At 50.5% G+C, this 123394-nt stretch overlaps 2 protein-coding genes, 1 long non-coding RNA gene and 1 pseudogene across 3 annotated transcripts; 2 read left to right on the top strand and 2 right to left on the bottom strand.

The window, feature by feature from the left end:
• Positions 1–1805: 1805 nt before the first annotated feature.
• On the top strand, positions 1806–14906 carry ITM2C (integral membrane protein 2C). The gene is made up of 6 exons (XM_060015954.1): positions 1806–2057; positions 9783–9923; positions 11888–12076; positions 12770–12880; positions 13449–13599; positions 14333–14906. Exons 1-6 carry the CDS (start codon positions 1932–1934, stop codon positions 14422–14424), a joined length of 810 nt encoding a protein of 269 aa, XP_059871937.1. The 5' UTR covers positions 1806–1931; the 3' UTR covers positions 14425–14906.
• Positions 14907–38365: 23459 nt separating this feature from the next.
• LOC132428760 (protein FAM136A-like) lies at positions 38366–46324 on the top strand (annotated as a pseudogene).
• Positions 46325–47251: 927 nt separating this feature from the next.
• On the bottom strand, positions 47252–48280 carry GPR55 (G protein-coupled receptor 55). The gene has a single exon (XM_060015491.1). It carries the CDS (start codon positions 48275–48277, stop codon positions 47252–47254), a length of 1026 nt encoding a protein of 341 aa, XP_059871474.1. The 5' UTR covers positions 48278–48280.
• Positions 48281–73614: 25334 nt separating this feature from the next.
• Positions 73615–78192, bottom strand: LOC132427958 (uncharacterized). Its single transcript, XR_009520041.1, has 3 exons — positions 78131–78192; positions 73788–73846; positions 73615–73644 (listed from the first exon to the last, which is right to left on the bottom strand). It is a non-coding gene; the product is annotated as an uncharacterized lncRNA (long non-coding RNA).
• Between the last annotated feature and the right edge of the window lie 45202 nt (positions 78193–123394).

The raw sequence follows: 123394 nt of genomic DNA, 5'->3' as shown, positions 1-123394 counted from the left end.
TGATTGTATATAAAATACATTATAATTTGTAATATCCACCTTGTCTATAGTTACATCTTCTTTCTATAGGATATAGAAATGTATTAATATTTTCTCTCTTATTTATTAATTAGATTTTCCAGAGATTTGTCTCTTTCTACTGATAGTTTTCAGCAGAACGCTCTCTTTGATATACTTAGCAGGTATAACCATTATGGAAAACAGTATGAAGGTGCCTCAAAAAATTAAAAATAGAACTACCATATGATCTGGCAATTCCGCTACTGGGGATCTAGCCAAAGGAAATGAAATCAGTATCTTGAAAAGATATCCGCACTCCCATGTTCATTGCAGCATTATTCACAATAGCCAAGACATGGAAACAACCTAAGTGTCCACTGATGGATGACTGTGTGTCTATGTAAAATAAATACTATTTAGCTGTAAAACTGAAGAAAATCCTGCCATTTGTGACAACATGGATGAACCTGGAGGATGTTATGCCAAGTGAAATAAACCAGACAGAGAAAGACAAATACGACGTGTGAACTCATTTGTATGTAGAACCTTAAACAGTCTGACTCATAGAACCAGAGACAGCATGGTGTTTACCACAGGCTGGGGGGTGGAGGAAATAAGGAGAGGTTGGTCAAAGGGTACAAACTTTCATTTATAAGATGAATAAGTTCTGGGGAGCTGATAGAACTCGGAGGGTCGTGGGGATACACTTGTCTGAGACCATTGCCTTTCCAGTAAGCCTCTCCACTGACCTTCTAGGGCTTAATTACCATCGTTAAGTCTTAAATAACCAGTGCTTTAAATTGTAATGAACCAGATGTTTTTTAAGAACGGCACTCAACTACTCAATTTGGGGAAAGAGGTAAAACACATGTAAAAGTTCACATCTGGGGTTTTAGTTTTAAAATGAACTGTTGCAGGGGTTGATTCCAGGAGACCTTCCTACTGGGGCCAATCCTGGCTCCTCAACTGGGTTGATGGGGAGAGGCACGCGTCACAGGTGAGGGTGCGGCGGAGCAGCCCAAAGGCATCCCAGGTGAGATAAGGACTGAGCCTCCAGACACCCTGCCCTGCGGATCTTCCCATCACACTTGCCGTAATCCTGGGTGGGTGAGAAATGGCCAACAGGACCCTTCACTCAGCAACTGAGGCCACAGGTTACACAAGAGAGTGAAAGAGCAGGGGCTGCCCTCATTTCTCTGCTTCCAGTGTCCTCCGCATGCACCCCCAGGAAGGTTCTGCAGGAATTAAGGGTGAAGGAAAAAGGATGATGGAGAATGAAGGTGGTGTAGATGGATGCAGGATGCAGGATAAAGGCAAGCAATTGGGCACCTGGCCCTGAAGCCTCCTGCCAGGGCCCAGGACACGTCGGAAAAGGAAGTGGGAGGAGGGAGCGGTGTGGGCAGGTTCAGTGGGGGCTCCAGCATTTCCAAAGAGGAGGGTATGAAGTGGGATAGAGGGCACGGGGAGCTTGTCTAGAAGATGCATTTGCCTGGCAAACACGGTTTTAACAAAGACTGTATGTTCTGGAGATGCTGGTCTTTGAGAGTCAGCTGGAAGGGATAAAGCAGCGATGGGGACTGAGTCCATGCCTGATTGGATGGATGGATGGATGGATGCGATGGATGGATGGAGTGAGTGAGTGAGTGGTTAAGGGAACCTTAGACTTCCCCAGGTCGGAGCAGCGCGCCCGGCAGCGGTCACTGCGAGCCCAGCTAGCGGGAGGGGGGCGCAGGCGCGCAGGGCGCCAAGGCCCTCCCTTGGGGGGGGGCGGGGGCGGGGCGGGCTAGGGGTGGGGTTAGAGAAAAGGACCCAACGCGATCCAAACTTCCGGTGCCTGCGGAGAACCGAGCGGCTGTGGTACAGATAGAGGCTGCACAGAGAGTGGCTGCACGGCCGGAGGCTGCAGGGCGGACGCGCGGCCGGGCGCAGCCATGGTGAAGATCAGCTTCCAGCCCGCGGTGGCCGGTATCAAGGGCGACAAGGCCGACAAGGCTTCGGCCTCGGCCTCGGCCCCGGCGCCCGCCCCAGCCGCTGAGATCCTGCTGACGCCGTCTCGGGTGAGAGGGACGGGGGGGTCGAAGCGCGCCTTGCCGGCCCCGGCGACTACCCGAGGCGCATCGGGACCCCGGAGTCTCGAGCGGAGCGGGGGTGGGATTCCGGAATGGGTCTTCCATCCCAGAATGGGCAGGGGCCTTGGGTCCTGGCCCTCTGCGGCAGCCGAAAGCATAAGTCTGAAGAATGGGAGGGTCTCCGAGTCGATGGTCCCAGGTGAGGAAGCGCTCAAGGTCTCTTCCAAAAGTGGACCGAGCCCTAGGCGCCTGGCCCCAGAATAGGGGAGGGAGCTGGTCCGGAGAGGTTCGAGGAATGTCGGTGGGGGTATGTGTGTCTGGTTCCAATCATGGAGGAGGGGCCGCGGGTCGAGTCCCCAGGTGGGGGATGGGAGGAGGGTTGGACATTGTTTCCCCAAAGTAGGGCGGTGGGTTGTGATTGGTGGGGAATGGGGAGAGGGGCTCTGGTGCCAACGAAGGGGGCGGGACTATTGATTGCGTCCCAAACGGGGGACTGCTGGGGCCAAGGGATGTGCTGTTGGTCTGCACCTGAATTGGTGGACCAGAAAGTGATGATACATGAAATGGAGATAAACCAGAATCTGCCTGGCCGCACGTCCGGGGTTCGAGATTCGGGGTTACGAGGCTGGGTGCCCTGATCCCACCGCCCCCCCTGCCGCCTGGGCCTTCCTGCCCTCTTCCTTCCTCTCCCGGCTCCCTCGCGCACTGGGCTACCCCCTCCACTCCGCGGTGCCCTGGTGCCCTCTAGCACCCAGGCTGCGCTTTGTGGAGGCGGGCCTCGGTGCACCCCGCCCCCTCCAGCGGCCTCCCCTCCTCCCCTTTCCCTCCGGCCTGGGGGAGAGGAGGCATTTCCGCCGTGGAAAACTGTCTGAGCTGCGTGGAGTCCGACCGGGGGAGGGCCCAGAGGGGGCAGGACGCTTGGCGGGCAAGGAGGGGAGGGAGAGAGAGCTGGTCCAGCCTGGCTCTATAGTGTCTCGGCAGAGGTGTCTACGCTGCTTCCACGCGGCCGTCGCTCCTGGCGTTCTTGGGGCGCACCAAGCTCCCGTTCCCCCCCCCCATGGGAAGTCTTCCTCAGCGCCAAGGCCCCTCCCCAAGTTGATGGCTCAAACTAAACCCTGCTGGGGGGGGGGGTATGGGAGGGTGGGTGCTTCAGGATGACCTGTGCCCTGGAAGAGAGGACACAGGAGAGGGTCCTCAGAGGTGGGTGTTATAGCCAGAGCAAAGATACCTAAATGAGGAATTCCAGGAAGAGCCTTGGCACGCTCCCCTGCCCTGGTGTGGTCGCTGCAGCATCAGTGACCCCCGGGGCTGGGTTTCCAGGGGGTGGGGTGCTCTGCAGCCGCCACCAGAGCAGCTCCATCATCTTCTGATGCTTAGTTGGGGGTGGGGACACTTCATATTTGAAACACTTCATATTTGAAGGCATGGCCTGCAGCTTTAAAAGTTTGCAGGGGGCCCTTTAAACCTCCTTCCTCCCTTCCACTTAGCCCCTGGAGGGTGCAGGGCTGGGGGCCCAAGGCAGCACACCCACTCCTGTCTTCTCCCAGCTGCTACTCCCAGGGCCAGGCACCCAGCTGAGGCCTGGAAAACTGGACCCTGCCTCCAAAAGCTATAGGATTCGGGCAGGAGGGAGGACCAGCCAGACAGTGGAAGGATGGATTTCAAACCCACCAGAAGGTCTGCCAAATCTCACAGGAGTGCCACATCCTCCGGCAGCAGCCTGCTGACGGGTGTCAGGCGGGATGGCAGATGCCAGCGTCGCCTTGGCGGTAACTGACATCCAGCTTCTGGCTCCAAAGTCAAGCGTCCTCTCTTCCCCCTCATCCAGCGTGAAATGGAAATATCAACGTCTTCCCTGTGCTGTTTTCAATGGCTTCGAGCCTGCTGAGTGTGCCTCACCCCCAGCCCTTGTTAGTTGGGTAGGGTCTCCTGGCTGTCTTAATTGGCAAGGGGGAGCGATGGGGCCCCTGGAGGAAGATGAAAATCCCAGCCCCTTTAGGACAGATCTGCTTATTAGTAAACTTTCACAGCTCACTGGCCCTCAGGGGATCAGGGGAGGCTTTGGGGTGTCGCATGTTGGCTCTGCCAGTCGCCTAGTGGAATCGGAGCCTTGGGAAGAGAGTGCACGTCTGTGAGCCTCTTGTGGCCTCTCCTGGCCAGTGGGTACGTTTCCCCCACATCCAGTGCCCCACGTAGAGCAAGGCCCCCCCATTCTTGCCTCCTACGTCGCCCAGTGAGCTCAGCAGACGCCCAGCATTCACAGCAGCCCAGGACCGCATCGGCCCGGGGCGAGCGGACTGGGAGCCCCAGGAGCTGCTTCAAGACAGGACATTTGGGTTTGTCCTGCGCTGACGGGCCTGCCGGAGGAAAGCGTATCAGAAGGTCTGTTTCGGCTCGGGGTGACCCTGGAACCCTCCTTGGTTACTGAACTGGACTCGAAAATAAGATTTAAAGCCCTGGAAGGACCACTCGATGAACAGATGAGTTCACGAGTGCCTTTCACCAGTGAGCCGCCCTCTAGCTGTCCTAATAAAATTTCAACCTGTGTGCAGGCCCCAGGGGCCAGGGTAGGGCGGCAGGAACACTCTCACATTGGGCCTCCCCCTGCTTCTGAGTGAAAACTGAAACAAGGAGGATTTTGTCCTCACATGTGCCGCTGGAAGGAACTGCCTCGGTGGCCAGGAAGGGATGGGTGTGAGGGTCCAGCTGCGCCTCCAGCTGCCCCCCCACCCATGTGGTGCTTGCCTCCCAGATGATGAGGGGCCTGCGCTGATGGGCAGCTGGCAGCAAGCCAGCCTGGAAGGTGGGCTGGACGGGGAGCACCCCCTCTTAGTACGCTCTGGCTGGATTCTTCCCCTTTGGAGGCCCGCTGGCCTGCCCTGGGCCTCTCAGCCCAGTTCCCCTCTCCCTACGATCTGCCTGTGTCTTTGCTCCCCCATGTGTGTGCACGCGAACACACACACGCACACACGCACACACACACACGCGCGCACACACACACACACACAGCCAGGTGTGGGCATGTAGAGACTCGAACAGTCCGGGCTGGGGGCCTGCAAGGGGAGAGAACCGTGTTCAGTACAGTCATCTCAGCGCTGGAATTTTCTCCTTGGCTTTTGCTTTTGATTAATGGCCCCTGTGTCACCCCCTCCCCCGGCCGCATACCTGGGGATCAGATTTCACTTTCCTCGTCCTGGCCTCAGGTCCTGGGCAGGAGGGAGCTGAGTCTCCTGGAGCGGTTGGGGGAGGGTCCCCTGCCGGCCAGGAGGGTGGATCGCAGGGCTTGGCGTCCTCCTGCCCCAGTGCCCCATCCCCGCCAGCCCTGCGGCCTGGGCCAAGAGGACCTTGGTGAATGGGCAGTCCTGCCCTTTGCCCGCCTGCCCTGGGCCTTTCCTGAGGGACTGTGGCGTTTGGACTTGTGCCGCAGTGACTTTTCTGCTTTCTCTCTCATTTCCCTCTTCTCTGTTCTCCCCGCGGCCCATCCTTGCATGTTTCAAGGCTGTCAGCAGATTGCCACAGAGGATGAGTTTCTCTTACCATAAAAAAAAATGTTTATGGTAAGAGCAGGGAAGTGCAGCCCCTGCAGTGTCTCTGCGCTGTGTCTCCCCCAGGAGAGCCCTTCCAGCCGCAGCTCTGCTTCTCGTCCCCCCAGCCTTTGTTCTCTGGGGTCCCACCTTGACTGTCAGGTACAGAACAGAAGAGGGAATCTGCCTGGCCCAGCCAGGCAGAGCAGTGCAGAGGGCTGTCGGGAGTGTCCTCGGGGTCCGTGCCCTTCCTCCTCACACGGCCTGCACTGTGGGCACCGGTGGGTCCCAGGGCAGGAGTGGGTTTCCCTGATGGCAAGTTCACGATGCCTTATCAGCATTTACCCAGCTGACGTCTGTACGTCTGAGCACAGCTCTGCGTGCTCCGTGGGCAGAGGCCCAGTCCCCCCACCCCTGCTAGGCTTCTGTCTGTCTGTCTCTCTCTTTCTCTCTCACTGGTGCCCTTGCCTTTGTGGCCTGCAGCCTGGGAAAGAAAGATGCTGAGGAGGGGGCACTGGCGCTGGGGAGGTGAGGCGAGACCCGCCCCCAGCCGTCTGCCCGGGCCTGCTGTGGCTGCATTTCTGGCTCCCCTGCTAGCCGCCTCCGAGCAGCCTGCAACTGTAGTTACTCTGCTTGCGGTTCATTTCGACATCCTTACCGAGGGAAGGTAGCTGGGGAGCTCTGTCCATGAGCCCTGCGGGCCTTCTGAGTTAATGCTTAAGTTGGCTGGGTTCCCCCTGGCTCTTCTGGCCCTGGCTTTGCCTAATCATTTAAGGAGCTCCACTGCAGGCTCCGTGAAACAGGCAGGCCTAGGCCTGGGCGCCTTTCGGGTCCCTGGACATGTGGCCCACGTGCCCCACACGAGTGCATGGCGAGGCCTGTGGCTCAGGAAGCCCTGTTGCCATGGAAGCAGTATTTTTCTACTTTCTGGAAGCCCCCAGATGCGTGGCTGTGGGTAACTGCTCCGTGGAGGGGGGGCCTTCTCCTGGGGCTCCAGCATGACAGGTGAAGCAGCTGGGGGCTTCGGGAAGCAGGCCCCTCGGCTGTCATTCCTGTCATTCTGGGTGAGCTGCGCAGCCCGGATCCTAAGGGGTGAGGCCCCAGGTTCCAGCCCAGGCTGCTTACAGGCTCCCCAGAGGCCTCTGAGGGCTGCAGCTCGGGGCTGACCTTTCAAGCACTGCCAGCGAGGGCAGGATTCAGGGGCCTCCCGCCCACCTGGGGCTTTACGTCCCGGTCCCAGTGCCTCTGTCTCGAAGCCGGGACACCAGCAGCCTCTGGTCCTGCTTTCCCTTCCATCCCTCCTGCTCAGCCATGATGCTTCTGGGGGTTTGGCCTCTGCGTGTCAGGTAGGGAGGGGTGCAGGGCGTGAGCCATGGGTGTGCCCTAGAGGGGTCTGTAGGAGCAGGATAGGAAGCCGTTGTCCACAGCTCTAGGAAAGGGGAGGATCCCCAGCCTTCACAGGCACACCCACAGAGACGTGTGAGGACACAGGGTGGGATCCAGGGGTCCTGGCTGGAGACTGTCCTCAGCCACTTGCCTCATTTTCCTCTGGAGCCGCTCCCCACTCTCCGTCCTCCCTGACCACCTCCCCACCTGGGGCAGCCTGGCCCCCCTGCCCGGCCCCTCCCCCAGGCACATAGAAACACCTGACCCAGCCGGGAGCAGAAAGGAAGCTATAAAACTGGTAGGCCTCCCCTTGTCTGTGAACCTCAATTGTGGAGCTGGCCCTCGGGCTCTTGCTTTGTAGCCCATTGACTTTTTTTTGTTTTCTGGTTTTTTTAAAAGCGGTTCTCATAAGCTTGCTTTTGCTTTTCTGGTTTGCAGGAGCAAAGCATGGCCACTGTGCAGCCTCGACAGCTGGCTCGTGGTGGCCCTAAAAAAAAAAGAAGGAGAGCTTTAGCTGATAAAGATCTGCTATTTTTATCTACCACTTTATCCTTTACAAAGGGCTTTCAGGGTCTCTGTCTCCTTTAATCCCAACAAAACCCTGTCAGGAGGAGTCTGTTCACATTTCACAGGAGGACCTGCAGAGGGTTGGAGGGTCCGGAGGCTGGGATGTTCCCCACGCATGGATCGCAGCCCCTGCTGGGGGCCTCTGGGTCCCTGCAGCCCCACTGGTCTCGCTAAATGGTCTCGCTAAACAACAAATGTTGTGCCTCCAGGGCAGGATTCCCAGTGGGTGTGGCGCCTTTCTTCTGCATCACCCACCTTTCCTTAGGAGCCACTGAGGATGGCTGGAGCCCCTGGGTGGCTTGTTCCTGGAGACACTGGCAGAGCTTGGTCATCGGGTCGCCCCATCCTGGGCTGATCCTGGGAGCCCGTTGGAAAGTCAAAACGCTTGCAGTCCCCCACCCCCTCCCCCTGGCAGCTGTCCCTGGAGGCCCTGTGAGCAGTGGCCGCCCAAGTGTGCTAGTGACCCTGGTTATTGTCCCCAGGGAGCCCCAGCGTGCCGAGGAGGTGCCATCCAGGGGGGTGGTCTCACCAGGTGCTTCTCTGGTTTCGATCGCAGCACCCCTGCAGCAGGGCCAGGGTGGGGAGAGGCCCCAGGCCTGCAGATGGCCCAGCCTGTGAGGGGGTATGGGATGGGCCGGGTCACCTCTCTATCCTGTGTCTCCATCCCATGGTGCTGGAGGCTGGGGGCCACTGGCCTGGTGACACATGTGCCTCGTGATGGGGGGGTGTGTCTTTCGGGCATTTTCTACCCTTTTCCTGAGGAAAGGGGGTGGGGAGAGGGGAGCGCTCCAAGCAGGGAGGCATCACCCCCTCTGATGGGATGCCCCTCTACTCCCTGAGGCCCAGGTCCCACACCCCCATGTGCCCCAAGCACAGCAGGCCCTGCACCCCGCCCCTACCAGGCTGGGCCCCCTGTGTGCCCTGAGAATAAAGGCCTGTCTTGGCTAACTTGGACCTGCATCATGTCCCCACTGCCGACCTCCCGCTAAGCAGACGGTTAGCGGCAGGGCCGGAGTGAGAAGGCCCAGGCTCCCTTCCTGCCCCCCCACCTCTGCCACAGCTCCTTGAGGTTGGCAGGGGCACTGGCCTCTACCCTCGCCTGGCTGCATCCGGACACCGTGGAGGAGGGATTGAATGATGGATCCCAGAGGCAGAGCCGGGCCTGGGGCTCTTGCAACATCTCCAGGGTGAAGGAGGCCCGGGTTAGGGCAGGGGTGCCGGGGAGGAAGGGCACAAAGACGCACGATGGCCGAGCTCACACAGCTGGGAAGAGCCCGAGTCACGAGATTCTCCGTCCAGCGCCCCAGGGAACGCAGGGCTGCTGAGCCTTACACACGCCCCCGGCCACTGGCCCAGACGTGTGTGGACCGGAGTTGGGTCCGCTTGGCTTGCTGCTTCTTGGCAGTCCTGCAGCTACTGTCCCGGACCTGAGCCTGGAGGAACCTCCTGCCCTGGCCTGCCTGCCGGCAGCCACGTTCCCCTCCTGGCAGAGGCTTCCGGAAGCCTCCAGACTTCACCCTGTGGGCCTGCTTCTGACAGCCTGCTCGACACCAGCGCCCGTGTGATGCCACCGCCGCCCCGGCAGGCTGGCCTCTGCCCGGGGTGGCCGGAGGGTGCGAGTTCCCGCGCCCAGACCCTGCGGGCCTCCCAGAGCCCTGTCCCCACTGGTCAGTGACCGTTTCCTGCCACAGCTTCCTTGGAAGAGCCCAGCAGGCTCCCCACCCCCGCTGTCCCCATCCCGGTCCCTCTGGGCACTCCAGCTTTCAGGTGGATCTTGTCACTTCCTACCTCCGAAGCCTTCCTTGGTCCCCACTGCCCAGGGCAGCGGCTCCCTGCCTGCCCAGTCACTCCAGTTCCTACAGGTTCCTAGGCCTGGCTCAGTCACCAAGGCCATATCTGTGCTCCCCCCGCCTCTACATTTGAAAGAATCTACCGTGGTCACAACTGGTATAATGAAGGGGACTAATGGCGTGGGTGATTCAAAACACGCTTAGTCCCTGTGGGTCCAAGGTGGGGCTCCGTTTCTCTTTAGATGGGAACAGCTGGGGAGTCCTGGTAACGCTTTCCTTTCCTTCCAGAGACGATGCTCTGTGTGTCCTGAGCGTCGTCCTCCCCTCCCTTTGCTCCAAGGCTCCTTCCCAGCCGGCAGAGTGAGGTCTCACTTCCGGAAAGGGGTGGCAGGGATTCCCAGGGGTGTGGGGCCACCACGGGGCTGACCCTGCACTGCTGTCCACAGGAGGAGCGGCCCCCCTACCACCGCTACAAGAAGGGGAGCTCTGTGGGCGGCCTGTGCTACCTGTCGATGGGCATGGTCGTGCTGCTCATGGGCCTGGTGTTCGCCTCTGTCTACATCTACAGATACTTCTTCCTGGCTCAGGTGAGGTGGGGCGGAGGGAGGCGGGGCCTTGGAGAAAGAGTGGCGTTTTAGAGAGGGCAGGGCAGGGCGAGCGTCTGCCGTGGGTGTGGGCCGGCAGGATCTGGCCCTGTGAACGGGGGAGAGGAGGGGACAGCAGGAAGCCCTGGACACGCCCCCTAGGTGGGAGGGTGACCGGGCAAGCCCAGAAGACCTGCCTCCTTCTCCTCTCCGGTCTTGGTCCGGGAGACAGGACCGGGTCCCCGTCCTCTGACTGCCATGGGCTCCGGAGGCGTGTCCTTACCTAGCTCTTTGGTTGCATCTGAGGCTGACAGGGAGCTCTCCCAGGAGCACAGTCGGTGATGGGGGAGCCGGGATTGGAATCTGGGCTGTGAGGCCCGCAGCTCCTTCCCACAGCGTCACCCCAGGGCATTAGCACCAGAAACTCAGGTGCAGCAGACATTGGAACTCTGCGATCCCTTCAGAGCCTGGCCCCTGTGCCCATGGATCTCGCTCTAAGGACCTACATTCCACGCGTGGACATTTGGGCTATAAACCATGAAGGGTGGAGGGTGGCTTATAGACAGTCATCTCCACCTATGATCACACCCTGGTTATCTGCTCACACAACCAATCTGGGCACGAAGCTGGGCCAAAGAACTGGTCGTGGTCACAGCAACCTTGCGATCAGCCCAGGCCTGGGGAGGGAGGCAGGGCCACCAAGCTCTCAGAACTGAAGGTAGTTAAATGAAAGGTTGCTTAATAGAATAACCATAAACAAAACGAATGGGGAATCTCGGTGACAAAAAGGTTGGGAATTGCCAGTCATTTATGACCCAAGTGACCTCTTCCCACCCTCAAGCATTGGACTTTGACTTTGTTGTCATCCAGTTTTTCTACAGTGGAAATGACTAAAGAGTTTGCAGTCCATGTGACCTTACCCTTGACACCTCAGCTCCCCTCCGTCCACGGCCTGCTTCCCCACCTGTTCCTGGTTGTCACTTTCTGGGGCCTTTTCCTGTTGCGGCTGTGGCCCTGCCCTGGACCTCCCCTCTGATTCCAGCCCCCCCTCATGCCCTCTTGGGGTTCCTCACCCCACCCCAATTCCCAGGGAGTAGGAGAACCTCAGAGCAGCCTCTGCGTCTACACCCTGGGACAGTATGATTCCTGTGTGATGATTCATCCTCCCGGGACAGCTTACACTAAAACAGACAAAGGGGTGTCTGCCCATCGTGGGCCGGACCTGGAGGAGGCCCTGGAGAAGTAGGAGGGGCCCGCAGTCCAGCGATCAGTCACGTAGCCTCGCTCACGCCAGGCTGCCTCCCTTCCCTTACTGATGGAGTGATTAGGCGTGCCCCTCACATAGGGGACACCGTGTTTGTGTAGGTTTCTCGGGAAGCACAGGATCCAGGGAAGGTGGTGGGTCCTTGCTTGAGGTTGGACACGGTGCCACCAGAATCTGATAACGGCTGCCTCTCAGCTCCTGCCTCCTCCCTCCAAGGTCTGCAGGGCCCCGCAAAGGGGGCAAGAAGGGCGGGCGAGCACCCCCTGGTGGTGGCGGAGGGTGGCACCCTGCAGGGCCCAGCCTGTCCAACCCAGAGTCCCCCTGTTTGCCCCTGAGGACAACCCTCCGACCCTAGGCTCTTTCTCAGGTGTCTGTCCCCCTGCTGGTCTGCCCCATTTCACAGCCATAGACTCATGGACTCGGAGGCCAGAGGGGCCTGAGAGGTCACCTTGTTTTACAGATGGGGAAACTGAGGCCCAAAGAGGTCGTCCTCCTAGGAACTGGCAGACCCGGCTCACCCTCCCTGACTCCCCATGTTTCTTGGTTTCTCCATCTGTGAAATGGGTGTCACAGACCCATCCTCCCTGCCTCCCCAGGCCTTCAGAGCTGGGAGTGGTTGGGCAGGCAGCAGTGGTCTCACGGAGGGCGCTGTGTGACCAGACTCTCTCCCTCCCTCTCTCCCCCCGCCCCCCTCCTTGCTCAGCTGGCCCGAGACAACTTCTTCCACTGCGGCGTCCTCTACGAGGACTCCCTGACCTCGCAGGCCCGCACCCGCATGGAGCTGGAGGAGGACGTAAAGATCTACCTCGAGGAGAACTACGAGCGCATCAACGTGCCGGTGCCCCAGTTTGGGGGCGGTGACCCTGCAGACATCATCCACGACTTCCAGCGGGTGAGGCCGGCCAGGGACCCGCGGGGGGTGGGGCGGCGCGGCGAGGGGGCTGCCACGAGGAGGAACAGGTGTGAAAGGAGGACGCCCACGCCCCTTGTACAGACTTGGAGTACATACCGTGTAATATAAACCATGGAGTAGATATCTACGGTTTAGGTCAATCAGGGATTTAAAGAGGCCGCTTTTATCATATACGTCATGCGGTTATCACTGAATGTGAACTAGTCACGGTTGATTTTCTCCTTGGCCACCTGCCAGCTGCGGACGCTGGCTGGAACAGGCGAGGCCAGTGTTCCTTTTTACTGAGCTGTTTCCGTGTTGACATCTTATCGAGATGCAGCACCCGGGGTTGGGAGGGGCATCTCTCACTGAGGGTCCAGGCTGTCCATAGGGGTGGTGGGACCTCCCAGCTTTGGTGAGATGCACAGGGGGGACGTTGCCCTGAAATTCAAACCTCGGCTGTATACCCCCAAGAAGAATCCTTGTCACAACCGAAGCATTTAATAGTGTTTTCATCTAGTGAGTGGAACCTTCCACAAACACAGGCTGGGAGAGGAGCGGGAGAAGGGGTCCCCGCCCCGGTGCTGAGGAATCTGGGTGCGTCATGGGTGCGGTGGGGTTCGTGCCTCATACAGCCCTCCGGGGCCAGTCCCTCACCTGCGGAGACTGACGCGGCCCCCTCTTCCTGTTCAGGGTCTCACTGCCTATCACGACATCTCCCTGGACAAGTGCTATGTCATTGAGCTCAACACCACCATCGTGCTGCCCCCTCGCAACTTCTGGGAGCTCCTCATGAATGTGAAGGTGAGCAGGGCCCCGGAAGCATCTTCTCTCCCTTGTCCTCCCTCCATGAGACAAGGGAAGGACGGGGGGCCTGGGCGTTGCTGTCAGCTGGACCCAGCACCCCAGGTTGGTGCCCCCACCTCCAGCTCCCTTCTCCCACATTCAGAGTCAACACCTCTCCTTTCTGCCCCCAACCAGCCTCCCACTTCTGCCTCCCTCACTTGGGAAGAACCCCAAGACCAGCTTCCTTAGTGTTCATGGCCATGCGCCACATCGCCCCATGTCAGCAGTGCAGGGAGGTGATGGGGGCCCTGCCCCCGAGGAGCGCTCTCCCTAGGGTGGGAGACCAGACTCGCACACACGTGACTCACGGCAGTGCAGGTGCAGGTGCAGAAAGTGCCTAGGCACGTCAGAAAGGCGAGCCATGCGGCCTGTGGATGAGGGGGTGGGCGTGTTGGATGGGCACTGCAGGCGCTGGGGGGGCTCGGCTCAAGCTAGCAGAAGGAGGGAGGCGAGCGCAATGGGCAGTCGGGGACCGAGAGCGGCGAGCCCTGGTACTGACCCAGTGCCGTGGCCACTCCCTTTGCAGAGGGGTACCTACCTCCCACAGACGTACATCATGCAGGAGGAGATGGTGGTCACGGAGCATGTCAGTGACAAGGAGGCCCTGGGCTCCTTCATCTACCACCTGTGCAGCGGGAAGGACACCTACCGGCTGCGGCGCAGGGCCACCCGGAGGCGTGAGTGGCAGACTCCACCCACCTTGGCCCCTGCCCTGAGCTCCAAACCATGGCCACCCTCTGGCAGTGCCTGGCAGCGTAGCTGGAGACCAGCTGTCAGAGCTCAGATTGTAGCAGCAGTAATAACAACTAATGAGCACGTACTACGTGCCAGGCACTGCTTCACACTCTTTTTTTTTTTTTTTTTTTTTTTTTTTTGCGGGTACGCGGGCCTCTCACTGCTGTGGCCTCTCCCGCTGCGGAGCACAGGCTCGGCGGCCATGGCTCACGGGCCCAGCCGCTCCACGGCATGTGGAATCTTCCCGGACCGGGGCACAAACCCGCGTCCCCTGCATCGGCAGGCGGACTCTCAACCACTGCGCCACCAGGGAAGCCCCCTGCTTTACACTCTTTATGTCCTCCTAAGAGAGTGTAAGTTACCATCATCCTCATCCTTGTCATCATTATTCTTGCCGCCCCTTTTAAAGATGAGGAAATGTACAGAGAGGTTAAGAAGCACCTCTGAGGTCTCACAGCAAGAAGGTGGCGAGTTGGGAGGTCTGACTCCAGCTTTTGAGCTCATGCCGATGTACCGCGCTGTCTCTGCGTGAATCTGGGTTTCATTTCCTGGGCCTCCTCCTCCCCGGCCCGGGTCCTGAGGCCCTGCTCAGGCTCTGAGGCTGGTGGCCTTTGTGGCCCAGACAGTTCTAGGCCAGGACACAGGCCTCACTGGGATTTCTCTGTTCTCTCCCAGGGATCAACAAGCGAGGGGCCAAGAAATGCAACGCCATCCGCCACTTCGAGAACACCTTCGTGGTCGAGACGCTCATCTGCGGGGTGGCGTGAAGCCCCGCCCCTCCCTCCAGGCCCCGCCCCTTCCCTCTTCCATTTTCTCTTCTGGCCGTTCTGGCCCTTCCCCTTGCTTAGCTTGTACTTTGGACGCCTTTCCATGGATGTGACGTGTCTTCCCGTTTCTCTCCAGCCCTGCCCGCCTCCCTGTACCAGAGCTGTGACCTCTCAAGGCCTCACCCTCTGCTGACCTCCTGAGTCTGGGGGATGGAGGGGACACCCCAAGATGGTTTCTGTGACCACCATCTTGAGGTCAGGTCCCCGGGGGCCTGGCCCACAGCTGCACTGGCAGCCCAAGGGGGAGGACTGGAGGGAACGGCCAGGCATGCTGGGGCTCTGGCGAGGGGCGGGCTGGGGGCGGGGGGGTGGAGTGGGGTTCAGGAACGTCTGCACAGCTGAGAAAGGTCTGAGAGGCTTCTTCCCGTGCACAGCACACTTCCACTCCTGTCCCGGGCCTGAGCTGAGGCTGGAGGGAATGTACCCAGGGGTGGACCCGCCCAGAGCACAGGGGAAGGTGGCTGTCCTGGGGGTCTCCCCAGGACTCCTGTCAGTGCCTTCAGCCCACCAGTGGGAGCTTGGAGTTTGGGGGGGTGGGATGAATCCGTCAAGCACAATCTCCGGGTGGAACCAAAGAAGGAAGGAGCCAGGGCTGGGGGCCCTGGCCCCCCAGGAGCACAAGCGGGGTCCCCCGCAGCCACAGCCAGAGAAGGAACAGGGCAGAAGTGGGGAGATGTCTTCCTGTCAACGGGCAGCCCCGCGGGCTGAGCACGGAGCAGGGATGCACTGTGGGTCCTGCCGAGTGGGCGGGGCTCCCTGCTTTCTTCTGCTCGGGGGCGTTTGAGAGGAAAACCGGGGGAAGGGAGGGAGAGCCACCTGAAACTTGTACACCCTGCCTCCTTGCTCTGAAATTCCATCCCCTTCTGCTTTGGGGGAACACAGCGTTATTTTCCGTTTCCTTCTCACTTTTGCATGTTTTTACTGATGATTCGATGTGCTAACCTTCTCAGCCCTGAGCCCTGAAGAGGAGGGCTCCGACGCCTCCAGTCAGACTTCGGTGCTCGCTGGAGATGAGACTCTTAAATGCCTTGTATATTTTCTCAATTAGATCTCTTTTCAGAAGTGTCTGTCGAACAATACACATCTTTGACTTGTGATTCCGGCTTGGGAAAGGCGGGTGGGGGGCGCGGGGCGGGGTGTCGGCTTGGTGACGGGTGCCCTCCAACCCGTAGGCTGGGCAGGTGTCCCTGGGGGCGGGGGGGGGGCAGGTGGGCGTGGTGGGAGCGGCAGGAAGGAGACGCTCACTCACAGGGCTTGGCATCTGGCCCCTGAAGAGGTGGGCCTGCTCCGAGGTTCAGCCATGGAACGTAGGTGTCCCCTTCGTTCTGTCACTCCCCGCCAGGTAGATTCAGTTTACAGGCAAGGGAGGAGGAAAGGGACCGCAGATCATGCAACTTGCCCAAGGCCTGGCTGCTTTTAAGTGCCTCTAAACCACCGGTTCAGTTCTACACGGAAGATGACATCATTATTGCTTGTCCTTAAGCACAGGGACGGTGTCGCCACACTTTCTGGGCGATTAGTAACCATCTCGGTGGATCTGAGGTAGGGTTTGACATGAGTCACAGGGTCACATGCTGCAGAGAAGAAGGGTGTGGGAGCTGCCTGGAGCCTTAGCTGAGTGGACGACCTGGGTCCTGCCGTGGGGGCAAGGATGGGTGCCTACACCCTTGGCTCACAGACTAGGTAATCCTGCGAAGGACGTAGAAGATTCGAATGAGTGCAGACACGCCTTGTCCTCAGATGCAAATGCAATCTTGCAGAGATGTTGGGTTCTGTTACATTTCCCAATCTAAATGCGACGCAGTCACAATTAAAATGCCAACAGGGCTTATTCTTTAACGGACACATTCCGTTATTAGAGGAAAGTAAACATGGGGATAGCCAGGTAAATCCTGAAAAGCCGGGGGGGGGGGGGAGTGGAGAGCAGTCTCCAAATATAAAACCTAGTAGAATTAAAGACTTTGGTGTAGCAAAGATCAATGAGACACAGTGGAGTGCCCAGAAGTTAAGTACAAGGAAATTCAGGTTAGTGGGGTACGTGTGGGTTCTTTTTATTGGAACAACTGGCTAGTCATTTTGACAAAAAAATTAACCTGGGTCCTGCTTCCCTGGAACAAAATTAATTCAAAGGTTTTAAGTATGAAATGAAATCTTAAAAGTACTTGAGATGATTTAAAAGATCATCTTGAAGGAGGGTAGTCTTTTTAAGCATGACACCTACCGGTAATAATAACTGGGACTAATAAAAAATTAAAATGTTTGTGCAACAGAACATACCACAAAGTCAAAAGTTTTATAAGTGGCAAACTGGGGGAGATATTTTAGAAACACAGGGCATAAAAGGGCTATTTTCCTTAATATGCTAAGTTCTTATAAATCGATATGAAAAAATGAATAACCCAATAGATAAAGGGGCAACGAATAGGAGCAGGCAGTTCACAGGGAAATACAAACGGATCGTTGCTCAAACGTGAACAGATGTTTAATCACAGTTGCATAGAAAATACAAATCAAAACTAGGGAGATACAATCTGATAAGTTGGGGTTTTTTCATATTTTATATTGTGAAGCACTTAATACGTACAGAATACCCTATCTAAGTCACCAGCATGTAAGTTATGAAGTACGGTGACCCCACAGCCAACCCATGAAACAAGACTGCCAATATCACTGAATTCTTTGCGTGTCCCTCTCCCCTTGCTTCTGCAGAACAAACCACCCCAGAACTTAATTCTGCAGGATGGCTGAGTTCCACACTGACTGACGTTAGCCCTGGTGGGCTAGGGGCTGCCTCGTGCTTTGCACTCAGCTGGAGGCTTCGCTGGGCTGGGCCATCCAAAATGGCCCCTGCCATCCAGGGTATGGCTACAAATGAGTGCCAATCAATACCCTGGCCTTCCTTACAGCTTGGCAACTGAGCTCCAAGTGAGGGGAAGGGTAAGCTGCCAGTCCTTTCAAAGCCTGGAATCTGAAGATCCAGAATATTACTTTAGTGCATTATTGGTCAAAGCAAGTCACCAAAGTAGCCCTGATTTAAGGAGGAGGAGAAGTAGACCACCTCCCAATATGGGGAGAAGCATTCATGCTCAGGGGTGAAACGAACTGTTGGCTCCCATGTTCAGAGGCTCCCACATCATCCCAGCCTCTACTTCCCCCCCCCCCCCACTTCTATATCCTATGAGGGACATTAAAGATATATCTATTTTTAGATCCAAAGACGATCATGAAAATATACCAATTTTCCATCTATTAAGCCAATCTTTGTATATTAATGAACGAATCCAGGTAACTCCTATCCTGAGTTTCTCTGCTTTGCTTTAAAAGTCTTTACAGGGCTTCCCCGGTGGCGCAGTGGTTGAGAGTCCGCCTGCCGATGCAGGGGACACGGGTTTGTGCCCCGGTCCGGGAAGATCCCACATGCCGCGGAGCGGCTGGGCCCGTGAGCCATGGCCGCTGAGCCTGCGCGTCCGGAGCCTGTGCTCCGCAACGGGAGAGGCCACAACAGTGAGAGGCCCGCGTACCGCAAAAAAAAAAAAAAAAAAAAAAAAAAAAGTCTTTATAACCACATATCTATGAAGCTCTTAATGTAGTTTTGCTTGGATTTGAATAATACAAAAGTAGTAATAAAATACATGGATTATTCCCTGATTTGTTTTCCTCCCCTCAACCTTGTGTTTCTAAGGTTCAGCCATGTTGACACCTGTAATAGTATTTAATTCATTTGTACTGCTAGGCATCAATGCACTATGTGAATATATAATTTAATTGCCTATTCTAACAATGAATATTTGGGTTCTTTCTGACTTTTTACTATTATTACAGCAATGCGTTAATGAACATTGCTTCTACAAGGCTTCTGGTCACCTCTGCAAGGGTTTCTCTATTAATATGCACCTGTATTCCCTAGAAAAGGAATCTTTGGGCCACATAGTATGCAAATGGCCAACTCACAAAAATGCTACCAGATTGGGGACTTCCCCGGTGGCACAGTGGTTAAGGCTCCGTGCTCCCAATGCAGGGGACCCAGGTTCCGTCCCTGGCCAGGGAATTGGATCCCACATGCATGCCACAACTTAGGAGCCCACGTGCTGCACCTAAGGAGCCCTTGAGTCGCAACTAAAGGAGCCTGCCTGCCGCAGTTAAGACCCAGCGCAACCAAATAAATAAATATTAAAAAAAAAAACTCTACCAGATTGTTTCTTATGAGTTGAACCAATTCACATTCCCACCTGTACTGCATAGGCATCCTCCTTGTTCCAAGTTCTTGCCAACACTTAATATTAACAACACTTGGGATTTTTTGTCCATGGATTGAGAGTAAAATGGTGTTTCATTATGGTTTTAATTATCACTTCCCTGATTACTAGGAAAGTGAGTCAAGTTTCATATGTGTATTGGATCTTTTATATAAAATGCCTGTTTGTGTTCTCTGGCCTATTTTTCTATTGGATGCTTCATTTTCTTCTTATTAACTTGTAGAAGTTCTTTATATAGTTTATCATTGATGTGTGGCAAATACCTTACCCAACTTTGTGGCTTGTCTTATCACTTTTCGTTGTGACCTCTTTGATGAGCAGAAATTATTGATTTTTTTGTTGTTGTCTTTTGCTTGGCCATGCCACATGGCTTGCAGGATCTTAGTTCCCCAACCAGGGATTGAATCTGGGCCCTCGGCAGTGAAAGCTCGGAGTCCTAACCACTGGACCACTGGGGAATTCCTAAGCAGAAATTATTGATTTTAATGTAGTCAAATGTGTCCATCTTCTTATTTTTGGTTAGGGTTTTGTGCACCTTGTTTCAGAAATCCATCCTATCCCAAGAATGAAAAGAGATTATCCTATATTTTCTTCTATTCCTTTTAAAGTTTTATATATTACATTTTAAAATCCCCTGGAATTTATTCCCTGGTATGGTGTGAGGTAGGAATAATCATTTGTTCTCTTCGACGTGGATTATTTTCCTTTCCTCACTGAGCTGCAGTGTGTGCCTGCAATGATCTAGTTTCCATATGCATACGGTCTATTTCTGGGCTCTCTAGTCTGTCCTATTGGGTTTATTATTTGAGCCATAACCACAGTTAAAATAAGACGTGCACATCTGACTGTGCGCGTCTCCCACCTTAATTTCCTCCAGCAGCGCCATGACTGTTCTTACGCTTTTGCTATCATATGCGTTTCAGAAACAATTTATCGAGTTCTACAAAACGTTCTGTTGAGGTTTTTATTGAACTCCTATTAAATCTATAGATCCACTTGGAGAGAATTGAAATTGTTATAATACTGAGTGTCCTGATGCATGAACGTGGTATTTTAAAAATTTATTTGGATTTTTAATATCTTCCAATACAGTTTCATACTTTTTTCATAGAGGTCTTGCACAGTTTTCATTACATTGATTCCTAAATCTCTTATACTGTTGATATTATAATTAATAATTATAACTCTTTGTTGCTAGTGTGTAGAAATGTAATTTATTTTTGACTATTGATCCAGCAAATTTGCCAAGCCGTCTTTTTTATTCTGAGAGGTTACCCAACGATCCTTTTGTGTTTTTGATATAAGCAATTGTATTGACTATAAATAGATCTTGTTTCTTCCATTCAAATAATTAAAACTTTTATTTCTTTTTCTTATCTTACCTCCCTGACTAGGAGCTCTGGTACCATGGAAATAGTTACAAATCTTGTTTTATTCTTGACTTTAAAGGGAATTCACCTTGTAATTTTCCTTTTTCATACTGTCCTTTTCAGGCTTTTGTGTTAAAGTTTTGCTGGTCTCATAGTATGATTAGGAGAGATTGGTTTTGTGGTTTTGTTTTGTTTAAGTTTAATAATGCCCAGTCTTCCCAAGTGTGTATAAGTCTTCTTGTATCAATAGTGGCAGTAGGGGCTTCCCTGGTGGCGCAGTGGTTGAGAGTCCGCCTGCCGCTGCAGGGGACATGGGTTCGTGCCCCACTCCGGGAGGATCCCACGTGCCGCGGAGCAGCTGGGCCCATGAGCCATGGCCGCTGAGCCTGCGCGTCCGGAGCCTGTGCTCTGCAACGGGAGAGGCCACAACGGTGAGAGGCCCGCATACCGCAAAAAAAAAAAAAAAAAAAAAAAATAGTGGCAGTAAATTGGTTTGACAAGAATCACATTGTAAAATTTCAGATTGTAAAATGCAACGTGTGTGACGCAGCCATTTCACCCCGGGGAAATTACCCTATGGGTATACTCAAACAAGTATACAGAAATATATGTACGAGGATGTTTATTGCTGTAATAGCAAGAAACTGGAAACCAAAGACCTTCAGATGAAGAATTAGTTTTAAAAAGAGAAATGCAATATTTTGTTGCCATTACAAAGAATGAAGTAGATCTATTTGTGCTGATGTGTAAAGTTCTCCAAGATCTATAATTAGCGTAAAGCAGGTGGCTGAGCAAGGAAAAAAAAAAAAATATATATATATATTTATATATATATACACACACATATACCATTTATGAACTTTCTAGAAGCTAGCTCTATGGAGGTGCATAGGAGCTGTAAGACTTTATATCCTTCCACGTCATGAAGATGTGCTCTTTTTATCACTTAAGTGTGTGTATGACTCCGCATATATATACCCTGCTGCTGGGATGGAGGAGGGCCTGTTAGGTGAGGAGGTGGCCTCACTGTCAGCTAACTGCACAGTGTTTCACCTGTTTCCCCTCTGGCCCTTGAGGTCTGTCACCCGTCCCAGAAAGGAAGCTCTGCATTAGTCCCAGGTTTGGCCTGAAGACTAGAACAGTTGGAAATGTTAAGTTGACATAAGTAGGAAGCGCTGTAACCTCTTGCAAGCGTTGCTATGGAAACCAGAGCCTGGGCGGTCTCCATGGAAACCATTCTCAGCTTTCCCCCCTGAAGGAGTTACCACCCACTGGTGCTAGTCTTACTTATTGGGACCTCAGAGCATCAATACATGCTTAGGGAGGGAATGCTGGATTGGCTTCTGCCCACCCTGGGGATGCCTGGTGGGCTCTGGGCACCACCTGCCGTCCACCTGAGAAGGAGAAAGAGACCGTCCCCATGGGATGTGCCCTTGTGGGGAGGCACAGCACCCACATATGAAGCAGACACACGAGGCAGTGCATGCAGCATCCCAGGAGGGAGAAGGGGCACTGGAGTTTGGAGGTCCAGGGGTCTGGACTCTGCCACTGACCACCGGTGTGGCTGTACAGCTACAGTGAGTTAACACTGTCTCTGGGTTTCAACCTGCCCCTGTTTAAAGTGGAGAGTTTGGACTAAGTCATTCTGAAAAGACTAAGTCTTTTCCAGCTTTAAGAACACTGGTTTGCATGTGGCCTGGCAGCATGGGGCTCAGAGGAGAGAGACCAAACAGTGACCAGGGCAGGCTTCCCGGGAACTCCTCTGAGCTTTGAAGGATGGTGAGGAAGAATGGTGCGGGGGCGGGGGGGTGGGGAGGGCAAAATGCAACAGGGACAAGAGGTACGCCCTCCATGGGCCAGAGGACATGGCACCTACGGCCCTCCCGGGGCTGAGTCCTCTGAGGGAGGCTGAGGGACTGGAAGGGAGGCTTGGAGTCCAGGGCTTGGGGGCACCAGGGATGGGTGGTGCCGATCCAGGAGGGCGGGTCCAGAGCATCGGTGAGGCCCCGAGCCTGGGTCTCCTGGCCCTTGCTCTGTGCTGCGTATTCTCCCGGAGCACAGAGAGAGCCTACTACCTGTGAGAACAAGTGCTCACATGTCCTGTCTGGCCCCGCGGGAGTGAAGGCCCTGCCGCTAACTGGGCAGCAGTGAGATAATAGGGCGGGGGGGATGGGGAGGACGGGTAGACCATGACTTGGACCAGCATCCTTGTCCAACACTTACTGAGCCAGGATCCATTGTGTACAAGCACATGCCAGGGACTTGCGTTGATTCATTTGTTCATTTCTTGCCTCGTCTCTGGGGTGAATATGAATCTCATAGCTGCAAACTCAGTCATGCAAGAAAGTATCTTTATTTTTCTATAATAATCTATCTTGTAGAACAATCTAGTTCTCAAATCCTCATTTAGCCTGGTGGCAGAAAATGTCATCTTGATAATTTGGGGGTGAATGCAGCTGTTACTTCCATTTTAAGGGCGATCAATTAAGGGTTCACCCTTTTCATAGGTTTTTGCCTGCTCCCCCGCTCCAGGGCCCAGTATCTGAGTCACGGGCTTATATTTGGCATTTTCCCCACCAACAGGGCTTTGATGGGAGGTGGCGGCTGCCTCCTATTGTAATTTCTAGGAACATGCGAAGACTGCGTCACCCAATGCCCTGTGGGCAGAGGGAGGTGGTGGCGTCCTCTCCGGAGTTCCCTTTGTCACCATGTAGTTGCTGGACCTGCTTCCTGAGCCCACAGTGATTCTCTGAGCTACCCAGTATCCTATCAATGAATCCCTTTCTGGCTAAATTAGCCAGAATTCTTCCTTGTTTGTGTAACACTTTTACTGAGCAGAAGAGCCCTGTGGGTAAACTCAGAAAACCACTTCATTCTCCCCTTTCCTTTTCAAACCTGCTCTGTGGGGTCAGTTCTCCCTCAACCCTGGATGAAATCTAAGGTCAGTTTCTTGGTTTTTCAGGTCAATCCAAGATAATAAAAATGCTCTGGGTCACTTTTAGCCACAAAAATCCGATTTCAGTAATTACAGCGTGGAGTTATGCAAAACAGTGGAGACTCCAAAGTTCACGGAAGCTGGAGCTGTCCCCTCCACCGTGGAGACCCGCGCCACAGGGAAGCCCCACCGGTTCAGGCAGGGAGAGCCCTGCCAGCAGCTCCCCCACCCCCCCCACCCCCCGCCTCGTGCTTCCACTCCTCCCCGCCCCGGGCTGCTGGGTAACGGAGGGAGGAGACAAGGGGCCGGAGAGGCCACCGATGGGAGACTTCAGCACCTGTGGGAGCTTTTGATCTCCCCAATCCTCACCTCCTGCTGCATCTCAGCACAGGTGATCTCTCCGCCAGCTCCAGACTTCTAGGGCTGGGTCTAACCATCCCAGGCCAGCTCCTGAGACATTCATGGACCCTTTGATGCCATGCTTCTGCAGCATGGGCATTCCTGGCATAGCCAGCTCCCCTTGCTCTGTGCTCCACTAGGGCTGCTCTAGACACAGCCCATCACCGCTAGCCTCTACACGTGCTTGTCACACACCAGGTCCTCAGGGTCCCCTATCCCAGCCACAGAGGACACATAGCAAGTTCTCTGCACGCTCAGGGAAGCCCCTCTCACTTGGCAAAAGGCCAAGGTATGTAGGAGGCTGATCTTCTCTCCTTAGAGACGCTCTGTCCAGGTAGCATCCTGAGGTTGCAGGCTTGGTTTGGGGCCATCTCCTTTCCAAGCCCTTTATTTTGGAATGTCTGTCTAGGGGGCACTATCCCCCTCTTCTCAGATCCCAAAGGGGTGTAACAAGTCTCCTCCTTGGCGCTGACCTCAGGTGATGAGGGTCAGGGGCACCAGGGCAACCTCACTTGCCTCTGACTTCTTTTTCTCTCAGCTTGTGGGCTCTTCATCTACACTCAGAGGGGGGATGCGGGGAGAAGGGGGAAGGGCCCCCGTGGGCATCCTGGGCAGCTGGTTCTGTGACTGCGGAGGGACTGGAGCAGTGAGTCTGACCTGAGGCCATCTCTTTGCACCCAGCCCAGGCTGGGCTGGGAGTTCCAGAAGCTGTGCGAGGGGGAAGGTTCTGACATTCCAGGGCTCCTGGAAACTGAGGGTGCCCAGCCTGCATCTTGGATGTGAAAGGAAGTTTGCCAGCCTCATCTCGGGGAGATGGGTCAGATGATGCCCTGCACATCAGTGGTTGCAGGTCAGCCATGGGAGACAGTGGTTAGAGAGTGAACTCTGGACTACCAGACCTGGGTTTGAATCCCATTTCTGCCACTTACTGGCTGTGTGGTTGTTTTGGTTATCTATTGCTGAGTAATAAACACTGCAAAACCTGTGGCTCGGGATAACAGGTATTTACTCAGGATTTTACAATGTGTGCAGGGCTCAGTGGAGATGGCTTGATTTCGCCCTATGTGTCATGAGTTGGGTTGTCTTAATGGGGGAAAGAAGATCCTCTTCTAAAATAGTTTCACATGAGTTCAGAACTCAGCTGGGGCAGGCAGCCAAGAGCCTTGACTCTCTTCCAAATAAGCCTCTCCACCTGACTGCTTGGGCTTCCCTACATCATGGAGGCTGGGTTCCAAAAGGGAGGAAGCCAAAGCTCCTAAGCCTTCTTAATGCCTGGGCTTGGAGGTCCCAGCACATCATCTCCTCTTCATTCTATTGGTCTAGCAGTTCTGAGCCTGACCCAGATTCAAGAGGAGACATAAGCTCCATCTCTCTCTCTTTTTTTTTTTTTTTTTTTTGCGGTACGCGGGCCTCTCGCTGTTGTGGCCTCTCCCGCTGCAGAGCAGAGGCTCCGGACACGCAGGCTCAGCGGCCATGGCTCACGGGCCCAGCCGCTCTGTGGCATGTGGGATCCTCCTGGACCGGGGCACGAGCCCGTGTCCCCTGCATCGGCAGGCGGACTCTGAACCACTGCGCCACCAGGGAAGCCCCTAAGCTCCATCTCTTAGAGAAGTAGCACCCATGTACATGAAGGGGTGAAGTTGTTTGGGGCCATCTTTGGATACAAACTACCACAGTGAGCTTGAGCAAGTTATTTAATCTCCCCAAGTCTCATTTTCCCCCTCTGTAAACTGGAGATAAAAATATCTATCTCGTTTGGTTACTGATAGGATTAAATAAGCTCTCATTTGAGCTCACAATCGTTGGAAGAATGTACAAGTAGCCCATGGCTCAAAAGAATTCAATGTTAATATTAGACAATCCTGTGCACACGTTACGCCAGAAGACGGTGGAAAACATTTCCCACCGTTAGTCCTTTTGGCATCTGCCTCTGACGTCTCCTGTCTCTGGTCTCTGGCCTCTAGGGTCCTCACCGGAGATCCCCCCAGGCCTTCCTCCCCTTCTCCTGGACATGCAGCAAAGTGCCTGGGGGTCTGGGCTTCACTCCTGGAAGGTCTTTTCCTGGCGCCACTTGGTGGGGGGGGGGGGGGCGTCTAGGCTATCAGCTTCCCTAGGTTGGGACACATCCTGTGGAACGATGTTGACATTGCCCACCCCTCCCAACCCCAAACCCCTCCCCATGGGCTCCCACTAATTGAGAGGGATTTATTGTTGTAAAACTATAACCGACCTCCTGGGGGCCTCCACAGGTCTCTTCGTGGTAAAGTTAGCTGGAGAGGGAGAGAATGAATCCAGAGAAGAGAAAGAAGTGGTGAGTCCAGGCTTGGAAGAGGACAGACCACCCCCTACCCCAGCCTCTGCCTGGGCAGCCCTGGCAGTTCATCAGTGCAGCGAGGCTCCGTTCTGCAGGGCCGAGGCTGTGTCATTTCTGCAGGAAGCAGGGGCACAGCTGACCCATCCTGGGGCATCATCAGGCCTCTGGACCCAGGCGGTTAGGAGTAGTTGGCAGCAATCTGATGGAACACCAAATGGTGTGAGAAACGGGGCAGCTCTAATCAGGCTGGGAAGCAAAATTCCTTTTGTCCCGTTTCAAAAGAAATGGGAAAACCAGATTCTCTAGGTGTTCAGAAATGCCCTGTTCCTGGGAGGCAGGGCAGGCCTGGGCTGTGGTGACTGGAGACCTTACAATGTGGGGTTGGAGGGGTGAGATGCATTCTGTTTCAGGAGAGCCCCCATCCCCCAGGTGTCACGGAGGACATCTCAGCCCCTAACCACCCAGGCCGCACCCACCTCCTTGGCCTGCAGTGCGGATGGAGCCCCAGCACCCCCCCAGGTGGTTTCTCCCCTCGGGGAACCTGTCACCGCAGAGCCGCCCCACACAGCCTGCCCGTTTGGCTCCAGAGACCCCCGTAGGGCCTGAGCTCCTCATTCTGGCCACCGTTACCCAGGAGACCTCTGTCACCAAGGCTCCAGGGCCAGGCTTTGCTGAGCAGAGATCGTGCCTCTGAGACCAGGAACGTTTCCAGTTGGCTCTCCTCCAGCTGGCTTTGTGCTCTTGTCTGTCATTGCTGGTAATGCAACTCGCATTGACCAGAACTGGGACAAGCTCTGGGTGGAAAAAACAGTATTTCAGTGACTTGCACCAAGTCTCGGGCTCCAGGGGCCCCCTCGGGCAGTCCCGAGCCTGGGGGCTTCTATGCCCTGGCTCAGGAGGGCCGTCTTCCACGAGTTCTGTGAGGCAGCCGCGTGGCCGCCCCTCCTCGGGGCAAGTGGGCACCCAGCAAGTGAGAACACCCCACACCGCTGCCCGCAGCGGGTCGAGAGGACACCCTCACCGCATCCAGTCCCGCCTCTGCACAGAGAGGGTGTCGTCCCAGTTTTCCAAGCCGTTAAGAGAAGGCCTTCTGCACATCATTCGGCTCACCCGGGCTGCAGGCTGGGACGGAACCAAAAAGGCGCTGAGTGAGGAGATGATGTCAGTCGTTCACTCGGTAAACGGCTCTGAGCCATCCTGTGTGCTGGGTCCTGTCCAGGGAATGGGAACAGAGGTAAGCAGGACACAGCCTTGCCCTCTGGGAGCTCACAGACCTCATAGCCAGCCTCTCGGCCTGGGTAGGCCTGCTATCTAGACCAAGATACGAAACACGGGCTTTCGGAGCATGGTTGAGAGCCTGCAGTGTGGCAGGCGCTGGGCATGGGATTGTGAACAAGAAACGGGCCCTGCCCTCTTAGAGCCCGAGGTCTGGTAGGAGAGCACAAACCGGAAGTTATCGGGCATTGTGCCGTTATGACGGGGAAGTCCAGGGTATCATGAGGGATGGGGTGTGGCCCAAAAAAGCAAAGCAGGGGACCTGTGTGTTGGATTCATATTAAAGGTTACCCTCTGTCCTCAAGACCAGATGTTTTCACAGTTTTGTGATATTACTTGTTTCACTTTCCTTTTTGACCTTGGCCGAGTTCCCATCAGACAGAAGCCTCGGCCGTTCCTGCGCAAGGAGATGGTGATCAGACCCCACAGACAGCCACCAAAGGCCACCCTCACACACTCATCCTCCCTCAAGGCCGAGGGATGGGACACCGCTCCTCGGATTCCATGACCTCTGGCTCCTACTGAGAAAGGAGGGCCGGAGTTTGACGGGGACACAGTGAGATGAGCAGAGTCCTGCACGGTGGGGACTTGAGACCACATCCTTCCCCCTCCTTCAACCCACAGCCGGGGCTGGGCAGAGCCTCCCATCGTCTTGCCGCCCCTCCAGGTCCTTTGGCAAAATTTCAAACCTCACTACTTAACTCTGAATTCCCACATCACCAACCCGAATGCTCTGCTCAAACCTCTGCATTACACGTGAGATGACGAGGGTCCCGGGGCTTATGACTCCTTCAAGCTTAATTAAATTCCAGCTTAATTAAATATCTGCTGAGCAACCTTTCCAGACTTCTCTGGATTCCCCCGAGAGGAGCTCATCCTGCCTTTTCTTCTGGGGGCAGCTAAAGCCTGTCCCTTGGTTCTTGCGAGAAACAGCTGACCTTCCCATGACCCAGTGACCGTTCCAGCCCTGGTTGTCTCTCTGTGCAAATGCCAGTTGGCCCTGGTCTCAGCTTCAGTAGAGGCGGGAGACCAGACTGTGTGGAGGAAGACAGTGGTCACTCGAGTCTTATCTCACTGCACACTCTCAAGTCCCCTCTGGATCCGACGCCTCTCGGGCCACTTTGGACCCTCTCGCTTATCTGTGGGTCACTGGCCACCAGCCCCAGCCTTTGCTGAGATCACCGCCTCTGTGTGGACTCAGACCCCCTCAGCTGAGCAGCCTCTGGCCTCGGGTGCGCGCTATACATTTCCTGCCTCTCGGGCTGCCCTGGGCATGAGTGTGTGAGACGCCACATCCACCCATGAGCAACTGGAAAGCCCACCAAGTCACACCCTACATGTGAACCAACGAGAAAGGGGAGACTGTGGACAAATTCCCTCCCTTCTCTTCTGCAGGACTGTGCTGAGAAACAGTTACTTAGACAGATTCTCAGAAGATGGTCCTGGGGCACTGAGCAACCAGTTACATTTGTCACCAGTCTGCACTCAGCTGCATAACACACTCCGGAACTGGCTCCCTCTCCGTCCCAGACGCACTCCCTTTCCCTCTCCTGCTCTCTGAGGTCACCCTCCCTAACAAAGGAGTGGCACCGTGGCTTTGCTTCTTGCTCTGCTTTCCAAGGAACCCAAACCAGGCCGCCTCAATTTCCTTTCTGGAGCACCTCGTCCACTCTGCGAGATGCTCCTAGGGCCACAATCAGCATCCCCACTGTCTCCTCTGAGACGGGCATGTGGCCATCTAGCTGGTCAGCACCTCACCTTCTGGCCACAGAAACTGGCTCAGGAACGGCCATGGGACCCACCTGAGTTTTCCCTGGGAATTAACATGGACACTGGGGGCCTCATACACCCGTAAGGTCATTGCCTTCCTTCTTCTCCACCAGTGATGGATTCCGTCTCATCCACTCAAGACCCAGCTGGACTCCTGCTCCCGGGAGACTTTCTTCAACATCCTGGCCCAAAGAGATCTCAGCTGCTTCACTCAGTAACACCCGGGATCCCCATCACGGCTGCCTCCCCAGCCCCCTTGCTGCCATCCTCGGGCCTTGCTCTTCTAACCAGTTGTTTGAAGCTGTTACTGTTATGTAGGCACTTACTCGTGGACCTGTCTCTGCTCGGCATGGAGTTCTGCCAGCAGCCCATGTGGATTCGTTGGCCAAAATGCAGCAGGTGGGCATTCCGCATAGAAAGAGGCCAGGCTGTTGAACATAAGGTGAGCAAATTGTCCAGGTTTGCCCAAGATTTTGCCAGCTTTCCCACTGACTGTCCCATGTCCCTGGAAACCTGCATTGCTGGGCAAACTGGCACCGTTGGTCACCGTCCAACGGGCAGGAGGGTGCCTCGTTCCAAAGTGAGGGATGCAGCCTGAACAGATTCAGCCCAGACACCATTCACGTATTCATTTAACACAATGTGTTGAGCTCCGACTATGTGTCAGTCATTCTTCTAAGTGTGTTTACTAGGGGTGAACAAGACCTGGCCCCTGCCCTCAAGAGCTTGTAGCTCAGAGCAGAGGTCAGGACATCTTCTCCGCAAAGGGCCAGATCAGAAATATTTTGGGCTTTGCACACGCCATAGTCTCCGTCGTATCTACCCAACTCTGCCATTATAGCTACAGACAGTTAAATTGGGCGTGACTGTGTTCCAATAAGACTTCGCAGGCGGCAGCCCCAGGCGTAGAGGTAGAGACAGACACACAGAGCCTCAGGACGCCTGTCGGGGCCCAGCCCAGGGAGGGCCTGCTGCTGGCTTGAGCCGGCACCGTAGGCCACCATGTCGTGCATTGTGTGGTTCCACAGTCGCCACCATGGTCAGCTGGACCTGTTGGTGAACACCTGACCATCCTGAGGCTGCCAGTGGTTGATATAGGGGGACTGGCCAGCAGAGACCATGGCCGCTGGCTGGAACAGTGGTGGCAGGAGACAGAGCTGAAAGGCTGGAGGGGAGAGCAGAGTCAGGAGACCTTCTGGGGCCTCCAGCCCTCTAAGCACTGAGCCATAGCCCCGGGGGCCCAGCCCAGGAAGGGCTTGCTTTGGGCCTGCAATGGAGCTGAGTTCTGTTGCCTTTATTTCCATGGGCATCCTTACAATGAAACAGCTTCCTCCTCCTTTCCTTTCTTCCTTGTTTAACGATTCAGTGATTTGTAGTAAAATTATAAAGCGTGTGACTATCATCCTCATCCAGTCTCTATAATAAATCTGTTTTTCTTTTTTTTTTCTTTTTTTCTTTTGCAGTACGTGGGCCTCTCACTGCTGTGGCCTCTCCCATTGCGGAGCACAGGCTCCGGACGCGCAGGCTCAGCAGCCATGGCTCACGGGCCCAGCCGCTCCGCGGCATGTGGGATCTTCCCGGACCGGGGCACGAACCCGTGTCCCCTGCACCGGCAGGCGGACTCTCAACCACTGCACCACTAGGGAAGCCCTAAATCTGTTTTTCTTGAAGGGATCTGAGCGAGTTCCCTACAACCAACAACCCTCATGCACCCCAGATCCATGTGAAGACAGAGCACCGTGGGGACACAGAGGAAGGGCCTAATCTAGGCTGGGGGTCAGGGAAGTCTTCCCAGAGAGATGCGCGTCCAAAGCCAGGACCAGAGGGCGGTACGAGTACCCTGGAGATGTGGGGGAGGGGGAGAGTCCCATCACTTCTTTGACCTTCAGGTGGCAACATCTGGACCAGGTGGCCCCTACCGCAGGCACGGGGTAGACCGAACCCTCCGTCAGCCTCTGCTAACCTGCACCAGCGAAGTCGGAGCAGCTCCCCTGCCACCCCCACCTCTGCCGTGGAGACCACCCTGGTTTCAGTGGACGGGGCCTCCCCAGTGCCCCCTGGGGGTCTCGACCTCCTCATCTTCACGGAAGGGAAGAATCTGCACCATCCCCGGGTGCAGTCGACGGGCGCTGTGCTGCCTGCGCCACCCCAGAGAGCTTTCGTCCCAAACACCCTAACCCAGTGTTTCCCAAGGGATTAGGTGAGATTATACCCCTGCGGCTCTGAGACTGGTGGGAGTGTCTGACCATACACGACTCCCTTCCCAGTCCCATCAGAGAGGATCCCCAAGTCCCGCCTGCACGCAGAGCCCCCGCTTTCCCCTCTCCCCACAGCCAGGCCTCCTCATCCTGGAGCAGGAATCATTTCCTGCCAGGAGGCTTCTTTGCTGCCAGCGAGAGACACGAGATCCAGCTCCGCAAGTAAATAGGAGCAGCTGGAAGTCGCGCATGAGACGCGCAGCAGCCCGGCGCTCAGGCCCCCTCCGCAGGTGCCTCCTTCCCCCGAGGGAGGACTGATGGCAACTTGCTGCAACATCCCAGCCTTGGGCCCTGGGGTCACCCCGCTGTGGCAGGGATGGGGGACGTTAGGCCTGACATTGTCTCCGGGGATATGCCACCCCTATCTGCTTCCATGTCCCATTAGAGGAGTCTGGATTCGCTCCACCTACCCAGGCCTGGGCTTCTCCAGGAACCGGGGGCACACGCCATATTTGCCCAAACCTAGGGCAAGCCTGGGTATGAGGCATCTCCCACTTGGCCGTTAAGAAGATGCGTATGCAAAAGCAATAGTTTTCTCAAATGAGAAGATCCAATCTGAATATACAGCCTATTAGGGGTGTGTGTGCCATTGTTCAAATGTCTCAGGGAGTCGTTCATGGGTGCGTTTTTAAAGACATATTTTAATTTCATAAAAGGTAACTAGTGCATTAATTTGAAAATGTTGCTCCCTTCCGCTTTCACATTTTATGGAACATTTTTATCTCAACTTTTCACTAGCCTCTTGGGTGTCTGTGTCCTCACCATCCCTTGGGCCAAGTTAAGCCACCAGGGGCTTCCGAACCCCATGACCTCCGCTCGAGGCTCAGTTACTCAGATTCAGCACTTTTGGAATCCCTGTGTGACACAATCACTGGCCATCTTACCCCATAAGTGCCCCTTCCTGTAATGTTGGAGGCTTAGAGTTTTTATTTAACCTTAAGATAAATGTGACTTCATTCATAACTGGTGATGTGGGACATCCCAGGCACCCGGGCATTATCATCACTTCTACGAGGGTGGTGAGGCCCTTTGTGCCCGGTTGGGGATAAGGGCTTTGGGGGGGAACCCTGGCTCTCTGTTACCTCCAGCAGGTGCTATGGGGCCTAGGATTCAGGTGGAGTCGAGCCTCCAGTTGCCTCCTGGTTTGAAGTGAGGGCTGGGACAATGGTGATGGTTGCAGCTGTCAACTAGCAGGTGTTTATCGGCTCCGCCGTGCGCCCAGCCTGTGCCAGGCCTGCAGGCAAAGAGGGGATGAGAGCCGTCTCTGGGAGAGACAATTAAGAAGGACCGTTTCTGTTTAGAGCTCCGTGCCCAGTGTGCTGCGTAGTGGAGGGCCAAATCAGGCGGAACAGACCAGGAGAGAAGTCTGCTCTCCACCACGTGCTGACTGGGGGAGGCTGGAGGGCAGGCTGCGCCCACTTCGGCAGCAGACTGGTCACTCTGTGACGGCTCAGGGTGTTTGAAGAGCCCCGAGAGGATCTCAGAGAGGGGAGGGAGGGCCAGGCACAGAGACCCAGAGCGCTGTCGTGGAAAGAGCCCGCACCTGGGAATCGGAGAGCTGCCGCCACTCATGCCTCCATTCACATCTGTTTCCACATCTGTAAAACAGTTCCCTTCCAAGGCAAGGTCCTGTTCATATCTATTTCTAGTGACAAGTCCTCTGTTTTATGGGGTCACCCTTACTTTTCTTTTTTTTTTTGAGATTCTGGTTTTGATGTAGACCATTTTTAAAGTCTTTATTGAATTTGTTACAATATTACTTCTATTTTATGTTTTGGTTTTTTGGCTGTGAGGTGTGTGGGATCTTAGCTCCCTGACCAGGGATCGAACCCACACCCCCTGCGTTGGAAGGCAAAGTCTTAATCACTGGACTGCCAGGGAAGTCCAGGGGTCCCCCTTACTTTAATCTCCAAACAGAAAGACTTGTGATTTCATCCCACATTCAGTGGGAACCCTGGCGTCCCCACAATAGTCTTAGAAGTCCCAGGGGAAACGGTCCTGGGTCCTACAAGTCTGTATATCTGACCCACATGGAACACCTCTCCAATTCCCTTCTCCCATAAAGGACGACTGACATAGGCTATTGGAGTGCGGGATACTCTATGGAAGCCCAGGGCTAGTGGATTATAACGTACAGAAACTTAAAACGTACCCAAGCCCCTTTCTCTGCCCAAGGATTTCTCATCGGCCTGTGCCGCCCCCTCCCCAGGTGCTCTGATGCCAGATGTTCCACAGCCTTGGGAAGTCTTGGCAGTACCTCACCCATGCAGGCTGTTTGTGTAATTTCAGAAGCATAGGGAGTATTTCTGAAAGTGTTTCCCCTTTGCTATCTTGAGTTCTTCTTTGAGTTATAGCTTGTCCCAGTTTCATTGTAAATATCCCAACAAAGAAGAAATCACGTGGCCAAGCAGTTAAAGGAGGAGTAACGAGTAACGACTGATGATGAGAAGCAGATGGCCTGGTAGTGTGGGGAGAGCAGTAGAAGGGAGGGGGCGCTGGAGGAGTTGGGAACCTGAATTCTCAAGCTCACCAAAGGCTGTATCTGCTGTCGTGATTGGAGATGCTTTATAGGGTGACAATAAGGTGCCCCCGAGAACTTTCATGTAAGGTTAGGTAAGGTCATCCTCTGAGAATGGAACTTATTACAGCAGCACATGGGAGGAACAGTAATAATTAAAATATCATCTATAATAATATGACGATAATGTAACAGGTATGACCTGCTTCACCAACTTAGATTACAAATATGTTCACATTTCCTTTATTGCCCCAATTCATTGTTTTAGTCCCCGTGTGTCTTTGGGGCACGAAGAGAGCTGCCCCATATTATTCAAAAATCTCAGCGTCCAGGGGGAGGTCAGCTTTGTTTCTTCACACCAGAAGAATCAGGGTCCCAAGAGCCCACCGCTACGATTGCTCCTGGCTGTCACAAGGTGTCGCTATTGAAGCTCGCGCTCGCAGACGATGCTGCTACCCTGGAGGGTGGGATGCCCTTCACGGACTAGGTGCAGGATTACAGCTCTTCTTAGTCTACTTTCCCACACTCAGCCATCACTGCCCAAAGCACGGCCCCTGGGGCGTGGAGGCTGGGCGGGAAGGGTAATTAGCATACGCCACCTTCCACACCGGCCTCAGCCCTCCTCCTGTGAAATGAGAGCAGCACATCAGCCCAAATCCCCCTTCACTCAAGGTGATTTAATCGGAGAGCTTCTCTGCTCTTCCCTGCCACTGCTCCTTGGATCACCCTAGCTCACCTGAACAGGTGTGCCCGACTTTGCATCTCAGAGGTCAGGGCTGGGATGTGGGTGCTTCTGTCTTCAGAGAGCCCCAGGGAGTCTCACCCCTACCAGCAGGGGCGGGCCAGCTTCTGCTAAGCGCCACAGCTCACACCCCAAGAGAAAGAGGCTGGCACCCTGGTGGCTCACCTTTGCGTAACCAAGGGGGCACACAGAACAGGGTAGTGGTTACCAGAGGTGAAAGAGAGTGAGAATTGTGTAAAGGGGATCCGCTGTACAGTGACGGATGAAAACTCCATTTTTTGTGGTGAGCGTGCTGTAAGGTATGTAGAAGTAGAAATATAATGTACACGTGAAACATGTGATGATATAAAACAACGTTACTTCAATAAAAAAATGAATCTAAAACTAAAATAAAGAGGGCACACAACTGATCCTTCTCCAGAGGAAGAACGTCTGTTCCAGGTATCGCTGTCTCTGCCTCAACCAGGAGCTCTTAACCTGGGAATCAGGAGTGAGAGCCAGTGGCGGCGTCATGAACTGGTTGGGGAAAAGCATTAGGTATTTATTTTCACGAATCACTGATTGAAACTAGCATTTCCTTCCTTTGTGCTTACAGGCATCACACCACAGTAGTACGTACGGTGCCTGGGACTTTGTCACCAGTAGAAATCACAACTATTTTCCTATAGCACCACAATTGCTGTAGATATTTTAAAATGTTATTTCAGCTCAGCGTATCACTAATTCAAGATCATGATAAGTTATTGAACCTGTCACTAGACCTCCTTTATCCAAGGCCTCGATAAAGCACATATATTGCTCTATCACGATTCTTAAATTCTGTTCATTGTATTTCAGTATATTTGGTTTCCTTTACCATCCTATGTCTTTTACTTCATGCATTTAAAACTATGATCCTGGGCTTCCCTGGTGGCGCAGTGGTTGAGAGTCTGCCTGCCGATGCAGGGGACGCGGGTTCGTGCCCCGGTCTGGGAAGATCCCACATGCCGTGGAACGGCTGGGCCCGTGAGCCGTGGCCGCTGAACCTGCGCGTCCGGAGCCTGTGCTCCGCAACGGGAGAGGCCACAATAGTGAGGGCCCCACGTACCGCAAAAAAAAAAAACAAACTATGATCCTGGGGAAAGTGCATAGGCTTCCCCAGACTGCAGGAGGAATCCATGACACAGAACTCATTAAGAGCCATGGCCATCCAGAGAGCAACTGGCCACTGTTTTGTTTAAAAAAAAGAAAAAGCACCTCACCACAGTTCTAAGAGCTGATATTTACGGAGCCCTTACACATGCCAGACATTTTCTATGTGTTGTTGCGTCACAGGTAGAGCTGTTATTTCCATTTAAAGCTGAGGCACTGGTGCACTGAACGACGTAACTTGGCCATGAGAACACAGCGGTCAGCGTAGGAGCCAGGAGTCAGCCTTGACCTTTTAACCCAGCGCTGAGATTTCACCATTTTCAGTCAGGCTGCCTCCAAGGTCCCAGGGAGCTCGACCTGAGTGTAGCTCACCCTCGAGGGCTGAGGGCCGGGCCATAGCCAGCTCAGGCCAGGGGAGGGAGGTGGTCTCAGGGGGTCCAGTGTTCAGCCCACCTGGGGTGACCGTGGCCTGCTCTCATCTTATAGGCACCAGGCAACCTCCAGTCCCCCAGGGTCACCCCGGCTCCCTGCCCCTTGCGGGCCTGGATAAACCTGACCAGAACCCCAGTGTCATGGGCTGAGGGGGACAGGGCCCTCCCCAGGACAGCCACACACTCCAGGGCTCACATCCTTCCTCATCTTTCTTTTCCGTGCTGCTTCAGGCCATCAGCCACCACGACTTCCTTCCCTGGTTCCACAGCGTTTGCTCATGCCAGGCACTGCAAGATTTTCACCATTTACTAGAGATCGTCCAGGTCACACATGCCCTCTGCCATCCTTCTCGTTCTTTCCTGCTTCCTAACACTCTCCCGTCTCCCTTCTTCCTTCCTCCTTTTCTGAGGCAATAGATCCTGGCCCCTTTCTCTCTTGGGACAGTTCCTCCCATTTTCACCTCCAAAGACTTTCCCCAATACTTTCTTTTCTGAAGGGGAACTTCGGTAAACAACATTTTCTCAATCTAACTAATTGCTAAACTGAGTCCTGTCTTAGTTCAGGCTGCTGTAACATAATACCATGGACTGGGCAGCTTAAACAACTAACAGTTAGTTCTCACAGTTCTGGAGGCTGGAAGTCCGAGATCAGGGCGCCAGGATGGTTGGGGTCCAGTGAGAGCCGTCTTCCTTGTCCCAGACTGCTGACTTCTCACTGTGTCCTCACATGGTAGAAGGAGCAAGGGACCTCTCTGGGGCACTAATAGGGGCACTAATACAGGCACTAATACGGGCACTAATCCCATTCATGAGGGCTCCACCCTCATGACCTTATCATATCCCAAAGGCCCCACCTCCTAATACCATCACATTGCGGGGAGAGGGTGGGATTTCAACATATGAACTGGGGGGCGGGGCACAAACATTCAGTCCATAACAGTCCCCAAGTGTCCCAACCGAGGGAAGAGGGAGCCCTGAGTAGGTGACATGTTTGAACTTGGTCCTTGGAATTGAACATCACTCATTCACATCATTGATACCATGGCTTTTTCAGCTGATCCTCTGTGCCGTCCAGCTACCAGGAGCCACGGAGGCATCAGCTGGGCACTGAGAAAGCCCACCCTGTAGCCCCAACCCCATCGGCCTGCCCACTCAGGATGGGGCTGTGCCCTGAACACACTCTGCACCCTCACAGAGTCCCAAAGGTACTTCAAGGCAAAGACCCCGGGTCTGGTTTCTCTAAAGACCCCGTACCTGTGTGCCTAGGTCTCCAGCTGCCTCCACTCCCGGAGACTTTCTCTGTCTAGCTGTCCAGTTTGCACTCCTTTCTGAGACACGGCGACCCACTCTGCCCTCTGTTGTTTCCTACCCTGTCTCAGACCCAGCCACTTGCTTCCTGGGGCCGGCTACGCCTTCCCAGAGCACAGCTGGGAGAGCCAGCCAAGTGGCTTGAGCTGCCCACCAAACGTTGAGCCCACCTGCCTCTCGGTGGAGGGGAGCAGCCTGGGCGCCCCCTCCGGTGAGGACCTACTGCCCAGCTGCTGTCAGGTCCCCGGCGCAGGGGACCTCCTATCGAAGGTCACACATTCCCAGGCCCGTATCTGAGACCGGGTCACGTGGGGTCTACAGGCCTGGAGTCCCATTCCAACTTGGGATGACTCTGAACGGCCCTCACAGCGGCAGGGGCCTCGCGGGCATTGGCTGAGCCACAACTGGGCCTGCATCCCGGCTCAGCTTCTCCATCACTCCCACTGCTTCCGTCATCTCCCTTCACAGGCGTTGGTGCTGAGAACCCTCCTTAACAAACCGCCCACATGCTGAGATCCAACTCGGAGACAGCTTTTCAGGACACCCAACCAGCAGGGCAGGCATCCTGGCTCCAGCCTGGGGTGGAAGCCAGGCCTTCAAGAGGAGAGAGTGGGGTTGGGAGGAGGTGTGGGTGATGGGGGGGCCTTTGGGTACCACTGGAGCCCCACGGTCTTGACCACTCAGACCACAGGCCTCAGGATGCCCCACATGTGCCCACAGGTTAGGGCAGCTGGTGTTGGGGTGCTTCTGTAGAGTCGCTCGGGGGACCTGCCCACCACGGTTCCTCCTCTTTTATCGTTTTACACATCAGACCACCATGTCCTGCCATTCAAGCTGCCATTGAGATGTTTTTTGAAGTTCAGAAACCACATGCCACACCCAAGGCCTGCAGCCGATTTGGGTTCGGAAATGGCCCTGTTCTCCGAGCCCGTGCTCACTGGCCTCTCAGAGGGGCTCGGAGCCCACTGTTCTGTCCAACAGGAGTGGACCACAGTGGCTGCTCAGGAAATATGATGCCAGTTGAACTGAATTGAAGCTGAAAGTGGTTCCACCCACAGATCACAGAGGGCACTCGTCCATCAGGACCACAAGGGCCAGGAAGAGCTGGTAAGAAGCCTCTTCTGGCGGGAATCCATGTGGGCGCCGGCGCGGCAGGGAGCAGCGTGGGGTCACTATGGTGGAGCTGCAGCAGCTCTGGGTGCAGGAGGCGGTGGACCCCTGGTGAAGAGTCTGGAGAGAGAGAACATCCGGAAGATTCAGGGCCTCAGGTTCCGGTGCAGCACCTGTGAGGACAGCCAGGCGTCCGTGCAGCAAGTGCACCAGTGCGTTGAGCACTGCCATGCACCTCTGGCTCAAGCCCAGGCCCTGGGGATCAGCGAATTGGAGAAGTTCCAGGACTGCCTGGCCCAGTGCACCATGCATTGCAACAACAAAGCCAAAGATTCAATGGATGCGGGGAGTAAAGAGCTTCAGGTGAAGCGGCAGCTGGAGAGTTGCATCATCCAAGTGTGTGGATGACCACGTGGACCTCACCCCAGCCATGACCAAGAAGATGAAGGAGTCTCTCGTCCACTGGGAAATAGATGTCTGCTATTGGGCATCAGGGCTGAGGGCAGGAATCTATTTAAAAAGAGGAATGGGGAGCTTCCCTGGTGGTGCAGTGGTTGAGAATCTGCCTGCTAATGCAGGGGACACGGGTTCGAGCCCTGGTCTGGGAGGATCCCGTATGCCGCAGAGCAACTAGGCCCGTGAGCCACAACTACTGAGCCTGCGCGTCTGGAGCCTGTGCTCCGCAGCAAGAGAGGCCGCGATAGTGAGAGGCCCGCGCACCGCGATGAAGAGTGGCCCCCGCTTGCCACAACTAGAGAAAGCCCTCGCACAGAAACGAAGACCTAACACAGCAAAAATAAATAAACAAACAAGAAAAAGAGGAATGGGGATTTGGGTCTTTAAGGAAAGTTTATGAATGAGGAAATTAAGGATGCCAGCAAGTTTCAGTCACTTGCCTCTGGACACTGGTTCCTCTGTGTTTCAATCCTAGAAAGTGAAATGGAAAAAACACTGGTGCTAAAATTTGGGTCAGAGATAGTACAGGAGAGTTTTTGTGAGCCTGCATTTCATGTGGCCAGGGCTTCTCCTGACGATAGGCAATCTCCCTTGTACCAAACCAGAGCCCTCCAGAGTACCAGCCTCTCTTAGTACACAGATACCAACAGGCTGGCAGGTTCATCTGACACACCTACGATCTGGTGGGGTGTGAGAAGAGGTGTTTCTGTTTGTTGCCAACCTCCTGTTTGCCAGAAGGATCACCACTACCTCTTCCACAAACTGTGATAAATCAAAATCCAGGAGGTCCCTAATTTAGGACGGGAAAGGGGGCTTCTGGGGTTTTGTTTTATATACAAGGGCATGAAGTTACTTAAGATGTAGAGTTGGGAGCGGTAGTTTGGACAAAAATTTTGAAAGAGGCCATTTCTGGCCATCAAGATGTGGATGTGCATTTCTTAAAATTCTCACACATGACATCTTTCAGCCTGGAGACCCTGCAAAAACGTAAGAAGCGATATCACACCGGTAAGGGAAGCAAACCTTCCCTCTCCCTGGCAGCCATGGTGGGCCCTGAGGCTGTCTGCAGCAGACTGACAAGACAATCTCGCAGTGACACTCACCCTTGAAGGCAAAGAGGATTTTGATTGTGCTATGTGCTAGTATTCAGGAATGAAGAGTGAAAGAGGAACTGTTGGCTGCTTAATTAAGAGAGTTATGAAGTACTGGCTTTGGAAAAATCTGGTTTTCAAAGAACAGAATAGAGTGAAAGTCTAAACCCAGTATTACTTACTCTGCCCCCTGAAATAACAGAGCTCTACTGAGACAGTCCCTTGGCAACACGAAGGTCAAGGGAAAGAAAGTCAGCAGCTCGGGGGCGAGCTGTGACTCCTTTAGTGCAAAAGAAGGACCGCCCTCTGTTACCAAATACAACTTTTGCCTGGGCTTTTGTGACATGCGTTCTTCTTGCTCCAGTACTAGCACCTTATAGTTCTGATAAGGACCTTGTTACTTGAAATGATAACATAGCCTGTCTGTTTGCCGTTTCAAGACTGTGATATATTTTCCTAGTGGTTTGGTTTTAAAAATAAACAGGATTTAATTTTTCTTCCCCCCTCCAAAAAAAAAAAAAAAAAAAAAAAAGTCTCTTCCATTCCCTCTGCCTGAAAAGGAAGCCAGGTTTTTTGTCCAGAGGTCAGGTAAAGAAATCCCTGCAGGATGTTGTGGGTGGGGAGTACAGAGGAGTGTGGCTGGGCTCAGTGAGGTTAGAGCACCAGCTCCCCGAGCCCAGGAAGGTGCAGGCTGTTATAGTTCCCCAGAAGAGCCAGGACAAGACTCCACCTCCCCATGGAGTGGCAGGATGGCCGAAGGGAGCCTCGGGCTTGAAGGGGAAAGACCAGTTAACACCAAGTTCTCCGGGGCCGCGGGGATGAGCTTCATGCCCAAGTGTTTGAAGGGACTGTTAAGTGGACACCACAGCTGTGACCAGTGTGAGCTGAGACTCAGAGGCTCCCGTAAATAGTGCAGCCACTGAGGGACCCCATCCCTAGGACTTGTGCAGGTCCTGGGTGAGGGAGGGAGCCCCAGATGATGGAGCTGGAATATCCTACAGTAAAGCTTGATGAGTTCAGAGCAGGTGACATTCAATCTGAAGAAACAGAAGAAGCACAACACTCCTTTTGCTCCAGATCACAGAATAAATCTGTGTGCAATGGACTGCATGGTGCCCCTCCGCCCAAATTTATACACAGAGTAAATCTGCGTGCAATGGACTGCATGGTGCCCCTCCGCCCAAATTTATATGTTGAAACTCTAACCCACAATGTGACTGCTTTGGAAATAGGGCCTTTAGGAGGTGATTAAGGTAAAATGCGGCCATAAAAGTGAGACCCTGATCCGACAGGATTAGTGTCTTTATAAGAAGAGACACCAGAACTCACGTGCACGTCCTCCTCCCTCCCTCCCTCCCCACCACGTGAGGACACAGTGAGAAGGTGGCTGAGAGCTCTCATGAGAAACCACACACTGCCGGACCTTGAATGTAGACTTCAAGAACTGTGAGAAAGAAATTTCTGTTGTTTAAGCCCCTCAGCCTGTGGTGTTTTGTTATGGCATCCCTGCAGGTTATACACCATTCCCTCCCTAGGGATGGGTTTTGCAGCGTGCAAGAGTTTCCAGCTCCATTGCATCCATTTTCATCCCTATTTTATCCAGGTGGCTTAAATGTACCAGCCTCTGAAGTCAAATTTTCTTAATACCCAAGAACCATCAGTTTGCTCCCGTCAGTGCAGATGTCCGTTTTCTGCGAGGTTCCCCTCCGCAAGTACTTCTGGGTCTCCTGCCCCAGGACATGCTGATAAGTCCCCCAAACGCCTGCCGGGTTTCCATCTACATGCGCTCCACTCTGCTGCACATGCTGGATTCCCATCAGTGAGAGCTGAACCCTGGCTCCCACTTTAAGTCTGTGCTGAAGACTGGAAAACGGGAAGAAAAGCACAGCCAAGAGGCTTGTCTCTGCCATCGGAGGCGGCCCTTCCCAGAATCCAGGGGCAACAACACCTGGCACATCTCGGGGGGAGGTCTGCCCACCTGTCTGGTGCCAGTACTTTGGAAACTTCCTTGACCATCCCAGACCCTTGGCCATGAGGCCTCTCTGCCCTTCAGGGAAACCCCACCATCCACTCCAAGAGCTGTGGTTTGGCCCTGGACCTCACCCAACGATTCCTGGGTCATTGGACGCCTCGTTCAGGCACCATCCATGAGGATCAGCTACTTGGATCCTCTGCATTGAGCCAGGTCAGGTCTGATAATTGCACACCTTTCCAAACCTCTCTGCAGCCTCCACTGGTCCTCACTCCTCCCTGAACGAGAAGCCACGCACACGTGTCTGTGCAGCGTCGCCCATGAGGTGCAGCCCTGAGCCCCCCTCAGAGAGGGGTCTCTGGCAGCGGAACACACTTCACAGAGATGTTTGTTACACAGACGCACCCTGAGGTGCCTTTTGCGTGACTGTAGGTGCCCCTCAGAGCCTGAGGTCTCAACAGCCTCCCTCGCAGGGTTACGCTTGCTTAAGCGAGGTCCCAGAACAAAGTCTGGCTGAGGCTTCCAGGTGAACTCAGGGCCCCTGCCCCCCGCAGCAGAAGTAACGTCAGGCTTTGAAGTGACAGGGCTTCGGAGACTTCAAAGCACCGAGGGCCACATTTAGCTCCCGATCTAGCGTCCTGTGGGCCCTCCTGCAGAGGCTTTGTGCAGAGGACACATCTCGCAGGCTTGTGGCAAGGGGTGGGGCCTGAACTGGGGCAGAGGGGCGTCTGTTTGTCCTTCCACCCCGAGCTCCCGAGTCCGCCTTGACCCGCCTGCCATACGCTCTCCCTCAAATGCCCACTCACAGCTCTGAGTCCTGGGCTCACTTGAGAAGCTGGCTTTGGGTGGAAAAAAGCCAGAGGCAGCTGCAGTGGTAGTTTCAGGGGTTGTTCTCCCCCCACCAAATATCTCTGTGGCATTTTTCTGTGGGTCTTCGAATCCTCTCCCCCCTCGGCAGTGGGGTCTCACGGTGGCCCTGGAAGGTCACTGCGCACAGCACAGCCTACCCTCTAGGGTCAATGGAGGGTGGTCTGGAGTGGGTATCACCACCATCCCCACGTGGTTCCTACGTAGGGGCATCCCTGTCCCTTTCTCGTGACTGTTCTGCACACCAGACACTCCTCACGCCCACACGGTTGCTCTTCTCAATTTCTCTCCTCACTGATCTCTCACCAGAATCCTTTTTAACCTCTGTTAGTCTCTACAGGTGCCCACCAGGTGTCAGCCATTTCAAGCATCTGTGCAATCACTGTTTATTTGTGGTAACAAGGCTGTTATCTCACTACAAATGTCATTAGTATCTTGTAGCAGCTACGTAGCATCCATACAGTGACTCTTAGCTTCATAGGGTCCCCAGAGAGAGACTCAGTAGGAATATAGTGGCGAATGCAGTTGGTGGACCAGCATTCTCCATGCAAATGTTCCCTGGGGGCCAATATTCCAAGGGAGGGTCAGTCCTTGCCCCTGAGGGGATGTGGCCCAGATGTGGCTGGCTTCTGGGTCAGCAGAAGATGGCTGTTGAATCAGCCTTCTCAGGCTGCCATAACAACATACCACAGACCTGTTGGCTTTCACAACAGTTCTGGTGGCTGGAAGTCCAAGGTCAAGGTGCCAGCAGGGTTGATGTCTGCTGAGGGCTCTCTCTCTGCGTTGCAGAGGGCTATCTGCTCACTGTGTCCTCATGGAGCTCCCATTCAGTGTATGGGGCAGGAGGAAGCAAGCACTCTGGTGCCTCATCCTATGAGGGCACGAATCCCGTCATGAGGGCTCCACCCTCAGGACCTCATCTTAAGGAGATACTTAGGAAGATACTTAGGAAGGAACGTAAGTATCTTCCAAAGGTCCCATCCATAAATACCATCACATTGGGGGTTAGGGCTTCAACATATGTTTTTGGGGGGAGACACAGTTCAGTCCACAGCAGCCATCAAGGAGCAAGGATGCCCCCAGTCACCCCTTGGCACCCAGGCCACAATGGGGCTGTGCTCAGGACTGTGGGGGACTCAGGAGAACGGGGTGGCCCAGGCCAGCGCCTGGCTGTTCACACTCTCCAGGAGCTCTGGATAGGTTAGTAGGATTCACATGGGATGAGCCATGAAGGAAAACTCAGATATAACCTGGGAGAAACGGACTCTCTGTGGGTGGTCAGAGAAGGGAAGGGTCATCAGTGGAGGACTTCTGGAGAACTGGCTCTGTGTCTTCAGCCTGTTAGTGGTCAACAGGTCTCCTGAGCTGGGCCACACAATGTGTGCACAGGACTCAGGGCCTTTGGAGGCAGCTCCAGTGTCATGGTGGTGGTGGGACAAGATGGTGGGAGCAGGGTGGAGTGGACTCAGAGCTGGAGGAACCACAGCCTGTGGGGTCTGTGTGGCCCAGTTGCTGTCCCAGAGAACCAAGTACCCAAGTGGATGTGAGGGCTACATTTAGACCCTGCAGGGTCTGGCTCCTGGCCACCTGGGACAGGCCCCAGCTGTGCTCCTGGGACAGGCCAGAGGGTGGATCTCTGTGCTCCCAGACTCCATGTCCAGGTGGCTTCTTCGACATGGTCCCTTCATAGTTCCTTTGACCAAGATTATTGGGTCACCTGACAAGGGCCATCAGCAACCAGCTCTTCTCTGAGGTCAATAAGGGTAGCCCAAGACAAGGTTACTCAGCATCATTGAATCTATTTATTTGGCAAATCTGATTATTCAAATTAGTTTTCCAGTTAATTGTCCTAGGTTTACACATGTACATATACCCTGTGTATCTCAGATTTTCCAGATTAGGAGTACAAATAAGGCCAGACAATGTCCCTAAGCCTCCACGGGTTTTAGTAGTGAAAATTTCAGCCTCTTCCACAACTAAGTTCAGCCGTCCCTAACTCACTGACTGCCACTCGCTGCAGGGTGGGCCCTGGACGCATCAGCACAGTAACCTTAACCCTGACCCTCTGCCCCTTCTGTGCCTGCTGGGCCTGACGACTTAGCCCAGAGTGTGGACCCTCCCATAGAGCAGCCTAGCCTGCAGCTCTGGGCCTGTGCCCACTCCCACAGACCCTGATGTTTCCTCTGTGACATGCAATCCAGGATGGGTCCTCATGGGGAGAGAGAAGAGGCCCATCTCCTCCCCCTAGCGTGTTGGGATCAGTCAGCGGTTCCCAAGGCTCACCTCCACAGTTGTCACATCAACCCCAGTGTGCCACATCCTTCCAAGGACCTACACCTAATAGTTACGCAGCTTGTGGGTCTATACTCCCCTCCGGCCCTCTGTCACCTGGCTCGGCAGAGTCATGCTGCCCACAAGACAAGGCTGCATGTTTGCAGACATCACTGGGGATGATGGGTCATCAGGGCCCCACCATCCCTTTCCTCTTTAGAAGCCTGTCTGGCCCTAAGCACACTGGTAGATACAACTGCAGCATGAACCGCGCCAATCAGCTCCACTGGGCAGGCTCCCAGCTCCCAGTGCAAAGAGAGAAATTGGAGGTGGGTGGTTCCTAACTCCACCCACCCACGGGCTCTGACCCCATCCAGCCCAGTGTCCTGCTGGATACATGTCTGGCTTTCTGAGACTAGCACGAGTGTGCCTCGGCCCAGGATGGCCACGGGACTGTGCAGCCTGTAGGCAGGCGGAGGAGTGTCCAGGGCTTGGAGCAGCTGGGCGGGACTCATCTCTGGGTCTGCGGAGCTCCTGCCCCTGGCTGCCGGTTCATGGAGGCCCAGTCTGATGGGCGGGAGCCTCTGGTCCTGACCGTGATCACTGCTCTGCACCCATTTCTACCCTTTCTTCCTCACCGTTCCCTCCAGCCCCACAGAGTGCCACCTGACCACTGACCGCAGGGGAGGGGGGAGAAGGTGGGGCTTCTGCCCTTCTATGGCTCTCAGTCAAATTGAGGATTCTCAGACAGGAAGCCGCTCTGCCCTCCATCCTTCCTGCTGGTCTCACACCCCAACCCCCAACCCCTCACAGAGCCCCAGCGCTTCAAGCCTGAGACTGTTACCCAACCTCACCTCCTCCTTCCTCAGGGTTTTATCTAAATCGCCCTCTTTCCCCCCCCACAGCCACCCCTCCCTTCCGTCCACCGCTTAGCGGTGGACGCCTCTTCTCCTGAGGTACAGGCGGTTGCTTCTCTTCCTAAAGTAACCCCCCGACCCCGTTCACATTGTCTCATTTGTTACTTCTCATCCCACTCACTCCGTCTTGCAAACCACCCCACAATTTATCCTGATCACCATTTCACTCTCCGGAGGCTGAGTCAGTGGCAGGCTTTCAGCTGCCACCACTGCACCTTCTCTAGAGCATGAGAGGAGCCCAGTCCAAACTATGATTCAATCGTTTACAGTTTCCAACGAGGAACTGCCAAGAGCCCTGTGTCGTCAAGATGGTTCCTCTATTCCTGGCTGCCTCATCTTCTCCCTCCCAGCCACCGGATGGGGACATCTCTGTGGACGGTGCCACCGTGGCCAGCTGCCCAGCCAGGACTCAGGTGGGCAAGACAAGCACCTTGTTCTCCTCTGGCTGAACTTCTCATCATTCTCAAGGAAACTAAACCTAATCAACAACGTCGTAGCCTGTTCAAGAGAGCAAGCTGGTCATGTCCAGGAATTTCCCACTCCCAGGCTTGTCTCTACTGCCTCTCCTCCCCCTGGGCCAGAGCTCAAACTCCACGCAGTGGACGCCCCCATGGCAATGCGGGAGGGGTTGCCCAATTCCGGCCCTTGGCCTGTCTCCTACCTTTCCCAGGTATACCCTGCCCCCTTGTGGCTCTCAGGTGTCACCAGTGCCTTTCCACTCTGTCCCCACTATTTTCACAAAGTGTCCACAGCATCACAAAGCCTGGTCCACACCAGCCTGCCTCAGTCCGTCTGCAGCTTTGTCCTGGGCACAGGAAGGTGTGACTGGCCTTCCAGGCCTTTCCAAGGCCCATAGAAAACTCGGGGCTCTCTGCACATACTTGCTCTCCCCAGTCACACATTCTGCTGGCATCTCTGTGAGGTCATGGGCCAACAGAGCTCCAGAAGAGACCAGAAAGTACAGCTGCTCCACGCCGGGATCCCCAAACCAAAAAGGAGCTTGGTCCATCCCTCCCACTCCATCTCTCCTCCATGCCAACCCTCTTGATTCTCTCTCCTAACTCCTCTCTCTCTTCCTTTCCAGAATCTTCTAGTCTAACAGAAGGACAGAGGAGAGCTGGGAAACAGCCTTATTCAGATGGTCTCATTCTCTTTCTCAATTCTTCCAACCTCATGCTTTTTAGGCTTAGAAATCAAGAGTTCACCTGGGTCTTAGGTTCTTCAGAGCTCCCCAGACACTGAGTGGTTTATATCAAGTTGTCTGGGTGCTGGGGAAAGGGTTTGGGGTCACAGTGAGCAAAGGTGTCATTCAAGTGAGCATCAGAGGGACGGCACACCAGTAAATGTGCCATGTGTCAGCCCCCCATATCAGAGCCCTAGGAAGAGGTATCTGCTATGGAATTCAGACTGAGGTTTCCTTCCTCCAAGCTCAGCTTTCTTCCCTTAGCCATGGTGGTCATGGTATTCTGGAGGACCAGCTGGACCCTGGAAGGCTGGTGGGCCATGATGTCCATGCGGAATTCTTTGATGACAAAGTAGTAGCAGAAAACATCCAGGCAGCAGTTGATATTGGAGAAACACATGGACAATTGCAGGAACAAGATGATGTTCTGCTTGGCTCTGCACTCCACGATAAAGCCATTCCTCACCAGGAACTGCAAGAGGAAACTCAGGTGGACTGGGAGAAAGGAGACCACAAAGACAGCCAGACTGGCCGCGATGGTCCAGATACAGGCCTTCTGCTGGACCCAGTCCTGGGTGTGGTCCCGACGGGCGACCAGAATGCAAATGCTCCTGGAGGAGCAGAAACCCATGATGCTCATGGGAAGAAGGAAGCCGAAGACCTCGAGAGGGAAGAAGACCTTGGCACTCCAGGTGCCGTCAGACATGTTGTGGAAGCACGTGTAGTTTTCCACTTTCCCATGGAAGCTATAGATAGGGGTGCTCCCCACCCACACCAGGACCCAGATGGTGAAGCAGATCCCAAAGGTCTTCCTGGGGGACCGGAGGTGGCTGACCAGGAGCGGGTACCGGATGGCCAAGAATCTGTCCAGGCTGATGTAGCAGATCGTGAAGATGCTCCCATACATGCTGATGAAGTAGAGGCACTCCACTAGGGTACAGAGGGGAAGAAGGGGAGCCTTCACGTGAGACAGGGCCATCTTGAATGGGAGCGAGAACACCAGCAGCAGGTCGAAGACCGCCAGGTTGATCATGTAGATGGAGGTGGCAGCGTAGCAGGGCCACCTCTTCTTCAGGAAGGAGCTGAAGCCTCGGATGGCAAGCAGATTGAGGAGCAGACCGAGGAGGAAGGTAGGGGTGTGGACAGCCAGCTGCACGGTTTTCATCAGCACCTCCACATCATGGAAGGAGCAGTTCTCACTCTGGTTTCGCTGGCTCATGTTCCTTCCTACAACGTCAACGGTAGATGAGATGAAGTTCCTCTTACCCTCTAGAACTGATGGATTCTCACGACTTGGTCAAGAATCATAAACATGACCCCTTTCTCACACAGCAATCTATGCTCTTTGAATAACGATCAGAAAACACAGGAAGAAAAATTACCTCGAAATCTGTGGCCCAGATAGAACCACCGTTACTTTACGTATATGTGTGTGTATGTGTATATATATATATGTATGGGTATATATATATATATATATATATATATATATATATATAAAGTATATATATAATTCCAGACTCTGTACACACACACACGTGTGTGTGCCTTTATCTTTAATAAAAACAGAATTGTGCACAAGCAACTGTCCCTTTTTTTCCAATCAGAAGTCTTTCTGTTGAAAGTAGTAACAACAACATAAGCCCTGACCCAAACTGGTTTCATCAAAGAGTGAATTTCACAGAACTGGAAACATGAAAACTAGGGCAGGGCTGACTTGAGCTGCAGATCGTACAGCTTCAAATGCTGTTTTCAGGACCCAGCTCCGCTTTATATGTTGCCCCTCTGCTCCACCCCACCCCCACCCCGAAGGTTGGACAGAGCTCACCCCACCCCCGCATGTAGGGCTGGTGGCAATCGGTGCATCACATTCCCCTGGACACTGTCATTGGTCCATTTATAGGTCCAGGGATGAACAACAGACCCAGAGGCGATGAAAAGCAATGAAACTCTTGCTTGGGTTTCTAGGAAGGGGGTTGGGGCTTTTTCTTTGGGATTTGGAGTTGGGAGGATAAAGTCTGAAGCTGTTAAAGCCTCTTGTTCTCCGAGGAGAAAACCAGACAGAAATTGGAGAAACATGGAAGAAAGAACATTCCCAGAGGGAATGAAGTAAGGGCTTGAGGTCTCCTCAAGGCAAAGAAAGGCCTTTGGACAGGTAGAAAATTAGAGCTGGCCTCAGGGACAAGATGATCAAGGCTGCAGCTGTGGCTGCAGATGGAAGCTGGAAGCCAGCAGAGACAGGGAAGTCACAAGCCCTTGGGAAGGAAGGAGCTGAGTACTTTTAAGACCCTATAGAGAATGCCACTCCAAAACCCCCTCTAACTGCTAGCAAAAAACAAAACAAAAAAGCACATTTATCTCTCATCCATTGAGCACTATATACAGTAAATATGTAATATACATTATTTGATTTGGTGGCTTTCCAAAAATTCTACATTTTCCTATGTGCTAACTTTTCTTATAGGTTTATGTCATGAGACATCTAGGAAAATGTATTTGCTCGTATCCAAAGCTCCAGACTCCTGTGGTCTGTGAGAACGGCACCTCCTGAAGGTGTGCCGCATACGCCCCAGGTGCACCTGCCCCGACACTAGGATGCCTGGAATAAATTAACTGCAAGCTGGCAGGCTGCCCCCTCCCAACAAAATATGCCGAACTATCCAAACAAGAGCATCTCAAAAAATAGCTAGAATAGTTTGGAACTGACAAGATAAATTTCAAAAATGGTGAGAAGGGGCTTCCCTGGTAGCGCAGTGGTTGAGAGTCCGCCTGCCGATGCAGGGGACGCGGGTTCGTGCCCCTGCGGAGCGGCTGGGCCCGTGAGCCATGGCCGCTGAGCCTGCGCGTCCGGAGCCTGTGCTCCGCAACGGGAGAGGCCACGACAGTGAGAGGCCCACGTACCACAAAAAAAAAAAAAAAAAGAAAAGTGGTGAGAACAGGCAAGAACCCAATCCGATCCAACTGAAAGGTGTTGCAGCACCAAAGAGGAAGACTCATTTGGCTCAGAGAAGTCACCTTCAACATCAGAAACAGCAGAAAACCAAGAACCGCAAAGATAAGAACAAATACAAGCTTGTGCTTAAAGAGATTCGACAAGACTGCAAAAAAAGGAACTTGGGCATCTGTTTTTGGCTGGGTCATGCTCAGGCAGACTCCATGGGTGAACCCAGCGCACATCGCTGATGATTCAAAGATTAGAACTGAAGTGGCCGAGAAAAAAATCGGTGATGCTCAGAGATAAACCCAAACTCAAGCCCACAACACGGCTGAATTGAACAAACCGATGCAAAACAGAGGAAAATGGCCTGACGGAAAGCATCCATTCTAGGGTGCTGGGGTTTGTCTGAATTGATTGTACCAGGTGCTTGTGTGGAAAAGACACAAAACTCAGCTATCAGCGTCCTTCAGCAGGACGATCCTAAAGGTCACATTTGAATTGCTGAATTACTTCATTTTTTAAAAATATGTATTTATTTATTTACTTGGCTGTGCCGGGTCTTAGTTGCGGCAGGCTCTTAGTTGTGGCATGTGGGATCTAGTTCCCTGACCAGGGATCGAACCCAGGTCCCCTGCAATGGGAGTGAGGAGTCTTAACCACTGGACCACCAGGGAAGTTCCCTGAATGATTTCAAATGGGAGCTTTTCAAACGGTAATTTTTGAAGCTAGAAAAGCACTCTGTGGACTAGCAAAAAGAAATTACGTTGAAAAAAATACTTCCAGCTAATGGTAGAGTGAGCAGAAACTCTAAAAAATAATTCCTCTGAATTCCCTCTGAAAGTTCAAGGAAACCATCTTTTAAACAACCTTTTTTATAAAAAGATCAGGAACTTCACTGGAATAAGATAAAAAGGCTTCAGGCTGCAGCAAGAGATAAAATACTCATTTTTTTCTCAAAGATGGGCTGCCGGTAAAAACCAATCTACTTGGTAGTAGGAGCCAGCAACCTCCCCACCCTTGATCCGTTGCCTGGGGCTGTCGATAGCTCCTGTTCCGGTCAACTCAGGGACCCACTGCAATCAACTGATCGCACTGTAAGGTGGGTGGGTGGGAGGCTGCGAAGCAGATGCTTAGACAATATTAGACACTTGACAGATTTACTAGGGGAAAGGCCTGTGAAGGATAAAGGGAAAGGGATAGGAGTGGACAGGGAGAGCCCTCAGACCACAGTGCAGCTCTGAGAATGATGGGCCAGGTCGACGGAGGGTCCCTAAGCCCATTGGAGAAGTTCCATGTCTAGCAGGAATCTCCCAGGACCAGTGCTTCCATGGAGCCCAGTCGTTAGCTAGAAGCAGTCCAAGGTGAGCATGGCCCCAGCTGGGCTGTCAGTCACCAGGGCCCTGTTCCCAGCCTCATACTAGGAAGGAAATAGAATGAATGGGGAAAGGTCATGGGTCAAGCAACTCAGGTCTGTGAATAGACATGAAGGGCCTGAGAGGACCTTTGTTAACCACCAGCAGCTGGTGCCTGAGAGGTGGGGCTGCACCGAAATGACAACAGAGAAGATGAGAACTTGGGTTAGAGGAGCCACGTTTCACGCAAAATTTTTGGAAAGAAAACCACTCCCAGATGTCCCACGTATACCTTTAAATGTCGTTAATACAGAACCTTACAAACATCTGTGAACAAACCAACCCAGTCTCCTGGAAACCTCTCTGAAAAAATAATTAATACCAGAAAAGTTTTGAGGGAGAAAATTTGAGCAACACGAGTTCCATGCCCAATTGGGTGGCTGTTCAGGTGTGAAGATCATAGACAGCCACACTCAGGTATGTGTGGCTTCCAGGAGAAAACTGCCTCCAGGAGGCAAAACTTTAGATCTCCAAGAGATACTAACCATAAAGGATGCAAACATCTAGGTGGGAAAGCTTGGAGCTGAGCATTAAAAGCAGGAGACTGGAAAGAGAATGGAGCTATGATGAATATAGTTAAAGATTTAAAAGAAAAAACAGTAAAAGAGATCATCCATGTCTTTAAAAAAAGACAAGCTGTAATACCTCAGCTAAATTAACAAAGAAGGAAGATGTTCTTGGGTTGAAGGAGGCAGGGGTGGTGGAGAGTACTGAAACACAGGCAGAGCAAACACTCCGTAAAAGGAAATTAAAAGTCATTGTTCTGGGGCTTCCCTGGTGGCGCAGTGGTTAGGAATCCGCCTGCCAATGCAGGGGACGCGGGTTCGAGCTCTGGGCCAGGAAGATCCCACACGTTGCAGAGCAACTAAGCTCGTGCACCACAACTACAGAGCTTGCGCTCCGGAGCCCGCGAGCCACAGCTACTGAGCCTGCATGCCACAACTACTAAGCCCGCGAGCGTAGAGCCCGGGCTTTGCAACGAGGGAAGCCGCCACAATGAGAGGCTCGTGCACCGCAGCAAGGGGTAACCCCTGCTCGCCACAATAAGAGAAAGCCTGCGTGCAGCAACGAAGGCCCAAAGCAGCCAAAAATAAATAAATAAATTTATTTTAAAAAAATGAAGAATACACTTTATAAAAGAAAGTCATTGTTCTGTTTTTTTAAACGTGAATTTTACAGAAAGCGTACGATTTTTTTTTTTTTGCGGTATGCGGGCCTCTCACTGTTGTGGCCTCTCCCGTTGCAGAGCACAGGCTCCGGATGCGCAAGCTCAGCGGCCATGGCTCACGGGCCCAGCCGCTCCGCGGCATGTGGGATCTTCCTGGACCGGGGCACGAACCCGTGTCCCCCGCATTGGCAGGTGGACTCTCAACCACTGCGCCACCAGGGAAGCCCTGTACGATTTTTTTAAACCTTCAAGTAACCACTGACTCTTACAAACAGGATGCTTATCCTCAAAATCACTAAAAAAGGTAAAAGGAAACAAAGAAATCAGACAAAATAGCAAAGAAGTAAATAGAATGGGAAAAAGTACCTAAGCATAGAAATCACAGCAATAAATATGAAAATTTCAAAATATTTAAATTAACCAACATTTTCAGTTCAATTACAAAATAAAATTCGACTCTTTGTTGCTTATAAAGGACACACTTACGTAATGACAGAGAAATATTCAAAGTAAAAGACCTGATGAGATAGAGGACAAATATCAACAAAAGGAAAGTCAGGGTGGCAACACTCATACCTAGCACTGTAGAACTAACAATTAAGCTACATATCAGGATTAACAAGTTTATTTTATATTAATGAAAGAAAGATCTTAAAGGCAAATATAGGAATCTTGTGCACTGAAGGTTGTATAAAAGTACATAAAGTACGATTGTTAAAATTCAAGAGCCATTGGCAAAGGTATGGTAGTGTCAGATTTTAATACACTATAGATTTGAACAGATCGAGTTGGCAAAGTATAAATTAGAATATATAATTATATAAATAGTATAATGAATATAATTTAATTAATAGCTCTTAGATTTGATTTTAAATAAATAGGCAATCCACATTTTTCTCAAGAATCCAAGAAACAGTTGTCAAGATGAATTACCTGCCTAGCAAAAACAAAACCTTCCATTAAAAGAAAAGCAGAGGGCTTCCCTGGTGGCGCAGTGGTTGAGAGTCCGCCTGCCGATGCAGGGGACGTGGGTTCGTGCCCCAGTCTGGGAGGATCCCACGTGCCGCGGAGCGGCTGGGCCCGTGAGCCATGGCCGCTGAGCCTGCGCGTCTGCAGCCTGTGCTCCACAACGGGAGAGGTCACAGCAGCGAGAGGCCCGCGTAACGCAAAAAAAAAAAAAAAAAAAGAAAAAAGAAAATCAGAAACTGGGGACTTCCCTGGTGGTCCAGTGGTTAAGACTTCACTTTCCAATGCAGAGGGTGCAGGTTCAATCCCTGGGCGGGAGCTAGGATCCCACATGCCCAGCGGCCAAAAAACCAAAACATAAAACCGAAGCAGTATTGTAATATAAATAAAAAGGCAATGTAAGCTTAGCTAGAGAAGAGAGAAAAAATGAGAAGAAATGACCTTATTACTTGTGTGCTAATCCATTTGAAAACCTTGAAGTAGTTGAAAATTTAGGGGCAAAACATAATTTACTACAATTAATACGAGTTAACACAAGTAGTATTGATTAGATCAACAACCATGAATGAAACTGAGAATGTTATCAAAGAATAAACAGTTTCTAACATAATTTTGTTTGGCTCTAGCATATTTTAAATTTCAAGGTCGAGATGATTCTCATACTCTGTAAACAATTTCAGAACATAAGATAATAATAATGAATTTCTGTTATGAAACTAATTTACCCAAATACCAAAACTTGACAAATGTAGCACAAAAGAGAAAAACAATTGCTCAAATGCATGTATGAATATAGATGCAAACATCTGAGTTACAATATTACCAAATAGAACTCAGTATATTAAAATTATAAATCATCGTTTTACCAAGTCAGATTTACCATAGAAATGTAAGGCCTTTTCAATGTCAGGAAATTTGTTGATACTGTGCGTTACGTCATCACGGCAAAAACGAAAAGCCATCTCATCGTATGATAGTTTTTCCACAAAAGTCATTTAAATGAAGGAATAGGATACTCCTTACAACACCTGATAAAGAGTAACCTGTTCACTTTAATAGCCAACTTTACATTTAATGGTTAAAAAAAAAAGAGGCATTCTTGTTGAAATTGGACACTTGTCAACACCCAGAAGTTCCAAATAATGTGCTAGACAATTAACAGAACCCAGAAGAAGAAATGAGGGATTCCCCTGAATCAAGGATGCAAATGGAACTCTTAGTCAGTAAATGATGTTGAGACTATCAGTGAACAATTCGGGGGTAAAAACAACTTTTAGATCCTCATCTCACACCAAGTAGCAAAAGAAATTCCAAATTCATTAATAAATTAAATTTCAAAAAAATCAAACCATAGAAAAACTAGATGAAAAATTAGTGGTCAATTTATAAAAGCCAGTGGAGGGAAAGAAAAGCTCTTTGTCAACTTAGAATGGCTGAAAAGCAAAAGAATCAGAAAACAGACAGGACAGGTTTGACTGCACAAAATTAGAAAATTGATTTTTGTTAAAAAAGTTTCACAGGGCTTCCCTGGTGGCGCAGTGGTTGAGAATCTGCCTGCCAATGCAGGGGACGCGGATTCGAGCCCTGGTCTGGGAGGATCCCACGTGCCGCGGAGCAACTAGACCCGTGAGCCACAACTACTGAGCCTGCGCGTCTGGAGCTTGCGCTCCGCAGCAAGAGAGGCCGCGACAGTGAGAAGCCCGCGCACCGCGATGAAGAGTGGCCCTGTTCGCCACAGCTAGAGAAAGCCCACGCACAGAAACGAAGACTCAACACAGCCAAAAATAAATAAATTAATTAAAAAAAAAAGTTTAATATCAGATAATATACTGGAGGAAAGGAAGTACAACAAATAGGTTAAATGATGTTCCTTCTCTATGAAGAATATTAAAAAATGTGTAATATCAAGACCCACAATAGATAAACAGGCAAAGGACACAAATAATTCCCATAAGATTTACTAAGAAATAAAATTTTTGCTTATATAATCAAAGAAGCTGTCAAGGGTTCCGTGAAACAGTCACCAATATACTGGTGAGTATACACAAAAGTACCCAACCTTGGGACGTTGATAACTTATATTACAAGCCCTAGAAATCTTATTAGTCTTTCATTCAGAGATTCTAAAAATTTACCTTAAGTAAATTATGCAAAAGAAGGAAAAAAATGTGTACAGAAATATGTTCACTTTAATATTTTTTTCTGATAGCAAAAAATACACTCACACATTTAAATGTCAGCAAGAGCTTAATTTCACTATGGTAAATCTCTACTCAATGGAAAATTTTTGTCTGCCTGTGTTATGTTTATACTGACTACATTAAATAAGAAACCCAGAAACTACAGAATTATACATTCAGAATGATTTCAAATATGATTTAAAAAACCCACGCAGAGGGAATAAAACCTAGAAAAAGTTTCCAAATGCCAAACGTTGGTTGCATTCTAACAGTTAGATGGGGGGTGATTTTTAAATCTTTTATCTTTATCTCACTCTTTCGTGTGTGTGTGTATTTTTCTAATGATAATATGAAAACAATTGAAAAATTGTTTAATGCATTAAATGCTGGGGAAAAAAGAAGAAAAATAAGAACAGCTTTTGACTTTCCCTTAAAAGAAGCAACATCTGGGTGTGTGCTTGAGGCAAGGTGGGAGCGGAAGGGAGGTTTACACAGAATTTAAAGGAATGCATTGAACTAACAGATGCTCAGTTGATGAGGCATAAATCTTGCCAGGTCAAAGATTTCAACATGGAGTGTCAGAGGGACTTGGGAACAAAGCCTGAAGTGACAGAGAATTGGACAAGTGAGGAAGCTGGTGCCGCCTAAGCGACCGGAGAACAGCCACAAGAGCCCGATACCCGATAAAAAGCAAAGTTTCCTCAGTCCGCAGGTCAGCCATCACATCATGAAAATTGTGCATAAGGAGGAAAGAAGAATAGGAAAGAGGCTCAAAATGCCAGATGAACATTGAGCGCCAGAGAGTGGGTGAAGGGGAGGGAAGACGTTTAAACACAAAGTTCAGAGAGCTATTCGTAGAAACAAATGTAGACATTAAAATTTAACTATTTTCTAACGTGGGTATTTAGGTTAAATTGCCTTGTCTATTTTAAAGGGACAAAGGAAGAGAAAATTCACAGTGGACACTGAAAGTGAAAAAAAACTGCAATGTCTCAATATAGAAAGCAGACGGGCAACCCCATGGAGGTTTAGACAAATGTAACAATTATAATAAAAATTATAATACTCCCTAACCATTATATTAGCTATAATACTTCTTATCAAAGGGGGAAGCCGATAAAATATTAAAACTCCATCATCTTGTACCAATAAGAAACACACAAAAAAACACAAAGGCATAGATAGAGTAAAATGATAAGATAATCTACCGATCGTCAGGCACACAGAACGCTAGGAAAGAAGGAAAGACGACAAAGTAATTTTTTTTAGTAAAAAGAACTGAGAGAGTAACACGGAAACCCCACAAGGTAAATGTTATAATAAACAATTAATACGTAAAATTTATGTTCCAATGAGCATAGCCAAGAAATCCATGATGGGAACAAGCAGAAATGCAAAACAAAGTAGAAATAGAAATAGAATTGTACGTAGAGACCTTAATGCTCCCCTCTTAGAATATCACAGATCAAGTAGGCAGAGCTGTTTAGAGCCCAGTAAATAAGGCAGAACTAGCAGATTAGTGAGAACTACGTCATAAATTAACGGAATACACGCTCTTGGGGAGAGGACAAGTGTCTTTCAACAAACTCATCCCATTCCTGGGCCCAGCCAAGGACTCCAAGGCAATGGCAATTCCACTCTTCTGTTCTCAGATCCATTTGCTGCAGCAAATAAGACACCACAGCATTTGCTGCAACACCGTGATAGTAATAATATAGTATAAGCATTTTTATGCATTCTCTTAAGCAGTCTCTTAAGTAATGTGTCCAAGATAAAATCAGAAGTACATTACTGAAATATTGGAAAGGAACAAATATTTATATATAAAACACAGATGCAGTCACCGCTGAAAGGAAAATAATTCCTAAGTAGTCTCGTAAACAGGAAGACAGTGAGAAACGAGGTGAACCCCGGCTACACTCGGAAAATCTAGAAGAGAAGCGTGGCGGATCTGTGACAAGTGGCCCTTGCGCTGCTCTGATCACCCAGGCACCAGAGGCTGTATGTCTGCAGGGGCTACATGCGGAGGGACTGGGAATGTAAAGGAAGGACTAGGGTTGTTCATAATCTATAAAAGAATAGACATATCAGCGTCTCCAAGGCTCAAGACAAGCTCCACTGTGTGACTCCACAGGACCACAAAAGAAACGGTTTCCAGGTGCTGTAAAAAGCAGATCTATCTTGCTACCAGAAGTCGGAGAGCAGACCAAATGGCCATGTAATGAGCTCTCTGTCCCCAGAGGTATGCAAGCAAAGGCAGAATATCTGTTTATTCAGAATGTTGTCAAGAAAATTCACGTATATGAGAGGTTTTCTTTTTAAACCCTGAAATAGAATATTCTGTCAATATATCGTTTTCTAATGTTTAGTGAAAAGGAGAGAAAACATCTCGTACAGGATAAAGGACTGGGCTGGGAGTCCAGAGGCCCCTGTTCTGCTCCTGGCTCTCTCTGGCTGTGGGCCCTCTGTCTGGGTTCTTTCATCCAAACAGCACTGCCCAGCCCTGGGGTCCTGGAGCCCGTGGCCTCACTAAGGGGCTCTCTTACTGCCAACTCGGCCCCATTCTGGGCTGTGATTCCTGCAGCTGTCAGGGCCCAGTCTGCCCACATCTTCAAGGACCCAGCATCCCACTTGGGGCAGCCCTGATCCCATGTGTGTACAGCGGGGGCATCTAAACGCAGCTGTGGCTCAGACCAAGCCAGACTTCCTTCCTGGAAAGTCCTGGATTTTCCAGAAAACACCAGCAACGGGAAAAATGCAACCTTAGGTGGTTTGCAGGCTAAGAAGATGCTTCTCTTTTTTTTTTTTTTTTTTTGCGGTATGCGGGCCTCTCACTCTTGTGGCCTCTCCCTTTGCAGAGCACAGGCTCCGGACACGCAGGCTCAGCGGCCATGGCTCACGGGCCCAGCCGCTCTGCGGCATGTGGGATCTTCCCGGACCGGGGCATGAACCCACATCTCCTGCATCGGCAGGCGTACTCCCAACCACTGCGCCACCAGGGAAGCCCAGAAGATGCTTCTCTTGTGCTGCCGAATCCCTCATCCTCAGGGAGCACTCTGGTGGGAGCCAACTCAGAGATGGGAGTCCCAGCCTGGGGCTGAGCAGAGCTGGTACAGCCTGAGGGACGTCGTTTGAAGAGGAACATTCCGCAGGACCAAGTTCCTTGCCTGAAATCCCAATCTCCTCTGGGGGCGCAGTGGTGAATGCCACAGTTAGAATATAAATGTTTACTTGGATGCAGTTATCTGTTACTAGTACTGCAGTGTGAGCTGGGCTTCTGGGGCACGATTAAGAAAGAGCAGGACACGGGGGGATGGGGCACATAGACAGAATCTCTGGGAGTCCAGAATTTTGCTGTAGCTGTACCCTGAGCTTGGTGGGGGTGAAGTGAGGCTGGGGGAGTGCAGGGGCCAGCTCAGGGACTTGAGATATGGCCCCTCTGTGCTAAGTGCTCTAAGGAGAGAACTTGGTACATTCCTGGGATGCTGTTATAATTATGCCCACTTTACAGATGAAGACAGTGGGGCTCACAGAAGTTAAAGAGTCTACCCAAGATCAAACAGGTAGTGAGGGGCCTCCCTGGAACTCACATTCTGCGTCTCTCCATCTTTCCCTCACCCCATCCCCACCGGCATCATCAGCAAGAGGACCCGGTATATCCAGGAACTCCCAGCACCCCCTTCCTCACTCCTTTCAGTGCCTGGCACCACCCAGCAGAGCCTGATACACTCAGACTCACCTCCCCTCCTAAAAACCCCATCGCTTCCTCCAGTCCACTTCCCTGATCCACCGTATCATCTGATATGATGTCCCTGCCGTGGCCGGGTGGGGCTGTTAACAGCATCTGCGTGCCATTGGGGTGAGTGTCCTGTCATCCTCAAGCAACTCCGGGAAGGTGATATAACAGTCCGTCAAAAAGGACTTATTAGGGCTTCCCTGGTGGCGCAGTGGTTGAGAGTCCGCCTGCCGATGCAGGGGCGCGGGTTCGTGCCCCGGTCTGGGAGGATCCCACATGCCGCGGAGCGGCTCGGCCCGTGAGCCACGGCCGCTGAGCCTGCGCGTCCGGAGCCTGTGCTCCGCAACGGGAGAGGCCGGCGTACCGCAAAAAAAAAAAAAAAAAAGGACTTATTAAATGAAAGAGGGACTGAATTAACGACCTGGTCTGGGGAAGCTCCAGGGTGACAGGCGTTCCCCGTGGAGCTGAGACAGCCAGCCAGACCTGAGAGCACCAAGCCTTCCACGGAGCCCTGAGCTGCACTGTGCACATCTCTACCCCAGCTCCACCGCCCCGAGAGCGCAAAGCCCAGCCCAGGCCAATCCTGCAGACATTTCCTGACTTCCCATTCTCCACCTCCACTCTTAAGAAAGATCTGGACTCCTCAGGGTTCTCCATGCTGCTGTATCTTCCCTCCCAGCCTCTTTGAGGGTTCGAGGATAATCTAGTTATAAGACATAACGGTATCTAAAGCTTGCTGGGTGCTAACTGGGGTGGGGAAGGGGAACAAGCACTTCCATCACTTACTGCTCTCCAGAGCCCCATGAGGAAGAAACTATTAATGCTCCCATACCCCAGAGAGGTACACTGAGGCCAGGGAAGTTACACAGCTGGCGAGTGGCTGGCCTGGACTCCCAAGCATGGCTCTAGCCTGCCACGAGCGCTCCACTCAGGGGCTGCAGGGTGATTCCTGGAGTTTGTAATCTTGGGCTCTTTGTGCTTTCCTGGCCAGATTCCAGGGCAGCAGGCAGCCAGGGCAGTGCAGGGTGGTGGCACGCAAGCCGAGCTCCCAAGGGGAAGACTCCTGCGCTGCCTACAGCGAGGTTTCCCCACTCAGGCAAGATGCTGCCACCCTGAGTCAAATCAGGAGGAAGCTGAGGGTTCATAGAAAATGTCACCTGCAGTCAGGGACAAACCAGCCCTCTGCTGCCACTGCCGCTGTCACGGAGGCTGCCAGGGGCTGCCACTACCCCTGCCGTCTGGGGAAGGCCCGCCGAATCGGGGCAGGTGTGGACAGAGCCCAGGACCCGAAGGCCCAGTTGACCTCAGGAAAGTCGCCCGCAGTCCCAGAGAGCAAGGTCAGTGTGTGGTTCTGTGTGTCGGGTTCTCTGAGCGGCCCAGGGGCTATTACCTGTAGGGGGTCCAGTGCAGCCGATGGAGTTGTGAGATGTCATTTCTCCTCCCAGCTTGGTCACCAGCCTGCTCTGGCGAGAGTCACTTCCCTCTGGGGCTCAGCTTCCTCGTCTGTGAAATGCGGGGGTGGGACCAGATGCTCTTCAAGCGGCTCCGCAGCAGCCGTGTCTGGCCAAGGGGCTTCTTCTCTCGGGTCAGGAGAGGGGCTCCGTGGGGTTCCCTCCTCTCTAAGTGCAGCTAGAATGCGGCCTGGGGTGGCGGACACGTTGCCAGGAAGAGGCTCTAGGTTCTTGTGCCCTCTCAGAGGGTCTGCACACTCCCTCAGCTTCCCCAAAAAAATGTCCAGAGGCACTGCCTGAGCCGAGGTGTGAGAAGCCTCTGGAAGAGGAGGAACCATCTCACGCAGCAGGCATTCTGAGCTTGGCATCACACAGGGACAGCCAGCATCTGAAAAGGGCTGTCACGGCTTCCAGCGCTTCTGGGGTTTAGGATTCAGAACTACTGCCCACAGAAAAGAAGGTGGTGCTGGACACCTTCATATTTCAGGACTTGTGGGTTGGGAAGGTCCAGCCTAGGAGACCTCAGCCCCTGCCTGCGTGTCCTCAGGGACGGTCAGCAGGGCGTGCCCGCCATGTTGCTCCTTGGCCCTAGCTTCTCTGCGCCTGGCCTCCCCAGGGATTTGGGTCAGCCTTGGGCTGCATCACTCCCAAGGGCCCTGTGAGCAGAGATTCCCCCGGGGTGGCCCAGCTCCAGGGCAGGAAGAACCAAGACTCAGCCATGGGCCCCAGGTGGCTCTCAGCAAAAACCCGTGCAGATTCCAGACATTCAGAAAAGTCTGGGCTGAAAGGCAGCCTGGCAGATTCCGCTCCCTGCCCGGGAGGGACTAGGAGAGCCCACGAAAGACTGAGGCACGGGCTGTTTCTACAGGCCTGGCCCGCCGGGGCTTTCAGGCATCTACAGGAATAGAAACTCTCCAAAGTGGGTCGGGGGAATTTATCCAGCAAACTCTGTCTCTGGGCAAGTCACCTGGCCCTCCAGAGCACGGGTTCCTCGTCATTCGGTGAAGAGCTTGACAGAACCCTTTAAGTTCTCACCATCTCCGATCCAGTCACACTCATGCTTGTGCTATGGGTAGAACCAAGTTCACTCACTGCCCTGGGCCATGGAACCCAAGCCGGCCTGGGCTCGAGGCAGGGCAGCGGGCAGTCCTTCCCCAAGCGAGGCCACCCCTGGTCCCTGGCCCAATCTAAGCCGAGGTGAGGCGGCCAGGCCAGGGCACCCTGGGTGAAGCTGCAGGAGGCCAGGAGCCCGTGGGGAAAGCAGCAGGGAGGTGATGAGCAGGTGTCCAGGGCCTGCGGCGTGGGAGCTCCGGGAAGGGGTCAGCCTCGAGGGGCCCGCAGAGAAGGACTCACAGCTCAGGCCCTCCTCAAAGGGAGCCTTGCCCACCTCCCGTTCTGGCTATCTTTTTTTGTTGTTGTTAATGGATATTTCTGTGTTTTACTACTGTTGCTTTTTATTTTAAATTTGGAACGCAAACACGTGATTCAAATACACATGTAAACATACAGTAAAACGTCTGTGCCCAGCACCCACCTACCCTCAGGGTGTCGCTGATTACAGCTTCTATCAGTTTCTATACAAGCATGTACACATATGTGGGTCCTTATTTTCTCCCTTTTAATGCAAACACAAGTCATCTTCCACCTCCCTTTCTTGAAGACATTTGCTAACGACCCTCAACAAGGGAGTGGGCCCCTGGCAGGGGAACGTGGTTCAGGGAGGCTCAGAGCGCGCTGGCTCGTTAGGGGCAGACCAGGGACTTGCCCAGGGCCGACCCATGGCTCCGGCTTCTCCATCCAGCTCCATCCAGAGCTGCCCACCGCTGTGGGGGTGGGAGGCGGGGGGGAGTGGTGTGCATTGCCGGCTGTAAGTGCTGGGTCACAGTCACGTAGGATGCCTCCCAACCCCGCCCAGAGGAGCTACTCAGGGAACAGGGGGAGGGACAAGGTGGGGAAGGAGGATTCTAGAGGCACAGAGGACAGCCAAGGGCAGTCACGAGGAGGGAGGAGCGTGGCGTTTGGGGGGATCCGGGGCTTTCTCTGCAGAGTCGAAGGGCTGGAGGGCTGGCCAGACAGCAGCAGGGGCAGGGGTGCTCAGGGGCCCCAGGGAACGTATGCACTGGATCAGAATGTCATACAGGAAGCTGTCCAATCAAACAGAATGCTCTGACATAGTCCAGAGCTTTTCTTCTCACACCCAGCCACATCAGGGCCAGCAACCGGGGGCTGGGGCAGTTCAAGAATTGGACACAGGACAGACCCACTCGGGGGGCAGGGGCAGTGTGGGGTGAGGGCAACAGCAGTAACAGGAAGGAATCAGGAAGGGAAGGGGATGTCGGGTGGTTTGAGGGAAGGGTCGCTGTCATCAGAGGCAGCCTGATTCCGGAGAGAGCCTCAGGCGGGCCGGGCTCAGTAACCGCTTCCCATGCAGCCGCTCTGTAAATTTGGCTCGTTGCCTAACTTCTGTAAATTGGGAGTCAGACATTCATTCAATCAACAAACTCCTTACCAGGCAGTGGTGCTCAAGACAGACAGCAGGACCTGCCTCAGAACACTGCTTCTGGGAGTCGGCATGACCGCAGGGCTCAGAGCACCAGCAAGTGTCTGGTACTTCACAATGCTGAGACCCCTCGGCCCCATTGACGTTATGTCTGCCTCAAGGGTCTCTTAGGAGAAAAGGAAAGCAGCAACGTGGAGAATGAAACCTTCCTGATAGAAGGGGATGGGGTCCCAGACGTGAGGCAGCCTGGACAGAGAGGGGAGGGCAGGAGAAACTGAGCACGGAAAGGCAGGGAGGCGCCCTCAGTGCCACACCTCCAGGCTCTGCCACAGATCTGTCCCTAAACCCAGCCTGTGCGTTTAACCTGCCTAACTCAGTCCACTGGAGCACAAATGAGGCCCTTTCCGGGGGGTCTGAACCAAGTCCCTGAGGACCACCCCACCAGGCCCCCTAGTTGTTGGCAAGTCAGCTGAACGCTAGTGGCACCCACAGAGACCGACAGCATGCAGCCTCCCTGAAAGTGGGCACGTGGGTAGCTAACAGCATCGAGGTCTAGACGCTTCCTAGCGAGTAGAACCTACTAGGGCACAGCAGCCCTTTAGGATTCACCCATTCCCCTCCCACACGCCCCTTCCGGCTCTCGCTAGAAATGTAGTGCAAGGTTAAGGCAGAAAGTTCTGGGTGCTCAGATACCTGGGTGTGGGCTTTCCCTTCGGTTCCTGTCATGACTTTGGCCATTTCTTCAGAGCTCCTGTCCCCCACCATTGTCCTCCCTGTTGCTGCTTTTGGCCCTAATGTGATCTGGAGTCCCCCGAGGGTGCAGGACTCAGACAAGGTGGACTCCAAGGCAGACGCCGAAATTCCGCAGCATCAGAGGGGCCCTTCACCATGAAGGGTGTAAAGACCACAGGGCTCTAGAAAAGATGGGCATCCAAAGCTTCCCCTCCACAAGGGAGGAAGGGTTCTGTGATTTATGCGTAAGCAGGGCCAGCACTTCGAGGAAGCATCTGAATGTAGATGCCTCCGAGTTACCACCCCTGGCTTTCTTGTCCAGCTTCTCCAAGGCCCCTCGGGGGTCTGGCCCTCAAGGGGGACAGTGTCCTGGGCTGAGCCATGGAGGGAGCTTCCTGGCCTTTCCGCCTCCAGCTTGGCATCCAGGGCCCCAGTCCCCCTCCTGCCGGGGCCCTGGGGGCTTCTCACCTCTGGCCTCTGGGGCTCCATGACACCTGCCGGAGGTCACAGCTCCCAGTTACACTCTATGTTTCCCGGGCACATGATGGAGTGGGGGAATGGTGGACCCTTTTGGAATATTCTACTCTTCATATTTCCTGTTGCATAAAGTGCACTCTGTCCTTAGCCCACGTGTCCAATGGGAGTGTAATAATCTCTTTCACGCTTTAGTTACTAAATATCTGTCCTACTTATTTTTTGTGAGTGTTTTCTCCTCACTTCATTCTTTCCCAACCCTCCCCCACTGACACACATTTTTATCTTTGCTGCATGAAAATTGTCAGTTGGGGTATAATGGTATGTCCTTTTGTTCCCATGAATTGTCTTGCAGTGCTTAATAACGAATACATCTTCACTCCTCTACAGCTGGAGTCAGCATGGTGTTCATTTCCTTCCTGGAAATCTTTGAATTCATTTTGATTAAAAAAATTTTTAATCCTGAGTTGGAGGATTCAAAAAGCTTCTCCAATACCGAGGGCCTGACAGGTCCCTCTAAGAGTGACGCCGACCCTCCTATTTTCATTCAAAAACGCTTTGTCCCTAGAGCCTGTTGCCCGCAGCTGTGGTGCTTCCACGGCTGCTCTTTATTGTCATCAAGTATCTTCCCAGTCACTCCCCGCTCGTAGCTCAGTCCCCATCCCTGGACACCCCCCTACCCCAGGAGACCTCAGCAATGCCAGGACAGCATCGTCCACCGTTTACACAGGCAGTCCCGAGGGTCAGTCCGGGGGCTACGCCCTTATAAATAAAATCGGTTCATTCTCCAAACAAACCGTGAGGCGTACACTATCATTAGCCTCATTTACAGACGAGGAGACTGAGGTTCAGCAAGGTCGAGTCACGGGCCCACGTGTGCACCAGGAGCACAGCTGGACCTGGTCATCAAGCCGCGAGTCCAGGTTTGTACCTGCTGGGCCTGGCGCTCAGTGCACACCTGCACCACCTCACGGCATCCTCGCAAAGCCCCACGAGGCAGGGCCCGTGAGCACCTCCAATTCATGGGTGCGGAAACAGAGACACGAGAGGTTAAACAGCGCACCCAAGATGACCCAGTTATTAAGAAGCTGAGCTGCAGCGCAAACCACACCTGCCTGACTCCAGAGGCCCCAAGGTAACTGCTACCCTCACCGCCTTTTAATTTCCACGTGCTGCTCTCACAGTGTGACCTACTCCTCTTCACGCCTCCTGCCCCTGGGCGCCCCCAACCCCACAACCCCTGAAAGCTCCCCTCTCCCTCGAGCCCTCCCTCCACCCGCTGCACCCCCTGCCTCTCCACTGCCCAGTTCATCCCCAGCCCAGGTCAGTCCCCACCCCTGCTGCACTCCACCCCCAGGCCACTGAGCCAGCGGAAAACACTCCAAGAGACAAAGGGAGCCAATCAAAACAGTGGTCTTGGAGCACCAGCACCCCTTCCTGGTGCGAGATCAGACCCACCCCAGCCTCTCCCATATCTCCTTCAGCCCTCCCCAGGACCCCCACCATCCACGATGCCTTTGCCTCCAACGTCACAGAGAAAACCTGGCTCATCGAGCATGAACCTCAGACCCCTTGTCCTCACAACGGCATGGTCTGCACCCAACCAACTTCCGCAAAGTGTTTCTGTTGCTTAGAGAAACTCACCTCCCAACTCTAGCCCACCTCACCTGTCTCCGCGGGGAACCTGCCCCATCAAGTTGTCACCGCTGTTTATGAGGGGTGTCCGTAGGGCATAGAAAAATGTTAGGGGATGTTACAAGAACAAAACTTCATTCCCTGCTTATTGGCTTTGAAGGTAGACAATTACAAATTGGATGGATACCTGTTCTATAATCTAAGGTGACCAGAAACCTTAATTTATGTATGATATGATCTTTACAGAGATTTCTGTAAAGGAACATTAACTTCTGTTACCTAACACACATAGTGTTATACGAAGGGAAAGCTATTACGGAAGGAAAAGTTTTCAGTGTTCATTAAAATAATTGGATCTGCACCTCTTCTAAATGAAAAGAACATGGGTATGAATATTTATAAGATGAAAGCACAGAGGCCTCGGATTAAACAACATTCTCAAAGTTCTGAACTCAAGACAGTGTTAATCACAAGGACAGTCTCCACGTGGGGCCGAAGGTCTCCAGGTCCACGTCTTCCAGCCCAGATGCATCTGCAGCCTGGATCTCTTGCTTAGGCCCACCCTCCATCCTGGTCCAGGACTCCTCATCCCATTCCCTGATCCCATCACTTCCCAGCCTCCGGCAAGAAAAAAAAGCACACTCTGTTTGAGTCCAAACACTGCCTCTGATGGTCTCCTTCCAGGCCTCGGTTTCCTCATCTCTACTATGGGCACAGCTGTGCTGCAAGCACGGCCTACGGTCATCTTACTCTCATCTTACTCTCTTACTCTCTTCTCTGTCTAGAATTATCTGATCCTAAGGTCTGGGGAAACAGAGGCAGACAGAAGTCCAGGGTCAGACTCTCACCTTGTTCATTGGAAACAATGAAGAAAAAGCAGCCCTAATGTTATTCGGCTGTCCCCAGCCCGTCGCCTTCCCCTGCGCCTTCCCTTGCCTCTTCCCCCTTACCTGCTCCCCTCTACTCCTGCCTGCTGCAGGCCCCTGCTCTCGGCCCTCGGCCTGGCCCTCCTTCTCCCCCTCACCCAGCCAGGCTCCCAGCTCTCAGCAGCAGGCCCTCTCCTAACTTTGGAGCCTGCAAGGCCCACTGCCTCCACTGATCCCCTGGAGTCCCCTGCTCGCCCTCCCCCGCCAGTCCCCCTCCCCCCGCCAGTCCCCCTCGCCCCGCCAGTCCCCCTCTCCCTGCCCTCTTCCCTTGCTGCCTGGCCTCCCTCCCTGCTCCTCACTCCTCCTTTGTCCTGAATCCCTCTTCTGGCCCCCCTCTGGCCTCCAGCCATCTGGGCAACCTGCTCACCTGTCCCTACATCTTTCCCACCCAGTTACCTCCTCTCGTCATCTCTCCTCCTTTGGGCCATCGTGCAAACCATCCCAGAAGCCTGGTGCCCCTGCCAGCAGGCCCCTGGGCCTCTTGGAGCTTCGTGAGTTGGGCACCTCCTGGGCTCAGGGAGAGCCTGGTGGGCCCGCCAGTGCTCCAGGAAGCCCCCATCCCTACAGCCAGTTCTCATCCATCCATCTGGGGGTCTGACCTGTGTCACCTGGTGGCTGCCCCTCCTTGGGATCAGGCCACAGGGGGTAACACGCTCCTCTGTGTCCACTCTGGGGTCCCTCCAGGCTCTCCAAGCCATCATTGGAAAGGGGTGTCTGGACTTGATGGACGCAGGGCATCTTTCCCTGCAGGGTCCTTCCTTTCCAGGTGGCCAGGCACAGACAGCCTCATTCAGGAGGAGCAACTGCGCCTGGTGGCTGGTACGTACCCCACGCTCCAAACCAGGTGCTGGCTCCTGGGGGTCCCTTTGGCAGAGCAAAGGAGGCCTGAGTAGGGGAGGCTATGGCAGCAGGAGGAGGGGTGATGCCAGGCTCTAAGGTATTGGGGCACAAAAGCCTGCAGGAAGGGGGCAGTGGGGGGCAAGCCCCTCCTTACCAGAGCTTGGCTTCAGAAGTCCCTGACTTAGGTTTCTGAGGTCACACCTACAGCCACCCCAGAGGTCAGCCCTTCTCACCCCCACCCACTTTGGCTGCTCAGATTGTCCCCTGGGGCCAGGTGCTTTCCTTGTCCACCTTATAAGAGCTCCCTTTGGGAGCTAACAGCTCGATTGTCTCCATGGGGCACCGGCCCTCAAACTCATGCTGTTTGGGGGCCCCCTCCCTGCCCTGCTGTTTCTCCTTTGCACCCTTAACACAAAAGGCTGACTTAGGCCCTCCTCATACCACAGAACCTGGCGGCTTCCAACCCAGCTCTGGTTCTGCAATCACACGACCTCAGTTTGCACGAGGGCCAGGACCTCTCTGCCCCTCTCTCTGCAGCGGCAATGGAATGTGCTTGAATTGAACATTTATGGGTCCCCAGCCACACGCTCAATCCCTGGATCTGTTGGCTCTTTCTGCCCCAGAACCTCAGGGAGGTTAAGTCTGGAAGCCAAATGTGAGGTGACCAATGGCTGTTAACAGCGCAAATCTCTACTGAAAGCCTCCACCCTGAGCTCTTGGTGCCAGGGAAGAGCACACGGCTGGACGCAGCGGGAAAATCCAGCCTTGGCCGGTCCAAGGGTGGTGAGCAAAACCCTCAGATTCGCGTCGGTCCCTGGGCCCTACACCCCACCGTCAGGGGCCTGAGTCACTTCTTGGGCAAGAGGCAGCTTCCCCCCAGGAGACACTAGTTTGCTACCTGGGGGTTCGGGTGGCCAGCTGTCCTGGTGGCCCAGGGCTCTGGGGGTTCCTGGGACACTGGCCTTTGAGGGGATGAGCTGCCACAGCAGGTCAGTGAGGGAGCTTTGGGGACTGGCCCCTCTCACCAATCTGAGGGTTCCTTTCCCTGAGTCCATCTCCCGGGGAAGGACATCGTCTGTTGGGCTTTGGCCCAGGGTCTTTTCTTCCACTGACTGTGCCTGGGACGCCCTGATCCTCTTTGGCTCCCGAGATGCACATGGGTTCCTCCAACCTGGACACATGAGCACACACAGGGTCCTTCATGCAGAGTCACTGGGCCTCAGAGCAAACACCTGGGGGTGGCGTGAGTATTTTCCTCTCTCCCTCAGACACGGCTGGCAGGCACCCTGGTTTCAACACCACAGTGACCACATTTCCAAGAAGAGGCTCCCGGTGCCATGGTCAGACAAAGGGGCTGTGTTACCTCGGGCTGTGTTTGCTGCCAGCATGTGGGAACGTCTGGAACATATCAGACAAGGGGCTTCAGGTTACACGAAGCAGACCAGTCTCAGGAACTAGAGTGTGTGGTCTTGGGCCCAGCAGCCACCCCCGGCCCAGCCCAGCCTCTAGTCTGGACAAGGGGCCCAGGCAGTGAAAGACGACGGGATTCCACACGTCTGTTCATTTTCTCCATCAGGAATTCTTTCTTTCTGAACCGACTCCTGGTGGGGCCTCAAAGGAGTAACAGACCACCTTGCCATAGAGGGGGTTTGCCCAATTAATCTGCCCCAGGGTCCAGAATAATTGTGCTGTGTGTCGCCATCTTTCCTCAGACCTTCACAGGCTCACAACCAGAACTGTACACACCCACCCAGAGACACACAGGTATGTAGACATGTCCACACAAACAAATATACACCCAGAGACATGCCCTAACCTAGAAACACACACACTCACACACAAACTCATCCAAAGATACACGTAGACAGAGGCACAAACACACACACGCACACGTGCACACACACACCCAAGGACACCCACACGTGCTTATACTCCCACAGACACACACACAGACTCACTCACACCTAAAGACACAGGTACGTGTCAAATCACACAAATAATGTGTAAAGAGATCTAAAGTCAGAGAACTACCCATACTCACACACTCACTCAGCTATGCACTCCCAGACAGGCACAGCCCTGAACCACCACACATCCTCTGCAGCTCCATTACTTCATAGCTGGCTCATGACCTCCTCTCCCTCCCCAAGGCCACAGTCCAGGTTTCCTAATCCTTCCTTACCGAGAGTCCTGAGCAGAAGACAAGATGGCAGGTCATTCAAGAGAGACACTTGGAGGGGTCAGAGCCAGGATACAAGCTAACTTGGCCTGAGCCAGTGACAGTGACAGACGACAACATCACCTTCCTGTTATATAGCACAATCCTCATACTCTTGGCCTCCCACAGCCCAGGGTGAAACCCCAGACCTCCCCACCTCCCCAGGATGCAGTTGGAGAAGAATTTGAAAATATTCTTGCAGTAAATCCTAAGAGTTTTCATCATAAGGAAAAAATGTTTTTCTATTTCTTTAATTTTGTATTCATATGAGATGAAGGATGTTATAATAATTTATGATATTAAATGTGTTATGGTAATCATTTCATGATGTATGTCAGTCAAACCATTATGCTGTGCACCTTAAATTTATACAGTGCTGTATGTCAGTTGTATCTCAATAAAACTGGAAGGAAAAAAAGAAAATATTCTTGCAGCCTGCATTTGGAGAGTCATCAACCTAAAAGTTTCCCGAAGAGTCCCAAACTCAATAAAAACAACTAAAGAATGAATTTTATAGAGACTACTATATGAGAAATGAAAAACATACTGCTTATGAAAGTGAAACATTTAGTTAATTATGGTGTATCTTGCGTGAAAGAACTATATTAGATTTTTAACTCTGGAATACTACGTAAGTTAGAATATAACTTTAAGAAAATAAATTTGCCCTGTGTCATTCCAAAAAATATTGCGTGGCAAAAGCCTCATCTAGGAGAAAGTTAATGCTAATTTCTCAAAATCTATAAACTATGCAGCACAGATGATGTCGGAGTTACCAAATAGAAGAGAGAAAGTTGGGACTTCCCTTGTGGTCCAGTGGTTCGGACTCCGTGCTTCCACTGCAGGGGGCATGGGTTCGATCGCTGGTCAGGGAATTAAGATCCCACATGCCGTGACATGGCCCACCCCCGCAAAAAAAAAGAATAGAGAAAATTTACCAAGGAGAGCAAGCTGTTTGAATCCTTTAAACTTTGGTTAAAGTTGTTCTCATACTAATAATTGGGGCGTGGAGTGGGATGGTTAAATGTCACATAAAAAAGCTGGCCAGGCAAGGACTTCCCGAAATGCCACTTGAGGAGGTGAAACTGTCAGGACGGGCTTCATATGGAATCAATTTTCTTTACAAAAGACCGTGTTATGTCATTTGCTCCTGAAATGCATAAGAAGTATCAATACAATCAAATTTCTCTTTCTGCAACCAGATGACCGGAAAATGGTTGTGCCAGCCTTGCATACCCTGGTCTTCTGCCCTGTTTTTCTGTGGCCAAAAAAACAAAAACAAAAAACAGTTTTAACAAATACTTTTTATATGGCTTTGAGAAATAGTTGGTCTTTCCCGATAGCATCTCAGTTGAAAGAAAACCTAGGGAGCTCGACGGGTGCTGGGGACACTTGAATCAGGAGGAAGGTAAACGAAGACTCCAGGTCCCCTTTTGGCTGGATTCTACCAGCTCTGGAAAATGAAAAACTCTCCAGGAACCCCAAGCAGCAGGCGAAGGGCAGGGCTTGGACCAGACTCCCAGAGCCCTGGGCTTTTGCATCCAGCCACCCCCCCCCCACCCAGCCCCCCCCAGCACTGCGGCAGCCTTAAGCCTCCCTTGAGTCCCATCACCTCTTTTTCACTTTCCCCTGGGCAACTGAAGGATACCATGTTGGATGGGAGGAAATAAGTCCCCTAGGGCCAGTCATTTGTTGGCGAGAACATTGATGCTCATTGTGTCTCTTCCAGGTCTCAGTAAACAGCTCCCAGGTAAAGTAGGAGGGCTTGGCCTTTCTTAAGAGCTAATTAAACTGCCCCCAAGTAGCACCTGGGGAGGAAAGTCAGCTATGGCATGGCTCCCACCTCCCCATCTCGGGGTGGGAAGCATGATACACGAGGGTCTCTTAGAGGACAGGCCAAGCTTTCGAGACGGAGAGCCATGGGGACTGGCCCACCACGGCACCTCTCCCGCACCTTCTTCCCCAGACTTCTCATTGTCCTGCAGCCCCAGGGCTGGGCTGGGCTGAGCCTATGAGAACCCAGTGCTTACCTTTGCCCCTGGGGGAAAGGGGGACCGGGCAGCTCTAGGGGACAAGGCTCCTTTTCCACGGCTCCAAGGAGCTGAGCCATGGGTTTCCTCACTTGGGTGGACATTGCAAGCTCTGTCCTTGTTCAGCCCTGTCTGAGATGCCTGGGGGGAGCCCGGAGGTATCATGGGTCAAGGAGAGAAAGGAGGGTTCTCAGGGGTGGGGTGATTTGGAGCCTGGGAATGACGTGACCCAGACGTTTCCCAGAGAAGTTTCCAATCCAAAAAGGGCAGGGGTGGTCTGAGGTGTTTTTCATAGAAGCAGTCCACGTCTGTCGTCCTGAGAAGACTGTATCCTTCCAGCTGCCCAGCCCCCAGGGCTGCAGAGGTCTGGGCCTCATACCACTGGCTCCGTAGAGATTCACAGAGGTATCTTCTAGGATACCTGAACAGGAGGCCAGGTGGACCCGTGACCCCCAAAGTAGAGGTGTCTGTGGGTCTCTGGCAATGACAGGGGCCAAATGTATCGACTCACCACATTAACAAGAGGGAGGGACCAGGGTGCAGGCCAGTGAGTGGTCTGAAGTGAAAAAAGAGGACCCCATATCTGATTTGGAGAACAGCTCTGTGTGTGTGTGTGTAAAGAGAGAGAATGGACAGGAGGCCTTTGGGGGTCAGGAGTCAGGTGAAGGAGTGTGTGTGGAAGTTTCACATGGCCTGGCCCTGGGCACGGTGCCCAGGGCAGAACCTTGTTCTGAAAGTGGGGTCGGTGCCACGATTCCTTCCCCAGCAATGAGGCTGCCCACTCACTGAAGAGACACTAGGCCCTTGCGCGGTAGGGGAGGGTTTGGGGAGGGGCTACCACTCCCCCCTCCCCAGTCACCTCCATCCCAGCAGGCCTAGGGCCAAAGTGTCCTGCTGGGCCCTGAAGAGAGCCAGTCCCCCCATCCTCAGTCTGGGGGGCACCCCCGCTGTCCTGCCATGCCAGGCCTAGGGGGTGCAAATGGCCTGAGAAAGCCAGGGCCCTGGGGAGCAGGTTCTTACCTGGCTCTTTGGCCTGTGCCTGGACCAGGGCCCAGCAGAGACTCTGCTTGGGGTAGGACCTAGCCCTGGAGGAGAGGAAGTGAGAGAGGAAGTGGGTAACTACGCAGGAAGGGGCTTATGGAGGGCTCCTCAAACTCCGCCCCTGTCCCCACTTGCCCTTGGCATTCAAATTCGGAGCTCAGGGTTACGGTTTCATGGTACTGCATTCACTTCGTAATCATTTGCAAACTTGAGGCCATCAGCAGGCGGCATCCCAGCTCCCTCGGCCGTGAACCCTGGAGAAGAGGCACCAGTCGGATGGTCTGTCTTCACAGCAAGAGATCTCACCTCACAGGAAGGCGGTTATCAAGACTGAGAAGTCTACAGGGGCCAAAAGAAAGCATAATTCTGGACGCTGACCACAGCACATTGTGCCCCCCTGGAGGGGGCAGGGAGCCTGGGCTGTGTTTCTGGGCTCTCAGGGGTCACCCCTACTCACGCCCCGCCAGCACGCCAGGGCTCACCTTCCTAGGGGGACATGCCACCGCCTTTTGGCTGCCCCAGCTCGAGCTGTCTGGCCCAGCTGGGGAGACAGAAGAATATAAAAGTGGGTGCTCCCATTTCTGCCGGTCCAGCCTTTCCTTGCTTCTGTCCTGGATGGGAAACAGGAGGAGCCCTGGCTGCACTGGGGCCCGCAAGAAGGGAGTTAAGGACGGTGTGGAGGCCCTGAGGCTCAAGAACCTCCAGGGTCAGAGGCGGCCTGCGTCCCGCCCCCCCCCCCCCCCCCCCCCCCCCCCGTCGCCCAGCCTTCACCTCCAGCCAGAGTGCTCTCTCCCAGGTGGCTGAGAGCTCACTGTGGAGAGGGGGGCCTCCGGGAGTGCTGGAGGGCCCGCCAGGCTGCCTCAGAGCTGCCCACCATGGACTGCCCTGCGCCCCCGATCCACGAAGCTCTGAGAGGTCTGGAGGCCCGCTGGCAGGGGCATCAGGCCCCTAGAACAGTTTGCAAAATGACCCGAAGGTGGGGAGATAGCGGGAGGAGGTGACTGGGCGGGGAAGTTGTAGGGACGGGTGAGCAGTCTGCCTGGGTGGCTGGAGGCCAGGCGGCGAGGGAAGAGGGCGGGGGGAGGGGGACTGGTGGGGGATGGGGAGCCGGGGACTCCAAGGGGCCTGTGGAGGCAGTAGGCCTCACGGGCTCCAAAGGGAAGTGGGGGGCTGCTGCGGCAGGTAGGGGTAGAGGGGAGCAGGTAAGGGGGAAGAGGCAAGGGGAGGGGGAGGGGGAGGGGAGGGCAGCAGGCTGGGGGCAGCAGAATAACAGCAGGGCTGCTTTTTCTTCATTGTTGCCAATGAACAGGACAAGAGCTGGACCCTGGGGTTCCGGAATCCGAGTTCCGTCTGCCCTGTGGATTTGTCCCTGTGACCTCGGAAGCAGAGAATTCTAGAGGGAGAGAATGAAAAGTCCCGCCTGCAGCACAGCTGTGCCCACTGTAGAGATGAGGAGACCAAGGTCTATATGGGGACCATCAGAGGCAGTGCCTGGGCCACAGCTGGATATGTTTGTCCCAGGGCAAGGCCCCTTTCCAACCTGAGCCAGCACAGGCTAGGCCCATCTGGGGGTTCATGAGACAGACTCCTGGCTCCCCCATCCTTGGAGAGAGCCTGAGAGCCTGGCTGGCTGGTGCTCTGGAGTGGCCCCTCTCTCCCAGGCGTATCCTCCCTCTCCCAGGAGCCCCTCCATGGCAGGCTCAAGAGGCTTCGATGCCTGGGAGATGTGTGGGCTGAGGAATTTCCTAGAGCAAACAGGGATCCCCATGTTTGTCTCTGAGCGTCCCTGACCCAGTGGGGCCCAGGCAGCAAAAGCAGCCATGGAGGGTCGGTCAAAAAGCAAGAGCCTGGAGCGGGGAGAGTCCCCTTGGAGTCTGTGCTGGGACGTGGTGAGCCAGGCACTGCCCCCATTCTCCCTGGCTTCCTACGCCAGGCCCAGGAGTCAGGACCAGTGAGAACAGTCAGGTAAGAAATCTCTCCATGGAGACTTCCACCTGTCATTCATCACTCACGCAGTAACGTCCCCGTGCTCTCTGGATCCCAGGAAGGACCTCAGAGAGATTTCCCAGGACAGTGATGGAAATTACCTAAGACTGGACATTGGACTGGGGCAAACCTGCTCCCGCCCACGTGTGACTGACTGATTTTTCCTGGAACTTCCGTGAGCTTCACAACAGAGACCAAGGAACCTGGGTTTCTGGGGACTTGCTGGACTCACCTTGCAAGTCCACTTGACCCTCATGCCTTCTCCTCTAGATGTTTCACTGTCTCCAAGCAAATGCCCAAGAAATCCTGAACCCCATCAAGCCACTCCCCATGTCATATCCTACTGCACCCCCCTCCCTTGTCTCCACTTCATCTCTAAGCTCCCTTCCAATGATTCTCCAGGCCTGGGGCCACCATGCATCACTCTACCAAGTTCTTCACTGTCCTCCACTCCCCTCCGGTCCTCACTTGCTCTAATTACAATGACTCCTTGCAAACACCCCAAGATGCTGGCAGGTTCTTGGGAAGGGCTCCTGTGCCTGCTTCCCACTGTGAGGGAGCCACGGGGAGAGTATGACAGGGCCGCAGACAGGATGTGGGGATCAGAAAGTGAGGGTGGCGATGCTGCTCCTCCTGCCACACTGGAGACCGGGGCGGTGTGCCAAACCTCCCAGAGACCCCCGTGGCTCAGCCCGGAGTGGAAGCACTGATCTGACTCTTGCACATCCCGGGGTGGTGCGAAACCCCGAGTCAGCCCCGAAGGTTCTAAACCAGGGGCCACAGAATGATTCACTGAGCCTGGGAGGGGGCAGGAAGCAGGCGTGCATCTCAGCAGGGAGAGATGTGGGCGGGTTAGCACATCTGTGAGAGCTCATGGCCCAGCCGTGTCCAGGGCTCCTGGGGGATGTTGGTCAGCGTGGCGCAGAGAAGCCCGAGGACCGGATGCTGACCCCGCCCCCCACTCCCCGTAGCCACGCCCCCACACTCGTGAGATCTGGGGAAAGAGGAGGAGAATCCTGAGTTAACCAAGACGAGGGGCCCTTGAAACAGAAATCAAGTCCTGGAAGAAAGGAAGAAGCTCTGGCTTCTTCCTTTCTTCACGTAAACACATGTGAGTTTACGAACTGAGATGGGAACCGGCCCCATCAGCGTGGAGGCTGGGATCCCAGGGCAAACCCCACAGGTTTGGAAGAAAGCTCACGGAGGGAACTGGAGGGGACTTGGATTCCAGGAACCATTGCTGATTGGTTCAGAGGGAAAGTTCCGCGGTGAGATGACTGACAGCACGCGAGCGAATTCTCAGAGTGAAAATGAGAATGCAGTGCCTGCGTGTGGGAGCCCCCGGGAGTGACTCAGCACTGATGTGGCACGCCACATTCTGCTTTAGCCGGAGGTTAAGACCCTGGTTCAGGAGTGGGAAGAACACAACTGAAAGCTCTGTCGCAAATTGGCATGGAGCTCGTTATCACGACTCCCCAGACACAGACCACTGTCCCAAAGACGACAAAGCAGGACCACTGCCCATGCTCACGACAAGGAATCCTTCCCGAAGCCCTGCACGTGACAGACACCATTCTCGGCCCTGCAGATGCGACGATGAAGTCAGACACGTCGTCCCCGCAGGCACTGACTCTCTGAACACATAACGGTGCCCCCGTATCCGTCCCCCAGGTATTCTCACTGCGCTATTCTCACTGCGCCGTTGGGACTTCCTTCCTCCCCCCTACCCAGCCCCTTCCCCCCCAACCCCGCAACCCCCGTTCCCAGCCACTCAGCCTCCAAGTGGAAGGGGGTGTGCCTGCTGGCCCAGGCCTGGGGCTCTCCTTTGTGATAACGATTCTTGCTCATGGGCAAAGCAGAGAAAACCCTAAAGAAGACCGGAGGCTCAGGTGATCTCTGCAAAGGACAGTGGAGCTGGGAGAGGGGACCCCTACTGACCAGCCTGGGCGGGGAGGTGGGCTTGGGTGGTTGGGATTTAAGAGAGAAAGAGGCGGAAAGAGAGGGAGTTGATTCTGGGAGGCAGCTGCCTTCTTTAAGAAGTATATTTCGAGGGTGAGTGCTGGGGCGAGGTTTTCACTTACTTACGGAGCATTAAGCATGTACTCCCAGAACTTCCCTGGTGGCGCAATGGTTAAGAATTCGTCTGCCGGGCTTCCCTGGTGGCGCAGTGGTTGGGAGTCTGCCTGCCGATGCAGGAGACACGGATTCGGACCCCGGTCTGGGAGGATCCCACATGCCGCGGAGCAACTAAGCCCGTGAGCCACAACTACTGAGCTCTGCGCGTCTGGAGCCTGTGCTCCACAACGGGAGAGGCCGCTACAGTGAGAGGCCCGCGCACCGCGATGACGAGTGGCCCCCGCTTGCCACAACTAGAGAAAGCCCTCGCACAGAAACGAAGACCCAACACAGCCAAAAATAAATTTAAAAAAAAAAGAATAAAGAAAAAAAGAATCCGTCTGCCAATGCAGGGGGCGTGGGTTCGATCCCTGATCCGGGAAGATCCCACATGCAGCAGAGCAACTAAGCCCATGCACCACAACTACCAAGCCTGGGCTCTAGAGCCCGCGAGCCACAACTACTGAGCCTATGTGCCACGACTATTGAAGCCCACGCACCTAAAGCCCAAGTTCTGCAACAAGAGAAACCACTGCAATGAAAAGCCCGCGCACCGCAGCGAAGAGGAGCCCCTGGTCGATGCAACTAGAGAAAACCCGCGCGCAGCAACGAAGACCCAACGCAACCAAATAAATAAAAGAATGTACTCCCAGACATATGACTCAGTTTTCTCCTTAAAACAATGACGTGAAAAGAAAAAGAAAGAAAAGGAGGAAAGGCTTACTGAATGCAATGCATGCCCTCATTTGGGTCCTCACCTGATTCCAACAAACCACCTGTAAAAAGACACTTTTGAGACAACTGGGGAAATCTGAGTATAGATTGGATGACAGATGATCTTAAAGACTGACTTTTAAATTTTTTTAGCTAAGATGATAAGTGGTGGTTGCATCAAAAAGTGTCCTCGAGATTTGTGGTTGCCAAGGCAGGGGGTGGGCGGGGGAAACGGATGGACTGGGAGTTTGGGGTTAGTAGATGCAAACGATTACATTTAGAACAGATAAACAACAAGGTCATACTGTACAGCACAGGGAACTATAACCAATCTCCTGGGGGTAAACCATAATCGAAAAGAATACTTAAAAAAAACAAGTATATCCGTGTATAACTGAGTCACTGTGCTCTACAGCAGAAATTAGTACAGCATTGTAAATCAACTATACTTCAATTAAAAAAATAAACGTGTCCTCTACAGAATGATGCACCCTGATGTGTTAGGCTGAGATGTCATGAGTCAGTGGGAGTGGGTGGGGGAAGGAATCCATCTGAGAAGGTTGGCGGAAATTAATCGTTGTGGTGGCTGGGCGGGCAGTCCCAGTGGGGCCGACTGTGTTCCTGCTGGAGCTGGGCCGACTTTCTGCCCTGGCAGTTTCAGAAGCGAGCAGGACTGGCCCACTGAACTCTTGGGGACCTCTGGGGCCTACCAGGGCCATAGCAGGTGTGTATCCAGTGTGGTTCTTTAGGGCTCTACTGGGGTTCTTTGAGACACTGCCCCAAGCTGGAGATCAGAACATCTGAGTCACATCATATTCTGGTGAACCCCAAAAAGTAGATAAGAATTGTCATAGGTTCATGCTGAACCTTGGTCAACCTAACCCATTGTCAACTTCCCCATGTTTGACTTGGGTGTATTCAACTTTCCAACAGCCCCATCACCTTTGGCCACAGTCCAGACCCTCCACCCCTTTCACACACCCAGCCCAGAGAGATCTATTGGCCGTCAAATCGACATTTTGAACTACCTACTATAGCACCTGCCTGGAAGCCCACAGCTGTTCGTGCATCTGCCTCTCTTGGTCTGTATCACCCTAGTTTTGCTACTCATGGGCCTTTTACTGAGGTTAGTCCTTATAGTTTATGACTGTGAATAGAAAATGGAAGTGCTGATACTAGTGATAGGAAATGACCTTAATACAGGTGAGACAAAGATGGAGATCCTGAGATGTGCTGAAGTAGCCAAGCTCGGCCTCGGTCAGCTGCACCTTGGATGTAAGCTGGCCACACCTGCTGCAATGTGAAGGGCAAGAATGCAGTCAAAGGGTACGTGCACAGTCATGGTCATAGGAGATTGCATTTACACTGCAAGGTGTAATGAGAGGTTTGGTTGTATTTGCAGCTCGGGGGGAATAGGACCCATGCCACACTCCCTGCCCCTTTCTCACTAGCTCTGAGTCTGTTGCTGGACCTGATGACTTCAGTTCTGTCTTTTAAGGACCACTGTGTTCATCTTCAAATAGTCTCCCCAAGTCTATCACAGCCTGCACACGGCTACCAGTGAGGGCTTCCTAAAACACAGACCAGGCCCTGGTCCTGCCCAGGTGGAGTCTCTGGATCCCAGCTCTCCAGCCCAGGGACTGCCCGCTAAACTGCCCATCAGGCCCTGCTAGCCATGCTTCCTCCAGGCCAAGACCCACCTGGCACTGGTGGCCTTCCAGCTGCTCTCACCCGGCTCCATTAGACATGGTGGGGCCCCTGGACCTGGTTCTCTCCAAAATGTCTCGGGCTCTGCAGCTTCTTCCTTCCCTTTGTGAAGTGAAGCACATCCCCTCACAGCTGGTCTGCTGTCACCTCCACACAAGCCTTTGATAACAGCTGCTTAACCAAAGGTTTTTCATGTCACCACTGAAAGGGCACCATGGATGAGCGAAAGCATCAAGTCTCCATCCCTGACTGGTTCCTTCTGTGTGCCTTTCACCCCCACCTTCTTCCCTGGCTCCAGGCCCCTCGGTGACTCTCCTCTCTGCTCCTGCCTAATCACACTGACCTGCGCCAGCGGACAGGTTACAAAGCCCTTGCTTTTGTTTATGCTTATTGCAAAATAAAAAACAAAAAAAAACTGAGGCCAGAGATCGGGAGGCACCATGAAGTGTCTGTTTTATAATTTTCATTTCTCACTTCAGGCCATATATATTCTTTCCATGCTAGTACACAGTCTTCATAAATATAAATATATATATATATTTTAAACAATATTACTGACTATATTCCCCATGCTGTACATTTCATTTTCATGACTCATTTTTTTTTTTTTTTTTTTTTTTTTGTGGTGCACGGGCCTCTCACTGCTGTGGCCTCTCCCGTTGCGGAGCACAGGCCCCGGATGCGCAGGTTCAGCGGCCATGGCTCACAGGCCTAGCCGCTCCGCGGCATGTGGGATCTTCCCCTGCATCGGCAGGCGGACTCTCAACCACTGCACCACCAGGGAAGCCCCCATGACTCATTTATTTTGTGGGAAGTTTATACTTCTTAATCTTCCTCACCTATTTCACTCATCCCCCTCCACCGCCCTCCCCTCTGGCAATGACCTGTTTGTTCTCTGTATCTATGAGGCTGTTCCTATTTTGCTATGTTTGTTCACTTGTTTTGTTTTTTAAATTCCACATGTAAGTGAAATCACACAGTATTTGACTTCGTCTGACTTATTTCACTTAGCATAATACCCTCTAGGTCTACCCATGTTGTCTCAAATGGCAAGATTTCATTCTTTTTTATGGCTGAGTAGTATATATATATATATATATTCCATTGTAATATATATAACGTAATATATATATAGGCCACATCTTCTTTATCCATTCATCTATCGATGAACACTTAGGTTGCTTCCGTATCTTGACTATTGTAAGTAATGCTGCAATGACCATGGTTGGGGGGTGCAATGTATCTTTTAGAATTAGTGTTTTTATTTTCTTAGGAAAAATACCCAGAAGTGAAATTGCTGGATCACATGGTAGTTATATTTTTAATTTTTTGAGGAACCTCCATGGTGTTCTCCACAGTGGCTGTACCAATTTGCATTCCCTCTAAGAGTGCACAAGTGTCCCCTTTTCTCCACATCCTCACCAACACTTGTTCTTTGTTGTCTTTTTGATGTTAGCCATTCTGCCAGATGGGAGGTGATATCTCATTGTGGTGTTGATTTGCATCTCCCTGATGATTAGTGACGTTGAGCATCTCTACATGTGTCTGTTGACCATCTGCATGTCTTCTTTGGAAAAATGTCTATTCAGTTTGTCTGTCTATTTTTGTTTGTTTGTTTGTTTGTTTTGGCTGCACCAGGTCTTAGCTGTGGCACGCGGGATCTTCATTGCAGCATGCGGGATCTTTAGTTGTGGCGTGTGGGAACTTAGTTGTGGCATGCATGTGGGATCTAGTTCCCTGACCAGGGATCGAACCCGGGCCCCCTGCATTGGGAGCACAGAGTCTTATCCACTGGACCACCAGGGAAATCCCTCTGCCCATTTTTTAATCAGGTTGTTTGGGGTTTTTTGATGAGCTGTATGAGTTCTTTGTATATTTTGGATATTGACCCTTATCAGATATATCATTTGTAAATATCTTCTCCCATTCAGTGGGCAGCTACTGATAGTTTCCTTTGCTGTGCAAGAGCTTTTTAGTTTGATATAATCCCATTTTATTTCTTCTTTTGTTTTCCTTACCTGAGGAAACACATCCAAAAAATTATTGCTAAGACCAATGTCAAAGCGTGTACTGCTTATATTTTCTTCCAGTTTTATGGTTTCAGGTCTTACACATAAGTCTTTATTCCATTTTGAGTTTATTTTTGTATATGATATTAGAAAGTAGTTTATTTGATTCTTTTGAATATATCAATAACTATCCAGTTTTCCCAACACCATTTATTGAAGAGGCTGTCTTTTCCCCATTGTATTTCTCCATTGCCTCCTTTGTTGTACATTAACTGAACATAGAAGTGTGGGTTCATTTCTGGTCTCTATTCTGTCCCAATGATCTATGTATCTGTTTTTGTGCCAGTACTACATTGTTTTGATGACTGTAGCTTTGTAATATAATTTGAAATCAGGGAGCATAATACCTCCAGGTTTGTCCTTCTTTCTCAAGATTGTTTTGGCTATTCAGGGTCTTTTGTGTCTCCATACAAATTTTAGAATTTTTTATTCTAGTTCTGTGAAAAATGCCACTAGTATTTTGATAGGGATTACATTGAATCTCTAGATTGCCTTGTGTAATATGGTCATTTTAACAATATTTATTCTTTTGATCTGTGAGCACAGTGTATCTTTCCATTTGTTTGTGTCATCTTCAATATCTTTCATTAAGCTCTTATAGTTTTCCAAGTAAAGGTCTTTTACCTCCTTGGTTAGATTTATTCCTAGGTATTTTATTCTTATTGATGCAATTGCAAATTAGATTGTTTCCTTAATTTCTTTTTCTGATAGTTTGTTGTTCATGTATAGCAATGCAACAGATTTCTGTATATTAATTTCGTACCCTGCAACTTTACTGAATTCATTTATTAGTTCCTTTTTTAATAAATGTATTTTATCTATTTATTTTTGGCTGCGTTGGGTTTTCTTTGCTGTGTGTGGGCTTTTCTCTAGTTGCAGCGAGCAGGGGCTGCTCTTCATTGTGGTGCATGGGCTTGTCACTGCAGTGGTTTCTTTTGTTGCAGAGCACAGGCTCTAGGTGCACGGGCTTCAGTGGTTATGCCATGTGGGCTCAGTAGTTGTAGCCCACAGGCTCTAGAGCACAGGCTCAGTAGTTGTGGTGCACAGGCTTAGTTGCTCCGCGACATGTGTTCTCTCTCTTTTCTCCTTCTGGGACACCTATATTGTGAATGTTAGTATGCCTGATGTTGTCCTAGAGGTCTCTTACACTGTCCTCATTTTTTTTAATTCTTTTTTCTTTTTTCCGTTCAGCTTGGGTGACGTTCACTACTCTGTCTTCCAGTTCACAGATCCATTCCAATGTATCATCTAATCTACTCCTGATTCCTTCTAGTGTTTGTTGTTGTTGTTTTCAGTTTTTGTATTCAGCTCTGTTTGATTCTTCTTCATTAAACTTCTCACTATGCTCATCCATTCTTCTGAGCTCATTGAGCACCTTTATGATCATTACCTTGAATTCTTTATTGGGTAGATTGCTTATCCTCACTCTTCTTAGTTCTTCTTCTGGGTTTTATCTTGTTCCTTCATTTGGAACATATTCCTCTGTCACCTCATTTGACCTAATTTCCTGTTTTTATTTTTATGTATTAGGTAGGTCGGTTATGTTTCCCAATGTTGGAGAAGTGGCCTTATGTAGGAGTCATCTTTTGAGGCCTAGCAGCACACTGCCCTCTGGTCAGCAGAGTTATATGCGCTAGTGGTGTCCCCTATGTGGGCTGTATGGGCCCTTCTGTTGTGGCAGGGCTGACTACTGTGGGCCTGGTGGCAGGTGGGGCTGGTCCCAAGCCCAGTTGGCTGCCAGGCCCTACCTCATGTGGCAGTTGCTGGTGGGCTGCTAGGCTGAGTTCTGGTGCAGCTGGTTGTGGGGCCTGGAGGATCCCAGGGCTGGTGCTGGCCTGCTGGTGGGCAACGCCAGGTCCTGGGGAGGCTGGTTAAGGGGCTGGTGGGTCCACAGCTGGTACAGTCCTGCTGGTGGGTGAGGCTGGATCTCCAGGAGGCTGGCTGACTGGACATGGGGGTTCCCAGGACTGGTGCCAACTGGCTGGTGGGCAGGGAAGCCCCCTGTGGTAATAGGCTAAAGGGAGGACTCCAAAATGGCCCTTTGCACTAGCATCCTCATGGTAGATTGAGCTCCCCAAAATGGCCCTTGCCAGCATCTATGTCCCTAGGGGGAGTCCCAGTCCCAGTTGCCTCCTGCTTCACCAAGATCAATAAGTGAGTGTGACTCAGGCTCCTTTCAAACTACTCCCTCTGCTGGGTCTCAGAGCATGTGGGATTTTGTGTGCACCCCTTAAGAGCAGAGTCTCTGTTTTCCACGGCCTCCCAGCTCTCCCATACACAAGCCCTGCTGGCCTTCAATCCAGTCATTCTTGGGACTCATCTTCCCAATTCAGGACCCCTGGGCTGAGGAGGCTGATGTGGGGCTTGAATGCCTCACTCCTTGAGAAGAACCTCTGCAATTGTAATTATCCTCCTGTTTGTGGGTCACCTATCTGGGGGTGTGGGTCTTGACTATACAATGTCTCTGCTCCGCCTACCTACCTTGTTGTGGTTCCTTCTTTATACCTTTGGTTGTGAAAAATCTTTTCTGCTAGTCTTCAGGTCATTCTCATTGATACTTGCTCTGTAAATAGTGGTAATTTTTGTGTGTCTGTGGGAGGAAGTGAGCTCAGGGTCTTCCTGCTCCACCATTTTGGCCACTCCCTCCATAATTATTATTTTTTCTTTTTTTGGCCACTCCACGTGGCATGCAGGATCTTAGTTCCCTCACCAGGGATCAAACCCATGCCCCCTGCAGTGGAAGCACCGAGTCCTAACCACTGGACTGCCAGGGAATTCCCAATAATTATAATTTTTAAACCACAAATTCTATTAAGTGGGTATACCAGCATTTATTTAACCATTCTCCAATTGTGGATCATTTGGGCAGTTTTTCCTTCTTTGGGGATTATTGTTTTAAAATATATCCCAAGGGGAATCATGGTGTCAAAGGGCAGTAATGTTTTATGGCCCTTGCTATATATTTTTAGATACCCCTTTCTAAAGGGGAAGGGGGAGGAGGCTGGTATCAATCCCCCCTGCCTGGATCAGTGGTTCTCAAAGTGTGGTCCAGGCACCCCTTGGGGAGAGGGTTCCTGGGACACTTTTAGGGAACCCACAAAGTCAAAACCATTTTTATAATATTACTAAGATGTTATTAGCCTTTTCCACACACTTCCTCTCATGAGTGTACAGTGGGCTTTTCCAGAGGCTGCAAGATGTGTGATATCACAACAGACTGAATGCAGAAGCAGAAAGGAAAAGTCAACCATCTTTTATTAAGTCAGATATCAGAGAGATTTAGGAACGTGTAAAAATAATACCTCTCGGGCTTCCCTGGTGGCGCAGTGGTTGAGAGTCCGCCTGCCAATGCAGGGGACACGGGTTCGAGCCCTGGTCTGGGAAGATCCCACATGCCTCAGAGCAACTGGGCCCGTGAGCCACAACTACTGAGCCTGCGCATCTGGAGCCTGTGCTCCGCAACAGGAGAAGCCGCGACAGTGAGAGGCCCGTGCACCCCGATGAAGAGTGGCCCCCGCTTGCCGCAACTAGAGAAAGCCCTCACACAGAAACGAAGACCCAACGCAGCCAAAAAAATAAATAAATAAATAAATAAATTTAAAAAATAAAAAATAAAAAAATAAAAATAATACCTCTCTTCTCACTAATTATTTTGTTTTGGAAAATAAAATTATTTTTCATAAAAATGTTCTGTAAATATTTAAAATTTTTGTTTTAATTTCTAACATCAAAAATACTGATAGACATAATCTACATAAATAAAAGCTTTGGGGGGTCCTTAATACTTTTTAATAATGTGAAGTTTTCCTAAGATCATAATTTGAGAACCGCTGACCTGGACATGATATGGCAGAGTGCAGGGTCAGCTGAGTGGGGCTCATTTCAACCAACACCTACTAGCCTGTATCCCAGCAAGGCACCTGGGACGACATGCAAAGAGATGCTACATTTTTTTCTTTTTATCTCTTCTTCCCCACTTTTATTTCTTCTGCTCTTCCCTTTCCCTCTTCTCAGTTTTCCTCTTGTTTTTCTCCTTTCCCCTCCCCCAGCCTCAATTCTCATAACAAAAGTCACACAGATAACAACACCTTCCCTTTTTCATATGAACTGAAATTTTTTCTTACATCTAAATAAAGATTTAGTGACATTTGAAATAGGCTTTTCGTTATTACTCATCCCATTCAAAACAGTAATGTGTATATTTTTAAAACACCTCTTCACATGTAATCAAAGAACTGAAAATGAGATTTTTTTTCCCTAGCAAATTGGCAGAGATTTATTAAATGACAGTCCTTAGTGCTGGCAGAAGTCTAGGGAAAAGGACATCTTCATGCAGTTTCTAGAAGGCAATTTGGCAGTACCGATCAAGAGCCTTAAAAATAGCTTACCCTTTGACCCAGAGGAACATAAATGTTTATCAGGTCTGCTTTGTGCCACTTGCAACTTGGAGTTTCCTGAGATCCTGAGAATTGAGAGTAGGAAGGAACTTTTTTCCCCTTTTATTCTACCCAGAGAAAATTAAATTAGGGAGGGAGGGGCTTTCTAGACTTCAGGTAGAAACAACGTGATCAAAGGCAAATCTTCCAGCAGGCCAGGGTCTTCTGGAGAGCAGGGAGCCTGAGGAAGCTACCACCTGGGTGCCGGGAGCTGGCAAATCTGGTGACCACTTTGACTGTTCTCCATATCGGAATGCTTTCCTGCTATTCTCAAGCCTTTAGTAATATATGATTAAAAGGTACATCCTGGGCTTAGCTATGAGATCCAGAAGTCATCTGGAGTCTCACCACCCCTTGAGCTCTAGACGAGACTGGCTCACCTGGACCTCAAGGGGCTGGAGAAGGACAAAGCCCTCCCTCCCTGGGGTGTCCTGTTCCATGGATGAAGAATAGCCAAAGCCCTCCCAAGTTTTCTAGGAGCTCCCAGGGCAGGGCTGGCTGACATCTCCATGGTGCCCTCTGGCCACCATGCTGTCAGCCTCTTCCTAGAGTTCCAGCAAGCCCCCCTGCCCATAGGCAGTCATGAGTTTCCTGGGAATTTTTTTAAATTTGGGTGCTGCAGAGAGACAAGAGGATTCGTGTCACAAAACACAAACTTCAGCTTAACCACAGCTAAAATGACGCGCAGCCACCCTGTCCCTGGGGAGCAGCCTCAGGCTTGCCTCCACACGGACCCCAGCCTCTCTCTGGCAGGCTCCTCTCACTGCCTTCCCGACCTTTCTCTCTCTCCACCCTTACCTCCCACAGAGCACTTGAAGCCTCTGAGTTGTGGCACAAGTTCACTCTGACACCCACACCCTTAAGTCCCACCTTCTGCCCTAACAGTTGTCGAGATGTTTCCTCGGCTAAGAGGACTTCTGGTTTCAGTTGTTACAGTGATTTTTTTCATCCTGTTTCAACTGGGCTTTGGGGAATTGGGGTAAAGCCTGGGTCCACACTTGGGGTGCAGTGGCTTGGGGAGAATGTGCACCCCACAGAAGCTGGTTCTGAGGTGGCCAGAGGTGAGGAGGGAGACACTATGACTAAGGTGACCAGGGAACACCAGGAAGGTTTTGTGGATCCTGGAGCCTTCCTCAGGCCTTCTGGGATAATGGACCCCCCAATGATGTCCTCGTACTAGTCCCCAGAACCTGTGAATGTTAAGGGACATGGCAAGGGGAATTAAGGTTACAGATGGAATTAAGCTTGCTAATCAACTGCCCTAAAAATAGGGAGATTATCCTGGATTATCTAGATGGGCCCAATGTAATCACAAGAGTTCTTAAAAGTAGAAGGGGGAGGCAGGAAAGAAAGCCAGGGGGATGTGATGGGAGAAGGGGTCAAGACACTGTTGCTGGCTTTAAACATGAAGGAAGGGGCCACGAGCCAAGGACTGTGGGGAGAGCAGCCTCGAGAAGCTGGAAAAGTCAAAGAAACAGGTTGTCCCCTGGAGCCTCCAGAAGGAATGCAGCCTTGCCACCATCTTGATTTTAGTCCAGTGAGACCAGTGTTGGACTTCCAAACTACAGAACTGGAAGATAATTAATGTGTGTGTGTTTTTTTTTTAAGAAGATGTTGGGGGTAGGAGTTTATTAATTAATTAATTTATTTTTGCTGTGTTGGGTCTTCGTTTCTGTGCGAGGGCTTTCTCTAGTTGTGGCAAGTGGGAGTCACTCTTCATCGCGGTGCGCGGGCCTCTCACTATCGTGGCCTCTCTGGTTGCGGAGCACAGGCTCCAGACGCGCAGGCTCAGTGGTTGTGGCTCACGGGCCCAGTTGCTCCGCGGCATGTGGGATCCTCCCAGACCAGGGTTCGAACCTGTGCCCCCTGCATTAGCAGGCAGATTCTCAACCACTGCGCCACCAGGGAAGCCCGTGTGTGTTGTTTTAAACCACTTAATACATGGTCCTTTGTTAGAGCAGCCACAGGAAACTAATAGACCTTCCCAGACACTGTCAGGAGAAGAGAACCTGGTAAAAGTCTGCACATCCTGGGTCCCTGGGATGGTAATGAGGGCATTATGAGGCAGGGTCATCCAGGAATCCATAGATGCTGGAAACATCCAGGATACGTATACCCAGAAGACACCTTGCAAAGACCACCACCGTGAAAAGTATGACTTTGCACAGGACCAGGAAGAACGGGCTGGCAGTCCCCCCGGGTCTCCTGGAACCATTTCCCCCCCGGGGAATTCCCTGGGCGGGTCCTTGGTTTGGAGGCTCAGAGATCTGTTGGGTGGGTCTTAGGGAGTGTTCTCACATTAGCCAAGCTCATTCTGAGAACCACAGCTACCGAGGCTGCATGCCACTAGCTTCTGATCATCAGGACCTTTTCTCTCTTGAACCACGATACCTAGGAAGCCAAATCATAACCGGAAGACTTCTGAGCAGGTTCTGTGACTCGAATGTTTCCCAGCCCCTGGTACACAGCCCCACAGTCGTACTCACAATAGCTGCCCCGAGCACCAGGTAGGCTGTGTGCATCCTTGCACCTGGTTCCCCCAACCCCACCCCCCGACAGAGTGCTGACAGCTCTGCCAAGGCCTCATCCTTCACAGTCTTTTTTTCAGTGTTTCCACAGTGACAGGAAAGTCCTTGCTCTCGCTCAGGAGCCCTTCTTTCTCCTGAAGCGGACTTGGCTTTAATCTCTTATGGTCCATTATCTGTTGATTTTCATACTTAGCTTTCAGACAACAGTCTTCCTTTTGTTCCACATCACTGGCAGAAGCCTCCTGGTAGTTTCTGTGCACAGACAATATCTCTCAACCTATTTGTTCTTGAGACAAAAAAAAAAAAAAAAAAATCCTTGGAGATGGGGGTGCATCTGTGGCTAGGCTGGACCCTGAAATGGCTCTGGGTACCTATCTGGGAGGCAGGCTTTGGTTTTTCATCTTTATCCCAGCAAACTGTGATTACCTAGTTCCTCATACCCAGGGTACACCTACTCTGTCTGTTTGGAAGCCTCTTTAACTTGAAGACCAGCTGCTCCCTTCCCATTTTACTCTCAAAATTTGTAAACCTCAGATTCTCTGTAGCTTCTGGGGCTCTTTGTATCATATTTGGCATCCTTTCCAACTTCGCGACAGAAAGACAACCACGAGATCTCTCCCACACCCACCTTTCACCACTAAGCAGCTGTCTGACCTTTGGTAAAGCGTTTAGCTCCTCTAAGCCTCATTCTCTAATCCTACGAGTATTTATTGAGCACCAGCTAAGTGCCAGTGGCTTAGGAAAGTTTCTAGAAATGTAGCAGTAAAAAAAAATCCCTGCGCTCAGGAGCCTGCATTCTAGCAGCAAACAGATAACTAACATACATCGAATGTCAGGTGGTGACAAGTATCAAGGAGAAAACTAAGGCAGGGAAGAGGGATTGGGAGCGACAGGGACAGGGGCAGTGCTGAAATTTGAAATCCAGTGACCAGAAAATCCTCAGTATGGACTGAGAAGGTGAGCAAAGCCCTGAAGAGGATGAATCATTTCCTTGTTTGTAACATATGGATGATAATAAAGTATTTCGCTCATCAAATTGCTGTGAGGGGCTTCCCTGGTGGCGCAGTGGTTGAGAGTCCACCTGCTGATGCAGGGGACGCGGGTTCGTGCCCCGGTCCGGGAAGATTCCCACATGCCGCGGAGCGGCTGGGCCCGTGAGCCATGGCCGCTGAGCCTGTGCGTCCGGAGCCTGTGCTCCGCAGCGGGAGAGGCCACAACAGTGAGAGGCCCGCGAACCGCAAAAAATAATAATAAATAAATAAAAATAAAAAATAAACAAATTGCTGTGAGAATTATATGAGTTAATACATACAAAGCACTTAGATCACTGTCTGGCCCATTGTAAGTCCTTAATAAATATTAGTTATTGTTATCATCATTACTTTAATAAATGTTTTTTTGAATGCTTTATGTTTTTCAAACATCCAATTTAGTTTGTGATGGGAATTCAAAGATGGCAAAGGGATATGCATGCCATTAGACTCTTTCAAAAAATCAAAACAGAGACATCTCTAATCAGTTCCTACCCTCTTCCTCCCTGAAGCAGGAATCCTTCTTAACATAGTCCTCTGGGCAGTCCACAGTAGACAACTGGAATTGACAGGTGAAAAGAAACTTATGGGCCATCCCCTGATGCAATTGCAGTTAGTGACAAATTCATCTTTTGAAATTCCCCCAGTATTCTTATCCATTTACTATGTGACGGTAGTATCCTCTCTCCCCAAGAGCTGGCATCCCAACTCATTCATCTTTTCTATGCAATAATAATCTCCATCTGCTTTGAGTGGCAAAGAAAAACGAATTCACGGTCCACTATTGAGATTATACAAAAAAATACAAACCACACTACACTGTAATTTGTCTAATGATTCCCTGTTATTTCTTTAGGGATCACCCAGTAAAAAGATCTTAACTTCCTATTATCTGTGTTTCCTTGATATGATAACAGGTCTGTGTCCCTGTCATGAACATGTGTGACAATGGATCAGATGTTCTTAGAAAAGAAAGTGGTTTTCACCCAGACTCCTTGCTCTCCCTACAGAACTGGAAAATCCCCACAACCTAAACACAGGCTCTTCTTCACTGTGCTTTCTCTTGGGCCTGTTCAAGATAGTCCCAGTATCTAAATTTAGTAGCATATTAATAGTGTCACTACTCACAGGCCTATTAAAGGTCAGTTCAATGGAAATTTTCTTAGAACTGTAAAGCAAAACCAAATACAATGCAAGTGTAGAGAATGATTATACTTCCCCTAGGTAGACCAGATGTCCATAACGGAGGCGTACGGTAAAATGCAGCCAGAATAGATTATGTCGGTGTCTTTACGCCAGAGGCTCTCTAATTCTCCTAACAAGGGAGTCCCAAAGTCTAGGCCGGTAGGAGGTCTTGTTTTAGCATTCATCTGAAAGCTGCGTTTTGTACCCAAATTTTTATTTTTTTAAATATCAGACTTGCGGAAAAGTTGAAAGACAATTAAATAAATACACATTTGCCCTTTAACAATTATATATATGTAAAGTTGTATATATTTACAGACACATATTAGTGTATATTCACAACTTTTTGCTGAACCACTTGAAAGTAAGTTGCAAACATAAGGTCACTTTCACCCCTAAATATTTCACCTGCATCTATTAAAAGAAGGATATTCTCTTATACAACCACAACACCATCATCACAGTCAAGAAATTTAACATGGACACAATAATATTATCTAATAGATAGTCCTTATTCAAATTTCCGCAATTATTTCCAAAATGTTTTTCTCAATTATTATCTTACATCCAATCAAGTTTCACACATTGTATTTGATTGTTTAATATATATTTTCATCTAGAGCTGTCCCCCGACCTTTTTTGTCTTTCATGACATTTATAATTTTTAACAGTCTTATGCACTATTCCCCAATATCTAGTTTCCTAATTTCTTCCTCATGATGTCATTCAGATTAACTATTTTTGGCAAGAATATTGCTTAGGTGATGTTGTGTCCCTCCTAATATGTCACATCAGGAAGCACATAATGTTAGTTTGTCCCATTATTTATGAATCTAATTTTGATCCTTTAATAAGGTCTCGTCTGACAGAGCTCTCCACTGTAATTATTTGGTTGGTCAAAAAGTTCATTCGGTTTTCCATTAAGATGTTACGAGAACCCCGAATGAACCTTTTGGCCAATCCAATAATATATAATCTGTGAAGTGACACTTTGATACTATGCAAATATCCTGTACCCCACAGCACTTCACCCAATGGTTTTAGCATCAATTGATGATACTGATTGGATCAGTTATTACAGAGGTCTTGGCAAAATGGTGATTATGTATCATTCCTTCTTTATTTATTAGCCAGCATTCTTCTGTGAAGACAAGTTGAAATATGGGTTTATCTGTCATAAATCACATTTAAAACAGCAGGAAATCTTCCACTAGAAGCACAATGGGGAGCACAACGTTCCGTGTGGTCTCCACTTCCATCTCCTCACCCTCACCCTTCTTTTCCTCCAACTGCTTCACTTACTGAACACGTTGTTCCTAGTACTGTGTTAGTGTTTTAGGTACATTGATCATTTAAACTGACACAGAGAAGCAACTTTACCCAAGGTAAGTGACAGAACAGGGATTTGAACCTAAACACGTGACTGAAAAATCAATAGTCTTGCCCAGCCTCATTCCTAAACCACTGTGTTGTCCCTTCTTGTATACACATATGACAATCACAGCAATGGCAATCCTTGATTTTTGTTGATTCCTAGGGAACTCATCTTCCTTCCCCGTGATTATTAGCAATGTGTTGTAGAAAGGCCAGAGGAATTGTACCAAAATAATGACCATGGGATTATGGACCATCTTTATTTCCTCTTTATCCTTAGCTGTATTTCCCAAGTTTTCTATAATGAACATCTTTGATGGTTTGGGCAAATTTCTAGTTGTTAGATTCAAACAGACTCTTCTTAAGGGTCATCTGTCCCTTATAGAGCCAGGCTCGCAGGATAGACACATGGGTGCATGCCTGGGTGTATGTGCTAGTATAGTGGTCATTCAGCAATATATGGGATTCATTCTACACCAGACCAACTCGGGGAAAGGACCCAGTTCAACTAAGGGTCCACTTTCCCAGATTGCTAGTTACAGCCTGGCTTTGTGCAAGACTGCAGGCATCTATCAAGGACAGAGATGACTAAGCCTTGAACCTCAAATAGTCTACAAAGTAACAGCAAGACAAGGAAACACACAAGAATCAATTTTTGAGAAGGACAAAGGAAGAAATGCTTGGCAGTGGGGTAAGAGCAGTGATCTCCATCCACCAAGGTCAGATGCAGGAGAGATAATTTAGGTTTCAAGAAATTTCTAGAAGGAAATTAAGAATCACAGACCAGGGGCTTCCCTGGTGGCGCAGTGGTTGAGAATCTGCCTGCCAAGGCAGGGGACACGGGTTCGAGACCTGGTCTGGGAAGATCCCACATGCCACGGAGCAGCTAGGCCCGTGAGCCATAACTACTGAGCCTGCGCGTCTAGAGCCTGTGCTCCGCAACAAGAGAGGCCGTGAAAGTGAGAGGCCCGCGCACCGCGATGAAGAGTGGCCCCCGCTTGCCGCAACTAAAGAAGGCCCTCACACAGAAACGAGGATCCAACACAGCCATAAATAAATAAATAAATAAAAAAGAATCACAGACCAGAAAGTCATTGCTCTGAGAGATTTTATAAGATTCTGGACATTTCTAACTTTCCCATGTTTTTTATTTTTGTTACTCCATGTCTGTTTCCCTATAGTCTCCAGCAGAGGTGGGGAAATGCCTTTAAAAAGGAAAAAAGAATTAGGAGGGAAGCTGAATCACAATACAAAACTATGTACAATTCTAAATAACAAAAAGCCACCGTAAGCTAGCTCTTACATGTAAAGACTTTGATAGCTCTTACATGTAAAGAAGTTGATACTTCCATCCTCACATGAAAAGAAACAGAACACACTGAAAATCAAAAACTTTTCTTAGATTCATAGGAGAACTGAGGTCACAGGGTAAACCACCACCCTGAAATCTGGAGAGACAGGGCAAGACAGAGAATCACAACTTACCCAGAGCAGAAGCCGCCATTGAAGCCAGCAACTGGCAGGAATGCAAATGATTTGATGAATTGCTGGAGGCTGAGTGTGGACCGGCTTGACAGTTAAAAACCGCTGGGGTTCCAGTCTTAGGGAGACTCCACAATTTCCTGGGGTTTACCTCCAGGAGCTCCACCAGGTTCCCTCTGGGAAAGTAGGGAAATAATCCCTGTGCTTCAGGGAAGGGGAGGAGAAAAGTAACCATTTTAAAATACACTCAGGGGATTGTAACCATTTTGAAAGCCCAGAGCGTTCTGTTCTCCTTATCAAAGGCCCTCCATCAAGGGAAACTGCTTTACCAGAGTCTTATCTGCCCTGGGGGAAGGGCAATGAGACAGCTCCAGCCCCCTCCAGTCTTCTAGTCTCACAAAATGGGAGAAGAAGAAAAGCCAAGAAATGCTTCTGAAGGTCAAGCTCAGGATCTCCGGTCCACTGAGGTTTAATCATAAGATTATAGAATATTTCCTCTCCCCCAGTACCTTACTGTATAGTTTCCTAGGGCTGCCATAACAAAGTACCATAAACTGAGTGGCTTACACAATAGAAATTTACTTTCTCACAGTTCTGGAGGCTAGAAGTCCAAAATCAAGGTGTTGGCAGGGCCATGCTCTCTCTGAAGGCTCTAGGGAAGCATCCTTCCTTGCCTCTCCCTAGTTTCTGGTGGTTGCCAGCAATCCTTGGTATTCCTTGGCTTGTGTCTGCATCTCTCCAATTTCTGCCTCTGTCATCACATGGCTTCTTTCTGTGTGTCTGTGTGTATCCCTATGTGTCCTCTCCTTTTACAAAAACATCGGTCTTTGGATTTAGGGTCCACCTTAATCCAGTACGACCTTCTTAATGTAACTAATTACATCTGCAAAGACCCTATTTCCAAATAAGGTCACATTTTGAGGTTCCAAGTGAACATGAATTTGGGGGGAACATTATTAAACCCACTACATTATCACCATATCAATAATTCCAAGATAATAAAAGTAAATCACAACTGAGAGAGCTGCAAGACACAGACTTTATTAAAGATAGAGTTCTTAGGGAACCTGAAAACAACAGAGAGAAAAAAATAAATAAAATTAGGAAACTGAAGTCTCTGGCACCTATGGCTACAGCAAACATTAAACACAGCCTAGATCCTACTCAGATTAACATGAAACCTCACACTAAAAGCCTGATTAGCTCAGATTCTATTATCACACACACCATAACCAACCTTCAACAAAAAATTACATGTTAAAAAGCAACAAAACACTCTGTCTGAAGAGACAAAGCAAGCATCAGAACCAGACTCAGAAATGACACAGATTTTGGAATATCTGATAAGGAATTTAAAATAACTATGAATAATATGTTAAGAGCTCTGATAGAAAGAGCAGATACATTTAAAACAGATGGTTAATGAAGGCAAAGAGATGAAAACCTTAAGAAAGAATCAAAAGGAAATACAAGCAATTGAAACTGAAATGCAAACAGAAAAGAGAATGAAGAAAATGAGACAATATCCAAGAACAAAAGGACAATTGCAAAAGGTATAACACATGCATAATGGAAATATCAGAAAGAGAAGAAAGAGAGCAGCAGACAAATCTTTAAAATAATAATGACTGAATTTTCCAGAATCAATGATAGACACCAAACCACAGATCCAGAAAAATCAGAGAACAAGCAGAATAAATATGAAATTGCCGGAAGGAAAAACCCACCAACCTAGAATTCTGTATGCAGTGAAATTAGCCTTCAAAAGTGAAGGAGAAATAAAGACTTCCTCAGGCAGACAAAAACTGAAGGAATTCGTTGCCAGTAGACTGCTTTGCAAGAAATGTTAAAAGGAGTTCTTCAGAGAGAAGGAAAATGATATAGCTCAGAAACTACAGACTCAGACTTAAAGAAAGGAAGAATGTTAGAGAAGGAATAAATGAAAGTAAAATAAAATTTTTATTTTTCTGAATCTAATAGATCTAATAGATAATTGTTCAAAGTAACAATAACAGCAATGTACTGGCTGGTTATAGCTTATGGATAAGTAAAATGATTAACAGAAATGTTATAAGAGACAGGAGGGAAGAATTGGGAAACCTCCATTATAAGCAACTGCACTACCATGGAAGTTTTATAGTGTTAATTGAAAGTGAACTTAGGTTAGTTGTAAATGTCTATTGCAAACTGTAAGGCAACCACTAAAAGAAGTATAATTGCTGTGCTAAGAGAGGAGAGAAAATGGAATCATTTAAAATGCTCAAATAAAGCCAGAGAAGGTAGAAAGAGAGTGTTAGATTTTAAAAGGAAACAAAGAACAAGTGCAATGATTAGAAAACAATTGCAGGGGACTTCCCTGGTGGCACAGTGGTTAAGAATCCACCTGCCAAAGCAGGGGACATGGGTTCAAACCCTGGTGCAGGACGATCCCACATGCCGCAGAGCAACTAAGCCCATGTGTGCCACAGCTACTGAAGCCCATACACCTAGACCCCATGCTCCACAACGAGAGAAGCCACCACTCTGAGAAGCACATGCACCACAACGAGGAGTAGCCCCCACTTGCCACAACTACAGAAAAGCCCACACACAATGACGAAGACCCAAGGCATCCATAAATAAAATAAATAAATTTTTTTAAAACCTTGAAAAAAACCCAATTGCAAACATGACAGATATTAATCCAACTATATCAATAATTATTTTAATGTGAATCGTCTAAATAGACCAATTAAAAGACAGAGACTGTCATAGTAGATACAAAAACAAGACCCAACTGTATGTTATCTACAAGAAAATTACTTTCAATATAAAGACACAGATTAAAACTAAAGGGATGGAAGCCTTAAAAAGAATGGAAATTCTGCATATGCTACAACTTGAATGAATCTTAAGGACATGCCAAGTGAAATAAGCCAGTCGCACAAAAAGATAATACATATGTGAGATGTCGTCTGGAACGTAGTCAGATTCATAGAGACAGAGAGTAGAATGGTGGCTGTCAGGGAGTGGGACAAGGAGTTATTGCTTAACGGATATGGTTTCTGTTTTTCAAGATGAAAAGAATTCTGGAGATGGATGGTGGTGATGGTTGCACAAGAATATGAATGTCCCTAATACAATGGAAATGTACATTTTAAAATGGTTGGCATGGTAAATTGTATGTTATTTGTATTTACAACAATAAAAAAGTTTTATTAAAATTAAAGTATGGAGAAAAGGAAAGTAACAGAGTGTACCATGCAAACTAATCAAAAGGAAGCTGAGAGATAGCCTCATTCACCAGAGGGCAGACAGCAGAAGCAAGAAGAGCTACAATCCTGCAACCTGTGGAATGAAAACCACATTCACAGAAAGATAGACAAGGTGAAAACGCAGAGGACTACGTACCAGATGAAGGAACAAGATACAACTCCAGAAAAACAATTAAATGAAGTGGAGATAGGCAACCTTCCAGAAAAAGAACTCAGAATAATGATAGTGAAGATGATCCAGGACCTCAGAAAAACAATGAAGGCAAAGATCGAGAAGATGTAAGAAATGTTTAACAAAGACCTAGAAGAATTAAAGAACAAACACCTAGAAGAATTAAAGAACAAACAGAGATGAACAATACAATAACTGAAATGAAAAATACACTAGAAGGAATCAATAGCAGAATAACTGAGACAGAAGGACAGAGAAGTGACCTGGAAGACAGAATGGTGGAATTCACTGCCATGGAACAGAATAAAGAAAAAAGAATGAAAAGAAATGAAGACAGCCTAAGAGATCTCTGGGACAACATTAAATGCCACAACATTCATATTAAAGGGGTCCCAGAGGGAGAAGAGAGAGCAAAAGGACCAGAGAAAATATTTGAAGAGATTATAGTCGAAAACTTCCCTAACATGGGAACGGAAATAGCCACCCAAGTCCAGGAAGCACAGAGTCCCAGGCAGGATAAACCTGAGGAGAAACATGCCAAGACAGATAGTGATCAAACTGACCAGAATTAAAGACAAAGAAAAATTATTAAAAGCAACAAGGGAGAAACAACAAATAACATACAAGGGAACTCCCATAAGGTTAACAACTGATTTCTCAGCAGAAACTCTACAAGCCAGAAGGGAGTGGCACAATATATTTAAACTGATGAAAGGGAAGAACCTACAACCAAGATTACTCTACCCGGCAAAGATCTCATTCAGATTCAACAGAGAAAGCAAAAGCTTTACAGACAAGCAAAAGCTAAGAGAATTCAGCACCACCAAACCAGCCCTACAACAAATGCTAAAGGAACTTCTCTAAGTGGGAAACACAAGAGAAGAAAAGGACCTACAAAAACAAACACATAAAAACAAACACATAACAATTAAGAAAATGGTAATAGAAACATACATATCGATAATTACCGTAAACATGAATAGATTAAAAGCTCCAACCAAAAGATACAGGCTCTCTGAATGGATACAAAAACAAGACCCATCTATATGCTGTCTATAAGAGACCCACTTCCGACCTAGGGACACATACAGACTGAAAGTGAGGGGATGGAAAAAGATATTCCATGCAAATGGAAATCAAAAGAAAGCTGGAGTAGCAATACTCATATCAGATAAAATAGACTTTAGAATAAAGAATGTTACAAGAGACAAGGAAGGATACTACATAATGATCAAGGGATCACTACAAGAAGAAAATATAACAATTATAAATATATATGCACCCAACATAGGAGCACATCAATACATAAGGCAAATGCTAACAGCTATAAAAGAGGAAATCGATGTAACACAATAATAGTGGGGGACTTTTAACACCTCACTTACACCAATGGACAGATCATCCAGACAGAAAATTAATAAGGAAACACAAGCTTTAAATGACACAATAGACCAGATAGATTTAATTGATATTTATAGGACAGTCCATCCAAAAACAGCAGATTACACTTTCTTCTCAAGTGTACATGGAACATTCTCCAGGATAGATCACATCTTGGGTCACAAATCAAGCCTCGGTAAATTTAAGAAAACTGAAATCATATCAAGCATCCTTTCTGACCACAACGCTATGAGATTAGGAATCAATTAAAGGACTTCCCTGGTGGCACAGTGGTTAAGAATCCACCTGCCAATGCAGAGGATGCGGGTACAAGCCCTTGTCTGGGAAGATCCCACATGCTGCAGGATGGACCAATTCATTCAAAGGCACAATCTACCAAAACTGCCACGAGGAAAAATAGATAATCTACATAGGTCTATTCAAAGAAATTGAGTCAATAATTAATAAGGGTTCAAAAAGAAGAAAGCAGCAGGCCCAGATGATTTCACTGGTGACTTTTACCAGATATTTAAGGGGAAAAAAAGTGATACCAATTGCAGGAGTAAAATCCTGTGAGAATTAATGATCATTGTGAAAGGCATTTTTTTAATGTACCAAAACAGTTATTAAGAGCTCAATAGATAAATCAGGAAGTAAATTGATGGTTAAGAGAGAATGTGTTAGCCAGATAACCTTAAGAAAAGTAATGGATTCTTTATAATATAACACATAATGTAAAGGTTTAGGGCTTCCCTGGTGGCCCAGTGGTTAAGAATCCGCCTGCCAATGCAGGGGACCAGGAAGATCCCACATGCCACGGAGCAACTGAGTCCGTGTGCCACAACTACTGAGCCTGCACTCTAGAGCTCGCAAGCCACAACTACTGAGCCCATGTGCCACAACTACTGAAGCCTTCGTGCCTAGAGCCCGTGCTCCACAACAAGAGAAGCCACCGCAATGAGAAGCCCGCTCACTGCAACGAAGAGTAGCCCCCGCTCGCCACAACTAGAGAAAGCAGCACACAGCAACGAAGACCCAACACAGCCATAAATAAATAAATAAATATTTTTTAAAAAAAGATTTAAATGAGAATATTAAGTAAAATAATAGAGATTAGATTTTATCACAATTCTAATCTTTGTAAAATTGTTTAGTGTACTTGCATTTGTAACATTAAACAAAATAACCTTTAAGATGGCATTCTAAATTTTAGTTATACAATTCAATTATACATTTAGACTATGAGTCATTCAAGTAAAAGCCCAATTTGGGGATTCTTTATATCTCAAAATTTTATGAGGAAAAAATGCTGCAAAATCATATAAAGCAAAATCCATGACATATAAAATAAGGGATTAATATCCAGAATATATAAAGAACTCCTAAAACTCAAAAAATAAACAACCTGATTTTAAAATGGGTAAAAGACAGCTACCATCTATATCTTGGCCTTAACTTTGAAATTTTGAGATTATATGCAAACATGTGCAAAGACTCATGAATATGGATGATGCTGGAATTTCAGAAATTCTAAAATAAAACCTGAAACCAGAAAAAAGAATGGGTAAAAGACTTGAATAGACATTTCTCCAAAGAAGATATACAAATGGCCAAAAAGCACGTGAAAAGATGCTCAACAGTCCTCATCATTAGGAAAATGCAATCAATTTCATTTGCACTGAGATACCATTTCACACCCATTAGGATGACTATTATTTAAAAACAAACAGAAAATAACAAGTGTTGGTGAGGATGTGGAGAGATTGGAACAGCTGCGCACTGCTGGTAAAATGGTGCAGCCACTATTGGAAACAGTATAGTAGTTCCTCAAAGAATTAAACATAGAACTACCGTATGATCCAGCAATTCCACTTCTGGAATTGAAAAGAACTGAAAGCAGAGACACAACAGACATTTGAACACCCATGTTTATAGCAGCATTATTCACAAGAGCCAAAAGATGGAAGCAACTTGAACATCCATCTACATACGAATGAATGGATAAACAAAACGTAGTGTATATACAGACAATGAAATATTTATTATTCAGCCTTTAAAAGGAAGGAAACTCCGACACACACTATAACATGGATGAATCTTGAAAATATTATGTTGGGAATTCCCTGGTGGTCCAGTGGTTAGGACTCAGAGCTTCCACTGCAGGGGGCACAGGTTTGATCCCTGGTTGGGGAACTAAGATCCCACAAGACAAGCAGCACAGCCAAAAAAATAGAAAAAAGAAAACAAAAATAGGCTGTGATACAAGCCAGTCACAAAAAGACAAATACTGGGTGATTACAGTTATATGTGGTACATAGTTTAGTCAATTCCTAAAGACGGAAAGTAGAATGGGGTTTCCCAGGGCTGGCAGGAAAGGAGGAATGGGGAATAAATGTTTAATGAGTACAGAGTTTCAGTTTGCAAGATTAAAAAATTTCTGGAGGTGGGTGGTAGTGATGGTCACACAACAATGAGAATGCCATTGAATTTAATGCCATTGAACTGTACACTTAAAATGCTTAAAATAGTAAACTTTATGTTGTATGTATTTTACCACAATTTTTAAAATTTACTAGTAGTAATAATCCATGATAAATAGAGTGCCAGTATAATTTACTGGCTAACCTGGGACATTTTAGGCTGAAAGAGTAGATGCTTTTAATAACTACATCTGGACCCCAGGGGTAAAACGTGACTTTCCTGGGTAACCAAGCTGCCCTCAAGATATCCTGCTCCTACCTTAGTTGAAAGTGACAGTCTTTTTAAGTGTGACAAATATTCAGTAGAGTAACTATGGAAGAAATCTCACAGTTAACAATGCCTAGAAATAATTATGCCTGTTCTATAACCTCAAACTTCTTAAATTTGGCCACTAAACTTTTAAAATAAAATTGCCACAATCACTTTTGGATACATTTCTGATTTATGGTTTTGTCCCAGAAGTCTGTTCTACTCCAGGACACTCACCCTTGGTTCCAGACTCAGCCGTCAGTACATGTATGTGGGACACACTTGAACCTTCCTGCCTCTGTCCCGCCCTTCTTGCCCCTGTCCTCTTCCATCCCAATCCCACCCATCCTTTAAAGTAGGCCCCCCGGGACTTCCTTGGTGGCACAGTGGTTGGGAATGGGCCTGCCAATGCAGGGGGCACAGGTTCGAGCCCTGGTCCGGGAAGATCCCACATGCCACAGAGCAACTAAGCCCATGGGCCACAACTACTGAGCCTGTGCTCTAGATCTCGGGAGCCACAACTGCTGAGCCCACGTGCCACAACTACTGAAGCCCACGCCCCTAGGGCTCGTGCTCCACAACAAGAGAAGCCACTGCAATGAGAAGCCCGCACACCGCAACCAAGAGTAGCCCCCGCTCGCCACAACTAGAGAAAGCCCACACAGCAACTAAGACCCAACGCAGCCAAAAATAAATAAATTTTAAAAAATAAAAAAAAAAATAAAGTCGGCCCCCTACAAATGCCCCCTCATCTGTCCAGCCTTTCCTGACCCACCAGGTAGGATTTCTCCACTTCCAAACTTCAGTGGTACTTTAGTTGGCGTGAGGATAACAAGCTAAGATCTAGATTATCGAATGAAAGTTATTGACATCTGCTTGGCTACCAACCCTGAGAAATAGTCATAATTAAAATAGAAAAACTACCTTGGACCTCCCCCATGTATACTCCCTGGGCATTGCCTTGTTGTTTTCGGGAGTTTGTGGGGGACCTGAGGCCAAGTCATGGAGCAAGAAACTGATTGATTCATGGCCATGGTGGGAACTGACATTCCTCTGAGTGGTTTTGTGTGTGTGTGTGTGTGTGTGTGTGTGTGTGTGCGCGTGTGTGTGTAAAGGAAGTGGTAATTCTAACCCTCCCAGGTCTCAGGCTCTGACTCACAGGGGTCCCCCAGCCCCAGAGCCTGGCCTCCATGTCGCTAAGGCTCTGGGCAACACAGTAAGGTGCCTGGCTGAAAAATTCCCCTGGGGGAGCTGATCACGAGAAGGTTACACTCCCCATTCATGTAGTTTTATCAAGATGCCTGGATACTGCAGGCCTGGGCCAGGTCACCTTGATCACGCACATCATTGTAGATTTTAAAAGAGTCCTAAAGGTCACCTATCTCGGTAAGTATTTCACAGCCTTCCCCTAAGTTAATAATATCACCTCTGTTTTTCTGTACTCCATAGCACATTGTGAGTGTGGCTATATGCTGTAAAAAGTTGGTTTCTTTGTTGTTGCTTTTTTTCTTGCAAACATTAAGCTAACATCATGCTTAATCTATACCAGGATTCTCCTCCTATGGCTGTGAATCCCTGAGGTCATCAACTTAATGTAAGGAAAACAAAGACTAATCTTACTTACAGGAAAATGGAAGCTTTAAGTAGCCTTACAAAACCAAAGGGCAACATTAGCGCATATAATGTGACATCTCAAGATTGCGTCAAAAAGTGTATACTTTGACCACTTCACACCCACTAGGATGGCTAGAATCAAAAACACAGAAAATAACAAGGGTTGATGAGGATGTGGAGAAATTGGAAGCCTCATATTGCTTTGACCCTCATTGCTGCTGAGAATGTAGAATGGTATAGCTGCATATGGCCCAGCAAATCCACTCCTTGGAATATACCCAAAAGAATAGAAAATAGGGGACTTCCCTGGTGGTGCAGTGGTTAAGAATCCACCTGCCAATGCAGGGAACAGCCCTGGTCTGGGAAGATCCCACAGGCCACAGAGCAACTAAGCCCGTGCACCACAACTACTGAGCCTGCGCTCTAGAGCCCTCAAGCCACAACTACTGAGCCCATGTGCCACAACTACGGAAGCCCACACGCCTAGAGCCAGCGCTCTGCAACAAGAGAAGCCACCACAATGAGAAACCCGCACACCTCAACCAAGAGTAACCCCCGCTCTCCACAACTAGAGAAAGCCCGCATGCAGCAACGAAGACCCAACGCAGCCAAAAATAAATAAATAAATTTATTTTTAAAAAAAGAAAAAAAAGAATAGAAAATAGATGTTCAAACAAAGACTTGTATAGGAACGTTCATAGCAACACCATTCACAGTGGCCAAAAGGTGGAAGCAGCCTATCGTCTATCAGCTGAGAGATAGCTAGCAGGCTGTAGTATATCTGTACAATTAACTTGTCAACTGAAAAAAAGAAAAAAAAATACACAGCCTGAAAGTTGAGAATTATGTTTTACTTGGTGGACGGGACTAAGGACTTAAGCCCAGACACAGCATCTCAGATAGCTCTGGGGAGCTGCTCTGAAGAGATAGGGGAGGAGCCAGGGTATATAGGAGTTTTTGCAGCAAAGACCAGGTAGTCAGAACTTCAAACCTTAATTAAAGAAAACCAGGTATCTCAGGTTAAGGAATTTAGCGCCTTTTTTTTTTTTATGCACTTTTCTATGTATGGGAAGATGCAAGAGTCTGGGCTCACTGAAATCATTCCTTTGCTGTGCACCCTAGCCATCCAGGGCCAGTATCCGGTGCTTTCCCATCCTTAGCCCCCTCAGGGTGCACCGTTGCAGGTGGCTGCAGGGGCTGAGGGCTTGGCAGTGGGCAGCCCATTGGTCTCCATCCTGAGTCCCCTTAGCGCTCACCGTAGGGGGTGTGGGCAGAGCTGGGGAGGCCTTTAGTGGCTTGGTGGCGGCAACGTCCCTTGTTTACTGATACGGCCGGCAATGTTTTTCATTCACACACTAGTCATAAAAAGGAATGAAATACTGACACATCTGCGACGCAGATGAACCTTGAAAACATGCTACATGAAAGAAGCCAGACACAAAGGGCACCTATTTTATTATTCCATTTACGTGAAATGTCAAGAATGGCAAGTCCATAGAGATGGAAAGCAAATTAGTGACCGCGTATGCGTGGGGGGAGGGGCAACAGGGAGTGACTTCTTAACGGGTATGTGGTTTCCTCTGGGGGTGATGGAAATGTGGTTACAATATACTGTGGATGTTCTCAAAGCCACTAAATGTACACTTTGAAATGGTTAAAGTGTTGAATTTTATGTTATGTGACTTTTACCTCAATTGTTTTGTGTGTGCACTTTGACCAAGGCAAGTGTTTGTCACAGAAGCTGCTTCTCTCCTTGCAACTCTTCATTATCCCCCAGTGTCGGAGACCCTCCTCCCAAAGCCACCCACCTCCCAAGAGACGCCTGAGGACTGGAGGCCGGACAGGAGAGCTCAGCCTGCAGTGTGACCTTTGCCCTAATTTGCACCTTCGTCCTACTGCCTTCTCATCACTCTCAGAATCCCGAGGCTGAGCCAGCCCCGGAAGGATGCAGGTATTCCCATGCCCTGCATCAAGGGTATCACATTTGATCCTCCCAAATATCCAGCATCAATAGTTTGGACAAAAACCAACACCGAATGGATTCCATCCTAAGGCAGAATGTTCCAAAACAGGAAGAAATGAAAGTGAGCACCAGAGGTCTGTTTGCATGGGTAACAAAGTTCAGGATAATATGAAAAAGACGATATATATTATACTGTCTTTTGTGTAACGAAAAATAGAAAATGGGAACATGGGTGCGTTATTTTCATGAAAAGAAATACAGAAAGTATTAACAGAAACTAATGAAAAGGGTTAACTATGGAGGTGGGAGGGGACAATGTAGAAGGACTGGGGATGGCAGTGAGACTTGTATATGTTTTTATATCATTTTAACTTTGAACTATATAAATGTTTTATGTATGTGAAAAATTAAATTAAATTTTAAAAGATGGGATAAAGCAAATCCTACAGTGAAGTGCAAACAGAAACAAAACAAACTGATTGTATATCAAACGGATAACCTGACCACACAGAAGGAATTGATTCAAGTACTCTAATTGTTCTAAGAACAAAAACATTTTTATACAGTTGACCCTTGAGCAACACGGATTTGAACTGCGTGGCCCCACCTGTATGTGGATTTTTTTTCACTAAATAGATACTGCCGGACTACACGACTTTCAGTTGGTTGAATCTGCAGATGCAGAAACAGGGATACACAGACTAGCAATAAGTTATACACGATTTTGGACAGAGAGTGGGTGCCCCAGCCTCCATGTTGTTCAAGGGTCAACTGTACTTTACTTAGTAGGTGTACTGTTAGTTGTAGTACTGGTCTTGTAGTTCTGAAACTTCTATGTATTATATAGTATTAAGCAAATACATATTTTATTGTAAGAGAAAAAAGATACTAGTAATAAGTACAGTACAGTAAAAGAAGTTAAAGAGGGCTTCCCTGGTGGCGCAGTGGTTGAGAGTCCGCCTGCCAATGCAGGGGACATGGGTTCGTGCCCCGGTTCGGGAAGATGCCACATGCCGCGGAGCGGCTGGGCCCGCGAGCCATGGCCGCTGAGCCTGTGCATCCGGAGTGCTCCGCAACGGGAGAGGCCACAGCAATGAGAGGCCCATGTACCGAAAAAAAAATTTTTTAAAAATTAAGAAGTTAAAGAGAAAACATATGAGATTAAATTTGAGGTGGAACTATCAGCTTGAACTCGTGTTATTTTTTTTTTAATATTTCCTGGTTTGTTCACTGATGGGCCCAGAAGCAACACCCCTACAGCAATGAGCACATACAACACTAAGTTCTTGTTTCCTACGTATCATTCACCACTAAGGGAACCAGGAACAAGGACTGCTTGAAGAAATGGTTAATTCTAGGTCTGGGGCTGAAAATGCACAACACAAGCCTGGAATATCTTGTCATGCCAGAAAGTAGAAAAGTGCACAAGATAAATGTGATTGTGGCAAAGAGATTCAGGCTGTGACCTAGAGGCTCCCACCTCTCAGTGTGGGACATTGAGAACATCAAAATGAATAACAGTAGTATTAGGTTATAACACAGTTTTAAAATCCATGAAGCCACAGTGATTTTCAGAAGAAAGAAAGAGGGTGGGGAGATTCTTACAGAAAAATGCCAGCTAGTAAATGTGGAATTAATAAAAGAATGAAAACCCACCACTTCTGTGACCCCCATTGCAGTATTTGATTTGGGCAAGTCTCATCAATGATTGCTAAAACTACCTGGATATTCAGTTGATCCTCTAACCATGTGACGATCCCTCAAATTACTTACTAATTACAAAGTGGAGAGGGGCTTGGTGATCGAAGTCAGCATCACCAAGGGTGCACAACAACCTGACAATATTTGCTCACCAAAGTGATGCAATGAGAAGTACATGATTATCACCTAGGTAGTGTTCCTGCCAAAAATATTAAACCTGAATCTAAACATGAGTAAACAACCGGATTAATCTACCATGTGGCACATCCTGCAAGGCTACTGGCTGAGACTTCAAAAAGACCTATGTCACAAAAACAAACAAACAGCAATAAAACAGCAGAAAGGTGAGAGACTGTTTTAGATTAAGAGAGACTAAAGGGACATAACCAAATAGCATACGTGAACCTCTATTGGATCCTGGATAGGAAAAAAATCCAGCTATAAAAGACATCGGTGGACAAGTCTATTGAATGCAGATGCTGTTATGGTTATGATAATGGTCTTGAGGTTTTGTTGGAGAACATCCTGATTAAGAGATGCTGAGATATTTAGAAGTGAAGTGTCAAGATGTCAGCAACTTACTTTCAAATTGTTCAGCAAAATAAAAGTATGTAAAATATACAGAGAGAGGGAGGAAGAGAAAGCAAATATAGCAAAATGTTAACCACTGGAGAATCTAGGGGACGGTATAAGTGTGTTCACTGTACTCCGCTTTTCTGTTGGCAATTTCAAAATAAAATGTTGGGGTCGGGGCGGTGGAGGGGGAATGTCGAGTGGACAGAGAAGGTTGTGATAGTTTGCCGCCAGGCCCAAGAGGTCTGCCACCCACACAGGAAGTTTAGAAAGGCTTCCTAGGGACTTCCCTGGCGGTCCAGCGGTTAAGACTCCGCACTTCCACTGCAGGGGGAACGGGTTTGATCCCTGGTGGGGTCACTAAGATCCCACATGTCGCATGGCCAAAAAAATTAAAAATAAGAAAGTCTTCTTAAATTACACTAGACTAACTGTCCTCTTACGTCTTCCGAAAAGAGGGAAGGGTCTACATTCCACGTTCCTTGAACATCCTCACCCCCATTCAGCACCTGGTAAAACCTCCGCCAGTTACAGACATTCTGAACCCAGCATCCATTGGGAGAGGTTGATGAATGGAAAACACACCTGGCAAATACCATACAGGTACAGAGTAGAGTCTCCCCAGGCCCTACGCCCTGGGATGGCGATCCCCACCCCCCAAGCTCCAGGCCTGTGAAGCCCCTGGCTGGTCCCAGCCTTGAGCTTGGGTGGGAGGGGGTCCACCTACCACACCAGGGTTTCTCCCCTTTCTTTTCATCTAGGACTCCAGGGGCTTTTCCTAAGTGGACCTCGGGTTCTGCAGGAGTGGGAGCCCTGGACTGTCCTTCACCCACTTGGCTCAAAATTGTATTTGTTGGGCTTCCCTGGTGGCGCAGTTGTTGAGAGTCCGCCTGACGATACAGGGGACACGGGTTCGTGCCCCGGTCCGGGAATATCCCACATGCCACGGAGCGGCTGGGCCCGTGAGCCATGGCCGCTGAGCCTGCGCGTCCGGAGCCTGTGCTCTGCAACGGGAGAGGCCACAACAGTGAGAGGCCCGCGTACCGCAAAAAAAAAAAAATTGTATTTGTTCATTCGTTTGTTCAATTATTCAATTAGTTGACAAGTATTTCTTGAGCACCAGGCATTGTTTGGAGCACGAGGGACACCCTGACGGACAAGCAGCTGTGCTCCCTGCCCTCATGGAGCTCACAGGCAAACTGCAACCACCACAAGCGCCACGAACGGGAGGAACACGGCGCCAACAGAGTGTTCTCAGAAGGGGAACTGCGTAGGTGACATTCGAGTGACAGGCAGGATGTATATCGGCAGGCTCTGGGGATGGGCCGGATTTGGGGAACGATAAGCACGAGGGTGTGAAGGAATACTCCCAGGGTTGGCTTGAGTAACCACATAGACGCTGGTGGTCCTCACAGGACATCCTGGAGAGGCTTCAGTGGAGGGGGGTGCACGGCAGTCAGGCACGCGGAGCAGAGGCCCGTGCTGGGGCTCTGTGAAGACTGGCGGCGGCCAGACACGCCCTGCTCCTCCAGAAACCTTGGCCACGCCCAGAAGAACACTCAAGGACAAGTCTTCAGTCCTGGGCAGGCTCCTCTTATTCTGCTCTCCTTTGTCCTCAGAAGCAGATCTGGGCAGCATCCCATATTCCAGGTGACAAGCTCCTCTGGCTGGCTGGCTGGCCCGGAGGGTGCCTTTTCTTTCTCCCCTGGAAGCCAGGATGGGGACAGGGGAACAGCTCAGGGACATACATGCAAACACAAATTCTCTCTCTCTCTCTCTCTCTCTCTCTCTCTCTCTCTCTCTCTCTCTCTCTCACACACACACACACACACACTCGTATACACGATTCTGCCTCTCAGGATTGGCCACCCCAGAGGTGTATGATTTGCTTTGCAAAGGTTGGAGATCATTTTATTTTCCTAGGATCGCACTGGAGAACGGAACCCTCCTCTGCTACTCTCTTTCCCCCAACACATAACACATGGTTTCCCCAAAACAAGAAATTCCTGGTGCAAGTGCACTCTACATGGAATGAGACGAGGGGACTGAGTCTCACTTGCAGGTGGACATGGAACAAAATGGGGCAAAACAGGGCAAAACAAGCACACGTGGAAGAAGAGTCCTCGGAATACAAACCCTCTGGAATTAGCAGAAACTGTGGGTTGGAGTCTGTATTCATCTCCTGGGGCTCCTGCAACAAGTTGCCACAGAATCGGTGGCTCAAAACAACAGAAGTGTATGCTCTCACCAGAAAGCCAGAAGTCCAAACTCAGGGTGACAGCAGGACCACGCTGCCTCCGGAAGCTCGAAGGGAAGTTCTGTTCCTGCATCTTCCAGCTTCTGGTGGCGCCAGACGCTCCCTGGCCTATGGCCGCGTCACTCCAATCTCTGCCTCTGTCTGCACACAGCCTTCTCTTCTGTGTGTCTCTCCTCTGTGTGTCTCTGATAAGGACACTTGTCATTGGATTTAGGGTCCATCCAGATAAGGATCCCACAGATCTCTTCATCCTGAGATCCTCAACGATGTCTGCAAAGACCCTTTTTCCAAATAAGGTCATATGTAGGAGTCCCCAGAATTGTAAAGTGGACATATCTTTGGGGGCCACCATTCAACCCACTACAGCATGAGACTTTCACAGAACATGGGAGAGGAGAGGCAGCGGTTCATCTCGCTTTCTTTCTGACTTGGCGCTGGTGCCTTGTGGTGAGGGCCACTCATACTACAACTGCGCCGACAAAACCATCACTCCTTCAGGCTCTCACCACTTCTCGAAAAGAAAACAGAAGGCATTCTGGGAAATGCTGGGGGGCCCCAAACCCGTTCCCAGCCATGCAAATTATACCCTCTCTTCAGGGCCTATTCCCAAGCCCCCTGCTTTGAGGCCCCTTTGCCGGCCACCCTAGGCCCCAGCTGTGTCGTCCTCCATTGAACTCTGTGACCTTGGGCATCGATCTTGTTTGAGCCCCTCGACAAGTGTTTGCTGGCTGTCTACTCTGTGCTGGACCCCAGGCTTCCGAGAAAACTCATCTGGTAATTAATCCTGCTGATGGCTTTGCATGCGAGATTTGGACTTGTTCTGGGAAGTCCCAGATTCCTGGGGGGTGAGTGGGAGGTTCAAAAGTCAGTACAAAAAGCTTAAATCCCTGTAACCAAAATCACCCTCAGAGATCCCTTTTAAACCACCAAGAACCAGACCTTGAAGCTCAAAAGCAAAAATCAACTTGTTCCCTTGCAATGTAGGTAGGATCTCCCTTGCCCTGGGGCAGATCTAGTTTGAAAATAGGGGTGGGAAGAGGAAAAGGCATTAATGAGACTTTTCTTTTTTATTTCTTCATCTCGATTTTTTAGTTTGATTTCCTAAGTGATCGGCATGTGTGTGGCAACTCACTGGATGGTATGCTCACGGAGGAGCTCCCTGACGGCAGCTCTCCTCTTGAGTGAGCCAGAGAGCAGCCTGTGCAAGGCTGGACAGGGCAGGGGCTGGATAAAGGTGCTGAGAGAGGAGGGAGGGAGGGGAGTGGTGCCCACAGCCGTGGGTCTCGCTTCTCCAAGCGACTCTAAGGTATTTTTCTGGAGATTGCTCCCATCAAGAGGAATTCTGGGGCAAGCGGTCCATCAAGGGCTTTGTCACCCCATAACCCGGGTCCAGTGCCTTCCCTCTGGGCTAAATGTCCACCTGAAGCCACGACAGGGACAGGCCCACACCGTCCAATTCTGGACTTTCAGCTGCAGCCACGTGCAGAGTCACTGTGCCCAATGCCCGAGAGCTCAACGTACAGCAGATGCTCGTTAAATGTGGAAAGTCTCAGAGAACTCTCAGGTCTGCCAACCTCAGCCAGGGTGCGGGGCTCTCTGTATTAGTCAGGGTTCTCCAGAGAAACAGAATCAATAGGATGTGTGTGTATAGAGACAGAGATTTATTTTAGAGACTTAGCTCACATGATAGTAGACACTGGCAAGTCCAAAGTCTTCAGAGTAAGCCAACAGGCTAGAGACCCAAGGAAGAGGTGATGCTGCAGTTCAAGTCCAAAAGCAGTCTGCTGACCAATTCCCCCTCTCTCGAGGGAGCTCAGTCTTTTTCTCAAGGCCTTCAACTGATTGAATGAGGCCCACCCACATTAGGGAGAGCAATCTGCTTTACTCAAAGACTTGCTGATGTGAATGTTAAGCCCATTCCAAAAAAACCTTCATAGAAACATCTGGAATAATATTTGACCAAGTTTCTGGGCAAGGTGGCCCAGGCAAGCTCACATGTACAATTAACCATCACATTCCCCTACCCGAGCCACACTGAGGCCCTCTGAGTCTCTCTCTCTCATTCTCTGTGCCTACTCCCTTCCCTGCTGGGCTGACCCTGAGCTCTCCCCTGCCCTGTTCTACCCAAAGAGGTCCCAGGGATTTGAATTCCTCCTTCTTGGACCTTCCTCTTTCCAGCCAGGTGGATCCCATCACTCTGGTGGCTCCCAGAATTATATTTACGCCAAGCGCCTCCTGGAGGGAATGGAGCATGATGGGCTGCACCCAGTGAATGGGAGGAGTGCCTCTCCCTGTGCCTCCCTGCCCCTGCATCACTGCCAGCCTGGACCAGGCAGAAAACAGCCTTAGATAGAAGCCCATAATCTTGCTTTATTTTCTTCTAGAGCTTAATACCAAATGAAATTATAGTATTGTTCTACCGACTTATTGTTGTCTCTCTCCTACCAAAATATAAGCCCCCAGAGGACACGGACTTCATCCCCAGAGCCTAGCCCATTGCCTGGCACAGCCAGGGCCTTGGAGGATTTGTTGACTGGCTAAAAGACATTTACTGAACTTCTCCTTTGTTCAGCATGTGCCGGGCCAAGCAAGGTGTGGACACAAGCTCAGCTACATCAGGAATTCACAATTTCTGAGCATCTCCACACACATGCCCAAGACCCTTAATTTCTCTCTCCCTGGGAGCTAGACCCTCCCTTCCCTGAGGACAGAAGCTGTGTCCCTGGGTCTCCTGGAGTCCGCCCACCATTGAGTGTCCCAGGGCAGTGACTGAGACCCTTTCAGGCCCTGGAGGAATATGAACTGAATCAATGGGGAGATGCCTGGGGACTAGCTGGAGGAAAGGGACCTGGGCACACAGGAGGGCACAGGTGGCTGCTACCTCGATTCAGCTCCAAGGACTCATCCACAGTCACAGTCGTTCCGGGGCTTTGCAGAGGAAAAGGGCGCGGGGGTGTGCTTTGGAAATAGAGTTCCAAATTTGTATTCAGCTCTTCCTGCACCCCTGGCCCTGGAGACACCCCAAGGCCCCCGGATCCCAAGGAGGTACTGTTGATCTCTCCCTCTCCCTGACGCAGCAATCCCTGGCGATCACGACCCTTAGTCCCGCAGCGCCACCTGCTGGTCAGCATCGCTCAGCCCGCGTCGTGAATCCACGTCCTGGCCAGGGCCCACGTTAAGCCCAGGTTTATTTTCTACTTTAGCCTACTTGGCCCGGGGAGAATCCAGGAATCCACCGTACACACCTCTTTCTTACACAAAGCAGAACTCCAGTAGGTTCCTCTTTTTATTTCAAAAGTAATGTGCATTTATCATAAAAAAAAAATACAGGTAAACAGAAAGAAAAATCACCTATATGGCATTGCCAGATAAAATATAGGACATCCCATTAATTTCGGATTTCAGATAAACAACGAATAATTGAGTGGGACATGCTTGTTCTAAAAAATTATTTGCCATTTATCTGAAATTCAAATTTGGTTGGATGTCCTTTATTTTTTATTTGCTAAATCTGGTAACTCTATACCATAACCTACTTAACACTGTGGTTAACAGGTTGAGGTGTATTTATACAGCTTTTTTTTTTTACTCCCTATATATACATTTTTTACTCATAAAGGGGGGAGAGGCTCATAAGATAGACTGTTTGCAACGTAATTTCTCCATTTAACAACATCCCATGAACGTCTTTACACGGCCTTGAATGTTCTCTTATAGCCTAGTTTTCCATGCAGACGTAATGTAAGACTCTTTGACATCTGCCGATGATTATCGTTTCCAGATCCCTGATTCTTTTTTTCCAGGCACTAAATGTCCTGATCATCCCTGGCTTCCGGTACTTCGCCACAGGGCTCCCTTTCCTCTGCTCTCGCTGCAGGGCATTTGTAACAGGTACCAGCCGAAATTCTACAACACAAATAAACAAGTGCTGTCCTCAGAAAACACTGTGGGTCTGGCTCAGGAACTAGACTGGGGGGGTCCAATCCCTTCCCCGCTGCTCCTCACTCAGTAACTCCATGACCCTGGACGTGGCCGGTAACTGCACAGAGGTGGCCTCCTTGATTGCAAGATGCGGGTGGTGATCACGGTAGGGTTATTGTGAAGACAGATCTTTCTCTTTCCCCCTAGATGGCAACCTCCACATCGGCAGGAAACTCCCCTGTCTATCCCAGTCACCATTATATCCTTATAGAACGTGCTCAGTGCTTGAACATCACAGGCACTCAAAAGATATATGTGGACCAAATGACCAAAAGATGGATGCTTTTCCACGGAAGGAAAGGATGTGACTGTCCACTTTGGGGGAGATGGTGCAGTGCTGTTAGGATCTGTTAAAGGATAAACTGAGGCATATTAAAAATTTTAGGAGTTTATTTGAGCAAAAATCAACTCAAATCAGGCAGCACCCAACTGGAAGTGGTTACGGGGACTCAGCCCGTAGGAGCCAGGGGAAGGACAGATGTATAGAGAAAGTGTGGACGCAAAGAAAGGAAATTTGATTGACTAGTGCTCAAAGCCAAGTTGGTGTTTGTGATTCGCTGTTCTTAGCATTTGCATTTCGTGAGCCTGGGGCATTTACAGGCTTAGATTTTATCTGCTTCCATAGGCACCATGGCATCAGCCCACCTCAGTCTACCGGCCTCCTTGTTTAGTTAAGTTAACAGATCTGACCTGTGTTCTAACCACAAGCTCCAGGGCAGCCAGATTAGCCTCCCGGCCCCACCCCACCAGCAGCACAGCACCCGCACTTCCTGCTCAGGTGACTCTGTCACTAGTGATCTGAGCTCTTTCTGCAGCAGAAAGTCTCTCCACTCTCTGGGAACCAGGGTGAGGTGGAGGGAAAGTGTGGGCCTCGGGTCCAACAGACCAGACTTAAGGCCGTGCTCTGCCACTTTCTGTCTATGTGACCTTGTATTCATTTCTTATTGCTGCAAATTACCACACCCTTAGCAGCTGAAAACAACACAAATTTGTTATCTTAAAATGCTGTAGGTTGGAAGTCTGACACAGCTTTCACTGGTCATAACTGTGTTCCTTTCTGAAGGATGGAGGGAAAAATCCATTTCTGCTATAGACTGAATATGTCCCCCCAAATTCATAAGTGGAAACCTAATCCCCAGTGTGTTGGTATTTGGAGGTGGAGCCTTTGGAAAGTGATTAAGTCATGAAGGTGGAGCCCTCACAAATGGGATTAGTGCCCTTATGAAGGAGACCTCAGAAAGACCCCTTGTCTCCTCCACCACTAAGGATATAGCAAGAAGATGGCCATCTGTGATCCATGAAGCAGGTCTTCACCTGACATCAAATCTTGGACTTCTTAGCCTGCGAGAAATAAGTTTCTGTTCTCAGCCAGCCAGTCTGTAGTATTTTTTTATAGCAGTCCAAGCTGGCTAAGACAATTTCCTTCCCTTTTAAACAGCTTCTAAAGGCTGCCCACATTCCTTGGCTCATGGCCCCTTTCCTCCATCCTTAAAGCCAGCACTCTGACATTCTTCTAATAGTCACATCTCCCTCTAACTCACCCCTCCTGCCTCCCTTTTAAGGACCCTTGTGGTTATATTGGGCCTGCCTGGAAAAATTCAGGATAATCTCCTTACTTTAAGGTCAAGGATTAGCAGCCACAATTCCATCGAACCTTAATTCACCTTTACCAAATAAGCTAACATATTCATAGGTTGTGTGTGGATTAATCCACACAACCTATGAATTGTTGTGGGCACCTTGCAGGGGGCCATTATGCTGCCTACAACAGATGTAGAATAATTACATAACTTCCAAGAGTCTGTTTCCTTATGAAGAAGAGTTCCTACAATGGTTGGAGCAGGGATTAGGAATGGTGATTATATTAGTCATCTAATTGCTGGGGAACAAATTACCCCAAAACTTAGTAGCCTAAGGCATTATCATCTCCCACCTTTTCTGAGGATCAGAAATTAGTGAGCAGTTTAGCTGAGCAGTCTAGAGGGGGGTCTTTCATTAGGGTGCAGTTAAGATATCGCCCCAGGCTCCAAACATCTGAAAGATTGGCTAGGACTGAAAGCTTCCAAGGCAGCTCCCTCAGTGGCTGTGGGCGGGAGGCCTCAGTCCTTTGCATGTGGCCCCTCCAGAGGGCTGCTTGAGTGTCTTCACAACATGGCAGCTGGCTCCCCCCAGAGAGAGTGATCCAAGAGAGCAAAACAGCAGCCACAATTCCTATTTTTTAACCTAGCCATATGCATATACTACCTATTTAAATTATTTAATTATTTATTAAATATTTAATAAAATAATTTTTCAAAATAAATAAAAATTACCCATAACATTACTCAGTTTGGTCTAGTTCAGAAGCTCCCAAGACTTATCAGCAGAACTATTTCCTCAAATGAAATTTTACAGGAAATCCTAATATCACAACCATATACAACAGCAAGTGGCCCAGCAGGATGGGAGGCCTGGAGACTGTCTATGAGCCTCTCACTCCTCATTTTACAAACCTCTGGATTCAACCTTTTATCTAAGCAAGACCTTCCGGACTTTCCAAAGCTAGAAATAAAGAGCTTTGATGAGATCTGAAATTGTAAAAAGCCTATTCTTCCCTCCTCCTGGAGTCTTTTCCTCTTGATATCCCTTTATTATGAAGATATTTTATTTTATAATTTTTTTAGCCAGAAAGTTACCCAACCTTTAAAGGAAGGAAGGATTAGTCATTTGGTTTGAATAGGAATTCCCAAACTTTTTTCACTGTGCCCATAAAACCGTGTATCCAGAAGCCTCTGCAACCAAGTGGGGGGCTTGTCCCAGGGGCTCCCCTCTCCCCCATCTCTTCCGTCCCCTTCTCCACCACCCACCACAGCCAGGATTAGCCTCCAGAAGCCAGTATGAGAGAGGGTCAGCCCTACCTCTCAGCCTCAGGGTGCTGCGGTACTCACTGTGTCCTGGCAGCCACCTATAATCTGTAGCCAGTCAAATCTGGATTTAGATCCCAGACCTACCACTCATTAGCTGGTTGAATTTGGACAAGTTACCTAACCTTCTGAACCTCGGTTTCTGCATCTGTAACTTGGAGACAGTGCTCTCTCCATTGCTGGCTTGCAGTAAAGGTGATATAAGTAAACATCTAGCAAGTAGAAGGATCTCAATTAATGGGGGTAATTATTATTAGACACCAAGGAGAATCTGTTAAATGTTCCTCAGTATCTGCTCACCCCTTCTTCCTTTTTGCAATAGAAATGCCAAAGGATTACCTGGGTGCCTGGCCACCCAAGCAGAGGCCCCATGTCTCAGCCTCCCCTGCAGCCAACGTGGTCACGTAGCTAGTTCTTGCCAGTGGAATGTGAATGGAAATGATGTGCCCAGCTTCTGAGTCGTGCCCTAGAAAGGATGCTGCCTTCCCCTCCCTCTTGCCTTTCCATCCTCCCACCGGCTGGAGAGATGGAGGGTCCTGGGCCAGCTGCCCTGGAAACAGGAAAGGAAGCTACCTGTTGAGGGTAGAAGAGCCTTCACACCACCCCTGGATCACTGACCTCAGAAGAAATAATCGTCCTTTCTAGGACAGTGGATCTGGACCTCTTTGTTACATCAACTTGGATGAACCATGAAAGAGTTTAAAGGTGTAGGTTCTTTGGTTGGCCTAAAGATTAAATTGACATAAAACAGAATAACAGGAGAAAAACAAATTTAATTTTGTACATGCGGGAGCCCCCATAAAAATACGAGACTCCAACGCAGTCGGGCAGCTGAGGCTTCTATACCGTCCTAAGCTAAGGAACGGGATAGAGGCCTGGGGCTCCAGAGGGGAGCAGGGCCGTTCACAGGAAGATGAGAAGAGCAAACGGTTGGCATCAGGTGTTTGCCCTGCCATGCAGGTAAGTCTCTCTGATTTTTTTGGTAAGTTTTCTCCGGTCGTAGCTCTCTTTCTGGTACAACACCCCTATCTTTTAGGCAGTTAAGGGAGAGGTAAAAATCTTTTCCTAAGCTTGTTGCGTCTTGATTGTTTTCACCTCAAAGTAACCCACATGCCAAAGGGGCACATTTTGGTTTTGGGGTGGCATATTCTGCTCCCCTTCAAAGTGTATGCTCAGGAGTCTTAGTATTCCCTCTTTAACACCAATTCATAGAGCCCTTGCCTTAGTGTCAGTTCTTAGGTCTCTCTCTCTCTCCTGCCCCAAAAAAGACCCCCAAAGGCCTGGGCCCAGAGAACCGCAGGGATGGCTGGACTCCAGCCTCATCTTCCTGCTCTGTAGGGTCCCACTGGGGCTGGGAACCCTGCCACCCCTCTGCTCCTCTCCCTGTGCTGTGGCTTCACTGTGCCCAGGGGCGTGGCCCAGGTGGGACCCTTTGTCAGTGACACTTGAGTCCTAACCTTCTGGTGAAGGCAATCTACTCTGTCAGACAGTTAAATACGAGGGTCCTCTGATAACTGTTCCCCTGACGGTTGAACTGGCAACGAAGGGCACAGCACTGACCCCTGGCGGCCCTGACCCGCTGTTGCCCCCAGTCAGTGGGGAGAGAGCAGGGGAGGAAAGCACCCTTCCTCCTTACAGTTCAAATCTGTGTATTGGGAGTCTGGGACCGCTAGTCCTTCCTAAACTGGCACTCCCCAGTTCAGGACTTATTGATAAAAACTGGTTTAAAAAGCACAGGTCAAGCCCAGGCCCAGGTAGGGCCTCCTATGTCCTGCGGTAATCTAAATCTTGAGAGTCCACACTCAGGTCCACCTGTGTGGTGGGTTGGCAGGTCTGATTCATCCTGGATGAAACTAGCATCATTTTTTTAAAATTTTTATTTATTTTATTTATTTATTCTTGGCTGCATTGGGTCTTCGTTGCTGTGTGCGGGCTTCCTCTAGTTGCGGCGAGCGCGGGCTACTCCTCGGTGTGGTTCGCCAGCTTACTGAAGTGACTTCTCTTGCTGTAGAGCATGGACTGTAAGTGCGCAGGCTTCAGTAGTTGTGGGGCGGGTGCATGGGCTTAGTTGCTCTGCGGCATGTGGGATCTTCCTGGACCAGGGCTCAAACCCGTGTCCCCTGCCTTGGCAGGCGGATTCTTAACCACTGCGCCACCAGGGAAGTCCTGAAACTAACATCATTTTAAAATGCAGGGACCCAGGGACTGGGTCACACAGCCAAGGCAGGGAAATGGGTTCGAGCCCTGATCCGGGAAGATCCCACATGCCGCAGAGCAACTAAGCCCATGCACCACATCTACTGAGCCTGCGCTCTAGAGCCCGCGAGCCACAGCTACTGAGCCCGCGAGCCACAACTGCTGAAGCCTGCGCACTTACAGTCCATGCTCCGCCACTGCAACGAGAAGCCCGCGCACCGCACCGAGGAGTAGCCCCACTTGCTGCAACTAGAGAAAGCTTGCACACAGCAACGAAGACCCAACGCAGCCAAAAATTAATTAATTAATTAATTAAAAAAACCCCACAGTGACAGTGACTCAGTGTTCTAGAGAAAGGCACCCAATAAATTCCTGACTCTGACTGCTCAGATTCACTGAGGAAAGGGAAGTGGGCTGGAATGTTTTCATCAACACTGTCCAGATGGAGGGTGATCTGGGTCTCTTTGGGCCAAGGCTGAAAAACCAGGATGGAGAAAGAAAGAGTCCCCCCAGCACCGTCCAACCTGCTTCTGCAAAGCTGCTGGGGGCTTCTGCCTTCACCTAGTCCTCCCGAGGCTACCTGGCCTGGGGCTTCCGGAGCCTTTAGCAGGATTCCAGCTCAGAGTTTTCTGATTGGCAGCTTGCTTTTCAGAGTCTTTAATCTTTATGCTTTTCAAAACCATTTTAAGCAACCTGGTAAAGTTCATTCAAAAAAAATAATAATAAATGGAAAAATTTTCCCCACCATTGAGTTCCCAGTCACTGCGGCTGTCCTGGGTACCTCAGTCCTCCCTCCCCCAGACTCTCTTTGCTCACCTCATGTGCTAGGCAGATAAGGAGTTTTTATGCTTTTTGTTCTGTTTTGTTTTGTTTTCCTGGCACTTTGACAGACCTCTGGTGCCCTGTGAGATAACAGAATATATATATATATATATATATATATATAAGAACAGTAGGAGTATCTCTTGTTCAAATATTTGGTCTTCGACCCTGGTTCCTGGGACTGAGCTTCTAGATCCCTTGGAATTTCCTGGATGATGGGAGTTTCTTTTTTTCTAATGAGGCCACTCTGGGTGGGCTTGTGGATGGGAGCTGGTCACCAGAAAGACCAGCCATGATTAGAAGCTTGGAATATTCAGCCCCATCCCCCATTCTCCAGAGGGGGCAGACGGGCTGGAAATGGAGTTAATAATTGATTTTGCCTGCGTGAGGAGGCCTTCCCCAAACCCCAAACAGTATGGCATTTGGAGAGTTTCCCGGTTGGTAAACACAAGTGTGGGGAGAGTGGTGCACCCGGAGAGGGCACGGAAGCTCCACACCCCTCCACGCACACTTCGCCCCATACATCTCCTCCAGCTGGGTGTTCATCTGTATCCTTTATCATATCGCTTTGTCATAAACTGGTAAACTGTTTTCCTGAGCTCTGTGGGCCACTCAAGCAAATTAATCAAACCTGAGGAGGGGGTCATGGGAGCCCCCTGTTTACAGCTGATCAGTCAGAAGCACAGGTAATAACCTGGACTTGGGATCAGCATGGGGGAAGCAGGGGGGCCGTCTTGTGGCACAGCACCCTTAACCTGTGAGACTTTACACTTTCTCCAGGTGGATAGTGTCAGAACTGAGTAAAATTGTAGAATACAGAATTGTCTGGGGGGGGGGAACCCACACATTTGGTGGCCAGAAGTGGCGGTGAAGTGTTCTGTGTGAGGTGTAAAGGAGAAACAGAGGCAGGAAAGACTGAGTTTCTCAAATGCATACCCAGAGAAGGCTGGAACTGAGGGGACCCCCGTAAGCATCTCTTGCAGCCCCATCAGTGTATAACAGCTCAGGACTCTGGCTCCCAGATCACCCAGACAGCAGCCAGGCCTCCCTCCTAGGGTGCAGCCACCTAGAACCAGCCTCTCTCTTCCTCACTGCCATTCAAACTCTCCAGGCGCAGTGAGCATCCGGGCCCCCTGCTTCTTAAATGCCCTGAGGGCCCAAAAATCCATTTTACTTGGAGGCTTGGGCACAATGATCCATCCCTGGAATAAAGGGATTTGTCCTTTTGACACCAAAGACATAACAAAATGATAGCGAAACTAGTCACTGCCAGTGTTACACTGGCACCCACAGCAGCTTCCCTGTGTTGGAAGATTTCCAAAGAATAGGGGGCAGAGGCCCTTGGTCACGACAGGAAGAGGTAGGGCGCAGGGGTACTGTGACATCCTCCAGGGAAGGGCAGCTTTTCCCTTGGCCATCGGAGGCCCCGGCCCAGAGGGGCAAGAGAGCCGGACCAGACATGGAGCCCGGGGCCCAGCCCTCCAGGGCCCCGGGGAACGGGAAGGCCGAGCCGCAGCAACAGGCCCTCGCTCAGTCCATCGAGGGCCACGGCCAGGTAGTGCTGCTGGGCGAGCTCTGGAAGCAGGATGAGTGCTGTGTGACGCTGCAGAACATTCTGGAGCAGGGCCCGACCGATCAGCCCTCTCGGCCCTCATCCATCCGAGCCACGAGCGGCCATAGCAGCTCCAGCATCTGAGCCAGGCGGCGGCTCAAGCGCTCCGGAGACAGTTCGCGGAGGTGCGCCGATTGCCCGGCCGCCGAGTCCAAGCGCTGCACGCAGAAGCAGCCCTGGGAGCGGCGCAAGGCTGGGGACTCGCAAGAGCGCAAGCGTGAGGCGGCTCGGGCTGCGGCTCCGGCTCCGGGCTGGCGGAAGACGCGGCGTCGGGCTGCCAAGACCCTAGGCAGCCGCCGGCGGCGCCCTCGCCCCGCGCGCGGCTGCTCCTAGTGTCGCGCCGCGCCGCGCCTCCGCGCTGCGCTCTCAGCTGCCGCGGCTGCAGCTGCTCCTGCAGCAGGTGCGCGACCAGGGCCACCGCCCGCCCCCCGCGCTCGTCGGGATCGTCGTGCAGCCCCGACGCGACGAGGCAGCCGAGGCGCGCCGCCGCATGGAGACCCTGCTCTGCAGCGCCTCCGAGGAGGTGCACACGGCCGTGTTCTGCCCCAGCCGCCCCGAGGGCACCCTGGACCTCCAGCTGGCCGCCAGCGGAGCGCACAAAGGCGCGTCGCCGGGCTGCGTCCCCCTAGTGGATCGGGCGACCCAGACGGATGGTGAGGGGCCCGAGGGCGGGGGCCCGGAACGCCAGGTTGCCACGGGCGTCCCCGGGTGGGAAACTAATACAGAGGGAGTTCCCTGACCTTGCTGGTCCCGAGTAGTAGACAAATCCCCCGTGTCACAGTCCCTCTCCTAACGCCTCCACGTAACTCCGTTTTGGGTAAATATGAACTAGATTTCTCGCCCCAGGTGTCTCGCCGGGGTAATCTCGGGTCAAAAATGTTCGAATTCACTTCACGTGTAGTTAAAGCTCCCACCAACCCACCCGACTCCCTTCCGCCTTGCCCACTGCTCCCAATCAAGCTTTTCTAAGGTCCAGATTCGGGAGTGTGTAGCTCCCGGCCCCACCCCCTCCTCTCCACGTCCACTATTCCTTGCCTGGTTCCTTAGTCTCCTCCAAGGAATCGCAACTACCATAAAAAACATGCCTATGGTGAGCCAGGCACTGTCCTAAGGGCTTTTCACGACTAATCCTCACAACCCTCTAAGGAAGGCGCTGTGTTGGAGTAGCCCCGGTCCCCCACGCTCCTCGCCCCCAAGGCAGGATTCTTAGCCACAGCCCTTGAAACCCTTCCTATCAAGGAATCCAGGCCTGTGGCCCCAGCGGGTTAATCTGTGGGTCTGAGGGCCCTGGGCCACCGGCCGCTCCTAAATGAGCACCAAGTGCCTCTGCTGCCCAGAGCCCTTCCAGGGGCAACAGTTGGGAAGAAGGAAGTGCTCTGGGCTCGGTAGCCCACAGCCCGCTCCCGGGAGGCTCTGACGCCCTTCTGCTGGTGACCAGAGCACGTTGTCTCCTCCGCCCATTAGCTGCCCTTCCGACACGTGGGGGTGAAAGGTCAGTTGCTGTCTGTGGTACCATCCAGATCTAAGATGCTAGTTTCAGGACAAACGGTGACTGCTTGTTCTGGGTGCCCAAGACGCACCCAGAGGGCGAGAACTACCAGGGACCCTCTGGTCAGGCCTGCATCCTGACTACCTAACTTTGAGCCCTTTAGACTCATTCTTCTCGCTCTCCTAAATAGTCCACGAGGTCTTCCCATGTCTGGCTTTCCTGCTTCAGAAAGCCCCTTGCCTGGGGGCTGTTCCCACCATGATCCTCAGGCAGGTCCAGAAAATCCCAGGCCGTCTTTGCAAACAAGCCGTTCGTGATGCAGCTCCAAGGTGCCTTGTCCCCGCTCGGCCACACCCAGCCTGCCTTCAACGATTCCCCGTGTTCCTCGGCCTCCCACCGTCACCTTCAAGCAGACTGCATTGAGCCCCTTCTCTGGACTTTGGCCCTAGATAAGACGAGGGTAGAAATCATTCTAACCCCACGTAGGATGTGATCTGGGGCCCAGAGAGGGAGAGATTGCTTCCAGTTGGGGACCTACAGGAAGGCTTTTTATGAGGAGATGGGTCCACTGGAGGTGAATCTTGATGATGGGAAGTGTTATGACAGAGAGGGAGAGGGGCTTGATGGAGAGGAAAGGGCTTCCACAAATGCAGGAAAGTAAGGCATGTTCACCAGACCTCTGGTGCTCACGGTCAGCTGGAGCCGGACACGGTAGCAGCAAGGTGGCCGATAAGCCCGGGACAGCGTGCCGTGACCGTGTTATGGAGGTGTCAGACTTCCGGGCTTGAAATGTGTGCTCAAGTCAGAAGGCAGAG

Source organism: Delphinus delphis, chromosome 7 (assembly GCF_949987515.2).
Source record: "Delphinus delphis chromosome 7, mDelDel1.2, whole genome shotgun sequence".
Classification (NCBI taxonomy): domain Eukaryota; kingdom Metazoa; phylum Chordata; class Mammalia; order Artiodactyla; family Delphinidae; genus Delphinus; species Delphinus delphis.
This window is presented reverse-complemented; position numbering and strand designations above follow the sequence as displayed.

Bases quoted from the DNA above. Each gene is read 5' to 3' on its own strand.
- ITM2C (XM_060015954.1), top strand. From the start codon at position 1,932: ATGGTGAAGATCAGCTTCCAGCCCGCGGTGGCCGGTATCAAGGGCGAC. The intron at 9,924-11,887 runs GTGAGGTGGGGC...CTCCTTGCTCAG, and splicing joins GATACTTCTTCCTGGCTCAG to CTGGCCCGAGACAACTTCTT. The intron at 12,881-13,448 runs GTGAGCAGGGCC...CTCCCTTTGCAG, and splicing joins AGCTCCTCATGAATGTGAAG to AGGGGTACCTACCTCCCACA.
- GPR55 (XM_060015491.1), bottom strand. From the start codon at position 48,277: ATGAGCCAGCGAAACCAGAGTGAGAACTGCTCCTTCCATGATGTGGAG.